General features: G+C 40.8%; 2 protein-coding genes across 2 annotated transcripts; one reads left to right on the top strand and one right to left on the bottom strand.

Moving 5' to 3' along the window:
- Positions 1-26,334: 26,334 nt before the first annotated feature.
- On the top strand, positions 26,335-97,624 carry slc25a26 (solute carrier family 25 member 26). Its single transcript, XM_074673244.1, has 10 exons — positions 26,335-26,536; positions 28,258-28,414; positions 30,789-30,907; positions 36,040-36,144; positions 36,512-36,559; positions 69,600-69,644; positions 76,672-76,741; positions 81,709-81,773; positions 88,066-88,139; positions 96,234-97,624. Exons 1-10 carry the CDS (start codon positions 26,504-26,506, stop codon positions 96,328-96,330), a joined length of 813 nt encoding a protein of 270 aa, XP_074529345.1. The 5' UTR covers positions 26,335-26,503; the 3' UTR covers positions 96,331-97,624.
- Positions 97,625-98,434: 810 nt separating this feature from the next.
- lrig1 (leucine-rich repeats and immunoglobulin-like domains 1) lies at positions 98,435-135,983 on the bottom strand. The gene is made up of 18 exons (XM_074670083.1): positions 134,928-135,983; positions 122,866-122,937; positions 122,083-122,157; positions 116,833-116,970; positions 116,434-116,577; positions 115,511-115,654; positions 114,901-115,044; positions 112,265-112,408; positions 110,076-110,156; positions 108,216-108,287; positions 107,075-107,146; positions 106,761-106,924; positions 106,303-106,656; positions 104,847-105,128; positions 102,963-103,397; positions 101,800-101,934; positions 101,292-101,579; positions 98,435-100,773 (listed from the first exon to the last, which is right to left on the bottom strand). Exons 1-18 carry the CDS (start codon positions 135,128-135,130, stop codon positions 100,589-100,591), a joined length of 3,132 nt encoding a protein of 1,043 aa, XP_074526184.1. The 5' UTR covers positions 135,131-135,983; the 3' UTR covers positions 98,435-100,588.
- Positions 135,984-144,179: the final 8,196 nt, after the last annotated feature.

Genomic DNA, 144,179 nt, shown 5'->3' with positions numbered 1-144,179 from the left:
GAATATGTAGAGGTATGTCTCTTTTCTTCTCTTTACCCTGTGTGACCGTTATTTTTCTGCCGGTTCAAAATAATGAGGCCAGCAGAAGCCTTTGCTCTGTGATCCAGAGGGGAGAGTTTAAACTAGCTCATTTGTACCCCTTCAGGAGGCATTTGGACCTGACCTCAGGTTCTCAGTTTGGCCTGTTATCTTGTGTAGTGAGGCAAAGATGATAAAGTTGGGCTCAACACTGAAAAAGCTTCTGTGTCTTATATCATTGTGCATGCTTTGGAACCAAGATTCAAAAATATTAAAATATACAACAACAAAACAAAACAACAAATATAAAAAATTGCACTACTATGAAAGTGAGAGTGGATCAGACTAACTGTAATGTAAATGAACTGCAAATTCAGATATGATACAAGATAGAAAAATGCAAGAACAGACAGTACGCACACAAACAAATGTGTTACAAAAAGATGTAGAAAGTGAAATGATAGGTAACAAGATGAAAATGTGTTAGTGATAGAAAAGTCAACCCCCCCCCCGAGCCCATGTAACAACCGCAAAGAAATCCCAAATGTAGTCAAATCATCTGAGAGTCAAGACCAGAGCTCTGCAACCTATGGCTCTAGGGCCCCATGCAGCTCTTTGACTCTTTGCCAGTGGTTCCCTGTAGCTTTGAATTAATATTACTCAATTTAAGATTTTTAATGTGTCTTACAAAAGAAATTAATGAAGCCTTGGCACTAAAACAAAATCATGACAACCCTAATCTTAACTTTAAATACACCAACCCTAACCAGAAAACACAGCAACCCTAACCCTAACCCTACGACGGAACACTTTGTTGAACTTAATATGCATCACATCTTACAATAAAGCCTGCCACCTCTCTACTTTACGGTCTTCACCATCAACAGCTCACCAACTTTCCATGTACCTGTGGCTAACCTTAAGTTTTACACCCCTGGTAAGAAAAATGAATTAACAAAAAGACAAACCTGGAAGAAAATACAGATTTGAATTCTGTCTGTCTGTCTGGATGTATTCATTTAACTGCCAACAGCTCAATACCCATGCTTGATGGCATGAAATAATAACTAATAAAATAGATAATAATTGGTAGCGCCACATTATCATTATATGCTATGCTTTCAGATTCAAGTCTTCCTTTTGTAGTTCTACAATTTCATGAATTTAAAAAAACTTCTTGTTGTACACACATATGGCTTTTGGGGAAGACAAAGTAGGTTTTTTGGCTCCAGAATGACGTGAATCCAAGTGAGATGAAGCAAAATGGCTCCTTTGATCGTAAAGACCCCTGGTCCAGACCAAAGGAGGCACCGAGATGACAGGTGACAGTTTGCTGATGGAGAAAATGAGAGTCTGTACTCTGCATTATAAAGATCATCCTGTAGTAAAGATGCTATATACCGTATACACCTCTGGGTAGATGTGAAGTCCATCTATCCATGGTGAATGAGAAGCATTCTGCTTGTTTGAGGCTCTGTGTAACTTCAGCTTCTGTCTCTTTGAAGAGAGCAGGTCATGATGTTTGACCAAAGCGTGGCCGTGAGAATTTATACTTTGGCTCCAGTATGTTTGCAGATCTTCTGTATCCTTTGTCAGTCAAAGAAGTGGGTCTTCAGCTTTATGTTTAGTGATACATCATGTGATCTCTTTTGCTCTCAGACTGTTGTGTTGTGTTATGTTGAGTAGTGTTGTTGTGTTAAGTTCAGCTGCGGATAAAAAAAAAAAAAAAAAAAAAGTTTCCTTTCATTTACTCTTACTTTAGATTTTTTAACTTAATTTACAAGTATTTGGATGTTTTGTGTCTGCTTAACTCATGTATGTATGGAGGACCAAAACTGCCAATAAAAAAAAAAAAATTATATATTTTTTGAAATTAATAAACAAACCAATAAATAAATAAACAAAGGGGTGGAGACATGTGCGTGAGAGTGTGAGAACAGATGAGCTGGAGATGATGAGTTTCATTCAGTGTTTTGTTCTGCCTGTTTTGAGTTGGCGTGATTACTGCCAACACTTTGACCAGTGAATTAAAAAAACTGATGTTTATGAATCAGTATCATCAGCAGTGCAGCACCTGGCTGTACGTTGTGTTTATGCATAATTCTAGTCAAAATGGAAACATAGCGAAGGCAGATTCAATCAAATGTGTCCTTTATTTTCCAGATGAATTAACATCTGTTCTGTTCATCAAACGTCACTGTAGAATCTCAATTTTGATCACAACATGAAGGTTTGCCCAAGATCAGATTTCTCAAATTTCGCAAATAAGCAAGAAGAGCATTACAGTTTTGCACCACTTTTGACATTTGATTCTCTTAATTCGTCTCATTCACTTGCCTGACAAGAACTCAAGCCAGCTAACATCTTTACATGCAGTTCAATTGCCCAAAATAATTTCATTACATGATTTTTTTGGGTGAAGTTTTCTGGGTGATAGTTTGCCAATAGATTGATCATATGACTTGTATTCCCTGGCATCTGGGTCCTGGCAGTCTGGCACTGTCTACAAATTATTTTGGGGGGTTTTCTGGCCTCTTTTCTGTTCTTATTTTTGACTCTGTGAAATCAAAATTCTTCAAAAAGTCAGATTTACAAGCCACCAAAGCATCCGCATTTCAAAATTGTCTCTTTGCTCTTCTTGGCTACGAATACTGGTGTCCAGCTCAGGCAGTAAGCAGTGTGCAAAGGATGATGATCAATCCACCTTTCTGATCAAAGATGATAATGGATGAGAATAATTGTCATCTTAAAGTGATACTGAGGTTAAAAAAGTTTGAAAACAATGAAAGTAACAAGCTGTACAGTGAATGAATTTAACAACAACAGTAGTCTATTCCAAAAATAGCAAGTATCAACTTTGAACAGCTTTACTGGGAGACCGCTGCTGCCTCTTGACGGAACAACAATTTCACTGATGCCTTTGCACTCCGTCCCTCGCCACTGCAGCTTACCCGTATCGATCTCCATAAACATGCTCATAAACCACAGCTAACACCTCTCAGCCCTCGAGCTTACATAGCACCAACGGGGCAGGGAGATTATGTGTTTAATCTAATAACCTCTTGGCAGCATCCCTCCTTTTCCACTCTTTCTCTCATTCCCTCTTCCCCCCTCCTTCTCTCATTCTCACTGTGATGAGTAGTAAGTACTCACATCCCCATAATGCACCTCCTCTGATTTCTTGTTTTCATCTGTTTCACACCGGCCTTCTGCAATAAGTATAACAGTAGCAGCTCAGCATATGGGAAAATATATGCTTATATGCTCTTAGTCGCCATTACTGATATTAAAGCCCCCCCCCCAACACACACACAGACACACACACACACAGATCAGATAAACCTACACACATCCTCAAACACTCTGTCCTTGAGTGAACAGGGTAAGGCAGGGAGCTTAAGACAAACAACAGATATGAAATAGGAGTGTGAGCTAAATGTCATCATGAGTTTTTATGCATGTCAGTGCAACTGGGTAAAAGAAAACTGTTAGTGTGCAGGTTTTGTGTTTGTATTTTCAGGATGAAGGCCTCTGCTCGAAAAGCATGGCATGTGTCTTTGCATGTCTCCTCCTGAACAACAACATCAACATCATCAACAACAACAACAACAACAACAACAACAACAACAACAACAACAACAACAACAACAACAAGAACAACAACAAAACACCAGATGTGAGTGGACATTATGAATGAGAACACAGACCTCCGTGTGTCCTCTATTTTCTGTTACAAAAACATGAGAATTACATACTATGAACGTGCACACAATACGTGTAAGGTTTAGCACTAGGGAGTGATGAAGCAGTTGGTATCTCCAAGTATAAGAGGAAACAGAGTAAATGAGATCCCAGAGGACACAGTGTATTGTGAGACTGGCCATCTTTGTGGATGCACAGAGTTGTTTGGCTGAATATATATTTGAGAAAATGATTGGAGGAAAATGAGAGAGGATGCGGGGTGGTTTGTTTTTTGTGGCATCATTTTCCCTGCGCTCATCAAAATCTGTTGCAGTACACAGCCATATAAACATATTAGTTTTTACCTGATGTATTGATAATGAGACTGCCACCTAACTGCTTGTTGAGTGAATGCTGATGTTAACTAGCTCTTCTGTTACTGGTGACGACCACTAGATTTCTCTGTCTCCTCTTTCTGTATTTGCCATATCTGGTGAGTTATGTTGAGTGTGCACTTTTTACTTTAGTCTTGTCTTACCTACCCCCACGTTTTCCTTTATGGTCGTGAGCCCCTCCCTTTAATTTCCACCTGTGCCCCTTTACCTTTTGTATAAAAGTCTGTTTCCCTTTATCTTGTGCCAGATGGTTGTGGCTCATGTGCCAGTTGTTTCCATGTTCCTTGTGTCCTGCTTTCTTCAAGTTGTATTTCCTTTTTCTGTTTGTTTGTAAGAAAAATCTAGTAGGTTGTAGATTTTTATTACTCTTTTTGATAACCAAGTTTTTTTTCCAGCACTGCTGTGATTTTTTTGTCCATTACTTGATGAGCCATTTATTTATCAAAGAGTCTTTAATTTTTACCTGGGGTTTGCATTTGGGTCCTTATGTGCTGATGTTTTCTGTCACAAGAAGTGAAGCTGATGGAGCCAAAGCATGCTGTTGCTGCCAATCGTGTCATCACATCATTTCATTTTAGTATAAAATAAGTAAGTAAAACAAGGGAAAGAAATGACTCCATTATAGATTTATATTTTGCCCCATCTTCCATCTGTTATCATGGAATAACAACAGTCTACTACAGTCAGTCAGCAGAGGGAGCTCAAAAAGTTTTGGATTCACTTTGGAGAAGCTCTTGTGCAGCCAATGTTTTTGTACAATCAATGAATGATGCCGCAGATATTTTTTGAAGATAAATATGTCCTTGAGGGCCAGCTTGTGGCTGGTGAACGAAATGACAGTAGATTCTTAAAATACTCTAAGCCTATTTCTTTGTTTCTTCACACTGTATTGGAATAGCCTCTGCACAGCTCTCTTACAGAAGCTAGACATGAAAAGAAAAATAAATATTGACCACAATAATATTTTCATAAAGTCTCCATAAATTTGTTTTCATTCTGAATAGTGTGAAATTTTTTCATACAGTATGATCACACATTTGTGTGTTGCATTTTGTGAAACATTACTTTTTTTTAAAGGTACAATAACCTCCTTCATGATACTTTGTGATATGTAATCAAAGAGAGCTACAGCTGACCCTTTGCAACAAATAGGTATGTAAATAGGAATTTTATGAAATTAACTTATATTCATTCAATAAAACTTTGAGTAACTTGAAATGACTTGGTTGTTATTAATACACCAGTAATGATCTTTTAGAGTGTTGAGATTTCTAAGGCTTTTTCTTACAAAAGTAGAAACTAATCAAAGTGCTGCCCCCTGCTGACACTCTGCATACACAGTGAGACAGTAATCAAATGCTAATGATCTAAAGAAATCGACTCTCTGAAAGGACACCTCTTCAATCTGATGGCAAGCATGCTGTTGAATCATAAAGGCAACTTACTCAAAACCCTAGCATCCCTCCCTCTCTTATGGTGGAAACAGTGGATCTGTTTTTGACGCCTCAGCTTGACAGGCCTGTGAGGGAGGACCACACTCTCTGCTTTGTCTGAGGTCTTTGTTGGGATTATGGTGTGAATCATTGGAGGGAGGCTCACTGCATATATTTACCATAGAAGTTGTTTAATGAGATTAAATATATTGTATGCTTGATGCAAAGCTTTGCTAGCTCTTTCCTGTGAAATCTGATTATCCACTGATGCAGTCTTAACCAGCCAAAGTCCTTGAAATCAAAGAAGTGAACCATATGGTTTGAGAGCATGAGAAAGTTTTAACTGACACACTTTTGCCTTTGAATATTCTAATTAGTCTTTGGAGCATGCACAAAAAGGATGATCTGCTCATTGAAGTGCTGCCTTCTGTAAAGGAAGTGGAGAAAACAGTTTCAAAAAGCTGCCATGGTGCTTTTTCCACAATGTTGTTTGGTAGAAGTCTTTGGTCATGCCAACAGCACTGGTAGTGTCAGTGTTTCCCAATCAACATATAAAAATCCATTTAACGTCCATTAGATATTCTTTACAGACATCTCTTGACAATGTTCACTGACTTTAATGATTGGATATTTTTCTCCAACATCAAGTCAACATTTCTGTTTTCCAACTTTTCGACAATCTCCCAGCAAAAAAAACCCTGCTAACCTAAACATTACATCACAGTAAGATACATTTGCTGATATGCTAAATTGGGAGAAATTGGGGTCAGAGGCGGGATCTGAAGAGACTACCAATTACAGGGAGGAGGATAGGCAAAGTCTGATCAAAATATCTGCTTAACTGCTGAGTTAGAAAAAGAAAATCCTCCTATACCCTGCGTGCTGTACGAAAAATTAGCTGTTCAGTCATTTGATTTTTTTTTAATCAAATGCTGCCCCTTGGTTACAACGGGCCTATCACAACTCTTATACTTCGGTATCGCAAAATTCCTTGTGGTGGTAGAGACTTCTTCTTTTTAAGCCATATGTGATGTGTCTCTTTTGCAACATGTGTTATCTGAAGTTCCCATTAACAAAAAATTAAAATCAAATTAAATTAAATTAAATTAAATTAAATTAAATTAAATTAAATTAAATTAAATCAAATCAAATTAAATTAAATTAAATTAAATTAAATTAAATTAATTAATTATTATTATTATTATTATTATTATTATTATTATTATTATTATTATTATTATTATTATTATTATTATTATTAATAATAATAATAATAATAATAATAATAATAATAATAATAATCAGTAATAATCAATCAATCAATAGATAAGTTATGTAGGGTAAGTGGTATGGAAAATGAATGAATTAAATCAGGTATGAAGCTCTCAGGCCTGCCTCCTTCAGTAATCCTGAAGCAGCACTCTACTAGTTATTATGCTGTTGTTAAATTTAAGCTCAAAGCCCAGCATTACATTCAGTAGAGCTGTTATCATGGTATTGACTTCTGTAGTGCAACAGACAAATGAAATATTCTGTAACAGTTCATGCTATCTGGTCACTGCTGCCCCTCTTATGTAAGAGTGGTCTGACTTTACAGCAGTCAATGTTCTCTTTTAGCTCTTTCATTAATGCTTGTTGCTCAAAGTTTGACTTAAACTAAGACCACCAGTTCACAGTAGGCCACAAAGAGCTGAATTGCTGTTAACACTAAACCACAAAGCTCAGTTTTTCATAATGTTTTTTGAATCAAGCTTTAGTGAATCAACCCCCCATGACTTTCTGATTATCAAAAGGGAGGAAATTTAAACTATGACTCACTTTTTTCTGAGTTAAAATCCTCTGAGTAGATCACTTTGTTTGCCAGAAAATGAATAAAAAAGAATAATAAAGAACTCTCTGAACATTTTCTTTTTAACATCTAAGACTTTAACTTTATAACTTGACTCGTTTTCCCTCACCAAAGTTATAAGTACCGACTACTTGCTATTGGATCCAGCATTTCTGTGACTGCAACATGAAAGTACCACAGCTTTGAGACTTCATTTCTAAGCACTCAAGCTGACTCTGAAGCGCGGGAGCCAGGTGGTGGCCAACTCTGTCATACCATTAAACAGATCAGCTCTTCACATATCCATTCATCTCTCCCTCTCTGTGTCTCTTTCACTGTGTCTCTGGGCAGGTAAAAAATAATCCTCATATCCAGCCTATTAGTCACAGAGGATTAGACCCCTGGCAGAGACAAGCCGAGATGGGAGGTGAGCCGAGAGGGGAGACAGATTTAATGCCTAGCCTACAGTATTATGAGGTAATGTTCAGGGGCCCTGAGGAAAAATGTCATCCCAGAAACTACCGTGTATAGATACAGAAATACATTGTAATGAATATGAATATTTCCAATATTAGCTTTGCATGCCACTGTAAACAGCCCAGCCCATGTAAATTATTCCTCATACTGCGTGATACTATGCATGTTTTATTCATGTCAGCACACATGTCAGCCATATCTGTCTTGATGTGATGCAGAGAAAATATGGTGTGAATGTAAACAAACACATCCCTGTCTCGTGCAGACTCCTTCATGTGTTACCCTCCGATTTGATCAGCAGCATAGATAGAAAATCTCTCCAACCTCCGACCCTTTGAGAAGCTCATTTGAGAGTAAGGGCTCATTTATCAGCTTTTGATCTAATTAAACAACCAAGAGCTGGGATGAAAGCAGGAACCAGCCATTATCTGACTCCATTAGCCGCAGGCGCTGCAAAGAGAAATCACACACACAATCCTTGATACCTTTGTGTCAACTTTTTCTCTTCTTCATCATCTCTGGAAGCAGGTACTTAGAAATTTCTTTTTCATTTTTCACCTTTTATTGCTTTTCTGCATCTCTTTACTGCTGTTTTTTTCATCTAACTTACTTCACACCTGTCTTTCAAGACTTATGACTTTAAAATTCTTGATCAGTTTTGACATAATTATAACAGTCGCATTGGCTAAACCTCTGTATAATAACCCCCTAATATTGTCTGTTCTGAAGGCATTTAATTCTTTTCTTGTGATTGTAAAAATGTGGGATGTAATTTTTCCTTTCTGGCTCATTAATTGTAACTTTTTTCTGACATTTGTGTGATCTCATCAAGGTTAACTCCGAAGAAAACTAAGACTTCTCTCCCTTTCCTCAAGTGGCATGGGTGACTGAGACGCAGATGTAGGATTTAACTGATGAGAAAATGATTTCTTTGGGTCAGAACAAGCTTGAAACTCTTTCCTGACCTTTGTTGAACAAGCCATGTGATGTTTGACTATTTCAGCAAAGTCGTGTGCTCCCTCTGCTGGACAATCAAAGTACAACATGACCAGTGGTGCCTTGAGAATGATATGGAAATTTAAAAAAAAAAGGAAAAGGAAATTAGATGTAAAAGATTTGCATAAAAGTGTTTCCATTCATAAATATACATAATAATGGATGCCACCAGCCTTTTCAGTATGTTTATCGTTATATCCAACAATTGCAGTTCCCAGCATATTAAGTGATCTTTGAACACATCACAGAGTCATTCTCAGTAGGCCTGCAGGCGCCTGCATTACCATTGGAGATTTGATGGCATCACTTTCCTGAGATGAGAGACGATAAATAGACCAATTAGGATGGAAAGAGTCATGTTGGTAGAAAAAAAAAACAGCAGTGGAGGAAATGTACTGATGAAGTGTAATTAGCCATGTTTACTGCAAGCTATTAGTGCTAATTTGTGATGCTTGCAAACAAGCTGTTAAAGGTAATGGGTCCTTGTCTTGTTCAGTGGAGTTAATAATGGCAGTGTCATGTAATTACAGCTCAGCAAACTGTATCTTGACCTGAAGTCATGTCTTCATTTAGCAGGAATCAATGATATGAATAAAAGAGTGTGTCACTCATTATAGGCTGTCACTGAGCCCATCAACCATCCACTAGTTTGATGCAGAAAGGGGTTTTTCAGATCAGTTCACTTTAGCCAAATAGTGCTGTCTTGGCGTAGCAACACCATCGTGAATCTAGGACTCCTGTGATCATTGTAATGTAATATGTGCTAAAACATAAAACACCAGATCCTGAGATAAATCGTAGCTTGTGATGAAGTATTAAAGGAAACACTAGAAAACTAAGTATAGACACACCTGTTGGTGAAGGATCATGTCACCAAAAAGTTATTGAAAACCAATAATGTGTGAAGTAAGCACAGGAAATTTTCCCTCAAAGCCAATCTTATACAGCTGCAAGTGCCCAGCTATGATTTTTCTTGTGACAGCAGTGACAGCAGCAATCAAGAAAACAAAAGTAAGAAAGTCTATAGAAAGTGCTAAAAGGTCCATGAGAAAATAGATGATGACAGCTTGTTCATCATTCTCCAGTTCAGCCAGCCTCCACCTCCACAGGGTCCAGGACTGAGCTTCTTCAGTCATGCTCCAGCAGGTGAAGCTCTTCCAATGTAGCGTTGGTGTCTGATGTTAGCTCCGTTAGCCATGTCTGTGAATAGCATGATGCTACTCTGCCCTCTGGTATTCCCTCTGTTGCTGGGTTAGCACAGCTAGCTCGTCCATCATATTGGAGATGGATCTTACATTCCCAATAACGATGGATGGAAGGACAGGTCCATGTGGTCACTTCTTCGCTCACACCTGAGAACCAGCATGTCATCCACACCTCCTTCTCCTCACCTTGTGGGAAGACATCAGGCCTTACACCAGTTAGCATTGACATGCTACATGCTGCTAACAGCTGAGTTCACATGTAAACAATGCAGCCATGGTTACATGTAGGATCTCCAGACAAACACAGGAGAAAAAGTAGTAAAAATATCACTGAAGCTACAAAAGTTTGGTGTCCATGACCAATAAATGAGCCATACAAAGTAATGATCCACTCCTAATACAAAGATTACGATAAAGAGATGAAAAATATTACAAGAAATGGACAAAGAAGAGAGAGCTGCTGCAAAAGGCAGCCATAGCCAACAGAGCGGTGCCTGGCAACTTACTTGTCCAGGAGGAAAGAGAAAAAAATATTCCCACCACATGTGTAAGTGTAAAATAAAGAATCTACTAAATCAAACTGAACTACACAATCAAGAAAAGGTAACCACAATCATGCTTGCATGTAATGCAGTGACTACGTCACTACATGATTATGTTTTCTTCAATTTTGTTGAAATTATTTTTTAAAGTTCATTCACCGGACAGATTTCTGGAGAGATGTTATCTGAGCAAAGACTTTTTGTAAGTGTCAAAGTTCAGTTTGAAGAAAGATAAAGTTGGTGCTGCAAGAGAAAGACAAATAAGTTTGTTATATTGTATTCTCAACTCAACTTTATTTATAAAGCACTTTAAAACAACCCCAGCTGAAACAGAGTGCTGTACATAAAAGTAGTGCAGGAATAAATAAGTAAATAACACAAAAATCATTGAAACAAAGGTGCACATAGTCAAATAAATGTTGACATTGTTCTAAAAATAATTTAAAACAATGAAACAATTGATAAAAACTACAACAAACCATAAAACACTAAAACATTAGCAGAGTCTCAAGCTGGGTTAAAAGCCAAAGAATAAAAATAAAAATGGGTTTTAAGACTTAAGAGGGGGAAGCCACAATTTGGGTGCGGCGACTGAAAAAGCTCTGTCCTCTCTGAGCTTACGCTTTGACCTCGGTACCTCAAGGAGCAGCAGATCAGCTGACCTTCGTATTGTATTGTATTGTATTGATTTTGCATGATTTCAACATCTTAGAGTTCTTCGACATGGGACTATCATTTAGATGAGTTTACAAACAAAAAAGACAGTATTAAGACTTCATATACTTTTTCATGTGAATGAGATAAAGAGTTCAGCTGACGTGTAAGATATATAACAGATATATAACAACTTGAGGACTTACTATTGCACAACAATGGCACGTTAGTGTTATCAGATGTAATGCCTTGTTTGAATTGCTGTCCCGTTTGTAATATCGGTGACTGATCTATTCTATTCTATTCTATTCTGTTCTATTCTATTCTATTCTATTCTATTCTATTCTATTCTTAAACATCATTTAAAAAGATGCAGGAGAATCATATGATCACTCACAGCAGACAGTCTGCTTGATAAACACTGTGTTTGTTCTCTGGTTGATGAAGCATAAAAACCCTGCATTAAAGCAGGGCATCAACCAGGACAAAGCGTGCTAAAACTCAAATGGAGAACAATGATGGTTTTTAATTATTGATGGGATTTTGATACAAACAATTTGATACTGAGGCTTGCATAAGTATAGAGGCCATAATTGGTATTTGGTTTTCTCTTCGGTATTAAATTCAATTAAATAGTGGTATACAGTTTAGTATGCCATACATAAACAAATGATATCCATCATTGAGGAGACATAATGATTTTGTTTACTGAGGCTGTGATGCACACTAATGGAAATTTACACTCACTCTTGTGTATTTACTAAAGTTGTCTCTGTATTGTAAAGTTAGATTTCCCTGGAACCTGGGTTGAAACAAACAAAAATATTCTTTATCTTAAACTTGACAGATGAATTTTGTACCTCCACAGACACTACATTTCTGTGAGTCAGAATGCAGGGTTTCACTGGTGATGAAGACCTGAAGGGCTTTAGAGTCCCTACAGAGCAGCTCTCCATTTTGGACTTTTCCAGCATAGAAAATCCTCAATGTTACAAAAACCATTGGTCTGTCACATCCATCTCATGGTTGGAAATCATTGGATGTATAAGATTGCAAGCTGAATGTGGGTGGTTAGGTGGTCCATGTAGATTCTTGATCATCCAGGTCATAGTTATTCTGAAGACTTGAAAACAGGCAACTGGACTGTGTAGAGCTTGGTAAGACGTTTCACTTCTCTAGGGCCCTAGGGAAGGGACAACAACAGATGGGAGGAGTTGGAGGCAAGGACTTGATCATAGAAACCCTTCACAGAGTGGTCAACCCCCTGAAAGTCATCACAGCCGAGTCCTGACCGGACTGGTGGTTATTCTGTGTTTAGCCATACGCTTGTGAAGCCGTTGTGAAGTTTCCCCGATGTACAGGTCTGAGCATTCCTCACTGAACTGGAAAGTATACACCATGTTGCTCTTTTTGTGTCTTGGTGTTAAGTCCTTGGGATGGAGCAGCTTCTGTCTTAAAATGTTTCAAGGCTCAAAGTGAAAAAGGAATGTGGTGTTCACCAAAGATCCTCTTCAGCCTGCAATGTACAGAATCACAGTGCCCGTGCGTCGCTCTCCCCTTTCTTGTTCTTCAAGAAAGCCCACTAAGGGTATCCACAGGTTTTTAGGCCTTCTCTGATATGTTTCTGTTTTTTTCTGTCCTTCTTTCCTGGTGGGAACATTCTCGGCTGAGTGGTTTAAGGTTCTGATGACACCTAGCTTGTGTTGCAGTTGATGGTGGAAATCAAAAGGTAGATATTGATCCATGTGTGTGAGTTTCCTCTACACTTAAACGATGAGACACCTGTCAGTCTCTAAGGCTGTATTCAGACCAGAAAAGTCCTTTGGTCCACTTGTTTGGTCCGGACCAAAAGCGAACTTGATCATTTTCGTTTGGTGCGGTTCGTATTCAGATTGTACTTTTTACAAGTGGACTATATTCTGTAAACACATCCATGTGTGTGACGATCAGTGCTCTCATTGGACAGCACTGACAAAGGGCGGCACACAGAATACAGACCCAGAAATGGAGGTAAACGTGTGTTTGTGCTCTTATTAGAGCTGCAAAATCATTTTCAGTTTCAAGAGTAGCTCCTTCAAAGCAGGCTTAACAACAACATTTCAAATTTTGGAACAGCGAAGATGAATGCGCGCAGCAAGGAGACGCTATGCTCTGCATGTCCTGACCCACAACATGCTAGCAACCCCGTGGCTAAACAGAAGACGGAGGATCAGGCAACTAAAGACGGTTAGGTTATGGTGGCTTTATAGGCCCAAAAGGCACATGTATCCTGTAGTAAGTTCGGATGGACCTTGGTTTGTATTCAGACCTGCACCGGAGAACCACGAACCGCACCAGAGTTTGTTTGGAAGCGGCCCGAGACCACCTCAAAAAGTGGGTCTCAGTCCGGTTGTTTGGTCCGCACCAGGGTTCGTTTGTGTCTACTCACACCTGCATGAAAAGTACCGCACCAGCGTGGGAAACGAACCCTGGTCCGTTTAAAGTGGACCAAACAGTCCAGGTCTGAATACGCCCTAAGTGTACTGCACAATCCAAAAAGGTCTAGACATTATTGTTGACATCTTCATGAATGAACCTGATGTTGTTGTCCACTGTGTAGATGTGGTCTGTGAAGGCCTCTACTTCATGTGTTAGGATGTAGATCCAGTTGTCCTTCACATACCTTAACTAGTGGCTAGGTGCTGCTTCCTTGAAAGAGGTTAGAGCCTTTCTCTTCACCCCTCCATACAAAAGTTGGCCACTTTTGGTGATACAGGTAAACCATGGCACATCCATGTTTCCATGTTTCTGTGTGGCACTCTGAACTGGATGTAGGTTGTACTGAAGCAGAGATCCAGTAAAGAACAGATGTGATCTGGGTTAAGGTTGATCCCGACTTCTAATGTACTATCCTGTAAAAGTTTTTTTTTTTTTTAAACAGATAGGACTGCCTCTGCCAGGTGGTCAGGTATGTGTTCATGCATTAGCTCTTTTGAAACTTCATTTTTAATCTTTATCAAAGCAGATATGGTAAGTTTCAAAGCCTAAACTATAAATGCATGCTTTCTTGCCTGGTCATGAGCTGTTGTTTGAAGGTTTTCAGGCAACATCAGCCGATTACGACGACTGTCCCAAGGCACAAAAGCATACTTCACTAATATAGGAAAGGCAGCATGGGCTGACCTGGTCTGGTATAACACAGCAGTCAGTCAATTGTTTTGTTTTCTAGATCATCAGAAAATTATTCCATTGTCACACATAAACCAAACCCAACCTCCAGTACTGAGAAACAAAGCCAATACATAAGTGCTAAAGACTACTTTTCCCAAATGCTCTAGAGACGCCATAAGCCACATTCACACAAAAAGGTTTTTGGTCAGAATAGTTCACCTTTATATCTGTAAACTCTATATGAAGGGGCTCAACTTCATTGTACTTCATTGGTTACACAGTCAACAAAGACCATCAGATTGATGATTTTGGTTGCAGAGCTTTGTGGAGATGTTGCGTTCAGCCTTTCTTGTAGAAGGCTGAATTCAATTTTTGAACATATTAACCGGTGGGGAGTGAGGAAGCTTTTTTTAGGAGGTTGGGATATTGTGATCTCTTAAGATTAAAATAAGATTTGTTGACGTGCCTACAGTTTAAGCAGAACTTCCATAAAAAAAAGAAGAGAAAAATCTGGACTTAGTGGAGGTTTTCCTCTGCTGTCATCCCTTTTGTCATCTGCAGCCATTCATTCAATGTCCTTCAACGAAAAAAAAAAAAAAAAAAAAAATTACAACACAACACTGCAACTGAATCCAAACTAGGCTAGTCAGGATTGCACTGGAACAAGAGAAATTGCAACATACCAATTCTCAGATGCACAGCAAACATGATGCTGAGTTTAATATTAATATCTGTTTGAAATGAATGATCAGGTGTAATCCCAATGAAACGGCTGTCCTCTGACACCTGACTGACCTAAGACAGGAAGCAAAATGTAACCAGTCATTAGCATCGGATGAGGTCTGTGACATCTGGGGCTGTATGAATATTAATAGGTGGATTTAAAAGAGGCAAACCTCACAGTATTGAAGCTTACTCTAATCATGGTGTTTGCCTGACCCGTAGAAGGTCAGGCAAACAGTAAAATCAGATGATAAAGGCCCCAGCACCAACAGGCTTCACACTCCAGCTCAACCTCATTTGTCCTCTTTTGACCACATTTTTTCAGACTTCTCTCTGGGCCTTTTCCTCTTTTGTTTATCTCTCTGGTTCCCGGATGCTAAAGTTATTGCTCTCAAAGGCATCATAGGCTTGATGAAGTTGATGAAACACAGATGAAAGGAGGTACCAGCTCAATACCCCTGGTGATGATCTGGTAGATGTTGGGGGGGTATAAGGGAGCCTTGTGGTAGGTTACATAACTTATCAGTGGAGCATTAATATTGGATAAATATTTAGATATGAAATATGGTTGGTTGCTAGGTGCCGCCCTGTTGGTTGTGGCTGCCTGTTGCAGCAGCTCTCTCTTCTTTGTCCATGTCTTGTACTTTTTCATCTCTGTTTCATAATCTTTGTATTTGGAGTGGATCATTACTTTGTATGGCTCATTTGTTGGTCATGGATACCAAACTTTTGGTGTTTTCAGTGATATTTTTACTGCTTTTTCACCTGTGTTTGTCTGGAGATCCTACATGTAACCATGGCTGCATTGTTTACAAGTAAAATCAGCTGTTAGCAGCCTGTAGCATGTCAATGCTAACTGGTGCAAGGCCTGATGTTTTCCCACAAGGTGAGGAGAAGGAAGCGAGAACGACATGCTGGTACTCAGGTGTGAGCGAAGAAGTGATGACATGGACCTGTCCTTCCATTCATCGTTATTGGGAACGTAAGATCTATCTCCAATAAGATGGACAAGCTAGCTGTGCTAACCCAGCAACAGAGGGAATACCAGAGGGCAGAGTAGCATCATGCTATTCACAGACATGGCTAACAGAGCAAACATCAGACACCAACGCCACATTGGCTCACCTGCTGTGAGCAGACAGGATACAGGAGGCAGAGACTGAACAGACTGCTAAAGGAGCTCATTCCTAGACCATGTGGAGGTGGAGGCTGGCTGAACTGGAGAATGATGGACAAGCTGTCATCATCTATTTTCTTATGGACCTTTTTGCTCTTTCTATACACTTTCTTACTTGCTTGATTGCTGCTGTGACTGAATTTCCCTTTGGGGATAAATTAAATATTTTCTATTCTATTCCAATTTATTCTATTCTATTCTATTCTATTCTATTCTATTCTATTCTATTCTATTCTAAATAATAGATGAACTTGTAAAAACACGTTTTTTTTTATTTATGTATCTCAATGGATCATTGAGGAGTTTCAAAGTGATCTTGAAAAAGTCTCTATTCTACGCCTGACTGTAACCCACCCTTTAAAATGAGATTATCAGCGCAAATATATGCTATTTTTAAATGCTACTTGTTAACTTCCTGATCAAGTTGAGCAAAACAGGATTGGCATGTCTATATGACAACAACACGCCAGCTGACAAGTTTAGTTGTGAGAAGAAAGATCTGTGTTTTTCTCTTGTATTAATTTCGTAGTGATGGTGGACACAGGAACCAAACAGAAAAAGGACAGGAGAGCAGAAGAAAGCTAAATGGGAGAGTGATACAGCCTGAGCTAAAGGCTAAAACATAGGCTAAGCTGTTTGTGATAATGTCCATTCCAACCCACAGTCAGCAGTTATTCTGCAGTGGTCTGTTCAAACTTGAGAGTCTATCAATAAAATGAAGAGTGAGGTTACGTTAGCTCTGCTTGGTAGATGACTGGCAGGACAAAGCTAACCAGGATTTATTGATGTTACACATTACAGACATGTCTTAGAGCACCAGGATGCCAGTAGAGCTACATATAGATGGCTACTAAACTGTGCTACGAACTTACACTGTTTACTTATTGTCACGTTTCAACCTGTAGTGTTACATAACTGTACTGAAAAATACCTTGCCTTGGCCCATTGTATCCGGTAGAAAGTTGTCTTGAACAAAGAAAATTGTTCTGATCCGATCTCCATTCATTTCCAAAACAAACACACACCTTGTTAAAAGTCACATCTTCTCAACAGTGTGTGTGACACTCTGGGCCCAAAGGTGGCACTGCAGTTCAATTTAAGCAGATCCTCTTCACTGCACATTTGATTACCATTTCAACATTTAGTTGTATGTTCCCCAAATTCACACCAAGGCCACAGTTTAAAAAAAATCCCAAACTGTGATCTACGAGTGACGTCAGCTGTTTCAATCTATAGTGATGGAGGTGAGTGTAAAATTAGCATGTTAATGGATTTTCACTCCAGCTATACACATTGGTCCCTTAAGACTTTCTGTCCTCAACTGTCTTGATGAGAACATGTGTTGAAAGTAGAAATGAACAACACACAATGCTGAACAGCTGATAAATGGAAGAGATGTGGATTAAGGATGTAAAGTGAAGAAGCTGTGTAACATTTTGCTTCATTAAAAAGACAAATATTTCCAAAAATGTAGGCTATATTGTTTGTCTTAAAGCTCATGAACTCATTCATTTCTACAGACACAAACTGAAGTGTATTATTTTGCCACTAGATGGCACTCTGACACTGCACCAAAGCAGCCCAGGCTGGCCAGATGTCATTCCCATCTAAAGGTTAGCTTCTCCCCGAGCTCTCACTCTTTGCTGGTTTAAATGTCATCATTTGCAACCAGAGGACAATCTGATGTAACATTTATGTTGCTGAATCATAATTGTCGTCTGGGACAGAGTGTAGAGTTTATCACTATCACAGATAGAATGATACTCTAATTTTCAGACCCTCACAAAGTTCTCCAGCTCAAGCTGAAGGTGAGTGCAGGCAGAGGAAGGCTGTATTGAGTTTCATGGTGTCATGAAACTCGTGCTGCTCTGGTAGAAGGTCTCATCTTTGACAAACAGTTCTCATATTCATAGTATCAATTTGTCCGATTTCTCCTGTGACTTAAAGCATCACAATGTGTCGCTGTGTCATGCTGATACCAGATTGAATCAGCTCGTGAAAGGATGAATCAAATGTCAGAGTGACAGAGAGCATGCAACAGCAGATCCATATTTCTACCACTCTGCACAGACAGAACAGATAGGACTCGATTGCCAAGCATGTTTGTGCATATTTTTTACTGTAATGTAGCTCTTCTGTCTTCATTGACCTATAAAGGAGGTGATAGAGAAGCCCTGCATTGAGTTCACACATATACCGACAGGCACACCAACAAACTCCTCTTCTATTTGGTGTTCATGTTGCGAATCGATCCATACAAAGAGAAGAGATCTGTACATGCTTTTGCCACCAGAGCCACTCAGAGACGTCTCATTCTGCCCGAGACGGGGGACCGCTGGTATTGATCCACCTGCAGCTGCCTGAGGAGAGGGACTGCTAGTGAAGATGAAATCTGCTTGTTCATCTGGTCTCTGAGGTGCACGGGCCTTTCGCGCAGAGCCGGCTATTATCATGCCACACATCAACTGTAAGCTCTCAGACAGACATGGCACTGGTGGATATTGACTGATCTGAGGTGTAGCTGCAGAAATGATTTCGTGGAGCTCCTCAGGTGAAGTCTCAGCCTTGTGTGGCCAAAAGACAGCAGAAAAAAACTGAAATAAAAGAAGAGTGATCACTAGTGCAGCAGAGATTTGATCTGGGGTGTCCCAGGTGTAATTTGAGTGAGATGATGAGAATTTGAGCAAAATATGAAGTTTTACTTTGCACCCTGACTGTAAATTGTCATTTTTAAACATGAATGATGGTATAGTGTTCAGAAAGAGGGCATGTGCAGATAATCTTGTTTGAAACTGGGACAAATGCTGTAGACCCACTTGTTGTGTTTTTTTTTTTACAGTATAAACTAGAAAAGCACTCAGAGAGCGCAGACTTCCACCAAGCATATTGTGACTGTCACCAACACTTTAGTCCTACTTTAATGTTATACTCCCTTTCAGCAGACTGTCTGCTACAATTTGGTGTTAGTTGCAGGTTTGTACCATAATTTGTTACTTGACAGTGTTGAAAATTATGATGACCCCGTACATATTTCATATTCCAGATCTTAGTATCCAGGATATTGCCAGGATCTGGATCCTGCTTTTACATCTGTCAGAAATCATGGTGACCTTGTCTTGTATTGTTTTGCAAAGCAATTTATCATTGGAGTTTATAAAATTTATTGTGGAGTTATATACACATATGGTGAAAACAGCCCTATCACACAATGATAAAGAATCCTTTTAAAAATACTGGATCCAGACGGTGATCCGGATCACCTCAAAAATGTAATCACTTCTTCCTTATCCCACTTTCAACATTTGCTGAAAATGTCATTAAGATCCGTTCGTTACTTTTTGAGTTATGTTGTTCACAGACAAACAAACAAACAAACAAACAAACAAACAAACAAACAAACAAACAAACAAACAAACAAACAAACAAACAAACAAACAAACAGACAAACTCTCCCAAAAACAGAACCTCCTTGGCGAAGGTAGTCACACTTTATTACAAGATGAGTTGGCCTGATAAAAGAAATGTATTGATACCAAGTATTTTGTGCAATTTAATTAATGGACACAACCAATAACCAATAGGTTTCTTTTATTTACCTTTTAACAGGCTTACCCAATTCAACAAAGTAGATGACATTATGAAATCAGCTTAACATGTAAAGATCAAGAAGACAGTCAACATGTGTGCCACTTCTTTAGAGGAGGATAACAAAGTTTGTATCACGAGGGGCAGGAGGAGGGAAAGTCAATCTAAGCTCTCTAATAATACCAATCACTTTGTTACCTGAAAGTTGTCATTGAAAAAAAAGTGACAAAGAAATACAAAGCAGCAGTATCTGCAGTAACTTCTCATTAATGACACAGTAGATGTCAGCTCAGCATGAGTTCTGCTGACAGTTGACAAGAAGTAACCCAAAGACCCCCTTTTTTTGTGGTAGAAGACAAAGGACTTCACTTGCTAATGCATATTTGGAGCAGTATCCTGAGTTTCAGCTACTTTATAGCTGTTAACATTATCACAGTCTGACTGACAAACATCAGTGGCAGTACATCTTACATCCACGAATGAACTACAGACTCTTCTGAAGTGGCCTGAAAACACAGCACAAGTCTCTGGTTCACAGTAAAAAACAAAATCTGGAGTGTGCGAGCTGCTTTTTTTTGTTACCGCAGTGACTTCAGCCAGAATGGGATACAGTACAAAATATTTAAAGAATACATTTTTGTTAATGATTGTAAAGTATTAGTGGGCAGCACAAATAGGCTACAATGCCCATAATCATCTAATCATTCCAAAGGTGTGTGCTACACTTTTATGCTAACATTTGAACACTGATATCAGGGGCTGCTAAACAACCTGCCCATCAGTATCCAGTCTCATTAAATTACTCGCCAATAACAATGGATTCAGATGCCAGACCACAAAGAAGTGGCACAAGGACTCCACTATCAAATCCGAAGTAACTACCAGGTTGTTGCCTGGTCTCCATCATCAGAAGAGCAGCATTATTATTCCAATTACAATCTGACTGTAACAGGAAGAGGGAAAGAAGAAAACTGAACTGTGGACAGTTCTTCCCATTTGAAACAAGAAAAAAGCTGTTGTGCAAATGTACATTTGGTTTTCCTCCTCACTCTGACACAAAGCAAACATCACAGCCACTGTCCTCAACTTATCAGGGGCTAACACTGGAACACCAGGGATGACAACACTGTTGTCAAATGTCACACTCTTTGTCCCTTTTTAATGTAATTTTCAAACTGTCTGCCTGGACACTGCAGCAGATCTTTAGTGAGCTTTTCTTTTCCACACAGACTTACAGGAGTTGATTTAGCTTGCAGGACAAAATACAAGTCTGCTGGTCTTACTAAGCAAAAACAAAGTAAAAACAATTTCTGCCACTGTCACATTTAAATGTGCATCGGACCCTTAAAAAGAGAGAAAGAGCAGTGCAGCGTTGCACTGCGCTTTGTGAAAAGTTAAAACTGTGCTGAGACATCAGCCACTGTTAGGCAATAAGGTTTGGCAGAGTTATCTGTCACTGCAGACACAGAGACGCTCCAGCATTAGTGGAGTCAACGAGGTGTGGATCGCATGCATCGCACCTGAATGCTCCATAACATTAAAAGACAGACTAACTGTATTAGGCTTACAAAAGGGAGAGAAAGTCAAAGACAACATTTGTGCTCAAGATGTTGTTTCTTTTAACGCTTTATTGACAATAAATCATTATTGTCTTTCCATTTGTTTCCACTGCATAGGTTTTAATCAAAATGCTAAAGGCAGTTACATGGCATACCACAACGAAGCCAGACTGGATACAGTAGTTAATCAAATCCCAGGTGGACTGGTTGCTCATTTTCCTCGCTTTTTACACCAGTCACCATACCTCTGCAAAGAATATTCAACCTGTTGCTCCAAAGTGTATAAGGAAAAAGAAAAAACAGGTCTATCCAGGCTTTTATAACTGAAACCATTGCTTAAACCACCAGGGGACATGAGAGAGTTTTTAATATCAGAATAGAATTAGAGCCTTCAACTACAGTATAAATGTCTGATCTGAGGTTGGTTAAGTTAAGTAAAGTTACTTAATTAAAGAGAGGTAGGAGTGCAGTAAAACAACAACAACAACAACAACAACAACAACAACAACAACAACAACAACAACAACAACAACAACAACAAAAAATTAAGGTAAAGTAAAATAAAGTGCAAAGCAAAGGAAAACAAACTAGTGTAAAATACAGTAAATACATACTAAGTCAGGCATATACAGTGAATGAATGTGTGAATGAATCAATCAAACCTTTATTTTCATTGCCATAGTAAAGTACATGATGTAAAATGAGGTAAATTAAATTCATGAAGTTTGTATATAAAGTATGGTATGGTGTAGTAAGGAAAGATGTAGTTAAATGATGTAAAGCAAAGTGAGGGGTTGAAATGTCAAGTTAGGTCAAGATGAGTGAAAAGGACCTGACTTGACTGGTGCCAAAATAAAGCGGAATAGTATATAACAAAGTGGCAAGAAGTAAAAGCAGGGTAAAAGCCTGACCAATTTGAGAAAAAGTAAGACACATATAAAAAGTTACATGAAGTAAAGTAACATGATGTTATGTAAATCTACGTGAAAGAAGTTGTAAACCAAAGAAAAGTAAGGTAATGTGTAATTTTAAAGGGCCTGTAAGGACTATCTAAGAAAAGCTAGTGTTTTTCTCGGGTAAAGACTTCGTTTCCCATGAGCACTTGCACCCACTGTCATGAGGACATGATCATGGGGACTTTGGCGTGCTGAGAATCAGTCTGGTACTGTCTGACTCCATTGAGAAGTGTAGAAAAAGCATTCAGAAATAAACTGGTTTAACGCTGATCATTTTAAATTGTGGATTAAGATCAGGCATGTATCTAGAAGCGAGACATTTTTTAAGATCACTTAAAAAGTCCTCACAGTCACTTAAAAAATGTGAATACACTTATGATAAGTAGACTCAATTAAATTATTGTGGTGTGAAGTAAATTTACATGATGTAAAATAAAGTCACATGACATGAATGCTAACTTGGGTGAAATGAAGTCAAGCAAAATCAACCAAACAAATAAAATTCAAATTAAAGTCAAGTGAAAAGGTGAAAAACTAAGTAGAAAATTAAACCAGATTTAATTAAACTTCAAAGCCCATAATGTAGTCAAGTTTCAACTATAAAACTATTACACTGTATTAAACAAAGACAATATGACAAAACACATGTATAATTAAACTGTTAATTGGTGCAAGGGGTCACAACTTAACATGACACCAAAGAGACATGAGAGACACGAGACTGTGCCTTTCCACAGAGCATTTAGAAAAAACAGTCATTATAATGAAGCTCGGTGTTGAACAATAATTCAGTTTGGTGTATAACATTCAAAGCTTTATCTTCACTGATTTTCTCAGAGGGTGAAGGAGACTTTGACAGCTGATACCTCTGTTGCAGCCGCTGAACTGGACAGCTCTAACACAGAGCTGATTACACCCATCCTGACCAATCGAAGGCCATCACAGTTCAACCTGTGTGACAGCCCTCCGCTCAGCTCACCTGCTCTCACTGAGACAACGACAACAGAATCCATCAGCGTGCATTGTGGCCAAATTGATCGTTGCAATCAATATCAACCAGTGAATCCATTGGCACTGCTGCTGGCGCAGCTGCAGAGAGGGAGGAGAAGGCATCAGGAGGAGTGCTTCGCCTTGTCTGTGATCCATCTATCTTTGGGCAGGAGCTAGGCATGGGATCAATACGCTACAGGCAGCTCATATTTCACTGCTGGTCCAGACGGGACGAGAGGGCAGAGGGGGAGAAGGAAAAGAAGAGGTAGATGGGATGAGGACATGGCTTTGTGAGGCTCAGTCGAGAGAGCAGAAAGCAAGCAGCAGACACAGGTGATATGAATGCAAGCAAAGGTGAGAAAGGAGAAAGAAGTTTTTAGTTGTGACGCAGAAGTCAATAGTGCAGCAAAGGCTTGTGCACTACATGGACAGCAGTGCAGTCTGACAGCTTGTCGATTCAGTGAATTTATAATGAATGTTCTTTTATTCTCCTCTTTCTCCCTAACCTTTCTCCTCCCTGTATCACACCTCCCTCCTTCCTCTCCTCCTGTCACCTCCCACCTCTCTTCTTTTGCTGTTCTCCCTCCCTGTCACAGACTCATGTAGCCTATCATCCCAGGAGTAAAAAACAGACCTATATGAAAAGGGCTAAGGCACATTTTCTCCTGCCCCTGCTGTTGCAGTGTCCTAATGATGCAAATGTTAGGCCGGCTAATGAGCGGGAGTTATGTTTCCGATGAAGTTTACCACAATGCTCGACCATCTTGTCTCATGAATAATATCACCGTGTCACACACAAGATGTGTGCTCCTCTCAGTTCACAAATAATGACCATTACAGATGGTGCGCCCACAAGGAAAAAAAGCCAATTGTTGGTTAATAACTGTGTTGAAAAGAGCAACTGGACCTCTGAAATGAAGGTAATGAAAATTCATTTAAGATAAACAATCTGCCCTGCCTAAAGGAACACACAAAAGTGTAAAAGCGCACACACACAGGTGCAATAAGGTGTCTCAAAACTTTAGGAAGAACTTCATGCAGCTTCTCACCTGTGCAATCACATGACCCAGAGTTCATTCAGGCTGTCACCTAATACACATGCTCCAGAAGAAAACCAGCAGTTGTCGGCTCTGTGTTATTACAATAACACTTATGTCTGCTTGCATTTCTCTCCCTCCCCACCTCATGCCTTAATCCACAGCGATTTTGCCCTTCAGTGTTTCAAAGACAGCCTGCAGGCTAGAATTGCCCTCTGCTGACTTGTGGCTGACAGTGAATAAGTTCCCCCTCTCGTCTCCTTCCTTTTATCTCTGAGATCATACTCGGAGTGGGTCAAGATCAATGGTGCTCCCTGCAAATCTGCCTAGACTCTGGGTGCTTCTCATTGACCTTACATAGAGGTAAGTGAGCACTCTGACTCTCATCCAACCAGCTTTAACATTAACTTCTGTGGATAAATTCACCTAGCCCTCGCAGGGTGCTCATCAAAAAGACATACTAAGTTGGTGCATATCTTTTTTCTGTTCTTTGCACATTATTCCTCTCACAGTGTTAGATTCACTCCTCACACGTATCTGGTTGAAGTCATTTGAGAAGCCCTAGGTGAGGTGAGGCTAACAAGCGTTTTGTAAGTTTAAAAAGGCAAAAAGTACGCCATTACTGCTGCAGGAGTAAATAAATGTTTCAAAAGCAGTGAGTCAAACTTCTTTCTCTGGACATGAGCTTCATATCAAACTTCAACTGGGAAATTTACCATGTATTATAATGTCACTTCAGTGTTTACCCTTGATCCACTGGGCCTTATGGAAATACAGCTTTTGCAGCACCATTGACAAAAATTTCGATACCCAAGGACATTCAGTGACAGGGTGATGAATGACTTCACATGATGGAAAAGACAGGACTCTGGACACTGCAAACTTCTTAGCAACAGCTAAAAGAAGAAAAAATCAATTTCAGGTATGGCCCAGAATTAATGTGCTATATTGACTTCACTTGGGTATGAAATCTTCCCAAAGGATGGACTAAAGAATGGTATTGTGCAAGAATAAATTGGGCTGTTGGAAATGTCCAGTTATTTGTAACTAAAGTACACAGCTGGCAAAGAGAAAATCTTGCACAAAATAAAAGATTTGTGTGCTGCTGTCTATGAAACTCTTCATCAGACAATGAAAGTGTAAGATGCAGAGGCTAAGTGATGCTATTGCCATCCCCAGGCACAATACAGAACAAGACAGAAGCTCAGTGCAGATCCAGCTGGGGCTCACATCCAAAGGGATCCCTGTGAGACCCGCTTCAACAAGATGGATGACGGGCACTGAGCTTCAAACTGGGCTCACTCAGCCCAGACATCATTGGGTCCGGGCTGAATAAAGAGGTGGTGGCCCCTCGCCTGCTCTTCCCTAATAGGAGGTGCTGCCTGGCTGACAGCAGCACATAAATAACCCAGGCAGCATGTCACTGGAAAAGAATACACTCACCTGAGCACACTCACTCAGCAGGACCATGAGGGAGATGTGAGACCGGTAATAAAAGTGAAGGTAGGCCACAAAACACGTGTTCTTTTCTATATCATACTCTTGGTTTTTTTTTTCCAACACTGGAATGCATTTTTGTGTAACATCATCTGATAATATCAGATCAAATTACGATCAAATTGTGATCAAATGCTATCATGATCAAATCAAAATCTACATTTAGAATTCTCCAGGTTTAAAGTAGTTCAGCCACTCAAAAGAATAAAGTAATATCCTCTACTGGTTTCTCACCCTCCATTTCTCCTTGTTTTGGCAATGAATCTATGACCAAAATAACGTTGGAGAAACAAAAAACCCACCCTTATACTAGAATTTTTTTTCTGTCTTTCTTAGTTTCTTCATAAATAACCACGACCATGCTTCAACTGTAATACTTGAAGCATTAAGACATCAGTGACCGGAATAGAATACAACTTCTTTCACAGCGTCCATTGTCACGTGACCAGCGTGCGACCTGACGTCATGCGGAAGTAGCTCAACCAAGATGGCAGCGTCCTTGACAGGCATGTTTTGGTCTGTGTTTGGTGTCTGTTATGCTTGAAAGTTATATTTTATCGGCTCGCACCGACTGACAGAAGGAGACATTGAAAGCGGAACATGGAGAGACGAGAGTTCGTCGCGTCATTAGTGGTAAGGTGACACTTTGATACTATATGGGACGTCTCCTTAGTCTTGCAAACAACCTTCCTTTAATAATAGCTACATTTTTGCAGACACTATTTTTGAAACGAACCACCACAAGAGGTCCATCAATGCCTATAACCTGTTCGTGTTTATCAAATGAGCCGTCAAAAAAATATAACTTGTCTGCAATGAAGTGCGCCTCTATTCTTACACGAGCTCAAAATATAAATAAGGCTATAAAATGACAAGTCAGACATTTGGGTATAAGTTAACCGAGTCATTACACTGGCAAAGAAAATGATCGGTTAAAGTGTTACAGTAAAAACGAGTTTTCTTGTTGAGCATAGTTCATACCAGTAGAAAGAGATAAAATACCCAAATTAATAAAAACAAAAAACAGAGAATGAAATAATATATCCAAATATAATTATAATGAAACAATACACGCATACAGAGAGTGCCAAGTAAAAAAACAAACAAAACTTAATTTCTATTTAGTGATAGAAAATGCTACACCTGGAGTTAGACCACACGCCCTCCAAACCACTCTGTGAGACACTTTTTGCAAAAAAAACTGTTTCTGAAGATTAGAGTATCTTTAATCTAACGGCAGGCTGTGCTTGTATGAGCTGAGGGTGGGGCACCAGTAATTTTTAAAGTGGCACATCCAACGTAAAAACTATAAGAAGGGAATTAGGCTCCAGTAATCTGCTGTACCCAAAATGACTTGCCTTCACCACCAACCAGGGATGGGGTAGTGTCTGTTCATGTTACGGAGTGTTAAGAATGAATGTCCTTGCTGTAAATTGTAATTAAGATCAAGAAAACTGAACACCCAACACGTGTTCAGAATGCATCTTTTCACATGGTTTTAAAATAAAGTGGTTGTTGTGTTCTGTGTACAAAAATTAATTTACATACACTTTATAGGTAATTTGGTCCCTCTTTCATCAGTTGTGTGTGTGTGTGTGTGTGAGAGAGAGAGTGTGTTTTCTGTTTCCCCCCTTTACTTGAGTGCAAAGTTCTGACAGCCTCAGAGATGTTGATGCATTTCTAAGCCTTACTTATTAACAGGTTGAGACCTAGAGAGGCAATACTTTTTGAGGCCTTGTTTTTAAACTGGAACTTTTTTTCTGGATCAACATACTACGTGTGTGACACTGAGGTCCTCATTGTATTGCTTTTGAAAGTGACCCCTTGCTGTCGTCATAACTTTACTGTATTGCAGATAAACTGCAAGATTGAACTGTGTGTCTACGAAAGATTTAAGATGAATATATGATCAGTCCACAATCTATGATCAATTTTTTTCAGTCCTGCTGGTACCTACACGTAAAAGAAGTCAATTTTTAATATCCCAGGCTTATTTAGCATTACTTTTAAAGTAAATGGGACTTCCCCACCCACTGTACTCTGTGTGCTTTTAACTACAAGCAGCATATGGTAAACATAAGTCGCTTTGCATTTAGCAGCTACAGAGTTGGTGAAGACCCAATAGAGGCTGAAAGTACACTTCATCCAGAGCTGACAAAGAGTAGGTGTCTAAAATTAAAAATCCTTATTATTCTTTGTGTTTCTGCATGATATCAAAGTTAAAACTTAAAAAGAGGACCGTATCTCAATCTATCATTGTGCATAGTGTAAAAATGTCAGTGAATACAGGTGTAGGCATATGATCTTGTGGGTGCATTACCTCTGAAAAGCTCACAAAATGATGGTCTCTGCAGGCAGGAGGCTGTGCAGGGACTTGTGTGGATCTGACCCTCTTCCCCCTGGACACCATTAAGACAAGACTGCAGAGTCAGCAGGGCTTCTACAAGGCAGGGGGCTTCAGGGGCATCTACGCTGGAGTCCCATCTGCTGCTGTCGGCTCCTTCCCCAACGGTGAGACACTCATAGTGATGGCTCAGTATTCAGCATATTCTGATAAAGTGTCATTCTGCAGCAGTGTTTGTGTTTGATGCTTTTCTTGGGGCACAAACAAAGTGACCAAACAACAAGAAAACAAAAACCACTTTGTCCAAAAACACAGTTTCATCATCATTTGATCAAAAACACTCCAAGTACATTGTTTGACTTGCCTCTCTGAGCACACTTGAATGGATGATTAAGTAAATACCAAATAGAAAATAAGACTGTAGCAACAGGAAGAGAACTAGTATTTGGGAATCAGTGTGTCATAACAACACTGTGTAATATTTAAATAATAGGAGTGTGTCAAATCTAATTTCTTATGTATCAGAGAGTGGGAATGATACACAACAATCAAAATTATTCAACCTCCATTGCGAAATAGGCCTATAAGCAAAATGTATAGTTTGAAACACACAAACAAACAAACCCAATAAAGACAATTTCAGCCACTCACACAACTAAGACATGAACTTCTGGCAGCGTTTCTCAGGTACCTTAGCTCATTCCTTATGGGCCTCGAGTTCACCAATACTCTTGGATTTTCTTGCTGCAACTTCCTTCTTCATTGAACCCCACCACAGATTTTCTGTGGAGCCTAAGTCTGGTGATTGCAATGGCCACTCTTGAATATCTGGAATATCCTGGACTTTAACTGAAACCAAGCCTTGTTAGACCTTGAGATATGCTTTGGATCATCATCATCCTGTTGGAAGGTCCAACAGCTCAAACTCCAGCTTCTTCTCAAACTTCATGGAAAAGAATCCTAAAACATGGTTTTTGAACACATTTGACGTGACTCTTTTTATGCTTGTGTCTCGGACATGGAGACCTTCAGCTTTAAGTAAGCGCCCTCCTCCACAGACTGAAACCTTAGTCCCTGTTGCCACCAAAGCCTTCCTTTGCCTTTGCAGTCACTGAAGGGTTTTTGACCATCTGTCCTCTCAGGAATCTGATGGCAGGGGTTGATACCTTCCTCTTTCTGCCATGTCCAGGTAGAAAAGCCACTGTTTGTTTAACTTCAGCCCTGCAAATTATGTACACTCAACAAAAAATATAAACGCAACACTTTTGTTTTTGCTCCCATCTTTCATGAGATGGACTCAAAGATCTAAAATTAATTCCAGATAAACAACATTACCATTTCCACAAATTTCCATTACCATTTGTTCACAAATCTGTCTGAATGTTTGATAGTGAGCACTTCTGCTTTGCTGAGATAATCCATCCCACCTCACAGGTGTGCCACATCAAGATGCTGATCTGACATCATGATTAGGGCACAGGTGTACCTTGTACTGCACACAATAAAAGGGCCACTCTGAAATGTGCAGTTTTGTCTCACAGCAAAATGCCACAGATGTCGCAAGCATTGAGGGAGCATGCAATTGGCATGCTGACAGCAGGAATGTCCACCAGATCTGTTTCCTGTGCATTGAATGTTCATTTCTCCACCATAAGCCGTCTCCAAAGGCGTTTCAGAGGATATGGCAGTACATCCAACTGGCCTCACAACCGCAGACCACGTGTAACCACACCAGCCCAAGACCTCCACATCCAGCAGGTTCACCTCCAAGACCAGCCACTCAGACAGCTGCTGAAACAATTGGTTTGCATAACCAAAGAATTTCTGCACAAACTGTCAGAAACCGTCTCAGGGAAGCTCAACTGCATGCTCATCGTCCTCATCAGGGTCTTAGCCTGACTCCAGATCGTCGCCGTAACAGACTTGAGTGGACAAATACTGACATTCAATGGTGTCTGGCACGTTGGAGAGGCGTTCTCTTCGCAGATGAATCTCGGTTTACATTGTTCAGGGCAGATGGCAGACAGCGTGTGTGGCGTTGTGTGGGTCAGCGCTTTGCTGATGTCGATGTTGTGGATCGAGTGGCAATGCTCTTGTCTCATAACTTTTTGGACATTTCTCTTGGCATTTTGCTATATTCTGACATTAAGGGCAACACCATCAACAAACCTCTTATATGTCCATGTCCTCTTATGACCAGTTGTCTTTTATTCAAATTTTGCTAATAAACCTAATTTGCAATGTAGATTAAATAATTTTATGACAGCTTTAGATAAGATGTTTAGAAAAATATCCAATATATTAAACTTAACGCTTTAGGGGAAAAATTGTCTGTTAAGAGTGAGTTCTGTCTAACAGAAGTCACTCTTAACTTTCTGTATTCCCCCCTGTTGTCTCTCTCTCACACACACATAACTCTTCCACACACACACAAACGCTCACACCTCAGTTTCTCCCCTGTCAGTGGTAGTGAGGGATATTAATTGCTGTATGCTGGTTGACTAATGGGCCTTAAATGGCTGTGGTTCTGCTTGGTTTCAGCCGCTGCTTTCTTTGTCACCTACGACTGCACAAAGTCCCTGCTCGGCGCCAGAGGAGTGCTGGCAGCACCACACGTGGCACCTGTCACTCACATGCTGGCCGCTTCCTTGGGAGAAATAGTGAGTGTGCCTGTCCTTCTTTTTCACAAGTTTTGACTCCATTCGTTTGGATTCCTACTCCTCTTTCAAATCTGCCTCTTTACTTTTATTTCTTTTCTTTGTAAGGCTGAGGAGATTTAAATGCTTCCTTTCTCATTTTCCCTTTTTTCCACAGCTTATTCTTCTGTCTTTTCTCTGCACTGTTTGTCAGAAATGATCCACAAGCATGTCTGTTGTTGCCTTTCTAATTGAGCAGACAACTACGCAAAAGGGCAGCAGGGGGGGTGAGGAAGTATGCGTTTTTGGCTGCGGACCCCAGAGTCCAGCTGGTTGAATTAAAGTAGCTTCCTCAGGACTGCTTCAGCATTTCCCCCACTAGCTGGGTAAATAAGATCTCATTACTGCCTATTGACTCATCTACTTTCCCAGCTCAGGCCCCCAGACTCTGCCAATTTAGTCAGGGGAATTCAGGCTTGAAACCAACAAGAAGCAGTGCAATTTCCTCAGCCCATCCTCTCCAAATCACTCACAGGGAACCCGAGAGTCTGAGCCATATGGGGGCCGGGTGTACATTGGCATGAAAGGGAGGAAGAGGGATGGGGTACGGAAAGAGGGATGCTCCCTCCTGCTATCCCACCACGGCTTTCTGCAAAATACTAGTTTTCAGTATTCATGGCTTTTGGATGGATGTGATTCAGCCAAGTTTTGCATGTTTATGAAATGGGATTATTCCACATGGGCAGGTGTTCACCGCACTGGACTTTATCTGAGTTTGAGCATCTTAATGTGGATAAAAAGCATATGCCATTCTTATTTTAGCACAATTATAATAAGATATATTTTCATTTTTGGATTGGCATAATGTATGTGTCACATTCGCAGATACTGGAGTATAGAAGTTATGGCAAAAATTGATGCCTTTCTCCACTTTTTGTCTATGACGCAGCCTGAGTAGGGGTAAAAGGTGAACTTGAGGTTGCGGCTGCCTTTAACCCCTTCCCCGCTGTTTTGGATTTGAGCACATCAAAGGCAGAAAATCCTGGGAGCAGAGCCGAGCAGAGCAGGGGCGGTATCCCACCGCATTCTGGCAACTGGATACGTCTTGTTCAAAGCAAGTAATCTTCAGGCTTAGCCATGAAAGGCCTTCCTCAGTGCGGCCTGGAGTGTTTCGCAGGGTCTGAACACCCGCACTATGATGCAATCAGTTTCACATATGATTTTTTACTTCGTAGACCCAGCTAATGACTTTCAGTTAAAAGTTGTTGCACTGGAGGTGTTTTTTTCAGCCTCAATGAGTTTTGGGTAAGGAGGTATGTCAAATTGTAAAGTATAGTGCTAAAACAGTGAAAGGATTGCTTGTCCTCCTCCGACTCTCTGTCCAACTTCTCTCCTTCTTTTGGGATGAGCTGAGTCAGAGGAAGATCTGACTTCGTGAAAATTCAAAGCAAGAAGAACCAACTTGTTGTCTGTTCTGTGTAAAACTCTCCATGAAGGCACAGTTTCCTCCACAGGTGTCCTTTTAGTTGTTTTTTGAGCAACTGATTTCGCTCCGCAACAGAAGCTTTATGGGACTTATTGCCTTGCTAATCCCATCCCCAGAGCCTCCCTCTACGGATGATATGCTTGACTTGGCACCAACTTTTCTAGTCTATTATCATTGGACCAGAGGGAGTTATGGCTCAGAATTGATTCTGCGTAAAGTACGAGATGGGATTTGAGAGAGAGAAAAGAGAGCACTTAAACACACTTTAATCTATTTACAATCTCGATAGCCAAGCCTTTTGTCAGCTGCTCATAGAGAGAAGAAAAGAGCAGTCCAAACATATTAAAAGTGATGACCAGACTAAGATCCTCTACTCAGAGGAGAGCAGGAAATATGCCAACAACAACACTATAAAGGGAACAGTTATTAGAGCTGTCAATTGGAGTAATCAAAATGTTACAACCAATGTCTTTTCTGTAAACCTACACACCATCTGGCCTAACGTGGCCTGGGAGGACAGAGAAGCAGGAAGTCACAAGTCGTGGAGAGAAAGACCCAAAAAGGATCAGTACAAGAGAAATCCCCCCAGCATCTCAGTGTTTGTGTGACTGCGATGCTGGGACGCTCCCATAAAGAATGTGTAAGCTGATGGCGTCTGTCAGGCTCTAGCAGGCTGTTATCCAGCCATTAGATCAGATTTATCTTCATTCCCATTCGCCCGACGTCTGCCCTGAAAGCTCATTTGTCAAGGCCAGGCAGCGAGCTTCTCCCGCATCTATAAACCCCCCGCCCAGCGCCGCCACCACCACCACCTCAACACCACACATCTGCGGGAGGATGTACTGGAAAATGCAGGGTGACATGACAAGATATGGGGACAGCGCAAAGATGGGCGCAAGAGGGAGGAGCTTCGGGGGGAGAAACTGGCAGCCACATAACTTGGCTCTAAGAAATAATCCATGCATCTCCTCTGAGGAGCACCGTGCTCTGTGATTTATTGGTTGTTGTTTTAAATTTAGAGATACACATTGTCCTCATCTTTTCTCATGACCTTTTTCTAAATTTCACCCCTTCTTTATCTTTGTTTGAAGAAACATATTCCAGTCGTTCCTTTAATTTTATCAAAAAGATGGAAAACAAAAAGGGAGTCTGTCACTGATAGATTTTACAGTCCATGCTGCATTTCTAGGGAAACATATTGACTTTTGGACAGATACTGTGTTTGACTTGTCAGGGTTATTTTGTTTCTGGCCATTGGGATTAGAAGGCAACCTAACGGCAATGCTAGAGACGTGTTTTGAGTATATTTGTGGCTGCTGCACCCTCTTGTTGGCAGTTTTCCTGTTTTTATTCCCATTATGATATATGTATCAATGATAAATCAAAATGTTCTGTAGCTAAAACAGTTATGGCAGTCCTTGTTGTGTTATTTCTTATCAGTTGTCTCTTTATGGTGCCTAATGGTAGTGCTGATACTCCTTGACTGACCACTTTGTCTCAAAGTGCTGAAATAAAGATGTACCAGAGGACGGTTGGGCTGAGGGATATAATGACTTGATCTGCAGATTGATTCGCCAGCCGGACCGATTATGTGCTGTGAGTCTCTGCTAATTTCCCATTCCTTACTGTGGCTGGCCCATGATTGAGTGCCTGCATCTTACCTTGTTGTTCAGCAGCCAGTCCTGGAAATTGAAAACACGCTTTGTCATTTGGATTAACAGCAACAGGCTCAGGGAAACTGAGGGGCTCCAATCACAGGCAGGCGGCCTCCTAATTAACGCTGCTTGACGAATCCAACAGCTTGTAAATAAAGATGAATGGGACAGAAATTGAAAAACTTGCAAATGGGTTTATAATAAGTTTACAAGCCAGAGGACAACAGGGAGAATGAAGGGCAAGCAAAGAATATGAAAGAACAGACGCCTGTTCTGCCGACAGCTCATACTTCCCCCTAATTGTGAGGTAGCAAGCCTGATTTGAAGAAAGACACCCATTAAAGCCTCCTTCTGACAATTTATGTGTGGTTTTAATAATCTGAGGGCCTACTTTCTCCACGCTTCTAACTGTTTCATCAATTTGTTTCCAAGCCTCAGCCCTTTATATCAACATGCCTGCACTCATTGTTTCCCACCTCTCTGCTGTTTTCTGAGATCTAAAACCCTCTCACAGGTTGCACGCTCCATCCCCTCTACACCCAACACCATTCTACCCACCCCTAGATGTGCAAATTGCTCCCAAATAAACAATGTCCCTAATTTATTTGGTATAATCTCTGGCTCATTCTGCCTCCTCCTCTGCAGTGACAGGAGAGGAAAGGCCATCTCAACTCCGGGCCCCACATCCAATTATGTCAGTAATTACTTGTCATAACCACTTTCTTTCTATTTAGCCGTCTTAGTCTGTTCCTTTTTAGAATTGGATCGGGGAAAACATGATGTACAATGTATTATAAATGGTTACTTGACCAAAGGGAGAGGAAATGAGATCTGTGGACTGGGTGAGGCCTGCTCTGTTATCACAGGAAGGTGATGGTGATGAAGGTTCGGCCACTTGGTGGTACTGTTGCACTGTGGTTTTGTCACAGCTAGAATATGATCAGACTCACCTGTAATACCAATCGGAGCTGTGCTGAATTCTTTGTAGACACCTATTCAAGTCTTCTATTATACACAGAGAGTGAGGTTTATCTGCTCATTGTGCATTGAGAGGAGGTACATGTTGAACGTTCTCTGCAAAAGTGAAGATGAAGGTGAATACAAAGCTAGGAAATAAACTTTTTAAGGATTGGTAGTTAAAAGGACTTAAAGAGATACAAAACAAACTTGCGCAACCATAACATCTATTTATCCTTTCAGCTCACTCTGGTTTTATTTAACTTCCAGCAGTCGCTCTCAGTGTATTCACATTTTTGCTCATGAGTTATGCCTGGGGTCTGGTGGAAGAAACAACAGAAAGGCTACAGCTGTCAGGCAGCTTTCTGCTTCTCACAGAGCATGTAAGTGACATATCGTCCAGGACCCATCGCACCTTTAAACCTCTGTTTGGGCTAAAATGCTAAATCAATACGGAAAGCTGAATATTAGTCTCTCCATAGCTTGTTTTCTCTTCCTTGCTCCTCCCTACATCATAGAGCTGTGGTGAGGATGACACTGCAGGACTGGCATCTGTATGATCAGGGGGGAGTCACAGTAGGGGGCCAGCTCACCAATCGCTCTGTAAGATTGCTCGCCGTTAGCCGGTATTTCCGCTCTGGTGCAGGATAAATGGGAAATCAAGTCACCAGGTGGGCAGCTGTGCCTGCCTGCCTGCCTTTAGGGCTATGGGAGTTATGAGGCATAAATATTCATGTCTATCTTCACTAGCTGTTGGCAGTCCATATTTCTGTTGACATATGGTGGATGGGTTGGAGCTGGCAGTGAGGGGTGTGTTTGCTGACATGTGTTGATGTGTTTCAGTATCTATCAGTGTGTTTTAGAGAGTTTAGGACACACATTTGCACACACTGTTAGCCTGGTGACCTTTTTACTTGTTACTCAGGTGTCATGTCTGCTGTACTAATTGGCACCTTTAGACGTGTCTCACTGGCTCGCCAGCTTGATGTGATCACTCTCACATGGTCATTCCCATGTGCTATGTAACACTCATCAGCCGTGCTCTCTCCATCCTGCAGGTGGCGTGTCTGATCCGGGTGCCCACAGAGGTGGTCAAACAGAGGACCCAGGCCTCTCCTTCTTCCACTACCTACCGCATGCTGCTGACCACACTGAGAGAAGAGGTACACAAAACCCAAGGCACTTTCCTCGATTAAGTTTGTTGTTTTGCCCTTTGTTACAGTCATAAGATCTAAAAAGTGGCTCTACTGAGTAAGCAGTTTACATAAAAAAGTAAGATAGTCCAGGTGAAAAAAGGTCAACTCAAGCATGGTTGTGAAATATTTAAGTCCAGGGCACGCTCAGTATGAACAACTTCATGTCGTTTAACTTTGTCTGAAAACAAACTTGTTCTCATTTGTTTCTCAAAGCTGCAAAATTGTCTACTGTGAAATGAGGAAGTTACAATATTTCTTGCTTATTGATTTGATCGTATAATTCAAGTTGAGAAAATTATTCTGACTTTGAAAACGTTCCTTTGTCTCTGATCAGGGTGTCCGAGGATTGTACAGAGGCTACGGCAGCACTGTTCTCAGAGAGGTAGGATTAATTTTAAAGTTTGTGTCAATTTTTATGTCCCCTTGTGAATTACGGGGTACCTACTTTGCTAAATGTCCTTTAGATGAGTGAGTTGTTAACAAAAATGCCTCTATGTTTAATTTCCTATTTTTGGATAAAAAAAACAAAACAAATATTGCTGCTTGAGTAACAAGCAGTTTATCACTGCCTCCTCACCTGCCCTTCACCTTTGGTTTTCAGATATCTAAAACAACCACATAGAAAAAGCTCATCTTCATGAGGATGGTCTTTCTGTCTCTTGTATGTTGCAAAGACATAGTAGTTTTAGTTTCAGTCCCCACAGGAACTAAAACATACTCAATGGAGGTCATACTTAGGGGTGTGAGTTCTCTCAGATTTGTTAGAGTTAGGAAACCCTTTGTTGAATGGGGAAAGACACGCTATGATTAGCGACCTACCACAGTTAGTTTGGATAGAGTTGATTTTATTTGAAACTGTTAACCTGTAATGGGCACCCTGAAGTAGGGCTGGGCGATTAATTGAAAAATAATCAAACCAACATTTAGAGCTTCTAACATAAAACTGCTGTGTTGGTGGTTTTGTTTCCCCCCCCCTCTGTACTACAACACCATCCCCTTAAAATACACTACTGGTTGTGTAGTAACATGACAGGCAGCCAGGTGTTGCAAAATGTGAAGGCTGCCAGAAAACCAGCAGAACAAGAAGTAACCACATGACGCTGTTTCATCCAGTCCACTACACACAGTACTATAGACAGACCATTAAGATGGATGTAAAAAGCTTAAGTCAGACCAAGGATGGACTGAGCATAGCTCGATTGACACGTAGATAATGTGATTGCTATCATACTGTGGCTGGATTTGGTTGGACTTGGGAGGTCTCAGAGCAGGAGCACCATGGAGAAAAACTTAAAAACAGACCTGATAGCACAACACGAGCTGCCACAAGGAAATCTCCGTCTGTCGATTGGACACAGTTCGGCTACAATATGGATGACTTTGACGAAAAAGTGGAATACCCTTTTTTACAAGATGAAAGTTATTTTCCACATCAGTACAATATAAAACTTTTTTCGCGTGTAAGATTTTTTTTTTTACTTTTTTTTTTGGAAAATTTGATTTTTTTCCCCCTTTTTTTTTTTTTTTTTTTTTTACAAAACATTTCCATTCTTGCTGGTGTGTGTTTTCAGTTACATTCTTTTCAACAAATAACCGTTAATTGTTCATCTCATTTCAGTTACCTGTTTCTAAATTATGCAAATATTTACAGAATAAACTGAGTTGAGAGTTGGATAATTTTGCATTCGCAGAAATTAAGGTAGAAGGTTCAATTAATCGTGAATTTGATGTTGCTATAATCACCCAGCCCTGAAGTCTGACCAAGTAGTAAAACATCAAACAGTACACTATCCTTAACGGTGACAACACAAAGCCAACCAAGATACCTGCTCTAAAAAAGACTGCACACTTCCTACGTCTGTTTTTTGGCTGGTTTCAGGAAACTGCAAAGCACATCTTACGCACTGTTGGATTCAATTTGAAGAGTTTTACCAAAGACAATTACAGGACTGCTTAAAGACTGAGTAGTGAATTCTTTTTGATTGGTTGGATGAATATTGAGGTTTTCCACTCTTCTGACTGAAGACATTTTAATTTCTCTTGGGCTTTATTGAGGTTAGAAATATTGATTTACAGTTTTTTTCCCCTCACTTTCATCTCATTCAATTACTCAAGCAAGATGCTCTCCCTCCTGTTAGAAATACATCTGATTAATTAATGCAATTAGTTGTGTTATAAATGCAAAACAAAACAAGGATAAATGAGTATTGGACTGCTCTCCCTTGATGGCCGCTCACCTTTTTTAATGAAAAGATGCTCCAGTTCTTTGATTCATGATCTTCTGGTTAATTGCACCTGCAGTGCACGATAACCTAAAATGATTGTAGCAGAAGCTGTATAGATCCCTCTCTTCCAGCCCTCCCCACCTGCTTAATAAGTTTCGACAGAAGTGGAAAGCAGAATGAGAAAAGAAGACAGAAGTATATGAAGGTGACACTTGTCTTTCGATCCTTTTTTGGGAAGGCAGGTGAGAGCGTAATCTAGTCCCCTCTGCTGTGCTAGCCTGTACTTATTTTCTGCCTCACTAAACTGATGTTATTCACGCAAATTCCATCTGGACAGCCGGGGAAAAAAAGGACAACAAGACACTGTGATTTCTCCGAGGGGCTCTGAATAAATGAATACATTTGGAGGCTGGCGCCCGGCCTGTGTGCATACTAACACTGGTAGATGAAACGCAATGGTGGCGGCGGGGATTTGGGGCGCGGCAACAGCAAGGGATGCTCTGCCGTGATTGGCTTTGACATGTGTCAGGAAGGTAATTCATTTTCTCTTGGCCTTCTTCGCGATCTGCTCATCTCCCTCCTTCAACCAAGCGGCCCTGTCAGGATAAGTTTGTTTATGTTGTATGGTGTCACCTCCCTTCCCACCCAACTGGCCCGTTAATTGGGGGCTCTCTTTGTGTTATATATCCAGGAGGGTTCAGAGGACATTTGTGGCGGCTGTGATATCACATCAGTGCAGAATGCAGGGTCTTGAAACTGACCTCAACCTTTGACTTGAGGTGTGACTGCACCGTATAGTCTTACCCAGCAGAGCAAGTTATAAACATGCAGAGTTGCTGTAATACAGCACGCCCCACAGTGACCAAGGTTTTCTCTAAAAAACATAAACTTATTAGGTTTTCTGCACCACATTAATCTTGACTTTCAGTGTCTATCCTCTTTTTCAACAAACTGTCAAGTTGTTTGCAGAGTTGGCACCTTTCTGCTCCGGCCGAGTGGAGCATGAAATCAATGCGATTCACATTGTTGTGACTGAAATTACGGTGTGAAAGATGACTGTGTTCAGCTCTGAGAAAATGAGGGTGTTTTAATTAAGATCAAAGGGTTCAAAGGAGGCCGATCATTGTCTGAGTGTTCATTTGTATTCTTTTGCTGAAGACTCGATCACCTCAGACTCTTCTTACAATTTAATCAAGACTCTGTTTATATTTCATTTGCTGATGCCTGACATTTGTGCAGAATCTCCTACTTCAAGCTGCAACTGGACTCCACAAGCGTCTCAGTGGGATGTTACCACCTTTGACCACTAGATGGCATGCTAAGATTAGCATTGTTGTAGTTGTTTGTGCCGGACTTCTTGACATTTCACTCCTCTCCTCACTTTCTCTTCTTTTCTCCTGTCTTTCTTTTCGTCTCCTCCCTTCCCCATTACACCAATCCAGCTTTATGACATTTACGAGCAGCAGTCAGTGCAGTGAAAATGATGGCTTTTTTTTAAAGCAGGTCCTTTATTTTTCTGATCTTAAGCGCTGTGAGGTGATCTCAGATTAGATCTAAACTGCTTCAATTTGTGTCTGAGTAATGAGCCTGAGATGGGTTATTATAAAGTCATTTAGTAATGCGCTGCTATGAGGGCAGTAGAGGGTTAGGTGTAAGTGAAGCTGACAGTCTGACTCAGTCAGGAGAATTATCTGAGTACAACATACGACCACACTTTCATACGTGCTTACTTTTATGCTCTGTTCCCTGTTCAGAAAGTCTCTTTTTCCAAACCTATTCTCCTCACATGTGCGCAGACAAAGAAGGTAAATGAGACTGAATGGTCTGCAGATGAAAATGTTTTGCTCTTCCCTGTACTTGAGCTAAATATATACCTTGCCATAGCCAGCAACTGAATCAGCCTTGGTCTCCCCACCCAAACAGCTGGGACCTGGAAACCCAAGGTAGAGAATCTGGCATGAAGAATTATGAAACACCTCTTGATCCACACCTCTGCTTCCTCTTTATCCCTCTCTTCTCTGGTCCCTAGTTGATCCCTTCTGCACTTCCTCCATCAAGATGTTTGGCTGTAAGGAAAGACTCACTGTCTTGAGTTTTAAAGGATGCCCTCATGCCAAATTACATCTCTGACCTTGGGTTTTCTGATGTTATGTCCTGGTTTGAAGGGATACTGAGGATTTTAATGGTCATTTTTAAAGCTTTAAATAGGATGACATTTGAGCTACAGATAGGTGACCAATTTCCCGGAAAAACCAACGTATGTGTCAGGTTTTAGTCAGACATCAGGACACTACAAGTCTCCAAACCAGCTCAACTGCTTCTTGTCAGATCCTCTGAGTTTCTGGAATCCATTTGGAGGGAAGAGCAACAGGTTTACACTAAAACATTTTTTTTGGTGTCTTGATGACAGAAGATGTCAAGGCCAAAAAAAGTTGGGATACTATGAACAGTGTTGACTTAGGTTTTGGTGCAAACTGTTTGGACCCAGTACTATTTTAAAATGTTAAAACGACAGCATGTTAAAAGTGAGGAAGGTGATCATTTCATTTTAACGTTGATGCCAGCAACATTTAAAAACCATAGGAACAGAAAAACATTAAAATATTTCTTTAATGCTTAAAAAAGTGAATAAATGAACAGAGCATTCCAGAGAAGTTGATTCTTAACAGAAATGATGGGAAGAGGTTTCTTGCCTCATCAGACACAAGTTTCTTTTTTTTTTTTTGTATATTTTTTTAGACTTTATCCATCATGTAATGAAAAGACTGAGAATCAGATGGGATTTCTGTAGGAACACAATGATAATAACTTGTACTTGATGGTTTTGGACCCTTAACTCTGCATTAACAAAAAAACAAACAAACATGACTCTGCAGTGGAAATCACTGCATGGGCTAAAAACTCACTTTAAAAAATCAGTATGTGTCATTCACAAATGCAGGTTAATCTTTTGCCATTCGAGGAGGAGACAATACATAAACATGGTTCAAAAACAACATCTCAGAGACTTGGCTCTTTAAGATTGACTCGTACTAAAATCTGTCCTGGAGACCAAGGAATCAAAATATGCTGGATGTATACAGACTTTGGAGCAATATATGCTACTTTCTTTCAGTTTTTGTTTTAGGGAAGACTGTGCTATTTCAGAAAACAAAGCTAAACCACATTACAATATGGTAATTACATATTCAATATGTATTACAACAGTGCGGCTCTGTAGTAGAGGAGTCCTGCCTGCACTCTCCATTTGACAATCATTAAAAAAACATATAATGTGTCATGAAACAAAATTATTGACAATGAAACACTGAACTGTTGAGCATGGACCAACACTTATCTTAAAAAAAAAAAAAAAAATAAAACTGGACTCTTTGCGCCCAAATTCCAGTGGAATGTGGTTTGCAGTTGTGTAGACTTGACACAATCCAAATACTTAAAAATGATCAGAACACTTAACTTTAACCACAAGTTTATTTTCTATCTCAACATGATTATATCCAGATTTACCGTTTTGAAGGTTTAAACTCCTGCTAGAGAGTATAATATGTGCAGTCTTAACTGTTTCACAGCTCAGTTGTTTGTACAAAAAGAAAGCAGGGTCTGCTTCCACTGCTGGGATGCTTTGGTTTTAATTGTATCAACAGGCATGCATCAGAGCAGAGCGCAGCTGACCCCTGCATAGCTCTTTTTTTGGAAAGAAGCCACTTTTCTCTGTCTGTGACGCAGGTTCAAAAAGGGAGAGGTGAGGGGAATCACTCTCATATCCTGTCTGTGTGAGCACTGATCCACTCAGGCTCATGTTTATACACCCTCATATGACTGAGACGGGGAAGAGGAGAGATGGAGCAGAAAAGGAGAAAGAGCAGGAGAAGCAGAAGGTGTTTATTTTTCCTCACATATGTAAGGGCAGGAGTTGTGGGACACGTGTAAAGAAGCAGTCTTTTTTCTGCCCTGTGTTTCGTCTGGGACCCTGACAGAGGGGCTGCCATTAGGCACTCAGAGCCAAACAGCAAACCAACTTTCTAACTCATTCCAGCACCTGAGTGCAAGACTAGATAAAGTGGAATGGAAAATGCAGCAATAGTTCACTGTACAAAAAACAGCCTAATGAAAGAAAACATTAAACTGAAGATTAGAAATTAAATACAATGTCTACCTGTGAGATGGCACATTAACTTACATTTTGCCTTTACTTGTATGACTTTGGACTGCTTGTGATTTTCAGTCTGTGGCTGTTTGCAATTACACAGTTAGAGAATATGATTTTTATCAGTCTCTTGAAGCCAGGAGAAAAACTCCCAATGAAATGGAGATTTGGCTTTAATGACTTCAAGGATGGAGCTGAATGTTTTCAAGAATGTGAGCTACTGGTGCTACCTTATCTGTTTACACTGTGATCAGGGAGCACAGTGAGAGTCCTGAGAGAACCTGTTGACTTAAGAAGGTCTGACCCTTGACATGACTTGACCTACAGAAGAGAGTGTGTGGCAGCTTTTGTGATAAGGTGAAAAAGCAGTTTAAACCATTTAGGTGGCTTAAACTTATGGATAGCTGTTGGAATCATTTTTTTTTTTAAAGAATTCTCATTGTTGATGTTTTTACAGCAAGTTTTCCAACAGATCATTTTTTTGGGCTTTCTTCATCTCTGTACCTCTTAACTGGCTGATCTGGACCCAAAAAGAATTTGAATTGACATTTGGCATTAGCTGGTTTTTCTGTGTACTGGAAAAAAAAAAGCTGTGGCCAAAATACTCTTTGCCATACTTTTGTTTCAAAGGGCACAGTTAGGGATGGGTACTGAATTAGTTACTTTATAGGTACTGACCAAATTCCATCTGTAGGACTGAGTACCAATTCGCATACAATCAAATGGTACCATATTTTGGTACCTAAACGCATCCTTGTGACTGCAAGGGAGTGGAAGCAGTAGGCATAGTAGGCAGGGGTAATGCACTTCAATACTCCATGTTGCCATAGAGTTTATAAAGCATTTTCAATCATTGATTTCTGACGAGAAGTTTCAAAGGCTGTCACAGTGCAAATTCATAACTTTTCCTTTTTATATTACACAACAAATGCGTTATCAGCTCAAAAGAAACCTATGTCCCTCACACTGGTATTTTAGAAAACCCTTTATTATATCTTCTGTCTGACAGGCTTTTTTTAAGCCACTGTCTCTTTAAGGCTTCCTGTTTCTCAAACCCTCTTCCCTCTTATTGGTCTGTCTGGAGTCCTATTGAGGGTAGAGCTCTGGGAAGACTTAGTGTGAGAGGATAACCTCCCCAGCATGTCCTGAAACAATTGAGAGATTTATATGTAATGACCTTACTATTTCACCAAGTCACGTGCTTGCTAGGGGATGGGTGCAGGAAGACCAGGAAACACTACCAAGCCCCCCCACCCCCACCCCCACCAAAAAAAAAAAAGAAAAAAAAAAAGAAAAAAAAAAGGTGACTTTTATGGCATTAAAAGCCTGTTTACAGCCCGGTTCAAAAAAGCAGCTTGCGTCTGAAATGCTTATTTTGCTATTGGCACACACACTGTTTGTCCTTAGATGAGATGAATTTGGGCTTTCTTTGTTTTTGCTGTCAGCCTCAAGTAGACAGCCACAAAATTGCAATTTTTGCACTTTTGCATTAGCCTTAAATCTCAACTCCATAGTTTTCTTCTTGGTTGCCACTTCACACCAACCAACGGTTTAAAGATCAGGGTTGCGATTGTCATACAACATTTTAGTCTAGACTTAACACTCTGGGCTAAGTCTTCATAATGTTTTAAACTATCTGACAGTAATTAAACAGCAGTCATTTACAGCCATAGAGTGGGCTCAGCTTGCTGTGTGTGTCTACATTAAGTGTTAAAACAGAAGTCACTTCCTTGACAAATCCCTGTCTGTCTGCAAGTCTGAATCATGGAATATCACTCTTACAAACTGACCTTATTGGAGTTGTTTGCAGGTCAGGCTGACCCTGGTTTGAAGAGTGATGGTGTCTTTAAGCAGCAGAAAACAATCCTTCTTCATCCCTGGATGATATCTATCACTTGACCATACATGTCACCCCAGGGATTAATGGTTTTACTCCTACCACCACTCTGGATGAGGAATGGGTGGGCTGCTTCACTGTGTCTGTCATTCACATTAGTGTAGTTAAAACAACTGTAACAGTTTATTTTTTCTATTCCTCAACATGCATCTATGCTAAAATCAACCTTGAAATTACCTTTTTACACTCAGACTTCTTTGGGAAGGAATTGGCTTAGTGGCTTTTTGCTGAAACCCTGACTAGACCTCAATGGTCTTATTAATGTCTTCTACAGTCGGATATGCTAAAGGAGTAAGGGGGGCAGTACTTTGAAAGGCTTCTGTGCTTCCTTGTTTAAGATGATGCATTGTGAGTCCTTGCCACTGAGAACCATGCATCATATGCTTATGTTAAGTACGTTTGTCCCCGCTAAGCTCTTCAGTCCTCTCAAAAATCTATCATTGTGGCCATAATTCAGTGAATCTGCTTTTTTGTGCCGAGACTAATTACCAATATGTACTGCCAGACATATTTCCACGGAGAGGACACTGTTGTTTTAGCTGAGCAGCTATTGCTTTTGTGCCCTTCTGACCACCTGCTGTATTTGTGCTAGTGTATGTGCGAGCGCTTACTCAAATGTCAGTGTGTTTCTCAAGGTCTGAGAGCTTTGTTTGCTTCCCACAACTTCATGCATATTTGCTTCAATGCTAGCAGAGGAACATGTTTCTCCACATGTGTTTTTAATAACACACACAGCCTCGATGGCCTGGCAAAGGGCTCAAGCTCGGGTAGGAGAGGTGTTTCATGGGGGTGGGGATGGTTTGGGACAGAGGAAAAGTGGACAGCAGTGGTTTGGATGTCCTTTGGAAGGAAATAAATGTCAAGAGTCAGCTCCTGTACAGTGGAGTGTGGTGCCAGTATCCATGATTGAGTGTGACGCATTATTCCCCTGACAGCAATACTTGAGATGCAGATTTTGTTTGAGTTGGACACCTGTTCCTCTTGAGTTCAGAAGGCATTAAAGTGACATAATACTTATCCTGCCTAATTACTTTAATACCCATTCAACACCATCAGCGTATTATAAAGTCACTTTAAGAAGCATTTACATGAGTTAAACCTTCAGTTATGTCCACACTAAATAACAGTTACATCGTATTTACACTTTATCTTTAAGTGACAGACAAGAGTGAGAGTTAAGGGAGTGGAAGAGGAGTAAATCAGAGCTGTGCTAAAGCCAGACACGGGGAAGCACCCTGTAATTACAGCACCATTTCTCTTTCATGAGGAGCAGTAACGCTCATCCGCATCCTGTTCTCTCCTTCTTTCCAAAGCCAGCAGTCTCATATCTCATTCTTTGGTTTTAAAGTAATGTTCAATTACTTGAAACATGTCACCACTTTTGATTCAAATGGCTTTTGTAATGTTAATCATTTAAGACTCATGAAAAGAGTTGCATTTTTCAATCTCACAACAATTCAAGAAGCTGGACTGAGGTTTGTAAAGTCTTCTGTTGCATAAGTGCCTTTTTTTCTCCCCAGATAGTTGTATGAGACTCTCCAGAAACAACACCTGCCACCCTTCCAGCTAAATCTCCCCCCTGCCCCCTCTGTTTCCTCAGCCACAATCATCATGCTAGCAGAAGTGCTTACGACCCAAAGCATCTGGAACAAACCACCCGAAAGTCAGAGGTCAAGCTGTGATGTCACTGCTTAGTGTCTAATGGAAAAAGTAATATAAGGTGTCACTCGCACCAAAAGCATTCACCTCAGTCAACCCCGGCAGAGGTTAGGAGTTCAAATCAATTCATAATTTAACACTCATCTATGTTCCCAACAGACCGGGCTGGAGCTGGAGGTTATGTGATGCAGACCCTGGTGACATATGCCTGTTTTATTTTTGCGTAAAACAATAAATCCATTTCACATTTCTTACATTTGGTGTAAATAATTAAAAAAATCTTCCTGTATCAGATTATAGTTCAACTAACTTTGTCTCCCTGGCATAGCAGGGCTCAAGATGATGGACGGTGATGGTAACAGTGGGTCTTTTGAAATGATGGTTGTTTATTTTTTCCCGTTTGGTCCAGACTTGAATTTTACAATATTTTACTCGCACATTTTAATTTTACTGAGTGCTATAATCAGGTGGATATACACGAAATATGAACATTTATTCATTGTCCCAAGAGTATAAACAATATTCATTATTGTTGCCATACTCTAACTTTGAAGTAGGTATAACCATTTCATTGATAGCGATTTAGATGAATAACTTGTCAAATATTGGATGGACTGCTGATAAATTCAGTTGGATAGTTAAATTTAAAGATGTTCATCTTGTAACAGGGACTGTTCATATTATTTAAAAAAGTTCAAAGATTTTGTTGAACTGAAGAATTTTCCATGAGCATAAGCTTTTACTTTTGATTTAATTCTTTCACTCTTTGTTCAGTATGACTTGAAAAACACTTGTCAAATATTGTTACGTTAAGGAAATAGAAAAAAAGAGGCTTCAGTGAGAGTAGTAATCAATGTATAATGTCTGAAAAAAACAGATGACAGTGCTACTCTTTGAAACTCTAATAAAGACCAGTTATTGGTGTCATATAACATAAAACTGTGTCAAATTTCTGGCAATCAGAGGAAGTAAAAACAAAGAAGCTGGATTACTTAAAGTTTATCTCTAGTGTTTAGCCTTTCTGTACAGCCTAGAGACAATAAATTGCGAAGCTAAATGACAATGTCAGGCACAGGAGATGTTTTCCATAAAGAGCATCCGTTTTGTTGTAGTCAGTTATGATGAGCGGTGAGTTGTGCAGCCTGTTGTTGAGGCCCATCACAGATTGATTATGCCCATGTAGCTTTTTATTTGAGCAGTTCTTCAGTGTGTGTGTGTGTGTATGTGTGAAAGTCTGTGACTTCCAGCTGTGCTGTGGCTCTTCCTACCTGATTCCCAGCTGATACAATGTGTTTTTGTCAGTGAGTAACAGAAAGAAAGATGGCCACCAGGCTGTGATTGGTTAGCTGGAGTGACTCAGATCTGTGTTTTATTGATGTGGGCAGTAATCCCAGAAAACAGTGTGTGTTTTTTATGTGTATGTGTGTCTCTCCATAAGTCTTAAAGTTTGCACCATAGATTATATACAGAGTGGACATTCGTCCCTTAGTTTCTGCCCTTTGTGAGACATAGCCAAAATACTGCCTTGATAGTACGGCTGAACAATTTAGACAAAATTTAAAATAAAAACATTGTAATACAACAGATGTGAAAAATGCAGTTTTATTGATTGGAACTCACTGTCATCAACATTAACATAAACTTGTCAATAAACAGGCAACTGCCTGAGCTGTACACACATGTCGAGAGGAGAAAATCTATATTGTTGATAAAGTTGATTTCCAGATATTAATTTACTGTTCATAATTAGATATGGATACCATAATGATGTACCTTTCAGCTCTACTCGATAGATGTCTAAATATTGTGCTAGTGGAGCCAAGGCCTGTGCTGAAGAAAGCTGGCTGGCTCCACTGGTAAAAAAATCACAGGTGGGTACGGTCCACATCAGAACAAATGCCTGTGTTGATTTGAAACAGAAACCTATCACTACAGCAACTTTTGTATTGATGCTTATGATTTCCTTTGCATTCATCCTCTGCTCTGGAAATCTGAAGGCTGCAAGAGCCAGTATTTGTTGACAGAGCTGTCAATCAGTTGCTTTTTGAAATCATATTACATAGTACACGTGTGCTCCTAAGAAAAATGAGCATTTGGTCATTAAACAGCATTGTGAAAATCAACTATGTTTTAAGAATTGTGTGAGAAAACAAACATTTCTGTAGTTAGATTATATTGTTTTACCCATGTTCTATCTGTTCATATGACAGAGGCAAGACTAAGACATTTACTGCTGCCAGATGGTATGGAGTGCCTCACAGCCAGTGAACACTTATAGCATCTCTTTTGATAGAAAGTCAGTGGTCTACTTTTTACAACATACTGGCTCTGACAATGCTCTCTGCCTCCAGCCAGCTCCAGGGTTTTAATAAATCATCCTGTGTTAACAAGCAATGCACTGGCATGGCAGTATAATGTAATGCTAATAGTAGTAGACTGCTTTAAGCATACATTTGTTTTCCTTGACAAATATACTACCACAGTTTTCCCAGTTAAAAAAAGAAAACATTAACAAAACCAAAGTGACACTTATTAGACCAACTGACTGCAAAACCTATGCTAACTTGAAATTTGTGTACAATGTTGGTGGTATAAAACAACGTTTGGTCACACACTCATTAGATTAGCAGCTGAGTGCTTTTGTGTCATTGAAAAAGCCCATGTCGTGTTTGTGGTGGTGCTAAAACTGAGAATTCCTTTGTACTGCAGTCTCCAATAAAGTCTGACAGAAAAATTCTGCCAGTTTTAAAGTTAACTACACCATTATATGTTGGTTTGGTTGATTAGAGCAATGTGCTTCATTTTGGCTGAGTTTACCCAGCTTGTCTGTTTGCTGCTGGCTATGTCACTTTTTGTTTTTCATTTAAGTGCTGCTGTTGATTTTCCTGCCAACCAAGGTTTATGGTGTTTCCCCAGTGTCTGTAGCTCGTATAAAAAACCATGCTGCTCGTGTTGTTGCTTTCAGTTTGTTTGAGAAGGTTGATTGAAGTGCCAGTCTTACACTCACTCAGCAGTGTTGGCTCAGGCCTGCACAACAGAATGCTTAAAATGTCTGTGTATTGTTGCCACCATTTGGTTGAATATTACCTCTGAACCCTCTCCAAACTGAAGTATGTGTAAAGCTAAAAGGTGATACCCTGTCAACAGAGGAAGGCAGTCAGTTTTTTTTTTCACTAACAGAGTAATCCACAGTGCAGAGTCCTTGTTTTGAAAAAAAAACACACAAAATACCATTATTGCAATATTTCAGCAATTTTTTTTCTACCTGGAACCGATTCCAAAACTAGATTTGAGCTGTGGCTGATCATCAAGTTCATCAAGTTTGAACAAAATTAGAAATAAAAATGATAGGCTATCACCTCTTGCCAAAACTTCCTAACTTTGAATTAATTACTCATTTTTTTGCAAGTACTGTTGCTCTTTGTTAAAATTACCCGTTCTAAATACTTGATTCTGATTGGTCAAAAGTAGCGACTGGCAAAGAAATTGTCTGCAGACACTGCAGGCAGCCTAGTCTATGTGGCTACTGTAGAATATTGCTAACACTATCCCCAAATGTCAACAGGTTTTTCTCACCCCCAGACACAGCATATCAATTTCTGAGAGGTACGGGGTAGAGTTTTATGGCACTTTCTTTGTATTAAAAAAATCAGTTTGATAATGCTAATAACATACATATGAGTTAAATTCTGGACCCTTTAGCACCCAGCAATGCATTTACCTATTTCATGAATCATTATAAAACCTTCAAATCCATCCAAAGCACGTTATTGGCTAAGATACATGTGTTAATTAAGTTAAAATGTGAATGGAGTCATGGATGTTATTATAATAAATTATAAGTTGTTTTATTCTTACAAATGTAAAGAAGCAACAAAACAGAATGATTTCAGTATATCATAAGAACCCTTTCCCAACAGCCTATGAAGTTAAAGAGCCTCTTTAGTAGATCACAAGTCACAACCCCATGACAAGAGTAGATCATTCATATTGAAAAAAGTGACACTAGGGTCAACCTGTTCATACACTCTATATCAGATCAGTCTATGGAGAGGAATCTGGCACATATCACCTCAGCTTATTGACACTGTGACAGAAACCCTAGTAAGGATTCCCCTAGGATTCTGCATTTGTAAACACTTTGGCGAAAACTTAAGTTTCCATCTCAGGCTGGTTTGAGAGTTAGGAAATAATGACAGTTACCAGGCACAGATGTGAGAGCAGCCTGAGGAGCCACTGGGCTGCAGACATTTTTGATGGAGAAAAGAAGGAACAAGATCCTGTCCTGTGACTGAGGCAACGGCAGCACAGCTGGAGAGGGCATCTTACTTGTTGCTTTAACACCGAGTGGCAGTGATAACAGCAACATTGTTAAAAAAGATTTATATATATATATATATATATATATATATATATATATATATATATATATATATATATATATATATATATATATATATATATATATATATATATACTAGGGCTGTGACTTAAACACGCTGATTAGATTAATTAATTACACCGCACATCAGAGCGTTATAAAAATCAGCGCAGGATTAATTCATTGGCTGCCAGCCATTTTCAGAGCATCTTGAATGATCTTTTAAGACCCAAATAATCTTGTTTTCTCTGACCATGTAAACACCAAAGTTACCTAAGACGAGTGGACTCTCTTCTTTTATGTCTCTCTTCCCTCCCTCCGCTGAAAAATATAATTTTCTTCTATAAACGCAGTAAACAGTAATTGAATATCAATGGCAGGGAACACTGACATTTTAATTAATATTGTTCAGTTGAAAAAAAAAAAAAGGATTTACAAATCTTTTCTTTTTTATGTATTCATTTGATTAGTCATGCACTATAATACTGTAATGCCCTAGAATTCAAATTCTTTATGTGGGGACTTTAAGCAGATATAAGATTAAAATGTGATTAATTAGATCAATTAATTACAAATCCTGTAAATAATTAGACTGTTTTTTAATCTCCTGACAGCACCATTTACCACATAATGGCTGATGAATGCACTTGGAAGTAGTGTCCACAAAAAAACAAAAAAAACAAAACAAAAAAAAACATCTTCTGAACAAAATAAACAGGATTTTGTTGTTTAAACTTGTGTATGAGGATATTCAATGATTTAGTCTGCTACCAAAACCTGTTTGAATTAAAAAGTGGTCCTTCTGATGTTGAATATTGATGTGATTAAATGTGATTAATTACGATTAATTAATTACAAATTGCATAATTAATTTGATTATTTTTTTAATCAAGTCCCACCACTAATATATACTGTTTACATGACCTTTCCTAATGATATAAATTGCAATACTTTGCAAAATTAGGACAGTAGTCAATAAAAAAAGTCTTGTCTAGACTTGATTCAAGTCAAGCACATTCAGTTTGAAATATATTCTATAAAATAATCAGACTAATGTTTTAACCTGCTCATAAATTAACACATTTCTTAAATGATATGACAAATCCTCCGAGAAGGCTGATAAGAATCCACTACTACACAAAACTTACTGACAAAAGTCTGTAACATCCATAATACTGACCATCAATAAATCAGTTTGCAATGGATAAAACAATCTTTAATCAAGTTTAAATCCAATCAATACCTGTTTGCCAGGTATTACGCTGGATAACTTCCTAATTTTTTTTCCTCCTTATCCTGATAATAAAGAGTTGATTGAATTCAGACATTATGAAATGTTCTGTTCAGTGGTCTCACACTCTCAACCAGCTGTGCAGCTGCTTTGACTCTGCCCCACAAACCTCTCATGCACAGAGCACCAACACAGTTCCTCTCAGTACACTCTCCCACGTCTGACTTGTAGCCTTAGCCAGATCCTCAGGCGGCTATACATCTCTCTTCCTGTCAGCAGCTAATTGGTTGGCCCTTAGGACATCCTGTGTCACACCACACCACCATTCATTGGCTAATATGCACTCTGCCACTGATGTCATCTGTCAGGGGCCACAACAGATCCAGACTTTCATGCTTTTAACCCACAGAAATAATATGCTTTAAACACAACCTATAAAATCTGTACTAAACACAGCATATTTTTCTTTTCCACCAACTGTTAGAATACATGTCTGCCAAAAACAAAAATTCAGAACACATGCTAACTTGTTTCCACTAAAGCAGAGTCAGTTATAATGTTAACCCTTCAACATCTCATGCAAATTCTCCTGCGTAGCTGTGGCACAGCAGTATGTATTTTAGTTCCTTAAGCTTGCTTGAAGTATTACATGTTACTTGTATAAGACATTTCTATTTGCCTGTTCTGCTGTATCAGGTGTCAATTTTGGAGCAACACGCTACACACAGGTGGGGGGAAGAAAAAAATCACTAGCACAACATAAATATTATTCTGAGTTTCTGGGAAGTATTTCTCTCATGTCGATGGAATTGCTGTCTTGAATGTTTGCCAGCACACTGTTCCTCCCCTACCACCTCCTCCCTCCTTCCTCTCCTCCTCTCTCTCCCCCTCTAACCCTGAACAAGTCTTAATTTGTTGGGAATATTACTGCCTTGTGCAGACATTCGCCGGAGCTGAGCAGGCTTATAGGAACTGGGACCAGCTGTGATTTGATTTGCTCATGGTAGATGTGGCGGCGCTCAAACCTCGTCTGAGTTTGACTTGTTTAAACACACTCACACAGACACATACACGCCGTGCTGCCCTTGGCATTCAAAACTGTCCGATGGAATTCTTCAGCAAGTGCGCTCATTCTTGTTCTGGTTGTTACAGCGGCGAGGGACGGGAAAGGTTGGGATGAGTGATTGCCAGTCGCTGTAGGCAGAACACTCCTCATAGTTCTACTGTATACGCCTCAAAGGGACATGCTGGTGCTGCAGGATGCACATACCTGCATGGCCTGGCCTGCAACACCCCCTAATCTGTGACAAATTTAGGTTTAGAGGAAGTGCTCTGTGCACAGGGGGAGTTATGCTTTCTATGTGTTATAGGTTTATGTTTGGATAGGCGTATGATTTGTGTGAAGGGTGCTTCAGGGGAGAGTAAAGACAGGTGTGTGTGTGTGTGTGTGTGTGTGTGTGCGTGTGTCCATGTGTGTGTGTGTGTGTGCTCTTAAATTGAGACAGCATATGGGAGTCTGTTTTCTGTTATTGGGAGAGCAGGACTTGGCTTCCACTAACCAGCACCATACAACCACCAAGAGAGAAGTAACCCAAGTCCTTCTCCGTCTCTGTCTCTCTGTTTCTCTGTCTCTCACTCACTGGTACTCTCAGGTTCCCTACCCCCCCCCTCCTTCCTCTCCCCGTCTCCCCCTGAGGCCTCTCTTATGAAGTGAGAGGCCAAACACAGGCCCGCAGTGCCGGATCAGGCTCCTTCTATTGATTGACTTTATTTATGTGTTTGTTTATTTATTTAAAAGGCCCTGAACCCCTCTGTCCCTGAGGGGCACTTATGTGCCACACATACACTCACGAACTGTCTTTCTTACTGGACTCAGCTTCTATGTTTAGACAGGGGTTTTGCTGCGTCACTGCTGGGTGTAATGTGTGTCATCAGTGCAGGTGTGCCGTTAGCTAATACATGTGTTTACAAACACAACATAAGGGCATCTTCTATAGGTTTATTATTTACAGCAAGCAAACAAGAATGGGGACTAAAAAACTTAATAGGCTTTGCATCTAGATTATTTCTAACAAAGCTTTATAATCCGTATAGACTTTGGAATTACACTGTTGTAGTTTAATATTATTTTATCTATATTAATATAAGTTGTTCTACGTGATATCCTCGAAAGGTAAATTTTATTAACAGGAGCTGTAGGTTTTTTCCAAAACTTTTTCGATCAAAATTTTTATTTTCTATTTTTTTTATTTTACACAACTTGAGTGCTCAGCTCTTTTCAGAAGTTACGATCAGAATATCAAAATAAAATTAAATTCTATCATAACATCAGTGGAACACCCTCATTCTATACAAGCTAGGCTACACAACTTGGCATAAGGGTATAATTGATAAAGTTTTGGTAAAAATAAAAACTTCATGGTTTGAAAAAAGCACTTAGACAACACATGGAAGTGTTGAAAGTAATGTTAGCACTGAAAGAGGTGATTTTATTTTTCGTACATATGATACTAGGAACATATTTCAAAACAAGAACAACAAAAACACTGAAAATGTTGTGTAATGCTCCGAAACCACACGGAGAACATATCTCATCTAATTGCATTAATTTGCAACAAGCTTGTAAGATGTCTAGGCAAAGGGCACTCTAGACAGGCTGAATCTGCCTGAAGTGGAGGTAGGATAAGGTTCACTATTCCATGGAAGTCTGGGTGAGAAAAGTTAATCAACTCAAAGTAGTGTTCCTCCATGTAAAATTTAAGATCTTGAATATTTCACCAGCTATGGTACACAATATCAAAACATTCAGAGAATATCTGTCCAAGGGGACAAAGCTCATTGCTAACACCAGATGGTATAAGAAATTGTTGGGCTCTTAGGCAGCAGTGCAAAGCAGACATGACTCTGCAGTGGAAACCACTGCACAGAAAAAAAAATCACTTGTGAAATCCACTGTGTGTGAACATATTTTATAGCTACATCTAGAAACACAGGCTAAAACTGTACCATGCAAAGAGGAAACCTTACATATACATGACCTCGACTGAAACAGGATAATAGCTTCAAAGTTAAAATGAGCATTTTTAAAAAAATAAGAAATCATATTATTTCAACATTCAATATGTTTTCTTTGCACTTTTTCAAATGATTTGTAAACCTTTGAAATCAGATTTTTATTAACCTTCAACAAAACATACAATCTCTAATTGGATCATAGGTAGTTTATCATGTTTGATTATTATTATTATTTTTTTTTTATCTCCTGCAATAGTTTTAGAGTCTAGGCTTTTGCAGTGTCTCCGGGAAAATGAACTAATAAAGTCAGAGAACATATTGTTTCAAAGGATTGCTTAGATTTTTAAAAATGCTATATAAGTTTGTTGAAAAAACATTGTTGGGAGAATAAATTGAAAAACCTGCTTGAGCCTAAAACATTCAAATAAAAAAAAAACAAAAAAAAAAACGGTCTCATTGTATGAAGGCCCATGTCAACAACAGTTATCCACTCTTATCTTTTCAATTGTACAATTTTCAGCTACTGTTAATGCCAAGATGTGACACCACTCTATTGTTTTCACATTTTTATAAAATGAACTAAAAGCAAATAATAAAACAGTCTTATATGGGGAGTGGAAGTAGTTATTTATTTATTTATTTATTTGAGCTACACAGTTTAGAGTGATTGATTGTGTTAGATGTTGCTCTTGTCTGCATGTTTTGCCTCTACAGGTGTACTGACATCACAAGTGTCCTCAAACTGACAGTCAAACAGTCAAACAGGTCTGTCTTCTTCATGCTCGGTGACTCTCTAAGACTTGGCACAGTAGTATTCAGAGGTGTCTACCACCACCTGCCTCTCGGCTGTGATTAATGACTTCATCAACTTTCAACATATTAAAATCTGATCTCTGTCTGTTTGTTATCAGCGTGTCACCACAGTCAGTTCCTCATCATACTGTCTTGACACACAGCAGATGGAATGTGGGTGTGCCTGGATGTTTGTGTGTGTGTATGTCTTTGGCAAGTGGATCCAGCTCGCAGCCCTGTTGCATTAGCAGGTAATAAATGTGGACTTAGACTCAGGGCTTTGCTCTGCTTTTTCCAAGTGAGTGTGTACATGTGTGTATGTGTCTGTGTGTGTGTGTATCTTCACATGCTCCATTGTGATTCCTCTCTTTGAACAAAGCTGCTGTTGATGGTTTCTCCATCTGAGTCAAATTTGCTTTCTCTTAAAGTTCCTCTGCTCCTTTCAGCTCTTTCCACCTTTTACTATAAAAAGTAAAATGTTTTTGTTTGTCTGGCTGCTCTCAGAAAATGTAAGAGCAGTGTGCAGCTCCCCTGTATACAGGCCCCCAGTTTGGAAAAAAAGGGTGGCAGACTGCAAAGAAAGAGCTGAAACTAAAAGTTTGCTTTGTAAATGAAAAACTATGACTATAAAAGGCTCTGAGTGAAGTAAAAAGAACAACAGGTTAAATGGACAGTGAAACTGTTTCTCTGGGCTCACTTAAGCTCTTTAGTGACTCAGGATGTTTTAACATGACTTCTTAAACATGAATAAGGAGCCATTGTTTATTTTATTTTGCATATAAATTGAATTTAAGAGAGAACACATGGTCTCATTTGGAAATGGTACATCTGGTAAATCCGGAGTTTGGACGGTTTTGCCAAATGGATTTGGCTGGGTCCTTCAGTATCAAATACTAAGCGAGGATCCAGCAGACTTCTCTGGCTCATGAATCATTTGCTCTTTTGCTCATTTGCTCCACATCTGGTGGCGAGAGCAGTGCAGAATGACTCAAAAGTACATCACTGTTGGTTTCAAGATTGCACCACACTGTCATGATTATGTTCGTGTGAGTAGTGGTTTTCTGCAAACGGTTGTTTGTGTCTGGGATTTCATAATATACGATAGCAGTAAAATCTGGCAGGGTGTCTGTCTTGTAATTGTAATGACAGTAAAATATGTTGTTTTGTGTGAGTACAAAATCTGGAAACCGCATAATGCAAGTTTTGACGGATATGTCTTAGACATGGCTACGCAAGTTATTCCTCATGGGTTTACACAGCACTGGTGTTTACATGAAGATGGTCATTATTAGAAATGTACAATGTGAACAAACAGGTTGCTAAACATTTTTTTTCATTAAAAGTGACACAAAGATTGAAATCTAACTCAGCAAGCAGATTGCCTCTTTCTGGTATAGTTTCTGTAAAAATAAAACCTTCAAATCAACCACTGGGTGGTCTTCTGTTTTGTTCCAGACCCAAATAGCTTAACTACCGCTGGATAGATTGAAAGCGGATTCAGACCCAGTTGATGCCCAGATGATGAATTATCATGTCTGGTGATGATCCCTTCACTTTTGTTCTTGTGCCACAGTCAGGTTTCTTTGTGGCTTGGAGATTGAAGTGTGATGTCAAAACAAATTTTGATGGATTACCATGACATGAAATTGCACTCCACTGAAAATGCATAGGAAGTGTCTTTACTTCATCCAGAACCTTAATCCCCCCAAATTTGAAGCTGTCTCTTACACAGCTCTTGATTTTTAAGTGTGTTCATGCATCATTAGATGCTAGAGGGAGCCCACACCTGAAACCAGGAGGTTGCTGTGCTCAAGCAAAGTACACTTGGTACACAGCCATAAAGGCCAAGCAAGGGTTGAAGATGTTGGCTCATGCAAGCATGGGTATTTTGCGTGAACCAGACATTTTATCACAACCGTGATGACAATTCAACTTAAACATTGGTGGCAGATTGTTGGCTTACTCAACAGAGAAATCCGGGAGTGTTAAAGGGGTAATTTGACCATTTCGATTTAAAGATACGTCATGAAGTCAGTAAAGCTGTAGACGTGTTTTCAGTGTTGCTGTGTAAAGTTATGCTTAGGATTAGGGATGGGCGAGTACCGATACCAGGTATCAGTGTCAGGCCGATACTAGTCTTTTTTCAAGGTATGGGTACTCGTGAAGGCTGCAGATACCAGCAGCAGATACTCTAGGCAAGAAAATCTTACGTCGAGCAAGACCTCCTCGCCACTAGTTACTGCTAATTGCTGCGGTTTAACACCACGGCAAATGTGTGCCAGGTCCAGTTTGGACAACATGAACGAACCAGGGAGAGTTAACTGTTAAACTTTTTAGTTTTGCACTTTAGTTTACTTCAATAAATACTTAAACTCTGGCCGTTGCTAGTTTCATTGTGCACTTCAATTTTTTTGTAATTTATCAAAAATATTCTAAACTCAGAGAGAGTTGTTTGTGTATTATTTGGACTTAATGGCAGAGTGACTGTGCTGTTTTTGATCCAAATGATTTGTCACTGTTAATTGGAATTTTATGTATCAAAAGTACCAGTAGTATCTGTACTCGGTATCGGTGAGTACTCAAAAGGGAGTACTCGTACTAGTATCGGTCTGCATAAAAAGTGGTTTCGAAAATACCTACTTAGGATGCTACATGATGGTGTCAAGCAATGTGTCCTATTATGGTGTGATGATGTATACGGGGTAACAATATACCTCAGGCCCAGTTGCACCTGTGATGGTCGGAGTGATGGAAGTGCAAGTAAGAAGGGGGCTGGAGGGACAGGAAAAAGGGCACCTGAGTCATGTGTCTACCCTCATGCTTTCATGCTTGGGCATTACTCTTCTTTCTCCTACTGGTACATAGTTATGATTTAACTTTTCTGCAAAGCCAAGCACACCTACATCCATCCCTCCACTTGGACTCCCTGGATTGTGATTTTTCCCAGTTACCCAAACGTACACGTTTCTTTCAATGAAGGCCTGAGTAGTGTGTACAGAGAGCTGTTTTCAGTCTGCACTTTAGTTGGTTTTATTCCACCTGTCACCCCTTCTCAAGGTTGGTCCATATTACCAGTGACAGCTCACTAGTACCTGATGTTGAGCAGAGGTTCTGTTCACAGGCAGTTTAAAGTTGAAACAAGCGTAGACAACTCCAGTAGTACCCTTGCTTTTAAATAGAGGAGTGCATAATGTAGAAGTCCCTCATGCAGTGTTAATTTAATTGGTTATGCAAACTGCCTTTATATTACAGCAATGCCGTATTATATTAAATGTCAGACATGCACAGATTAATTTTAGCATATTGTTGGAAAATATTTGATTTGTGGTATCCAGTAGAGTTGATTTTGGAGAGCCACTGTAGCAGCAGGTAGATATTTTAAAGCAGAGAGACTTTAGGGGATGAGGTACGTTTTGGAAAACAATCTGTTGGAGAAGATGAAAAATGCCTCATGTGTTGGTTTTGGCCATGTGTACATTTGTCTGCCTGTCTCTCCATCTTGACATCCATCTCCCTAACTCTTTCGCTGTCCTTTTAAATGCTCATTTGTATGCAGAGGCTGCAGTATGACCTATTAAAAGTCATTTGTCAAATTGCAGCCAACTGGCTTGCTTGCAATCAGGCTCAATGTGAATATATTTTGACATGTGTTTTTCCTGCCCTCCGCTGAGTGCCTAAGGACCTGTGACAGCTCAGAGCCTCTCTGAATACTAATAAAGTTAGCACTAATACAGCTGGCAAGGACGCCTACCGACACACGTATACATACACACTGGAGCACTGTCAGCAGAGTGACACAGCAGACCCAATCTCCATATTCCTGTAATATAGTACCTGACAGTCACAGCAAGTGGCACTGTCACCTTCAATCACTGACCAAATATGTCATCGGACAAATACAAAATGCTGCTTTCAGACACACGTAGACACTCGGCAGCAGAAATATGATGAAGTGCGCCAACATATTCATAAAAAAAATGTAGAGACAGGACAGCAGGTCTGTGTGAGAGCTGCTCACATGTTTCCCAGCAGTGGAATCTGTCCCTGGAGACCAGCTGGATGACACACATGTTTGTGGGCTTTGGGAGCAGATGCTGCTCAGCTTCTGGAGCACATTTTTTACTTCACAGCCAACTTGTGTAGCCATGTTTGCATGATATTTATGAAAAAGAATGTGTGTAATATTGAATACAGTCCAGAAGTAAACAATTGTGTTCCTAAATACTTGGAAGTGCAGCAAAACAAGTCCGAGGAGTGGGAAGCATGATTGGTGGACTGAAGAATTTGATGGAGGTTTGAGGCCTGCAGTGAGGATGCAGATACAGTAAGGACAGCCAGATAAATAGACTATACCATAGACTGTATAAAACATGGACGTAGTCACCAGTGTGTTTCTAAAATGGCAAATGTAGCACATTGGCTATCGCGGCTGTATTGGTTGTGGCAAGGGCTTCTCGTACAGCTATAGGGTGCTGCCGGTCATGTGACCTGAGCTGTGATTGGGAGAGCTTTTGATCTTAATATCCTCTGAACTGCTGAGTTAAAAAGAAAAAAAAAGATCAGTGATTAAGACAGGGTACATTTTCTGAACCAGGCTGTGAATAGGTTAATTTCTGCTTTGAAAACGGCTGTTTTTGGCTAGGTGTGAATGTGACTTCTTGTACTTCTAGAGCCAGCCTCAAGTAGACACTCAAGAAACAGCAGGTTTTATCACTTCCACACATTTTCTCATATTCTTAGACTGGAGGTTCCTGCTTGAGCGATGCACTTATTTTACGATACAATACAGTACACAACATTTAGCTAAGGATATGTGTCACGATACTCAGCCAGTGGTATGATTTGATACGATTTGATACACTTGCATCATTGTCTGGAAGGTTTTAAAGGGACAGAGTGACTTTGGCGACATCTTGTGACTGTTACATTGACTTTATTGATATAATCAAACTGAAAACTGAAAGCATCAATTACACAATATACTGCTCTGACGAGACAGCCTGCAGCAGGGGTGGCCAACCAGTCAAAGACCAAGCGCCACAAGGATTACCGTGGTACTACAAAGAGACACATCACACACGTGGTCTTACAAACGCACTTTCTGTCACTAATAAACAAAATGACACAAAATGATAATCAATACATTTTCAATTTTCAAAGCAAGATTTAATGTGTTTGTAAGTGTGCTTAAATTTGTATTTGGAGCTGTGTCAGAGACAAATTTCTGTTTTAACTGCAAAGGAGACAAAGTTTCATCTATCTATCTGGATAGCTATGAGCACATGTGATTGAGAAGAGCACGTGTAGAGAAGAGAAACTGAAACTTAAGTATCAATCTTATCACCCAAGTACTGATCAATACAGATAAAAAACGTTGGCATCAGTATATCAATATTTTAGATTGATCAGCACACTACTACTTCTAACATTATCTACTTATTTTTACGAATGGATTGAAGAGCGGCATACCAAAAGGCGAAGAGCCACATGTGGTTTGCGAGCCACAAGTTGGCCACCCCTGGTCTACAGCTTGCAAATGCTGGACAAGATGAATGAAAGATCTGGAGAGAAAATTGGTTTCCTTTAATTTAAATAGTGCAAACTGTAGCTTAAAAGTCTTCGAGAAGTAAAGTGCAACAGTATTAAAATGGACAATTGAAAGTTAAAAAGTGCAGCAAGTGGCTTGTTCTGAACAGTTTGTTTACAGTTTTTTTAGCTTTAAACTTAACATTTGAGGCCTTTGGCTTCTCTAAAACTGTCAACAATTCAAGTAAACTAAGGCTTTGACGTGTTTCTTTGTCTGAGCGTGCAGCCTGGGTACACAAACCCTGGTGATGCGTTCGTGGTTCTCCTACAGAGGACAATAAATTTTTGCTCAAAACATAATCCCAATCCATCACAAAACTTGTGCTAGTGATGTAAATATTGACATTGATCTGCCATCACTGAAGCCACACTGCTGAAAAAGCTGAGCTATTTCTGTACGTTACTTTTTAAAACCTCCTTAGCCACAGTCAAAGGGGTGGTTTGCGTTTCTCTGTTTTTGTTAGTCCAGTATGTGTGTGTGTTTGCAACTTTTTGTGTTTTCCTCCAAGATTTTATGTTGTGTGACGGGTCATATTCGCAGACCAGAACAACGTGTAAAGTGCCCTTGGTGTGTTTGTCTCCCTAGTTATTGTTATGATTCGGTCACTGCTCATGCGGCTTTTGGAGTGCTCTGATTTTCTCAAGCTGGAGTCGAGTGAGCTAGTAAAGTTTTGGCAGGGGGAGGAAAACCTCAGCCGCTCTGGATGGACATAAACATTACTGCTGCTCTGCCCTCAGGGTAATGTTTTATTCGGCCAACTGATCGTTTTACTAACAGTTACATATTCAGTCTGTGTGATATGATATTGTAAAACAAGATATAAAGAAAAGGGTCTTTCAAGCGAAGATTGTATGAAGTAAATAATGAGTCAGAGTCTGTTTTTTAGGTTTGAAACAATGACAATCTTCTACACACACACACACACACACACACACACACACACACACACACACACACACACACACACACACACACACAGTTTAGCTTACTGAGCTTTCCTGAGCTGAATAGGCCATGCTAGCTGAAGCATTATACGAGGCCGGGGGATGAGATGGGGTCAGCAGTTAGCACCAGGGAGCACGATGAAGTATTAGATGCTTCCTGGCTGCCTTTATGCTAGCTCAGCGTAGCACAACCTGAATGTCTGGATGGCTGTGTGCTAGTCTGCTGTGACATAGCATGAGTCCATGACTTATGAAAGCAAACAAAACCATCAAAAAAAGGTTAACTGTTGCTGTATTATTACTTTCAATGCCAGAAGTCTGACAGCAGGCAAATAAAGAGGCATTTTTTCCCATCAAATATTCACAGTGACTGATATATTATATTATTTAAATAAGGCAGGGTGAGCTTGTCTTTGAGAAAACAAAGCTTAATACATGTACAGGAAAAGATCTGCAAAGTTGTAAGCAATACTGCTTTTTCATCTTGGTGTGCCATAAATGATACAAACAGAAAGTTTCTTGAAAGAATTTTAACAATTTACCAAAGCCTAAGTTGTGACTAGGGCTGTCACACACATTTATTAGATTAATTAGTTTCACCGCAAATTAATGCGTTATAAAAATTAACACAATATTACCTCATTTGCTGACGACGCATCTTGAACGATATTTCAAGGCTAATAATACTGTTTTCTGTGACTATGTAAACACCAAAACTACATAAGAAGGGTTGACTATCTTCTTCTATGTCTCTCTTCCTGCTTTTGATCCAAAAAACAGACAAAACATATTTTTTGTTCGGTCACGTTCATCTCAGGTGCTCCATCCTTTGGTCCTCTCCATGAACTCCATCGCCTTTTCTCACGATCACGTTGTTCTTTCTCTCTGAACTACCTCGACATATCCTCAGTTGGAGCGTGAGCTGCCTGAACTTTTCAGACTTGCAGAGTCTCGGTATGTCTCTGTCATCTCACATCTCTTCCTCATATCCATACTGATCTCTCATCCAAAGAGTGCACCGCTCTCACCCACAGCAGTTTAGGAGCATGACATTGATTGACAAGCTCCGCCAGACCCCGCCTCCCCCTGCTGAAAAACATAATTTACTTGTATAGACTACAATTTTGTAATGTCCTAGAATTAAAGGTCCCATATTATGCTCCTTTTCTGCAGTTTATTATGGATCATTGATGTCTTCATAAAATGGTAGTAACATGATTTGCTCCAAAAAGCCAATAAATCAAGCACAGCAGCATTGTTTCCAGGCTCTCATAGCCCCTCTGTTCAGAACAGTCTGATTTAGTGGGCGTGACCTTCACATGTAAATGAGCCACCGCTGATACCGCCCCGCTCTTCCTTGTCATTGAGAGCGGCGCCACAAGCTCCGAGTGCACAATGTTTAGAAAACAGCAAAGCTCGTTTACCATAACATTACAGACTAAAACAACAGGCTAACTGCAGCTACAGTTAGCATCTTGAAGCTAACACAGAGACAGGGGGGACACAGAGGAGCTCCTACATCTGCTCCACAGCACACAGCATTTAAAATACTCACATTTCCGGGGTCCGAGGTTTGTTGGCGAATGGTTGGTAATGCGCCTGGATTCAGGACCAGTCTATTCACAAGCCCTCTGTTGTACTGTCTAAAGTTGGAAAAGCAGTCGGTCCGTGAAGTGACTAGCGCGCACATGCACAGTTTTACTGAGTGTAGCTGGCACATTTCTCTGATAAATGAACTCTGGCCACTTAGTCTTGTCTTCTTCTGAGATGGGAAGCTTGTGCATGAAACTATGTGGCTGTTTACAGACAAAAACAGAGCAGTGATGGCTCTTCAACTTCAGCATTCTCCTGTTATACTGAGCATAATATGGGACCTTTAAAATTCTTAATTTGGGGACAATAGGGAGATATGAGATTAAGATGTGATTAATTAGATTAATTAATTACAAATCCTGTAATAAGTAAGATTACATTTTTTAATTGCCTGACAGCACTAGCTGTGACCCTTCAGAACAAAAACATGTTTGAAATCAAATAATCCAGATGCAAAGCAACAAAATAAAAGCACCACAAGTATTTCTTCTCGAGACCATGTCTTCCTCTAAAACATGAACAAAATTGGATAATTAGTGCGACATCAAAAATGTTTAAATCATATTGTCGAGCCAGCATCATGAGTCTTATTGTATTTTGACTTAACCTATACATTCTATCTCTATTTATCACACATTGTATCCCCATGTGCAATATCAAACAATGCTGTTGCAGAGAAAGGAGCAGGTCACAGAAGTCAGTTTAAAATAACCACCATTTTTTTTAAGGAAGATGGAAAAAACATCTTCCATTGACAACAACAACAGTGTAGTAAGTTGATCAATGGCTGATCCTTTCTTCAGCAGGGCTTTGGTTTGATTCTTCTGCACATGGGAGATACTCACCCTTTAGCAATTCTGCATAATAAACATGTTAGATTTGAATAACAGACTCACATAATTCTTCATGATCCCTCTTTTCAGATCTCTGATACTGTGGTGAGATGAGCTGTTTTGCCTGAGGAGTCATACGAAATGAAACATCTCCCTTCCCACAGTCTGATCCTATATCAGTGCATCAGATCATAACAGGGACATTGTAGAAGGAATTGCTTAGAGTTGGTTTGGATTTCCACAGTTTCAAACTAATGAAAGTTTAAGCACACTTAGCTTGTGTCAAAATCCTCATCCTGTCATAAAGAGGTCAACCTCAATCAGACAGATTGCTGAAAACGTGTCTCATCCTCCTTTGGCGGTTTGTCTCTGTGTTTTCCTGCTTCACTAAAAACTACAGGGACAGTAAAGATATGAGCAACATTCTGCATATCAGGTGCAATGCTGATGTATGAGTCTGTCTCTAAGGTTGCCTCACCTCAAAAACAATAGCTCAAGCCAAAAAGACCTGAGGCTGTTTTGAGAAAGCTCTCTTGTGTTTTTAGTGCAAGCCAGAGCAATGACTCAAAGATTTTAGTGGTGAGAATTCATTCCACAGCAGGTAACACATGGCACGCATTGATCGGCTTGATGGAAAGTGAACTGACTCTGGGCAACTTTTTGATTGGTGTATTTACAGTCTGAGAGAGACAAATTACTTTCACAACTCCTCTCTACCTTTCTTCAGCTCTAATCCTGCTGAGAGAGTAACTTCATCTTTATCCATCGCTGCACAGACATGAGGTTGAGCTTTTGAAATACTTATAGTTGGTTATGTGAGACGACAAGAAAACACTTCAGAACTGGAAAAAGTAACACAATAACGATGTCTCCACCCAGTTTGATTTGATTTCATGACCGAGATAAACAAACACTCACTGGTTGGTTCAGCCACATTTTTTCAGGTTCTCACATGCCTCAAGTGTTAGACGTATGTGCCCTCAGCTCGGCTTGGACTAAAAATAATTTATCAAGTTTAATCACACCACATGCGGTGCTTCAGATGCTCCTTTTATGCCCGGCAACACACACACACACACACACACACACACACACACACACACACACACACACACACACACACACACACACATGCACACACACCACAGTCCCAGCGTACCAGGGTAGTCAAACTTAGTCATAAATCATTGGTGTGTCAGTCTTTCCAGATCTTCAGCAGAACGATCTCTGTCTTTCTCCTTCTCAGCTGTCAGTCCAGTGTGTTACTATTACACTTTTGTTAGATTTTTAAAGCCATATATGTCAAGCTGCTTTAAATTAATCAAACTTTATAAAAATTGTGGAACAGTAAAAAAAAAAAGTAAGTTTTTTTTGCTGTCAAGAGCCATTTCACTTTGTCTATAGACTGCACACTCCTTGCACTCCGCCTGTCTGTCTCTTTTCCGGGTCTGGAGAAAAGAAGCAGAACTCATCGGGGTGGTAATAAAAGACAGGTGCACTGTAATTCCTTTTGAAAGCTCTCTCATCTCTCTGTAGTTGGAAAACAGTGGTGCACTTACTCTTCACCGCCTCACACTCCACTTTCATGGGGCTGGATACCAGACCTGCGTCAAAAAGGGTTTTCTGATCATCTCCCAAAACTGAGAGAATTTGCTTCTGTCTGCCTGAATTGACCAGATGGGCCAAAAGAGTTTCCACTGGAACATTTCTGTCAGCTCCATGTATCAGGGTTACTTCATAGAGGATCAAGAAAGTCTGAAATGGGCTGTATATTAAAGAAATACATATTCCTGTATGCACCATTTGTTGACTAGGAGATTATTTGATCCAATGTAAGAAGCAAATGTTGGAAAACTTCCTCTTTTTGACTTGGCCCCTGACTGTCTAGTTTCAGAAATGCAGATCCTCACAGACAACAGCCCATCTCCTTGCTGTGCACCGTCTACTAATGTCAGACAAAGTTGATCCGTTGAATCACAAGAATGTAATGCTGGCTCGTATACCTGGCAGCTGACATCTGTTGAACAGATTCTGACATGTCCTTATGATACATAGTGATGGAAAATATCACCAGTGTGAGGTAGGGATGGGAATCGAAAACCAGTTCCCGTTGAGAATTGATAAGAAATGTTTCGATCCATCGATATTGTTAGCCATTGTGCTTAACAATTCCTTTTTCAATTCTTTACATCTTGCCGGAGCTGCTGAGCCTTACGTCGACTAGTCTGCTACTTAGCACCTTGGCTTAGCAGTATGATTACATTTCCCAAGAAAACTCTGATCCAGGATTTTCAGGTTGAAGTTTTACTGAAGAACTGACTTCATACAGAAACGTACATTACTCTCTCTCAGGAGATTCATATTCAGTACATTCGAAATGGATTAAATCACCTTATTTACCAAAATAACAAAAAAGCGCAAGCTTGATGCTAACGTATAAGGGAAAGTGCATTGATATGCTAGCAGTTAGCATACATCCGTATAACTTCAGCTTCAGAATAGAATTTCAACTTTCATAACGGAAACATATCACATCAACTCTTTGTAAAAAATACTGAGAATTTCAAATGTCAAAAGCTAACAGGCAATTGAAAGGCTCATGGCTGACTTCATAACTACGGAAAGCTTCCAAACAACTTAAACCATTGCTATTACCAGTTTGAGACACTAGATGGGCGACTTGAATTATTAATACATTACAACACAGTACATCAACATGACATTGTGTTCATTTTTTACCTGTTTCTGTATAACTATGTCCAGAGATATCCAGACTCAGGGACCAGTTACATTTTATTCACTTACTATATAAACTCAATCACATGTTGTTGACCCAGAAAAACCTGTAAAGCTACTTTTTGTACCACGAAAATTCACAACAGGAATTGATAAGGGAATCGATAAAGATCAGATCGGTAAGCAGAATCGATAAGGGCATCGGTATTGCCAAAATCTTATCAATTCCAATCCCTAGTGTGAGAGTACTACTGTCACTAAAGACTATTAGTAACATCAGTTTATGTCACAGTTAGCATTTGTAGCATTGATACATTCATTCTCAGCTCATTTTAAAAAAGGACACAACAATAAGTGCAAAAACACAGAACTGGAAACTACTGTCATTTTTGGTTTCATCTCGTATTTTTGATTTCTAATGTTTGAATTCAAAGTTATCATTGTTTTTCTGTCCAGTTCTTTTTGGTTGTGGACAGTTTAGCCTCCAGTAAGCCAGGCCAAATCTGCTGACATGATTCATTTTCAGTTATTGCATTGGATCAGCCATTTTGTCAAACTGAATTACATGTTTAGATGAGATTAGATATACTTTATTGTCCATGGGGGAAAGAAAGAAAACTCAGTAAAAAAAAAAAAAGGTTGTTCCATTTAAGGAAAGGCAAAGCTAAAGCAGAGATGTGACACCACACAAACTTTACAGAATAAATTCAACTGATATAAATCATTTCCCACCATGTTCAAATAAAGTTTTATCAACTTCACTCGTTCTGTCACAGAATCTGATTCTTGGTGTGATTTTGCAGAATATGTAATGTGACATGTTTTTAAGAAATCAAGATATATTTCCAAACTGATGCGGGAACTATTGTTGGTGCGGGAAGGGGACCTGGTTTTTCTTCATTGCCTTTAACATGATTTGTGCTGCTGTGAAGATCAAATAGCTGTTTTGATAGTGAGTCATGATCTGCTGCGGATGAGTCTTTGTTTTCCTTTTGTTTCATGGCAGGTAGCAACAAACCACAGGAGAACTAACACCACTCCTAACTATGAACTGGACAGGTTAGACAGTGTTACCATAGGTTTATTTTTAGTAGCACAATATTTCATGCTTTTCAAATGACAGCTGTTGTCAGTCCTGATGGTACAAAAAGGGGTTAAGGGCAGCAGTAACAGTAGCAGCAGCAGTGTCATTTTTTGTGCTCAGTTTAAATACAGGAGTTGTTTTAAGACCAGAAAAATGTAAAACTGCAACTTTAGACAGTTTTGGAAGTTTAAGGGTAAATAATGTTATTTCTGACAACCATTCCCTCACTTTCCTTATCTCAGGAAAGTGATAAAATAATTTAATTTGACATTAAAACAATTTAAAAACAGGTCTGTTTCTGTGTCAGAAACTCCATTTATTCAGTTCAATATGATTTTTTTTCTAGCTCTCTCCTTGTCTTTTTTTGTTTTCTTTTACTCTCGCTGACACAGCAGATGTGCTGAAAGTGAATCCTCTCCTGGTTGTGTGTTTCTGTGACATCAGTTACTTGAACAAAGTGCGTCATTAGATCACAGAGTAGCATAAACACAGTTGATGCATTGTCTGTGAGAGCTGGCTGACTCAGAGCTGAATTTGTCCAGCTTGTAGCAGCGTGTTAACATCGGAGGCGGCACAGATGGATGAATGATCCTCCTGTTGCTGCCATCCAAGACAGATGACACTGCTCAGTCTCTTTATTTCTTTCTCTCTTTGCTTTTCTTTCTCTTTATTCTCTTCCTTCCTGTCCTGCCATTCCTGCAGTGCAAAATGATGAGATAAAAATGAGTGTGGGCGTGTGTGTCTGTTATATCTCTCTTAAATCTAATATGAGAATGTACATTTCAGAGTCAGTTATTGTTTTGTTGTCTTTTATTCATGCCTATTTATTTTCAGCGTATTGATTCCTGTGTCTGTCACATGTGCGTGTGTGTGTGGTCTATCTTTATGTCATCTGCCCCTTGCCTTGGCACTGCCACTGATTTCCTCCTGTTGTAACTTCCTGCCTGAGGCGACTTAGCATTTCCAGTAGCAACACTCGCAGTCCAACCATCACTTCAGAGCCCTCCCCCATCCCTTTATTCCTCTTTCCAAGTGTGCTCCTTCCATCTATCACCCGTCCATCCATCCGTCTACCCAGTCAGGACTGCCAGACCACAGCCCTCGTCTCATTCATTAATCATCAGCAGTGAGAAGGAACAAGGGAGCAGTCAGGCGAGGGAGAGGAAACAGAGGGAGGTGGTGGGGATGACAAGTGCAGGGGATTGGAGGTTAAAGATGAAACTTGAACCTCCTGAAAACCAAAAAACAAATGCAGAGATGCATCCTGACGTTTCAAACTCTGTGTTCTTCTTTTTCAGATTCCATTCTCACTGGTGCAGTTTCCACTCTGGGAATATTTAAAGGCAAGTCTTTTATCTGTCTTCATGTGTTTGTTTCCAGTTTTATTCTCCTTGAGTTTTTACTCCACCATCCTCTTTGCCTATTTCCTAGTCTTAGTGATAAATCTTTAGTGTTAATCACTTTCTCTGGTGTTGTTTTGTCCCAAGCAATACTGGGATTGTACACCCCATGTTGGGTTGGGTACCTTTCATGTACCGATGCCCTGTACCTGGCAATCGGTATTGGTACTCAACTGTACCAATTTTCTGTACTTTTTGTGTTTATGTGGTTAAAAAATATCATTTTAAAAAAAATAATAAAACATATATATTTTTTCAATTTAACTATTCACTCTTCAATGTATTACCTTGCAATGCTGTGTTCATGTCCGGCAAGGAAAATCCCCTACTCTTCCACTTCCTCACAGTCACAAGGATGCATTTAGGTACCTAAACATGGTACCTTTTGCTTTTATGTGAATTAGTACTTGGTACTTTTGACAGCATTTGGTCGGTACCTGTAAAAATACCTACTTCAGTGCCACCCATCCATAACCCCATGTGACCTAAACCATCACACCAGACTTCAGGTTATCAGGAGCACATCAAGTCCCAAGCATCTGTCTTGTTTTAGCTTTTCACACCTTGCTCCATATCTTGTTCAGTATCACTTTCTCCCCTCATGTCCTTTTCTTGCTTCCTCTGCTCACTGAGTGTCCCTGAACACAGAAAAAGACGTCCTCTTTGAAAGGACGCATTTTGTCAGAGTGACATCATGTCTCATGGGCGCGAGAGGCGGACAGTCGAACATTCCATCAATGTTAGGAGCTGACAGCCAAGAAGCAGCGAACAATACGCTGCTCAGCTGTATGTGTGTGTGTGTGTGTGTGTGTGTGTGTGTGTGTGTGTGTGTATGTGTGTGTGCACATGTGTATGTTTGTGTGTGTCTGTGCATTTGATAGTTAGACTTTGTCTTCCACAAGTGTCTCTTTGTCTCTCAGTCAAAGGCCCTCTCTCTCCAGGCCATCTGGACAAGTCCGTTGGTGGAGAGCTACACTGCTGGAATCTGGACCTCTCATCTCCTCTCCTGTCCTCTATTCCTGTCTCCTCTACCCTTGTCCTTTCTTCTTTCTGCCTGCTCCTTTTTCTTCTGTTAAGCATCTTTTATCCCCCTTCCCTTCTCCTTTCCTCCACTTCCTTGTTGCCTCCTTCCCCTTCTGTTTTCCCTTAAAATGCGTAACTGCTGATAACCAATAAGACGATCCCTTTGCTAGAAAAGCAGAAACCAGCTGACTAATCGAAGAACAGAACGATAAAAAAACGACTTCTCCTACCCTAACAGACTTTTTATTGCGATTCCTCCATAGTGACCACCGCGATGTTCAGAGACTTTCATAAACAGCAGTTTAGTTTGAAATATGCCAGAGTGAAAGAATTTGAGAGCGTGTATGTGTGTGGCATGATCTCCCATCTGCTTTGTGGGATAATAATGTGCTGCGTTCTTACTTTTTTCCCTTTTTGCTTCACACCAAGCCAGCACAGCTGTCAGGGAGAGAGTCAGACCAGGAAAGAGGAAAGCAACAAGAGAAAGCAGACAAATCCCTTTATGGGTCGAGTGCATCAAGTTCAAGTCATCTTTTTATTTCTGTGATATCAAAGAGAGAGTGAACACTTTTTTCTATTGGTGAAATGAAAGGACAGCTACGAATTTTACACTTCAGACACTGTTTAAGCTCTACTTCACAAAATAAAAAAAAAAATGTACTCTGTATGTACAACATATGTATTTCAGTTTGTTTTTATACAGCAGGTTTTGGTGTATGAAGGATCAACAGTAGAGTGAAGAAGTAGACAGAGTGCATCCAAAGTTATGATATCCTGTCTCCCACGCACAGTAATCTGACAAAGATGTATAAAAAATGATAGATCAAATTTATGTTTAACAAATACTTCACAAGTTTTCTTCCCCTTTTCAGGGTTATTATCACAGAGCCATAAATTTCATACTTCACAGATCTGTGTAGATTCTCTGGAAGCGAAACATCTGTGTAACTTAATTTCCTCTTTTTACACTGACTTGAAACAGACAAACAGGCACAACCAAAGTGGATATAATGGATCTAAATAGAAAAGTTGTCTTAAAAAGATTTACTAACACTGTTCAGAGAGAAAAGTTTTGAAGTCACAAAAATAGGAGCAATCTGACAAAGATACATTTGTAGACATAAACAAATATCTACATGCAAATGCAGCTAGTAAAAAGAACAATAGCAAAACAAATACAAACAAAATGAGAGAAGTACTCAGAGAGCGCAGACCTCCACCAAGCATATTGTGATTGTCACACAACACTTTAGTCCTACTTTAATGTTATACTCCCTTTCAGCAGACTGTCTGCTAAAATTTGGTTTTAGTTGCAGGTTTGTAAGATAATTTGTTACCTGACAGTGTTGAAAATTATGATGACCCCGTTCATATTTCATATTCTGGATCTTAGTATCCAGAATATTGCCATGATCTGAATCGTAGTTTTACATCTGTCAGAAATTATCGTGACCTTGTGTTGTATTGTTTTGCAAAGTGATCCGACCATTTACATAATGGCTCTATCTCACAATGATAAAGAATCTTTGAAAAGATCCTGGGTCCAGACTGTGATCCAGATCACCTCCAAAATTTAATCACTTCTTCCTTATCCCATTTTGAACATTTACTGAAAATTTCATTAAGATCCATCGTTTACTTTTTGAGTTATGTTGTTCACAGACAAACAAACAGGCAGACAGACACACTCTCCCAAAACATAACCTTCTTGGCGGAGGTAATACATTTTGATTTCCTGTGCCTCGAAAAACTCAGAAAATCATTACAAAAACAATATCAACAAAGGAGTTATTTTCGGAAACCCAAGATCTCATTTTATACTGTTAAAGCATCCTGGGTTAAGACCTCTGTATAACTTACTTGTCACAGTGAAACTGAGACTCACTCTTAAAAACAGGTCAAAAGATTCAACCCTGAAGTACTTCAAAACTGATGACTTCATTTATTTTGCAGACATATCTGAAGGGTCAGGTTTTGATTTTTGCTTGTAATTTAAACACTTAATTTATTACGAAGTTGGACCCAAAAGCAAGTCTTGGAAGTAGTTTATTGCCACATAACAGAAAAACAGAGCTATCATTTCCAGAGGCTCATATGACATGAGTTGACTGCTGCAAGGTCTTGAAATTGGTGTCTGCTTTAAGATTTAAATTCATCTGTCTTGCACCAGACTTTGGTGTCATTTTAAGTAATCCCCACACTTCTTCCACTCATTAATTAAACCATATTAAGTTTTTTTACTCAGATGACACAAGGAAAGAAGGCTTTCATTTAATCCCATCTGCACTGACCTCAAAAACATCAACTAAATAGGAGGGTGTAACACTTGTAGGTTATGATTGAACACCAAGAATTGGCCACAAAAACTGTAAGGAATTTGTCATCAACAGGCATGATGGGAACCCAAATAAAACTTTGGGATGCAAAAACAGATGGGCTCTCACTGCACATAGTTGCACGCATTAATACAAACACATACATGATGCTCCGACACATGCACACAATTCCAGCACCTCCTTCCTTCAGGAAGTCATCCAGGTGCAAACTCTGACCTCGACACAGGAGATCACAGGTCAAAAAGTGTGTTTTCCCAGGTTTGCCCCTTATTATTTATTCATGAAACAAAGAGGAAGGGGTGGAGAGACTGAGGGAGACAGGGAGGAATACCCCAGCCGAGGCCTTTGATGTGGAAAACAAAATCTCCTTTTTAATCTGCGCTCTAATGGAACACACATGACAAAGCCAGAGCTGTCTGCCAGTTCCTCTCCTTTCTCTCTTTCATGGCGTGTTTATTTGTTTGTGTTGAATGTGTTGTGGGTGCGCACATGGTTTACATGATGTTCACATGAGGCAGGAGAAGAGGGAGATAACATGCAACAGATTAGACTCTCAGGGGGGGATTGGACAAAGAAAATATTAGTAATCGCTCCATGCTGTTGCCCAATTGCTCTCTCTCTGAGAAGTAATCATACCTTAAAGGGCCTGAGGCAGCACAGCTGTCCACATGCATTTATACAAAGACTAACCTTGTATAGACAGTCTCTTCATCCTGTTGTTGAAACAGGGAGTAGGGGAAAGAGAGTTCATTCCTAAAACAAAAACATCAGGTGGTTTCCTTCAGTAGCCAGTTGTTTTCGGGAAACTGACTGGTGACGTGAGTGGTGTCAGCAAGAGACGATGCATTGAACAGACAAATTCACATACTGCATACAACACCTAACAGTTTGCTGAGTCGTAACATTGTAATATTCAGCATTGAACTGATTCAATAGTGAGAAACTGAAATAAAACATCAAGTAATAAATTCCTTACATTTCCATTTTATCACAGTGCATATATTCCATTCTGCACCATAAAGGTGACAGTCTTTACCTAATGGACTGGAAAGAATTCCCAGCTTAGCATGGTTTTCACACTACCAGAAAGATATGGTGGACATTTTATTACATACTCCAGTATTTTTTTATTTCAGTGCAACTCCTCCATTCAGCAAGGAGAAAACTGAGTGAATTACTTTATAAGCAGGTTTGAAATATAGTCAGAGTAAAATCTCATTAGTTCTTTTTAATATAACATCTTTTTAACCAGGCTTGTCCAATAAATGTAATCTTATCACAAAGTGGAATGGCAACATACAGTTTCATGGATAAAAAAGCAATCTTATATAGTAGATTAAAAGTAAAAATCACAGATGGATTGATTTATATATTAACTTTACATAAGCATTGGAAATTTTAACCCCTTGATGCCTGTCATTGCAAATTTGGCACATACCCTTTCAGGTCTTGATGCAGAAATGACCTTTGTATCTCATTATTACCTATTGATTCATTTTCTATCAGATCCATTATGTCACTATATATTGGTCAGGGGATGAACTTCTCATCTACATATATAATCTTACTTAGTTATAACTGTTGTGTGTACTATACTGAAATATACTATGTCCACTTAATTTAACATCTGTTAGAATGCAAAAACACATAAAAACTATCCATTTTTATATTTGTTAATTTATTCAAACCACAGAGGGTTAACAAGTAAAAACCAGAATAACATATGCAACACCAGGGGTGGTCAACCAGTCAGAGACCAAGAGCCACAAAGATTAAAGTGGTATATCTGTCTATCTGTCTGTCTGTCTGTCTGTCTGTCTGTCTGTCTGTCTGTCTGTCTGTCTATCTATCTATCTATCTATCTATCTATCTATCTATCTATCTATCTATCTATCTATCTATCTATCTATCTATCTATCTATCTATCTATCTATCTATCTATCTATCTATCTATCTAGCTATGAGCACATGAGCAAATGAGCAATCGATAGCAGCACAAGTAGAGAAAAGAAACTGAAACTTAAGTATCAATCTCATCACCCAAGTATTGATCAAAACTGATCCCAACATTGGCATCAATACATCATTATTTTAGATTTATCGGCATACCACTACTCATAACAATATCTACATATATATTTTTATGAATGGATTGAAGAGCCGCATCCCAAAAGGCAAAGAGCCCCATGCGGCTCAGGAGCCACAGGTTTGCCACCCCTGTGCAACACCAAGAAACTTAACCGACAACTTTACTTGTAATTTTTCCTTCTCTCATCAACTCAACAACTACCAGGCCTGGCCATGACCCTTAATGCATGTGATCCCCTGCTCTCTAACCCCTGTATTTCTAGTCTCCCTTCATCTGCCCATCATGAGATGAATGCCACAATGCTCAAAATGTGCAAAAAATTGTCCAAAACACATAAACAAACAAACTTGGAAAAAGCCAATCTTATGTTTTTGTCGGTCATAAAGTAGCACCAGTTTTGACTGATTTGATGATTGGGATGATTCATAAACAGCTGGAGACTTCTCACAGGAGCTCTAAGGACTGCTGAATGATCCAGAAAAAGTCATAGGCTATGGTTCTGTACTGATGGGAACATGTTTACATAATTTTATTTCTTAATTTAGGAATTTTTTTAGTTTAAGAACAGTAACAAAAGCTAAAGTAGCTCATTTATGTATGCTAAGTTTAATATAAGTAGAACTACAGCTTGCTTTAAAAAGGCTACAGGGTAAACTGTTAACAGCTCAAACTGTGAGTGTATTTAACAGGACTATTTTAAATCATTTTTAATGAATTGTGTAATGAGTGGGATGATGTATTACAAAAGCTGACAGTTCATTGAGGAAGTGCATGATCATTGAAGCTGATAGCAAGACCAATGTGGGCTGAGGGGTGAGCAGGATAGGAGGCTTTTCTCCACTCTTCTAGATGAGACATCTTTCTTTCTCCTAGTGTTCTCCAAAATGAAATCTCAGACTGCTACATGGGGACAGACAGAGGTAGGGTTAGTCCACCTTCACCGTGTTGAGCTGCATTTTAAAGGCTGTGTAAATGTTTCCTGTGTGCTGTGCATGCAGCTCCGTGTTAATGGAGCAACCTGGCCCTGTTGTAATCTGAGTTTGAGACCCCCGGTGTATATTAATGACAGCTCTTTTTAACAGATATTTTTTGTGCTGCAGACCTTCAGGTTAAGAAAATAACAAGCTGATAATGATACGTACATGTGATATGTGGAAATATGCTGACCCACTGTACTTGAACATGATGGTGTCTAGACTAAATGTGTAAAGCTGCAGCCCAGTCGAGTGGGAGCGCAGCAGCGTATCCTCTTGCCTCCCTCTTGTCCAGTCCCTGTTCCTGGGAAACAAGTAGTATGACATCACTGGGGAGAAAAAGCAACACAAAAATAGCTAAACAGTCCAGTTCCCACCCGCTGGGCCTAGACCCCAGACCAGACCAAGGTTCACAATGTGTTTTCAATGTGTCTGATATCTCTGCTAACTACAGTCTTCTCTCTCTTTATCTCCCTCCCCTCTTCCTCCCTTGTTCTTGCCCTTTCATCATCCCTCCTCTGTGTCTTTTCGCTCTCTTTTTCCCGCAGACTCTGTGGTCATGGAGGCAAGGTCACACGCTCTACTCTTGGCAGGCTGCAGTGTGCGGAGCTTTTGCAGGTGCAGGGGATTATTTGCTGCTTTGGGAACGAGGCGGAGATGGAGAAGGGGGAAAAAAGGGGGGAGAGAAGGAGGAGAGGAGGGATGGATAGCCTGAGTACATGGATGGATGGATGTGTGGATAGGTGAACGGATGGCCAGGAGGGCAAAACAAGTTTAGCCAAAGTCACATTCTTGTCAGATTCCACAAAGGTTAGATCAGCTGACAAATCACATCCCCTCGCACAGCTGATCAGAGAAGAAAAGAATCTGAGGAAAGAAAAATGGATTAGAGGGGGGAACAGGAAATTCCATTTTCTTAAACATTGCTTTCTTGCAGCATTGAATAAGCCATGCTGTCTCAAAAAGGTATTATTGTGGTAGTTCTCAAGGCTGTCAGCCAATAGAAATTAAACCATATCAGACTTTTCATTCTGTCTAAGCCTGGATGAGCACCGAGGGAGAGACAGGCGACCAAAAGGAGGAGAGAGCAGGGATAAGAGGGGCCAGATCCTGCGTATGGGCCCCTGCAGCTGTGCGACCTCTTGAGCACTGGGGCCTGAAGTAGTTTGAGAGAGAGAGAGGGAGAGTAAAGAGCAGGAAAGGAGTGGGAGAGGGAAGGGGAGCTGAATAATAGGAAGACAAACAGGGGAAAGGAAAAGACAGTAAAGACAGAATTAAAACAGAATATAAAAAAGGAGCCATTTTTCATTTTCCAAATGGTGGCTGAAGGTGAAAGAGATTCAAGCTTTGTCAATGGTTTAAACATTGGATAGGTTTGTAGTTCTGTGTTTGTGTTTGTTTTTTATTTTAATGAGTTTTATCTAAAGTTCACAAACTGATACCCAATACTGTCTCATAAAGCCTCCTTAAACTAATCCTGAAAATGGATTTACCTCTTAAAATGGTTTAAACTATTCAAACAAGAAAAGCTTTTGTTTTCTAGAATTTAAAAACAAAAAATGCTGTAGCTTTCAGAAAATTCCTTGTTTTTTTGTTTTTTTTGGAGATTTTTTAAATCCGTGTAGTTGTTTTCATGTGGAGAACAAATGCAAAACTTTTGATAATGCATGGTGATTATGGTTCATATGTACTGTGAATGCAGTAAGATGATAATCTTTTGGTTTACTTACGTCTACTTTATACTGTTAGTTTTAATTGCATGTTTGGAAGGACACTGTTCATTACGGTGCAGGCAAGACAGTTTGTCACGCTCAATACACAGTTTAAAGAGCACTGTGAACAATACACCCGCTAAAGGAGACTCTTCATCTTCTACAAACTTCTGCAAACTTCTTCTTCACTCACCTGTCGGTAAAATTGGACATTTTTGGGATGAGGTTTCAGCTTGTGGGTGTATTTCAGTGTGAATTTTTGAAGAATAGTGGGCTTGGATATTGACACATTTTCATTACCAGGTCACTGTCACTACACGTGGCTCACAGGTCCTGCTGGACCACGTATCAGCGGTCAGCACACTGCAAAAAACTGAAATCTTATCAAGTGTTTGTGTCTTTTTTTTAACGTAAAAATTGTCTTATTATACTCAATATGAGCCACTGTCAACTTATCAATCCAGAAAAATATCTTGTTTCAAGTTATCAGAGTACAAAAATGAGGTTTGAATCGCTTGTAACCAGTAAAAAAATCTGCCAATGGAACAAGAAAAAATTGCTTGAAAATTTCCTTGAGACTAGAACAATGTCTTAACACAAGTAACTTTTCTTTTGTTCCATTAGCAGATTTTTTTTACTGGTTACGAGCAATTCAGACCTCATTTTTGTCCTTAAATAACTTTAAACAAGACGTTTTTCTGGATTGGTCACTTGAATTCAGCTCATATTGAGTCTAAAAAGGAATTTTCTACTGAAAATAAGACAAAAACACTTGATAAGATTTCAGTTTTTGCAGTGCATGGAGTGAGACACTCATGTTAGCCGCACTGTGAGACTCCCTGACTTTAGAGGTGCTTCTCTTGAAAGTAATTGGGATTGAGCAACCGGTACCTTAGGAAAAAAGGTTAATAACGTCAGTGTTAAACAGTCTTGATCCTCAGTTACAAATACTTAGCAGTGTGGTAGGGCACAGTGTTGGTGCCAACACCCCACTTTTTATGTTTATGGTTAGTGAATCTTGCAATTGTTTGCAGCAAGGGATGGGTACCTTTCACATCTGAAACAATACGGTACCCATCCCTGGATATTGGTGTTGGTGCTCAACTGTACCAATTTTTCGGTACTTTTGTGAGTTTATGTGGTAAGAAAACTTTTTTTTTTTTAAATAATAAAATCTCAAACTTTTTAATTTTTACATATTTATTCTTCAACATATAACTTTGCAATGCTGTATTCATGTCCAGTATGGAAAATTCCCTACTCTTCCAATCTCTCACAGTCACAATGATGCATTTAGGTACCTAAACATGGTACCTTTTGATTTTTCATGAATCGGTACTCAGTGTTACAGACAGAATTTGGCAGGTACCTTTAAAAGTACCTTGGTTGCAGCACATTGTTTTAGACACTTTCTGTTGCACATTGGGGCACTGTTGTGAAAGGCAGAATTGATTTAAAGCACTCAAGCTTCTTCTTTAGGGAATATCATGCTTATCATGAATTATTATCAGATTAACAAACTGCTTCTTGTTAATGGTTTGTAGAAATCCCTGAATCTGTCTGTTGAATAGTCAAAATGGTCCATTTTGAAAATAGCATGACATCTTCACAAGATGTTGATGAGGTGGTCGCATAAGGGTGAGGTGGGCATCAAACACCGAGGTCTGCCCATAGCTCTGTGCTTGACAGGCCTCCAGAGAACTGGCCAATCAGAGGACAGGGGGTTTGTGATGTTAGAGGCCTCAAAGCAACAGCAGCTAAAATTAAGTGTTTTAGTAAGAAGCTGAAATAAGAGTTTTTTAAAGCACCAGGGTGAAAAAAATAAAGATATATCTGAGCTGTAAATTATGTAAAACTACTACAGAGTGCCGGAGGGACAGCATAAAGCCTTTGAAAAAGCATAATACCCCACATTTAAAATGTACACAGCTGATTTCAACCTACTTATAGTTGTGCTTTTTCATCTTGTTGAAAGTCCTCATAAAAATGCAGCAGTTAGAAGCTTTTGAGAGGACTCAGCGTGTGCATAAGACATTAGAATCATAAAAACCCATAATATACATCCAGAGAAAAATGGCTGTGAATAAGAAAGGGTGTCACATCATCAATCTTTTCTCTCAGTCCTCACCTTTCCCGTGATGAAAAAGCCGAACCACAATCAAAATACAGATTTCAGAGGAACAGTTCTGCAGACTGGTCTGTGTTGGACCTTTCTAGCTCTCAGTCCATAACTCTTGTGGTGCTACAGCATGCCAGAAAGCACAGGAAGATTGAGGTTTGCTGCTCTTGGGACAGTGGAGAGATGGAGAAATAGAAATGGAGGTGAAGGAGAGGAGAGGGAATGACAAAACAGCACCCAGAGGAGCTGAGTCGTGGCGCTGCGCCATCCTACCTGGACTCAGTCCATTCCAGGGAGAAGAGGAGAGGAGAGGAACTAATCTTTGTGAAAGAAGAGAGACAGAAACGAGGAGATGTGGATAAGTGGGAGGCAGGATGAGACATTGAGAGAAAAATTCAAAATAAAAGTCGTGAGATGAGATAAGGAGCAGAGTGGGGTGAATGTGAGATTGGGAGAGAATCTTAAAAACATGATCTGAACTTTCAGACAAGAGCTGTTTCTCCTCACACAAAGTGGCCTTCCTCTTCTCTAAGCAGGCAGATATTTTACTCCTTGTTGGAAAGTTAATTGAATAAAAATGATAATGTACATAACACGTTTACTTTCTTTGGAATATAGATTGAAATATTTGCAGTGAATGAACAATTTGAGCCAAACGAAGGAGTGGGTGGCGTACAACAGAAGTTTGGGTCCAGGGCAAAAGTCGGGTTCTCGTCCCTTTGCGATCCTTAAATTTCATCCACTTCCTCTTACTCGTCTTCCCACACTTGCTCTTTCATTTGTGCTTAATTGACTTGATGCTAGAAATGCTCACATGGGCCCTCGCACCCCGCTCTGACTTATGATGGATTCAACCCTGTTTGAACCTCTGAAAATAAAAAAAAAAGAGAAAAGCACCCAATGCTTGACAGCATCGAACCTCATCATACCACATGATTCATTCAGCCACTTTTAGATCCTTCCAATCTCAATCTCATCTCTCAGTGTGAAACATTTCTTCAAGACTTTTCTGCTCTCCAAGAATATTACGAAACAGGCTGCAGTGAGAGGGGCCGTAACATTTAATGCTGAAGTTTTATTCAGCCTTGTAGGAAAAAAAACTGTTTGAATCAGTTTCATAATCAGCCAGAATTAAGTAGTAAAAAGTAACGACGCGTTACGCCACACTGATCCTAATGTCTTCCTCTGTCCTCTCAGTGGCCCATATGGGTATGTTTACAGAGCACAGTTGCTATGTTTATGGCAGTGACACATGCAAACTTTCTCGCCTTGACACACACTGCGGCTCAGCGGAGACACCCCTGGATCCCGTCGCGTATCCAGCTTCCAAATTTGAGGGATGTCTGGTGTAACTGCTCCGTTAAACTTGTGGGAGTGAACTCATTTTGTGTGAGAGAAACTGTGTGTACGTGTGACTGCTGAGTGCATCCAAATGTTTCTTTTCGTGCTCGTGCATATGGCCGTGTTGTGAGGTGTGTGCAGTAGGAAGGAAGCGGCTGGAAGAGGAGCGTGCTCATCTGGTTTTTGTGGTCTAATAACATGGAAGGTCTCAGATGGGGAATATTATCTTTTTTATGAACTTAATGGAGTGAAAGGCTGAAAGTTCTTCTGTTAACAGCTGAATTAATGTATGACTGTATGTGGTTAAGTAATTAGACTTTTTATGGCTTTATTTTCTGTGTTTTAGGACTCTTCTGAGAGCAGGGAGTCTTTTATGTTCCCACTTTGTCTAATGCGCGTGTGACTTTTTGTAGGTGCAGTAGCAGCTTTGGTTACCACTCCTCTCGACGTGGCGAAGACCAGGATCATGCTCGCAAAGGTATACACTCACTTAAACACACATCCACACCCACACACACACACAGAGTGAGCCATCCCTTCTGGCAGCAGCTTTTAAACACTGCTGTCAGGTGATGCCTTGCAGGCAGCGAGCTGAGTGGGCCCGCAGCCTGAGCAAACTCCAACAGTGTCAGAGCGCAGGATGGAGGTAGTGGGCCGAGGTAGCTCGGGACAGGAGTGAGACGTACACACACATCGATCATCTGTGGAAGACTGTGGACAGTGTCGGGGAGACATGTTTGTGCACGTGGTTAGTGTTAGACTGAGGACGAGAATGTCCATTTCAAGGCTGCTTGTCACAGAGAGGTGAAGCAGAGGGCCAGCGTCCCCTCGCTAACGCTGCCCTTCCTCTTTAACAGTCCCGCTCCATCCGTAGCAACATCCCTCCTCTGCCTCCCTTTAACCACCTCCTTTTTTACTTTTGGCTCACTCTAACAGTACGTCTGGCTTCCCTCACTAAGTCCTGTGTATGTGTGTGTGTGTAAAGGGTAAGGAGTTCAGAGTTACCCCACTACACACACACACATTCATACACACATGCACACTCTGTCCTTGGATAAGACACAGTGTTCCCTCCCTCCTTCTCTCTCCATAATAACTAATGAGATACTGGTATTAACCAAACACTCACTCAGTCCCGATCTGTTGCGAGAAGTCGTTGGCTGTAGGTGAAATATTTCTGGACGGGACAAAGGCTTCCTGTAAACATTATTTGAAACACAGCTGCTGTGATTTACCACCAGCAAAGGACTCTGACTGCGCTGCCTCAGCGAGGTTGAGTTGTAACTTTATAAGGCCAAGTTTTTGATTCACTAGAGGCGCCACAGGTGGGCCTGGAATAAAACTGGAATAAGACTTTAGTGCCATCAAAAATGAAAGGATTTTATAAGAGAGTAACATCCTAGCTTTATACTTTTTTTAGATATTCAACAAATCACAAGCCAGACTGATGTCATTCTTCAAGTTTCTTTAAACAAAATCCATCAAATGATTTCACCCAGTGTTCAGTAAACATCCCAACTTATAAAATGACAAACAAATATTAAACATCTGCTTGTTTTACTTCAACAACAGCATGCTGAACTAATTTGTTGAGATGAAAGGTATTACAGCACAAAAGGCAGAGGGGTGAGAATGGAAATCCCTTTTTAGCTCTTAAATCTGTCTTTTAAACCTTTTCTAAATCCTCCTGATAAAAACAGGTGCTGCGTCTAGTTATTGTATCCAGGTTTTCCTAGGACTGTTCAAACTGGTGAGAATTTCTTGAAAATAAACTCATTAGCATGACCTCAAAAACAAAACAAATTAACAGATCTCCAATACAAACAAACTGAGTCAAGCAAAAGTAGCAAATCTTTAAAAGAAAAGCCAGTTGTAGAAAATTTGTGGCTTTGCCTTAAAAATGTCCAAATTAATCATTTATCAAAATAGTGGCAGTTCTGAATCTGCACTGCAAAAAAAACTAAATTCTTATTGACTGTTTTTCTCTTGTTTTGGGTAAAAATTATCTTACTACACTTGATATGAGCTACATTCAGCTTATCAGTCCAGAAAAATGTCTCGTTTCAAGTTGTTCTAAGACAAAAAAATGAGTTCTGGATTGCTTGTAACGAGTAAAAAAAAAATCTGTCAATACAATAAGAGACATTTGCCGGAAAATATGCTTAAAACTAGAAGGTCTTCATACAAGTAACTTTTTTCTTGTTCCATTGGCAGATTTCTTTTTACTTATTTTAAGCAGTTCAGACCTCATTTTTGTCTTTATATAACTTGAAACAAGACACTTTTCTGGACTAGTCAGGCGAATGTGGTTCATGTTAAGTCTAAAAAGGTATTTTGTACTGAAAATAAGACAAAAACAAGTCAGTCTTTTGATTTGAGTTGTTTTTTTCATCAAACTGAAGACTTAAGTAAAGCACCTGTATGAGGCCTAGTGATGCTATGAATAGATGAATGAGAACTATCTCAGGGGGGTGTAGTGGACCAAGAATTGACGGTGTGCATGTGGCAGATGTAAATGTAGAACAGGAAAGGAAGACAACGGTTGGCTACACTTAATATTTTAGAGAAGTTACCTGAATGTGTCACCTTTAATGGTTCAAATGATTACCTCCACCAACAAGGCTATGTTTTTGGAAGTTTGTCTGTCTGTTTGTCTGTGAGCAACATAACTCAAAAAGTAACCAAGGAATTGCGATGAAATAATTAGGAAACTTTCAAAATGGAATGAGAAAGAAGTGGTTAAATTTTGGAGGTGATCTGTATCACCGTTTGGATCCAGGATTTTTTTAAAGGATTCTTTATCATTGTGAGATAGGGCCGTTTTCACCACATGTGTATATAACTCCATGATAAATGGTCGGATTGCTTTGCAAAAGAATACAGGACAAGGTCACGATAATTTCTGACGGACGTAAAAGTACGATCCAGATCCTGGCAATATTCTGGATACTAAGATCCAGAATATGAAAAATGTACTAGGTCATCATCATTTTCAACACTGTCAGGCAACAAATTATCGTCCCAACCTGCAACTTACACCAAATTGTAGCAGACAGTCTGCTGAAAGGGAGAATAACATTAAAGTAGGACTAAAGTGTTGTGTGACAATCACAGTTTGTTGTTTGAGATCTGTGCACTCTGAGTGCTTTTCTAGTTGATGATGGGTTTGATTCATTCAACTGATCATCTGTCATCTAATAAAATGACTAATTTAATTGTTCTGCAGTGTAATTGATATATATATATATATATATATATATATATATATATATATATATATATATATATATATATATATATATATATATATATATATATATATATGTATATAAATATATATGTATATAAATATATACATATACATATATATATATATATATGTATATGTATATATTTATATACATATATATTTATATACATATATATATATATATATATATATATATATATATATATATATATATATATATATATATATATATATATATATATATATATATTTATATATATATGTATATATATATATATATATATATATATATATATACATATATATATATATATATATATATATATATATATATATATATATATATATATATATATATATATATATATATATATCAATTACACTGCAGAACAATTAAATTAGTCATTTTATTAGATGACAGATGATCAGTTGAATGAATGATGATATGTACTAGGTCATCATCATTTTCAACACTGTCAGGCAACAAATTATCGTCCCAACCTGCAACTTACACCAAATTGTAGCAGACAGTCTGCTGAAAGGGAGAATAACATTAAAGTAGGACTAAAGTGTTGTGTGACAATCACAGTTTGTTGTTTGAGATCTGTGCACTCTGAGTGCTTTTCTAGTTGATGATGGGTTTGATTCATTCAACTGATCATCTGTCATCTAATAAAATGACTAATTTAATTGTTCTGCAGTGTAATTGATATATATATATATATATATATATATATATATATATATATATATATATATATATATATATATATATATATATATATGTATATAAATATATATGTATATAAATATATACATATACATATATATATATATATATGTATATGTATATATTTATATACATATATATATATATATATATATATATATATATATATATATATATATATATATATATATATTTATATATATATGTATATATATATATATATATATATATATATATATATATATATATATATATATATATATATATATATATATATTTATATATATATGTATATATATATATATATATATTTATATATATATACTTTTATGATGCAGCAATGAACATTAAAGCTTCATATAACACATGCAAATCGGCCTTTTTAAGTTTAAAATCCCATTACTAACTTCCTCACTTGCAAGCATGAAATGTAATCTTAATCCTGTTAGACTGAGGTTCTGTTTAAGTGTACAAACTCCCACAGCAGCACAGGATGACGAGCCCGGGCCGGAGAGTCAGAGAGAGACAGACAGAGAGAGCTGGAGAGAGCAGGCTGCAGCTGATGAGTATGGATGATTTGGTTTGGACTACAGGGAGGAAATGTGGGTGTTGGAACTCGTCACGTTAGTTTCCGTCTGACAGCAAAGCAGAAGTTTGGGTCTCATCTATGGCAGGCTGAATGAAAGAGTGGTGTTGTACAGTAGGTAAAGCTGAGGCTGGCAGACGGGATGTCCAGGACACAGCTGGATGTGTCAGGCACCTCCAGGGCAGGACTCCTGCCTGGATCCCTGGCTGCATGCCTGGTACAGCACACTCCTGCTCCTGCTGCTGGACGCCTCTTACACCACCGCTGTACAACACTGCTCCTCTGCTCAGGCTGCCTGGCTCTGCAGTAATCAGTGTCATGTTCACTTCCCTCCACTGCAACCAGCTGTGGTTAAAACAGGCGTCAGTCTCCGGCTGGCAAGCTCTGACATTTTTACATTCATCATCCTCCCTCATCGACCCATGAAGATTTAGATGTTTGTGATCATGAAGATCCTCTGTGTTAAAGTACTTTTTTTTCTGGTCTTGCATGTGTACAAACAGGTGGCTGTTTCAAAATGTGCTGCAAATGCACTCACCAGCCACTTTACTGGGTACACCTAGCTAGTACCATCATTTAAGTACAGTGAACTCATTGTCATGTTCAAGAAACCAGTCTGAGATGATTCCAGCTTTATGACATGGAGCGTTATCCTGCTGGAAGTAGCCATCAGAAGATGGGTACACTGTGCTCATAAAGGGATGGACATGGTCAGCAACAATACTCAGGAAGGCTGTGGACTTTAAATCATGCTCAGTTGGTACTAAGGAGCCCAAAGTGAGCCAAGAAAATATCCCCCACACCATTTCACCAGCAGCCTGAACCGTTGATACAAGGCAGGATGGATCCATGCTTTCATGTTGTTGATGCCAAATTCTGACCCTACCATCTGAATGTGGAGCAGAAATCCAGACTCATCAGACCAGGCAACGTTTTTCCAATCTTCTGTTCTGAATTGTAGTCTCAGTTTCCTGTTACTGCTGACAGGAGGGTCACCCAGTGTGGTCTTCTGCTGCTGTAGCCCATCTACCTCAAGGTTGGACGTGTTGTGCGTTCAGAGATGCTCTTCTGCAGACCTCGGTTGTAACCAGTGGTTATTTGAGTTACTGTTGCCTTTTTGTCAGCTCCAACCAGTCTGTCCATTCTCCTCTGACCTCTGGCATCAACAAGGCATTTTGTCCCACAGAACTGCTCCTCACTGGACATTTCCTGTTTTTGGGACCATTCTCTGTAAACCCTAGAGATGATTGTGGGTTAAAAAATCCCAGTAGATCAACAGTTTCTGAAATACTCAGATCAGTCCGTCTGGCACCAACAACCATGCCTCGTTCAAAGTCACTTAAATCACCTTTCTTCCCCATTCTGGTGCTCAGTTTGGACTGCAGCAGATCATCTTGACCATGTCTACATGCCTAAATGTACTGAGTTGCTGCCATGTGATTGGCTGATTAGAAATTTTGGTTAACGAGCAGTTGGACAGGTGTGCCTCATTAAGTGGCCGATGTTTTTCTGTCTGTATAAACGTCCGGGAAAGAAAGGAAAACCTGTCAAGCGCAGAGTCATTTCTCAGCCACCTGTCTCCAACAGAAACACAAGGAATTTGAGTGTTTTTCCTCTTCACATGAATAAAATGCAGGAATCTTCATCTCATTCCTGGGAGTTATGATTTACAGCCATCACTGCAGACTGTTCCCCACATGCTCACTGAGCTGCAGCACAGATTCGTGCTCCATCGCCATGACTTCTTGTATCTGTTCTCTCTCTTTTTCTTATTTCGATGTCCTCTGCTGCCTCTTCGTCCCACCGCTCTCACACCCTCGCTTAACCCTGACTTGCCGTTCTCGCACAGCCCTACCGCTCTGCAGAGATGGATTAAAAACTCTCTGGCTGGCTGGGCGTATTGTGTAAATAAAAGTTCCAGACTGACTGGTGTTGCAGGAGGCGAGGAGGACTTGTTGAGTGTGTTTTTGGGTGGGCAAACGGCTGGCTGGGTGTTGGAGGTGTCACCTTCGCTGACACAGCTGTCCATGAGGAGAAACGGAGGGGGAGATGCGGGGGAATAAAAGACAGGGTGGGGGTTAAGAAAGCTCAACCAAGGAAGACTAAACAGAGTGTCTTTTGGAGGAGGAGGAAGTGGAAGAGACAATCCATCCATCATCACACCTTTATTTTCTTTCCCTCTCTTTCTCCCCCTTCTTCTGCAGGCTGGTTCGACGACAGCGAGCGGTAATATCCCACTGGTGCTGTATGACGTGTGGAAGAGCAGAGGAATTACAGGGTGAGTGCGTCTTTGTTTCACTGAATGTCTAAAACCAAACACCCTCTTTAGACAAACTGTGTTATCTCAGCCCATTTAGAAACCTCTAATTTTCATGAATTGATTTACTCCTCCTGCTCCCTCACGTAATCAAGTTTGATGATAGAGTTCTCTCAGTCTGGGTGACACAAATTTACAACCGCAGCTGAAAAATGAGATGCATAAAAGCTTCTGCTGCCTTCTTCCCACACCGTCCCATTGATTACGGTGTTACAGGGGCCAAGTGGGAAGCCTTATTTGAGTGTTGTGATGTTTTTATAATGCACAGCAGACAAAAGGCCAGGTCTAATGGGGCTGCAGAGACCTGCCAGCACTAAAAAAAAAAGCTTCACTTGCTCTGAATAAAAGGCCTGCTTGTGTACAAGCTGCCATCATTTAGTTGGGATTCACCTCGGCTTGATGCTCTGAGCAGATTTGGTTTGGGATCAGGCCAAACACCAGTGGGACACCCCCCCTCCACCTCCCTGTGCTCCACAAACACACTCCACTGTGTTATTGTTTGTTTCTCCGGGCTGCAGTGTTGGAATCTAATCAGAGAGAAATTAAATTTCAGCTTTTAATCTAGGCGAGGGTGATTCCCTTCAAAGTGCTCTCGAACAGCAAAAATAAAACCGCCTTCAGATCTAATAAAGGTCATGTTTGAGGCTGGTGCACGATCTTGACAAGATGATAGGCGGTGAGCTTTTATGAAAAAAAGCCGAAATCCAAATCTCCAAGCCGCAACAGTCACCAAGTGGTAAAGCACTGGAGAGCTCTTTGATGCCCCATCTCAGCCTGTGCAGCACACGGCCACCTTTGATGTTACATCTCGTTCCTTCCCTCTACGTCTTCTCCACTTATCACCTGGGGCCACATTTTAAACTCCCTCAGACTGTGCATCCAGGAGAGCATGCACTTCAAGTTTTACAACATGAACAACTGAAAATCCTTTCTTCCCCTTGGTATTTATGTAACAGGAGTAGGGAGAATAAGAAGAAAGAGAATGAGACGGGAGAATGAGTCTCGCAGACAAAGCGGAGTGTGTACGAAGTGAAAGGGGGGCTTGCAGCTCCACAGGGCCAAAGGCCCGCTGGTTGCGCTGGTGCATGCCTGATACAAATTGCTGGGGCTTTAAAGCTGTAATTATGGTAATAGGCCCAATTGCAGTGTAGTGAAGCTCTAAAGTGCTTCCATGTGTGTGCCGTGCCCCAGAGACCCCGGGTTAGCAGAGAGCAAAGGAGCTCACAGCGGTATCCCCCAGTAACCTGCAAAACAACCAAACTGCATCAGGAATCGTGTCAAAACAAAGACTAACAAGCAACATGTCCCCCAGGCTGTGTCTGCTCTGTGCCTCATGCAGAGCAAAGTGGAAGAAAAGTCAACAAATGGCATGTTTGTGCCACATTCACACAACAAAACTGGAAGTTTGTGGTAAACCTTAATGGTGCTTTTACTGCGACAGGAGTCCTTGTTCTTTAACAGGGAATAAAAACAAGCAGTCTGAGCAGTTTATTTAAACCATGTTAATCCAACCACAGTGTTTTTTACCTAAATGTGACACAGGGTAGAAGAGCTTCTACTGCTTCTAGTTGAAGAAATGGAAGAATTTATATTTAGCACTGTTTTATCTTAAGTTTCTAAATAGAGTTTCAAATGCAAACGGAAGAAATGGGATTGAGAAAGAAAGAAAAAGAAAATTAAGTAAGCAATTTATTGCAAACAGCAATTAAAGGAAATAGGCTGTTCATTTATGGATCAAAAGTTTAAAATCATGGTCTTTAAAAGCCAATTTCTATGCAAAAATATGGCTTCAGTGTCATTTTCTGTTGAGAATTCACACTGTCACTGCCTCCTGACAGCGGAGGCAAAAAAAAGCTTTCTCTCTCTGAACATGGTCAGATTGTTGAGCAGCATAATCAAGCTCATCTTTTACTCGCTGGTAAAAAGTTTTCTCAAACAAAGAAAATTGGTCCCAAAACAAACACACCTGGTTAAAAGCCACATCTTTACGGCAGTGTGCTTATGACTCCAGGCCAGAAGGTGGCGAGGCAGCCCAGTTAAAACAGATCAACTGCCACCCAATAAAAACACAAATACTCCAGTCCCAAACCCCAACCGCTGTAGCAGACAGTACTAGATATCACTTTACATATCTTGGCAGTTTTCTTTTTCAAAAGCAGCTACTGATGCCGAGATACGTCACACTGACTCAGCAGACAGTCAAAACTAAGAAAAAGGTCTGAAAAATGCTGTGTCCAGGCCAGGACCAAAGTCTTAATCCTCATCCTGAATGTTATGGCTACTCTCCTATACATCCTAGAAATCCTGGCCAAGGACAACAAGCAACTCTAATCATCCATACCATCAGTGCTACTAACAGCCAAACACGGCCCATTTATGAATGTTTGTCCCCGAGGCTGTTCTGTTAAACCTCCAGAGCAATGACTGGCTGAAAAAGAAGAGGCCATCCTCCAAATAAGGCCTAAATGGCACACAGCAACACCAACACTCACCTCTGTTGTCGTTGCACGGATGAATTGAGGTTCCAGACCCAAACTTTTCAACCAAGACCCACAAGAACCAGAACAAGGTCAGTTATAACAAGTGACAGCCAGTGAAGATAGAGCTGAACAGGTCTGGGATATGTTTGAGGGAAACCACCTTTTTTGTCCCAGAAACCTCTCAAGACTCACTGAGGTTTAAGGAGTTTATTTTTAGAATTCTCTGCAAAACCCAGTGAAAATATTTCTCACTAATCAAGTTTTCTCAGTCTAACTTAACTACCCTTTTGCTTCAGCATCAGTCCAATTTCCTCCACAAACATCCAAAGGTTTCAACCCTTTTCTTCTTGAAGTCTGGAGCTTGTTTCAACTCCAGCCAAGAAATCATCATTCTCACTGCGCTCTCCTCTCTTCCTCTGTGCTCCCCTAACATGCTTTGAAACTATATTTAGTCCTATTGCACGGAGGAGCTGATTGGCCGGCAGTAGGGGGGTGACAGCTCTTAGTGGTCCACAAGGCTGTGATGTCAGAGTGAGTCAGGGCACCCGGGGAGTCCAGAGGCATGTTTAAGCTCTTGCTCTGACGTCTCAGAGTCCACAGGTGGGCCTGATCCCAGATGAAAAGTGTAATAGCAGTCAGGAGACGAGACAAAACAAGAGCTCAGGGTTAAAATTAGTTCATTCCTTCATTCCGAATGATACTCGTTCTGATTACATTGCAAAGAAAAGGGGAGGAAAGATGATGATGTTTTGTAATGTGTCTGCTGAGTCGTTGGTCCATCCAGCTGTTTAGAGTGCAGGTCTTTGTCTCAGGCAGTTTATTTGAAGCATTTAGACCGGACAACGCTTCAACAAACACAGTTGGAACCTCTGTCTCACCCAACTTCAACAAGGCCCAACCATGCATGGCTCATCCTTCCCTGACCGTCTTGTAAAACACCTGATCCACACAGGAGCATTTCCAAACATGTAGTCATGTAAATGGTTGGCCGTGATATCCTTGACATACCCAGTAGCTTGTTGCCTTGTAGTGACGTACAAGCTGAGAACATTTATGTGACCTCAATCTTAAATTTTCAATGAAAGAGCTGCTCTTCAGTGTCTGGGAATAAAAGCTAAATGAGGCCACTGATAGGTCATAAACAACAGTGCACAGCCAGTTTTATATTTAAAAATGATAATAAGAATAAGGCTATAAATATGACAGTTTTATTCAGATGATTACTTTCAATGATGCCTTACCCTTAGTTATTGAGATGCCCTCAGCTCAGCTGTATGAAGTAAATGTATAATGGCAGGTGCTGGCTAAAGGTTGATATATGACGGCAGTATCCTGCTGTTATTGTTGTTAAAAATGTCAAACTATTGTATAAATCATGACAGAATAGATATAGCCAGTATCTGTTTCAGATTTGATATGCTGTCACTTAGAACAAAAGAAAAGCTTCATTCAGCATCATTCAGAGGGACACTAACTTAACTCAGCAGCAGACACACTGATAAGATTGCCTGTGATGTCTGCAGATGTCATTTGTTTATTTTATCAAAGACTCTATCAAGTGCAGACATCAGCTGATGTCTGTTATTTCAAACTTTCCTGAATTGACTCGATTTATTGCTTTATCTCTTGTTTAAAATAGTGTATCATGCTTTCCCAAATTTCAAACTTGGATATAATGTAATGATATTTAATGATATTATGTAATATGTTGTATGTCCATTATAAGCATTGTTCTAAAATAATATGAGATCTTTATGAGATTTGCGAAAATGATGAGGTCATTGCACAGGACCTCGTATCTGGTTCTCGACATGTCAGAGGGGTGAGCCTCAACACTAAGGTCTGCCCATAGCGCTAACCAGCAACAGCCTCCAGACCGCTGACCAATCAGAGAGAAGAGGGTTTGTTGAGCAGGTAGCCTGAAAGAGACAGCAGTTTGAACAAATTATTATTATTATTATTATTATTATTATTATTATTATTAGTAGTAGTAGTAGTAGTAGTAGTAGTAGTAGTAGTAGTAGTAGTAGTAGTAGTAGTAATATTATAACAGTACAATTTTTAAACATTTTAATCACTGAGACTTGACACCATTGCATGTCTTTTATTTGAAACTCTATGGAATATGAATGGAAATTCATTAACATAAAACTTATTGTGATTTTAAGTATAGATGCAAACCACACTTTGTCCCTTATTTTCACCCTTTACACAAAGAACATTGAATCAAAAAGTTAAGCATTCAGAGATCATTCCTTACCCAAATTTCAACGTACACATGGACCATTTCCAAAGACTTTTGATTATGTTCTTAAGTCATATTCATCACAACCACTTACATAACTCCCTTTCTAGAAAAGTTGAGTTTGTGGGCAATCTAATAAGTATTACACGTCCACAGTGATAGGACCCGTACACATGACTGTAATGAAGTAGTGATTCTAATACAGCTAAGCCCCTGGTGTGAGCCAAGTTACGACTCACTTGCAACTCAGCTGTCTTTGGGTGCTCCAGGCCCTCTTAATGCTCCTTTTTAGTCCTTGTGACACCGTTAAGACTTATAAAGTAGGAAACTTGAATCAAGCAGAGCCATTATTAACATTCAATTTCTGTCTAACAAGCCAAGTCAACAAGTCTGCCCTGAAAAAAGGACTGTTTGAGAAACTTCTTTCGGTGCTCACAGTCGTACAAGAATCTCTACATCATGTATTTTAGCCAAAAAGTCTTTTTTTGAATTGATTTAGACAGAAACAGAAGTACTCATACACACACAAATATACTCCTACGCAGATGATGAATACAGACAGACATTTTGTGCGCTCAGACATCTCCTCACACAGGCACTCGTCCACAAACACACAATACTCTTCATCCATTACATCTGGCCCAGCCGGGGCCAGACCATGTGAGCGTGGGGGTGTTTTGGCAGATGGAAGGTGTTGGTAGGCAAATACACGGTGAGGGAGAGAGACAGGCCGGGAGGAAAGGGGAAAAAACTAGAGGAGAGAAAGATGTACATAAGGCAGACAAAGTTAGCACGTGTCCGAGAAGTGGATGACGCAGCAAGAAAAGGAGACGGAGGAGAAATCCCCGAACAACTGAGCCAGCTGAGGAGGCCATCGCCGGACAGAGAAACCCAGAGAAATAGATGGATGGACAGCAGAGGGACATGTGTGGATGTCATCCGGCCATCAGTCACGCATAGAGAGAATAAAAAGAAGGGGGGTTTGGAGCTCCAGGGAGGCCCAAGGGTGGGGAATTGAAGCCTAATCCCTAAAACAGCTGTGTGTAGCAGGGAGAAGAGGGAGGACGAGGAGGGGGGGTGGTTCTTGGGAGACGGGTGCTCTCTCCTGGCTCATCACATCCTCTGGCCCCCCGCAACGTCAACAGCTTCTTGTTGGGCCTCAAACGATGGACCTCAGGCTCCTCTCACTCTGTAAAGTGGCTCCACCAGCACGGCCTCATGTCTGACCCACTTCCATGCACCCTCTGCACCCAAACAAGGCACCCTGCTTCCAGGAAGGAGCCATAAATCACTCACAGATAGCCTTGATGAGTGGAGCAATTCCATGACAAGTTTCTCTGAAACATTATCAAAGCTCCTGCAGTTCTTGGAGAAAGTATCAGAAATATTCAAGATCAGGTATGTTCATGGTGAAAAAAAGACAAGAAATCCTAGAGAATGTAAAATTCATCTTCTGCAGCACACATCAACAAAAAATGTAAAAAAAAAAAGTAAGCCGTGGTCTGTTCTGATCTTGCTAGAAAATCCAACTAAGCATGTATTTCTACATTAACTGAGTATGTAATCTAAAATTCCCACTAGGCTTTTGCCAAAGACTGGAGCGTCCTGGAATTATCCCTGAATCATTGACTGGCTGAGCACAGGATCAGCTGCTGTCACTAGTTTTTCTTTTGCCCACTTACAACCTCTCCATGCTCAGACCTCTCATTCTGAAAATTGCTAGATTTAAATTATGATTTAATTCAATAGACATTTTCAAAATGACAGACATCTGAGAGTTAGTACAACACAGGCAGAGACCTGGTCGGGAGGAAACAACACATGCTACAGACTGCTAAGGATCCAATCCCACATTTAATGTGAGAGACGAGCAGCTTCTGTACATAATCAAACAGACAAATTAAAAAAAAAAAAAGAAGCTGAAATAAATAAGCTAAATAAAGGCCACTGAAAATAATGACTCAATTTGAAGCAGAGCACTTCTCTTGTTAATAAAATTAAAGATAGGCAGTGTTCTGAAATATTGTTAACGTAAAAATTTTTAACTATTCGTATAAGATCATTTATATTTAATCTGACAGGCTCATTAAAAACATTGTCATAAATTAAACTTTTAGTTGGTCCATGCTTAATGATGTGTGAAATAACTAGACATGCACCGATTGATCAGTGTCGATCCTTAATTTTGGGGTATCAGTGATCAGGGATCAGTGATCTGCCCATCCTTATGTTTGATACTGATCTTATATACCGAGAAGGTCTGACAGCCACTGTTGCTTTTTTGCTCTGAGACCTAAAACTCAGGACACTTTATTGGTTCTTTGAGTTAAAACATAAAGATTTTATTGTTTCACAGGTATTGTTCAATGATTTTCAATTAAATAAGATTGGAAGATTGAAGGTATATGCTGTCAGTTATAAAAAATAAAATTGATATTGGCAACAAATCAATATCGGTAGGTTTAGGCTTTTTAGAGATCGGGGATCGGGCCAGAAAATTGTGATCAGTGCACCCCTAGAAATAACCATTGCCTAACTCAGATGTGCCAAAAGTGCCAGTCAGAATCCCCGGGGAGTCATGAAACACAGAGAAGGAGGGTCACAAAATGTCTTCTAAAACTGAAAACTATTTAGAACTGCATATTTCATCCATTTTTGTAAATATATATATATATATATATATATATATATATATATATATATATATATATATATATATATATATATATATATATATATATATATATATATATATATATATATATATATATATATATATAAACAAAAATAGGGGTTTGATTAAATATATATCATGCAAACAGAATAGATCAGAGTAATCAAGCATCTTTGGCCATTATATTATATTTATTTACCTACTGACCTACTTACTCACTTATTTTTTATTCAATTTTTTCATCAGCCTGTTAGTTTACTCCCACAGCAGGGTATCTCATCTGTCTCTGACACCTCTTTGGGGGTCACTTGCTGAAAAGAAACCCTTGGCTCTCAACTGAAGAAGTATGATATGAGTTCACTAAATACATTAATAGCGACTTTATCCTCAGGTTACAGTAAACAACAACAAATATCCTACATCAGAATGAAAGGAATGAGGAATGAAGTATGAAACTTGTACTCATTTTACAAAGCGTTACCGAATTAAGCAACATATCTTGAAAAGTCATGTAAATCCTCATTTTCATGAAATGTAACTGATGCTGTATTTTCTGTTTCTGTTGATGACATTATCAGTTGAAGCTCATACCACAGACAGATCTTTCTGGATTTGGGCCTGTTTACACTAATTGCTCCTTTTCTTCTCTTCTGCAGTCTGTTTGCGGGCAGTATACCAAGAGTAACCTTCATCAGCTTGGGCGGTTTCATCTTCCTGGGAGCCTACGAGAAGGTCCGCAGCACTTTGCTATAGCAGGGTATCCACTGTGTATCCTCCTTAGGCCTGACCTGGCAGAGGAGAAGCAGAGGATTCTGGATGTTTCTGGAAGTTCCTCCCTCATCCTCTGGGAATGGAAACTGCACCTCACTGTAGCTGAGACCCAGACAGAGCAGCAAGCACTTCATACTCTGAGCAGGACTCATTCTTCAGCCTGATCTTGTCATCCAGGGTGCTGCATTCCTGCTCATCAGTGTCCCGCTGACTATGTGTCAAAGTATGAAAGTTAGAGACTGAAACTTCCAGCTCCTGTAACAGTGTGGAGAAATGAAGCCACGCCCCGTCACCAGAGACTAGTAATGAAGCATTTTACTGTTTAATGTGTTTGAATCGATAAGTTATGCTATTAAACACTGTCTCTTTTTATGCTTTGAGTGAGATTTCATGACTCCTTTGTTTTTCCCTGAATGCCCTGCAGTTTCATTTCACGATCATTTTAGTGCTTCATCCATATTTCCTTTCTCTGCTAAGCCAGGCCACCTGCTTTTAAGACCCACCGGGGAGAGACAGGGCAATATCTCAGCATTGTAACATTCCTGCCCGAGCACATCTGAGCTCATCCACCTGCAGGAGCTTTAATTTTATACCCAGAATGCCTATAACAATGAACACTTTGTTCAATTAATAAGGCTTTTGTTTTATCAGGAACCTCAAGCTTTTATACCAGCCGAGGGTATTCAGGAGTTATCGTTTGTTTGTGGTCAAGAGGAAGAGTCTGCTGAAGGAATTTAAAGTGTGATCTAGTAGCTTATAACAGTTCTGCATTAAAATATGTCTCATTGTTTTTGTCTGTTTGGTCTGCCCAGTGAGGTGCTTGATTTAACTAAGTTCCTTTATTCATCTTGTGATCTGAAGTATGTTTCAGCACAATACAAACATAAATGCAAGAACTCCACATAGATGTATAAGTTTCTTGAGTGTATTTTTTTCAACAGGAAACCCCTTTATACACTTGCACCAGTTCACCTATTTGTTCATTCCTATCAAAGAAAAAAAAAATCCTGTTCCCCTCTCACTCTGAGCGTTATCCAGCCCTGCAGATGGTTTTCATTTATCTGCCTAGTTTTCCTGGATATCAGCTGTTAACTGCATGTGGGGATTAACTTGTGGAAAATCTGTTTGTGCTGTGGTTTGTCTAAATTGACCATTTAAATATCAGTTGCTCTGATGATACAACATGAAACACAGATGTTAATGCATCTGGCCTTACACGGGGAAAGATTGTGATTGTGTGGAAATGATGGTGAAGGTTGGAATCATATGAAGAGATGAATGATTGGATTTATTAAATGGATAATCCATTTGAGATAAGACATACAACAGTTGTCTTTCGTACCAAAACTAATGGTTTCCACGTGATTATTTTAAAATAAGAGCACAGAATGAGACAAGAAAACTTTTTTTAATCGAAGGACCAAAGAATCACTCCTCATGTCTGATTAGAGGGGATTAGATATGAGTAGCAGATGAACTAACATTTAATAACTGAATCCCTCGTGGTGTCCTTGCAGTCAGTACTGAGGTAAAACTGAGACTTAAACCCTGTTGGCTGCAGAGGGAGACGGATGGCCTCACAGGTGGGACTGTTTCCATGCTTCTTGTCACCAGGCTGTTGGACAACAATGGCCGGTGTGTGATTGGTGGAGGCCACGACCAGGGGTATGTCAATCATCCTGTGACACACATCCATCTGGAATGCACATTCTGGCCATCTACTGACCCTCAGTCTGCCCTGACTCAGTTGCAAATATTTTAAACAGCCCGCAGAAGGAAAAAATATGCCTGCTGTCTGTGGAGCTTCAGGGAGCCAGCGCACATTCCTGGTGGGAAGATTAGCTTTGTGTGTATGTGTTTGTGGCCCGTGCACAAACTACTCCAAAGCTTTGAAGATCAAGGTCTGTGGGTTTCATTCTTTGTACATGCTCCATTTAAATTGATGGCTTCTCTACAACCGCTGTGACATGTGAGCGGCGCTGAATGCTAACTCAGCTGCTCTGATTCTGTCACTAAAACATCCCTCCATGGTTTGTACAGTCAATAAAACAGGAAAAAAACACTCCAAATGATAGCAAAATGGGGTTTTATTAGACACTTCAATGCCATGTTAGACACTTTACTGTTTCAGCTTTGACATGGGTACAACGGTTCGATAAATCACTCTGCTGCGGCTCACTTCCTTTTTGTCCCTTTTACCTGCTTCTCTGGGATTGGTTTTCTGACGGGGATCTCTGATTGGTCTTGCTGGTAAAATCACCTCTGATAGGTGCTATCAGGTGAAACCAGAGGAGTCTGTCCTCTGGTTAACCTTGGTAAGGCCACAGGTAACAGAACACACACACACACACTCACACACGCTCACACTAGACATTGCAACAACTTTGATTTGTGAGCTATTTGTGATAAGCTTGACTGCATTAATCATTGGGGTTTGGTTAGAGCACATTTCACCAGCTTCCTAACTGTTCACAGCATGAGGCCGCACCTTTGGTTACCTGAAACATTATGGTGATGCTGAAAATGAACAAGTCGATGACGTGAGAGGCAGAGTTACTGGCCTTTTACCTGTGAACTCACAAAGATGGATGTTGAGGCACATTACAGCAGGAACACGTATTCCCCCTCATTCTCCATCAAACCTAACTCACTGGTACAAAACGCCTCAACTCAGCACTCAGCCACTTAACTCATTGGCTGCCAGCCATTTTTACTGCATTTTGACCAATCTTTCGAGACACACAGGATATTGTGTTGTATGACCAAAACTATAGAAGAAGAGTAGACCTTCTTCTTTCATGTTTCTCCTCCTTTTTTTGATCCAAAAACAGAGCAAACACACTTTTATAGATAGCGCTCATCTAGGAAGCTCCATCTTTTGATCCTCTCTATGATCATGGTCTTTTCTCACGACCACGACACTCCACTACATGGGTGTGAGTGGCCTCAACTTTCTGACTTGCAACATCTGGCCATGTCTTTATCATCTTACATCTTCTCCACATATCGACCAAAGAGAGCACAGATGCCACCTACAGTAGTTTAAAAGCCTGATAATGACTGTTAAGCTCTGTCAGACTCCGCCTCCCCTCTTTGAAAAAAGATGTCAAAGGCAGCCAATGAGTTAATTGTGCCACAGTGCCCATCACTGAGGCTGTCTTTAACAAGTGTTCGTATTTTAGGGTGATTACTGGCTTTAACAGGTGTGGGTGTTCATTTTTCACTCACCTAGTTATAGTTTTTAGGACAAATAAGAAAGAGAACAGAAAAAGGTTTTCCCTTAGCTCAGAGCAGCTTTGCAGTACCTTACAGTATCATAACACAGGTGGAAGAGCCCTAGTGTGTGTTGTATGTTTGGATTTACGGAGAAAGAGTAAAAGAAGCGTCTCCCCAAACAGCAGAGGAACCTGCATTCTTACTGGCAGAAACCATGAACATTGAACATAAAAGTGCTTTAACTGATTGCCCTCCAATGACCCAGTTTCAACCATCTGACGTACCAAAAATAATTCACATCAAAACTCTTCCTTCATTCAAAAACAAATGAGTGTGAACTGCGTTTCCGTAAGGCCGTGTTTGGCAGCGCTTGTCAAAAAACATTCAAGTGCAATCAAGTGTTTGTTTGCTGTTAAGAGTGTACCAGGATCTCTCACAAAAAGTCTCTGGATATAGGCTATTACAAGATGAGATTTCTTTGATCATGCAATAAGGCACCGTAGCTGAACGTTGGTAAAAGCTGAAAAAGGCTGTTTTTTTGAAGAAAAATAAAAATACCATCACTCCTTTCTTTGTCATGCACATAAATTCAAATACTCTTTTGTAAAAGTTATATAATATATAATATAAGAAAACTCTTATGTACAGTCAAATGTCCAAAGGTATATTTCTCTTTTTCCCCTGCACAAACATACACTGTACAAGATTCCCTACATCTACATGCTTCAAATGCAAGTCACATTTTCTGGAGCTAGAATTCTTATTGGTCACCTCCCAATTGAAGGTTTTTATCTATGTACAGCTGATACGCTCAGATGGGACGCCACCCACACAAGCTCCGCCTTCACACTCCGGATGCCCCTCCCCCTAGTTTCTCTCTCCTGGTGCTCCCTCACAGTCCCGATCCAGGAGATTTAAAATCATCGCCTCGATATGAGGTAGCAGTTTATTTCCCAGTGCAAAAAAAAATATTAGAAGTTCTCTCCGCTTCCGTGAGTCTGTTTTGGGCTGGACAGAGCGCCTGCTAGTCGCTGGCTCTCCTTAGGGGGGCGCTCTCATTCTGAGAGGCTCTGAGGGTGTGTCCATTAGATAGCAGAGTCTGCCTGAGCTCAGGCTCACAGTCACTGTCCATGTGTCCGTGGCACGTCATCCCGCTCAACTTCACCGGCTTGTGGAAAGAGTCCTCCTGTGATGACGCGCACGCCGGCACTGAGGGGCGAAGAGGAGAAAGAGGGAGCAGAGTCAGTGACGTGACACATGTGCAGACAAACATGCATTCAGCTTTAGAATAGAGAGGCAGTGGAATGTATGCACAGGGCCGTGTTGACATGTGGAGGTGAGAATTGGTATTTGGAGGCCACTGGTATTACTCCTCGCTAAAGGAGATGAATCCCAGAACAGGCCCGGGCGTGCAGTTTGGCAGCAGAGAGAAGTCAGAGCGTCTTCACAGAGAGATCTCCTGAGGGGCTCTGGGCGTAAAACTATGATACACTGTCAAATAGTGCTAGGAGCCAATCCATCAACAATCACTCAAGCCAAAGGAATTTGCCTTGAGAAGGCTTTCTAAATTGTCGATAGCTTCTCATGGTTTCACCTCGTATGTTTGATATTCCAAGAAAAACAGAGCCGGTGAAATAAAAATGTGCAGCTATGTGTCTAGGCTGTGAGCATTTGTGAGCAGATATACTTCAGGTCCTATCAACGTTCTTGAAATTTATTCAACTTACCGATAACTTCAACATTCTTATCCCTCAGGTGTAACGTGTTGTGGTTTTTTGGAACTCCAAGGAAGTCCTTTCGGATCCCGTTTGGTGTCCCGTTACAGAGCGGGGACGATGCTGTCCCTACATCATGCTGCATCCCTGGATGACAGTACGTGTACTGTGGGGGCGCAGAGTGCTGCTGGTACTCCGTCCCTCCAGCAGGGCCAAACCCGTGTGTTAGGTAGTCAGGATCTTTGGAGTAGCTGCTGCTGTTCTCCATACAGTCTGAGCACACCACCGCACCGTCGAAACCTGCAGGCAGGGGGAGAAAAAAAATTATTTGGAGGCAGAACATCAACAAGTGAATGTCAACACTGTGGTCAGGGCGTCTGCAGTAATTATTCCTGATGCTGAGCAGGCGTTCAGGAACAGCGGCGCCCCTTTCATGGTTATGCAGCACAGCAGCTTTTCTCAGGGGAAGTGGGAGAAACTGCTGGGGAGGACAAACATTGGAGGAGGAACTGTGAGGTACCTGTGGTGTCTACGATGTGTCCGTTGGGCTGAGGTCCACCACCTGCCTCTACGCGGATGCAGACGTCCTGCCTCTCAGAGAGCGTGCCCTGAGAGGAGAGGTAGCTGGGTACGTCTGGGGGAACGATGGTCTCATCTGGAACAGAAAAGACGCAAAAAGTGAGCATTAGAGGAGCAGAAGCTTCAGCTGGAAGAATGTTTCAATTAAAGACAATCCTTTATGATTTTGGTCAGGAGAGGCTAGGAGCTGGGTGAGAGAGTAGGGTGGCACTAAGTCAGTGCTTATTCCTCTTATCCAGCTTCTTACTTCTTTTGTTATGCTTTTATTAATTATTTTCTTGTACTATTAATACTATATGGCAGCCCTGTTGATTGTGGCTGCCTGTTGCAGCAGCTCTCTCTTCTTTGTCCGTTTCTTGTAACTTTTTCGTCATTTTTGCATCAGAAGTGCGTCATTACTTTGTATGGCTCATTTGTTGGGCATGGATACCAAACTAGCTGTGTCTTCAGTGATATTTTTACAATTCTTTGCCCATTCGTTGGTCTGGAGATCCTTCGTGTAACCATGATTGCATTGTTTACATGTGAACTCAGCTGTTAGCAGCCTGTAGCATGTCAATGCTAACTGGTGCAAGGCCTGATGTCTCCCCACGAGGTGAGGAGAAGAAGGAGAGGACAACATGATGGTTCTCAGGTGTGAGCTAAGAAGTGACGACATCGACCTGACCATCCATCTATTATTATTGGGAACGTAAGATCTATCTCTATTCAGATGGAAAAGCTAGCTGTGCTAACCCAGCAGAAAGGATACAGGAGAGAGAAAAGAACAGACTGCTGAAGAAGCTCAGTCCTGGACCCTGTGGAGGTGGAGGCTGGCTGACTTGAGAATAATGGACAAGATGTCACCATCTATTTTCTTATGGACCTTTTTGCACTTTCTATGCACTTTCTTAATTTAGTTTTCTTGATTGCTGCTGTGACTCCTAAATTTCCCCTCAGGGAGAATTTTCTATTCTTTCTTTTCTATTCTATATCCTTAATCATTGCGTACAAGGGCACGTTTCGTAAACAAATCTGCCCCTGGATTAGTCCGTTTTTTTAATTCTGTGGGGTGTCAGGGATAATGTTGTCATTGAAAAGCCAGAACTCATCAGTTCATGTTACCTGTGTTGGTGACGCTACACTCCTCGCTCTTCTTCCTGGTCTGATAGATGATGCACACCCACACCAATGACGTCACCACGATACTCGTCACCACAGCAATGACAATGATCCCGATAGTGACTGTGCTCGGCCCGGCTGGCGCAGCACAGGCACTGCGGCGCCGTGTCACCACCAGCTGGCTGTGAGCGCGCTCAGTGCCCAGTGTGTTGGACATGAGGCAGGTGTAGCGGCCGGCATCCTCAAGCGAGGCCGAGCCGATGACCAGCAGCTGGTTCCCTGGGGTGAAGTGGTGTCTTTCAGTGGGGCGGAGCGGCTGGTCATTACGCAGCCATGTGATGCGTGGCGGTGGGCTGCCCAGGGCCTTACACTGCAGGGCCACTGTGTCCCCGACCATAACGCTGCGGTCCTCCAGGTCCTGTGCCAGGTGAGGGGTTTCTGAAAAAGAGAGGGTGATGAGTTTTCTCATGAGAACTTTGGAGATTTTCTGAAGTCAGCGGTGTCTGGTGTGACTCTTGTTATTTCATAGCATCAAAGTTTTGGGTTTCCGGTCTCAGATTTCTGCCGCGTCACTTTGTTCAGTGTATTGATTACAGACTGCTGAGTCAGCGGGGATCACAGAGCACAAAGTGTGATCATCTGCCAGCCTCATCAAACGATCACATTTATTTTCCTGAGCGCCAAGCTGTCAGGCTGACAAACTCATACATTTTAATCACAGAACACAGACTGGTTTCTGTCTGAAGAGTCCTCCTCACAACAATGTTTCAGTGTTTTCCAGAAACCTCTCACTCTGCTGAAAGGAGCACAATGAACTGTGTTTGTGTGTGTGTGTGTGTGTGTGTGTGTGTGTGTGTGTGTGTGTGTGTGTGTGTCTGTGTGTGTGTGTGTCTGTGTGTGTGTGTGTGTCTTAAGGTAGGCCTCCTCTTGGACTGAGCGCTTCCCCTCACAGTGGGACACACACAGATTAAGAGATCTCACTTAGCCCACTTCAGTCGGCCCACTCTCTTCTATCAATACTTTCTCCCTCTCCATCACTCCCCCTCTCCTACCTCCCACCTCCTTCCCTTTTCTTTCTTTTCTCTCCCACCTCCCTACCTTCCCCCATCACAGCCACTCACTCCACCATTCCTGTTCTTCTTTGGCTCCCATTTTTCTCCCCCGCCACTCTTTTCCAGACAGGGGCCCCTCGACTTCAGCCTCGACCCCCCTCTTCTTCCCCTCCATCTCTTAAACCCAAACATCACAGATTCAGTGAGGGGGCATGGGGGCTTCCTTCAATATTTAACATTGTTGAGTGGATTAGCACTCAGCTTGAACTGCTGTGAAGTTTCACACAAGTCACACAACATGTAAATATGTCTCTAACACACAGAGTGTTGTTTTTTAATGCTGTTTACGGGAGATTTAAATGTTGAACAATTGGAAACCTGCCCCTCATACCTCTGGTCCACAGCCACACTGCTCAGTTCAAAGACAAAGGACAAAGATGATCTATGTCCTGTGATGGTTTTGTTTGATTTAACAGTGTAAAACAGCCAATAAACTGGGAGCACTGAAGCCTGCAGTGAAGCGGCCATGACTGTCCCTCCCACCGGGAAAGGAGAAGGGAGGGGTGGGAATGCCTAACAAACACCCCTCTGTGAGCCCCCTCTGTTCCCCACCATCCCCCCTTTGACCCCCTACTGTGACCTTTGGCCCTTGACCTGCAGCACGGCCACAGCTGCAGAGAAAAGAAAAATATAAAGCCTCTCATTCTGCAACCTCGGACTGACCAATTCCCAACTGAGTGCTGAGCTATTTACAAGAGGAATGTGGGAAAATGATCAGCACTGTGTTACACTGACACAAGAAAGTCAACGACAGAGAGCATGGAGGAAAACTCACCCAGAACTGTAAGGGTGGCGTTGGCGGAGACGGTGCCAGCGGTGTTTTTAGCGGTGCAGCTGTACACGCCCATGTCCTCTGGCTTGACGTCCATGATGAAGAACACGTCATCATCAGGCATGACGTGCATTCTTCGCTCGCGGGCAGCCGGGAAATCTGTGCCGCCGTCTTTCTGCCAGGCAATCTGTGGTGCCGGGTGCCCCTTTGCTGCACATTCAAGCCTGGCTGTGTGTCCGGTCCTGATGGTGCTGTCTCTGGGAGTCTTGGCGAATGAGGGGAGCTCTGTGGAAACATGAGACATGGGTCACATTGGAGGAGTCTGTGCAAAGAACTTTTCTTCAGCTCTGGCCTGAGTTGAGCAACTCTTCCATTCCAGGAGATATAGCTCAATACTTTCACACTTCTTAGTTGGATCTGCTGAGTTTCAGTGACTCAATTCTCTCACCCTTGTTTTCACAGCTGGTACCGGCATTCAAACCTCTAACATGACTACAAGTAGCTGGTTGAGGTCATTTTTGTCCGTTTTCAAATTCATGAGGGCACAAGGATGACAGGGTTAAAGGAGGGAAAAAATAAGTTTGCAGCTGACTGCTAAAATACACCAGGAGCATCTGCAGTGTGCCTCCATTCCATTACAGCAAATAAATCACATAGGTTTCATTCAAATCAATAAGTTAACTCATACTGGATCTGTTCTGTTGCAGTATGTCTGCGTGGCTGGTCCATCCTGTTTCAGGTAATATGCAGCCAACCTATTTTTGCCGGACGCGGAGCTGTGACGCATAAATTCAGCGTAGGAAAGATCGAGCAGGATGGGAAGTCCTGACCAAAAACTAACCCCAAACACATTCAAAATATAACAGACCGTGTCAAAATCAGTTTGTATTTAGCTTGACTACGAAGATAAATGAATATAAAGAGCAGAGCCAGACCGGGAGTCAACAGGTTTGAGGTTTTACAGCCATGTCAGACTGAACACGCAGCCAGTGTAAGTTGACAAATGCAACAGAGTCGCACTGCAGACGTATCTGCAAAGTGCAGACATAGCTTCTTCTATTGCTGATATCCAGATTAATCAATTTGTTCTATTAACCATCCTCGGAGGAATGGAGGTTGTTAATGAATGAGAGAACTTATATTCAAATGGAACAGAACAAATCTGCTTGCCCACTACTCTCAATGAAACCTCTGTCCAACAGGACAACTGATTTTCTGTTTGAGCTCAGTAAAAACAGGCGCTTCATTCAGTAGAAATAATGGAATCACATGCATACTGACAGATTGTTCCACCCTGTCAGGCTTATCTTAACTTCACCCTGAGTCTTCTTGTCATGTTTTAACTACCAAAATACTTCTAACAACAAGATCTCCTGTTTGTGAACTATTAACTTAACCCAACTTCACCTTTGCCAAGCAACTGGGGGCATTTTAATTCCTCAGGAATCTGTGAACGTACCGTTGACAATAAGGAGAGCCTTGCTGGAGTAGGTGGAGCCGAAGTGATTGGTGATGATGCACTGGTATCGACCCTTATGTGCGAAGGTGACATGCCGCAAGTGCAGTATTGTGGTGTACTCCATCACACCTCCACCTGCACCTGGAGCATCGGATGTTGTGCCCTGATGGTGAGCACGGACATGAGCGTAGTTCTTGGTTTCTGCATTGCGAAGTAGCTCCTGGTCTTTGCGCCAAGCGAAGGTCATGGGGGAGGAGCTGCTGCTGGCAGCAGTGCATGTAAGCTTCACGTCGCTACCAAGGACTGTTACTGTGGTTTCTGGCTGCACGGTGATTTGGGGCTTTGGAAGATCATCTAAGTAAAGAGGAAACACAAAGTCGGTCAGTCATCACAAATTTATCTCTCTTATGTGCAGAAATTGATGAGAAAAGAGGAATTTAAGTGGACAGATAACTCACCACACACAAAGCTGCTGGGCGGAGCCTGAAAGATGCTGGTTCCCTTAAGGCTCTCTGGATGGGCACAGGTGGCGTTGACCCCGACCTGCAGACCACGTGTGACCAACCAGTCAGGCAGCCACTGAAGCTGGCAGTCGCACAGAAAGCTGTCACTCTGAATGAGACTGGAGAAGAGGAGAGATAAGTCCACATGGTCTATACAGCACATCTGCTGCACCTGTAACTATATGTTTAGAGACTGTGTGGGGAGTCTTAATGGGCTTCTGGCTCTGACTGGTGCTCATTAACTGTCTAAATTTGTCAAAAAAACTCACAGGCTTTTGAGGTTCTTCATTCTGCTGAAGGCATCAGGCTGGATGGAACGAATGGCATTCTCTCCCAAGTTCCTGTTGAGACATCAGACAACTTCTCAACAACTGTGTACATGTTGAATCTGCACACTGGAAACCATTAGCTTAGACTTGACTTCGAGTAAAGTTGGAGTATGTACGTCTAAGGTTTAAACAATTGTTGCAAGGCGCCGCCCTGTTGGTTGTGGCTTGAGTGGATCATTACTTTGTATGGCTCATTTTTTGGTCATATTTTTACTTTTTTTTCTCCTGTATTTGTCTAGAGATCCTACATGTAACCATGGCTGCATTGTTGACGTGTGAAATCAGCTGTTAGCAGCCTGTAGCATGTCAGTGCTAACTGGTGCAAGGCCTGATGTTTCCCCACAAGGTTAGGAGAAGGAGGTGAGGACAACGTGCTAGTACTCAGGTGTGAGCTAAGAAGTGAGGACATCGACCTGTCCATCCATCCATCTTTATTGAGAACGTAAGATCTATCTCCAATAAGCTGGACAAGCAAGGCCATGCTAACCCAGTAAACAGGACACAGGAGAGAGAAAAGAACAGACTGTTGAAGAAGCTTAGTCCTGGACCTTGTAGGGGTGGAGGCTGAACTGGAGAATGATGGACAAGCTGTCAGCATCTATTTTCTTGTGGACCTTTTTGCACCTTCTGTGCACTTTCTTACTTTTGTTTTCTTGATTGCTGCTGTGACTCCTGAATTTTCCCCTCGGGGATAAATAAATTATTTTCTATTCTTCCTATTCTTTTCTACTGCAAGCTTCTCTGTCCATCCCAACCCTCATCTGACCAAAGTCTGTGAAAGAATTTATGAGAATCCCAGTTCTTCTGCAGAGTTCAACATGTGCTCAACGACTGCTCCAGCGCTGAGCCAAGAAGCAGGCCAAGGTTGAGACTGTGCTAAGCTAACAAGAGAAAGCAGCTGGCCACTTGCAAAACCCGCTGTCTTCTCCTTTTACAAACTCGCTATTAAATTGCTAGCGGTCTGTTCTCTGCTCGCTACTTTTGGCTAACTCCCCCAACCATCCAACTTACTATTCCTCCCTTCTCTCTCCCTTCCTCTCTCACTGGCAAATGGAGCAGCTAAGCATTATGGGATACTCACAGGTGTTCCAGGGTCTCCAGGCCAGAGAAGGCTTTCTTTGCCACCGACTTGATCTTGTTTCCAAACAGAGTCCTGCCGTTTCCAAACATGAAGGGTGTCGATAGATGAAGAGGGAAGGAAGGGGGTGAGAAGAGGGGACAAGCAGAGGGGACAAGGAGAGCAACAGAGGGAGAGAAGAACAATTAGCAAGGCTGAATCTGATAAGAGTGAGGGGATTGAGGTATTGGAAATCTGAACTGTGTGGAGATTAGCCTCTGGAGGAAGGGTGAGGGAGATTGGATGGGGTTGGAGCGAGGTAGGAAGGGGGGGCACCTGGGCTCTGTGCTGCTCTTCAAAGACCACTTTTATCTTTATTAGAATTTAATAGCAATGACCAGGGAGGGGCTTTGTGGGAGTGTGTGTGTGTGTGTGTGAGCTTGTAAGGACATACTTGCAGACCACGTGAGTGTGTGTCTGTGCCTGTCAAGCCTGGTTTGAGCCAAGAAGTGAGCTGCTGTTCCCTCTGATTTGGGGTACTAATCCCCTCTTCCACCCTCTCCCCGCTGACACCCCCCTCCCTCATTCCTCTCCTGTTGTAGACTTCACTTCACAGGAAGAGGAGACACGGCTGGTTGGTTCACAATGAGGACTCTAGTGTCCAAACTCATCCATATGTGCACACAAACAAACGGCTGTCTTGTCAAACAGACGTTGAGGGGAATTCTTTGTGAAACTTTTATTCAGACAAAGTCAAAAACAAGAACGAAATCCTGGATTTACTTTTCATTTTCTTTACTGTTTTCCAACTGATCTCCCATGTGGCAGCAGTCATAAGCTGTTTTGAGGAAACCCCTTGTGTTTGATGGACACTTTGATGTTCCAACCCTTCTTTCTTTTTCCTCCATCTCTTTTTCCCATGGCTTGCTTTGCCAGCGCTGGGATGCAGCGGACTGCTTCCGCCAGTGCCGTGACAAAAGGGGCTGAGTCAGAGGGTGGGGCGTGCGACGCGTTTGATGTTGATGACTGAATGCAGCCTTCAATTTCACCCTCTCTCAGCTCCAAACAACTGGGACTGGAAAAGAGGGGACGAGAGGAGCAGAGGCATGGAGGAGAAATAGAAATTAGCCTATTGGGGAGCGAACCCCTGCCAGCTCGAAGAAAAGCCCTTTCTCTCTCTGTTTTCCCCAGCCTTTCTCTTTGAGCAGTGCCCACACTGGGAACCATCTTGGCTGGACATCATCTTTTTAATTTTTTTTTTTTGCCAGTTGATGATTGCAGCTCTGTGCCAAGAACTGGCCAACCATTGTTATTCCTCAACATGCCAACTCTTGAAATTGAACTTTTAACATGTTGGTTGATGGAAACATGAATGAGTAATCAAAGAAACAGATAAAAATGATTCACAGTATCTCCTTTTTGAACCGTTAGCAGTAACAAGAGAACAGTTTGGTCATGAAGCTACGGGGAAACAATGAAATCATACGATGAAAGCCAGATTGAGTTAGAGGAAAAGTTGCATGAGATTCCAAAAAGTTAAAAAAAACGTCCATGTTTCATGATTAAGCCTTGTTTGAAAGGAAGAAGGACCCAATAAGTCATCGCAAACACTTCCTTACCAAGTGAAGTGTGGGATCCTGATGGGGACAGATGTCTCTGACTCTGTTGCCTTAACTTGGAGCAGCTGAGCTGCTCTGACGGTTGTTGGCAGTGAAAATTGAGTTGGGATTTGGGGGAAACTTTTGGATGCAAAAGAAGGAGAAATCTCTTTTATGTTTCTGTGGCTGTTTTTGAAGAGCAGCAGAGAGGGATGAAAGGGAGGAGTTGATAATGGAGTGGAGAACTTATCAAAAAAAAAAAAAAAACAGGGGGGCAGACACTCACAGCTTGTTGAGGCTATCCAATCCAGAAAAGGCCCCGTTGGTGTCTTCTATTGTGCCAGAGATGTCGTTATGGTCCAGCTCCCTGTGGAGAAAGAGAGAAAAGAGGGGGATAAGAAAGATAGAAGGAGGAGGGAGAGCAAGGAGAGGGTCTGCCAGTACTGAAGAGTTTCACAGCCCTGGAAGAGGATGGTCTGGAAGTCACGGGTTACCCCTTTGCCCCCCTCATCCTCCCCCCTCTGCACCTGGCCTTAAGAGCCCCTCAGTTGCTGTGCTCTGCCAACCAAGCGCATTCTTTCCTCACAGAGGAAGAGGAGGAGGAGGAGTGTGCATGTGAGTAAGAGTGCATGTGCACTGGTGTGTTGCGGCAAACAGAAAACAGGGAAACACATGTTTAATTCATGGCAGAATAGAGGAGCTGGCGGGGAGATGGTGGTTTGTCTGATTGTGGCAGGTATGGCACAGGAAGAACCGAAGCCAGGGGTCTTAATGAGGTTAGGAGGGGGGAGTTAAGCCACAGCTAGGCAGAGACATAATAGATTCAGTGAAAAGATCCAAAAGAGAAAAGGAAAAAAGGCCTTTTTAAAGAGGGTTGGGGGCTTTCCGAACACTTGTTGAATGCACTTCTTTTTCCTTTCCAACTCTAAAGAATTACCTCTGTAGGTGAAGTCATAGCTCCACCCCTCTGCGTGGTCATCAAAAGGAAAACAACTCTCCTGAACCATTAAAAGACTTTCTTTCAAACTTGAAAAAGACCTTTGAGGTTGATGGGCAGACACACCCTCCAACAATGTCACAATAGCCCCCTCCTCCCCTCATTCTCCCTCTGCTTTCCAAGCATCTCTTATCCCCCTCTGCTTCTTTTCAGCCTCCATCGGCCGCTGTCTTAGTTAGACTGGACAGGGGCTGCCAATTTCCTACTCTTTCTGGCTGGCTGGACGTGAATGGCCGTTGCCTTGTTAAAGCAAGGCCAGTGTCAGGGGCCGTGGAGCGGGGAGACCGGGCACTGAGAAAGGGGGGCATGGTGGGGGCTGATGAGCCAACGACCCCCGTGGCCGAATTAGAGGGCAGGCTGGCTTGTTTGGAGCTTTCACACCCCGATGCAGGCTCCAGCCCCATGCCAGCACGACCAGCAGCACAGGCCCAATTAAAGCTCCCCCGGCTCCTTTTCAGGGCCCAGCCTATGCCTGTCCTCCCCTCCACTGATTAGATTAGGCCTGCCTCAAAGACACAGCGCGCAGGAGTGATACTAGAAGAGTATAAAGACAAGAGATACTGTGTGTGTGTTGAGGGACAGCACTTGGGGTGTCAGAGGGAGAGAAATGGGTATTGAGAATGTGTTAAAAGACTTAATCCAAAGAAAACAAGTACAAGTTAAGGACAAGAAAAGAAATCATGATTGGTAAAGGTCTGAAATCCTCATCCCACCCTCTATAGTCCTCTGTAGCTGGTTATCTAACACCCTGTTAGCCAGCAGAGAAAAGCCTTGTGCTCCTTTGCATGTAAGCCAGCTGTGAGTCTTGTCTAGTGAGCTCTGGCACAACTCTCTTCTCTGGGCTCTTGCACCAGGAGGAAACAAAGCCAAGAGGACCTTGGTAAGGAACCAAGACCCCCAAGTCTTTCTCCTGGATTTATCCCCTGGCTTTCTCCTTTTCATTCCCTGTTCTCTCCCTCCTTCTTAAGACCTGTTCGGGCTTTCTTTAGAAGGTGGAGCGGTGGGAAAAAAAGACCTCTGTCTTTATTCTAAAAGCTGGAAAGGATTTCAAGGGAGTAAGTTGACATAAAAAAAAACTCTCAGACTCAAGTTTAACTAGAGCCAGTTTTTTCGAGACAAAACAAAAAAAAGCAAAGAAAGAAGTTAAGTGAGAAAAGTTGCCACAGAAACAGGGACAGCAGTATTGCATAAACATCTCACAAAAGTCTTTCTTTTCAAACTGAACCGACACAACCACAAATGTGATCAAACGTGTCCTGGAAATCAAATATCTGCTTCATTTTGAAGTCAAATGAGGGGATGACGAAAGCCTTAATATCAAATGTCACAGAAGCAAACTTATATTAAACATCTCAGCTTTCACAGCTCCCAAGTGGCACATCCTAGCCTTATTGCACGCAGGGGTAGGATCTTAATGAGTGTGCTGTTGAGGGTCGTTAGGGGCTTGGTGACGGCTGTTTAGGGGGGTCAGTGCTTACAGAATGCGCACGGCCTTGAGGCCTCTGAAGGCTCCCTCGGTGATGTGGCTGATGGAGTTGTGTCCCAGACGGAGAGAGTGGAGGTCCCCCAGCACAGCCAGACTGCCTTCATCCAGACGAGTCAAGTTGTTGTATGACAGATTCCTGGAGGGAGAAACAGAGCAGGAGACAGACAGAGAGGAGGGCAGAGACAGGCAGGGATGAAGAGAAAGAGAAAGAGGGGAAAAAAAGAGAAATGTTCTGTGTGAGGTCTGGAAGGAGATGACAGGTTGGCAGAATGCTGAGGCAGTCTCGCGACATCATTATACTTGAACTTCATGGCTGAATCGGTGTCTATTTGCCACTCTGTGATGTGTTTTTCCATTGTGCCGTTTAGTTCACCACAAGATGTTAAGTGGGAATGTGCTTAGCAGACCTGAGAGCTGAACTGGGATCCCAAGTGTCTGACTGGAAAGATCTTGGTTGGAGCTTAACATGTCTACAACCTCCTTTTATAAGACCACATGAGCTGCGGTAAACCCCAAGAGAGTACGGTCACTCTGCTTTTACATATCTGGGTTGTAATTTACTGTTTTCCTGGATGGAAGCTGGAGGAATTCCCTTACCAATGATAACAATGCATCTGTTTAAAGCAGCTCTACTTAGTTAATTTAAAAAAGGGGAATAACACTAAATAGAAAAGCACTCAGAGAGCACAGACCTCCGCCAAGCATATTTTGATTGTGACGCAACACTTAAATCCTACTTTAATGTTATACTCCCTTTCAGCAGAGTGTCTGCTACAATTTGCTGTTAGTTGTTGGTTTGTAAGATAATTATTTACCTGACAGTGTTAAAAATTATGATTCATATTACGGATTTTAGTATCCAGAATATTGTCAGGATCTGGATCGTACTTTTGCATCCACCGGAATTATCATAACTAGGGATGTGTACCGAATTAGGTACTTTTATAGGTACTAACCGAATTCTGTCAAAAGTACCGGGTATCGATTCACGTAAAGCCAAAAAGTACGATGTTTAGGTACCTAAATGCATCTTTGTGACTGTGAGGGAGTGGAAGAGTAGGCGATTTTCCATGCTGGACATGAACACTGCATTGCAAGGTTATATATTGAAGAATACATATGTTGAATTGAAAAAAATAAATATTTTATTATTAAACAAATTCATATTTTTTACAACATAAACACAAAAGTGTGCCGGAAAGTGGTACCGTTGAGTACCGGTACTGATTGCCAGGTACCGGGCATTGGTACCGTATAGTTTTAAATGTGAAAGGTACCCATCCCTAATTATAGCCTTGTCTTGTATTGTTGTACAAAGCAATCTGACCATTTATCAGGGAGTTATACACATATGGTGAAAATGGCCCTATCTCACAATGATAAAGAATCCCTCAAAAAAGTCCTGGATCCAGACAGTGATCTGGATCACCTCCAACATTTAACTACTTCTTCCTTATCACATTTTGAACATTTCCTGAAAATTTCATCAAGATCCGTTTGTTACTTTTTGAGTTATGTTGTTCACAGACAAACAAACTCTTACAAAAATATAACCTCCTTGGCGGAGGTAATAATATTCTTTAAACTACTTGAAGTGACTCGTAAGAATTTTTTTATTGTGTACTTTTGATACTTCTGATTTTAAGTGACCATAACCCGTATAAGGGTATCTCTGAAAGAGTGCTCAAAGGCACTATTGTGCAGTTTATTGCCCTCTCGGTGGCCCTTTCTGTCTGTCTCTGTGGCCAGGCCTCAGGTCTGCTTGACCAGTCATGTGTGCCGAGATTCTCCCTGATGACCAGCTTGGCCTGGTCCAGTGGGAAAGCAATAACAGCCTCCTCATAAAGACGAGTCACTCTCTTCCATCAGCCACAGAGTCATCATAACTCTGATAATGAAAAATCATAAAACCGCTGACCAGTGCAGCGCTGGGAGGACGTTTTAGGGGCAATCAGTCACTGATAGGAAACATCACTGAGATACACAAAGTAAACTAACATGACAGAAACTACCTTTTTATTCCTTCTGAGTGTTAACAGAAACAAACATTGGTGCCACAGGTGACATAGGCTACCTTGCAGTTAGCAACGCCTCAGCTGAGCAGAGCACTTTACAGCAGCGATACCACAGCTGGGAGAGGAAACACTATCAGATAATAACTCCTCATTCAACCCACAAAGGCAGTAAAGGCCACCCTTTAGTGTAATCACCACAACACAACATGTAGAGGATTACACGCTGCTTTGCTAAACCTCCACGCCTCACAACTGAGTACAAAAACTCTTGTCGAAAAGCTTGAGTGCTGTTGAGCCAAGCTCTAATTATGGGATAACAGGCTTAAAGTGAGAATAGCGTAGCATATTGAGTGTTAAAGCACAATGTCATATAACCCAGGGGAAGGTAAAGCAATAATATGGATGGGGATGGGGAGGCTTCTCGGGTTAAATCCCTCGAGACTGACAGAACAGACGAAGCCTAATAGCGATCTGTAGTTACAGTGAGGTTCAACATAAAACTCTTTTGTCTCCAACTCTCTTCAGTCCCAGTTCAGGATCTTTAAGCAGCGTCTATTTAAAGTTTTGTGTTGGAGCACAGCTGGCACTAGAGGATGAACATGCTGGTACTCACAGCTCCCTCAGCTTCTGGCAGAACTTCCATCCATCAGCGTTGATGCGGGCGATGGAGTTGTTACTGAGGAACAACTGCTGGAGGGAAGTTAGGCCATACAAGGAGCCACTGTTCACTTCTGTCAGGCTGTTGTAGTCCAGGTGACTGGAAGAGACACAATTAGCAACATACCAGTCAGTACAAGGAGGTTTTTGAAATGTAACCATGTTGGCTCGGTGGTTTCAAAGTAGCAGGATGTCTGGAGTCTGGTGGGAACTTTTGCACCCTGATTTGCAGCAGCATTTCCAAATGTGCAAATTGGGCTATTAATGTGTTATTTTTGAAGAAACTAAAGAATTGCACAGGTCAGCGGGAAATGTGTGATTGCTGAGATAGTGAGCAGGTTCCAGTAAGTCTATTTTTTTTAGTTTAGTCAGTTGAGTAGTCCTGTAATGGTCGGTAACTGCTGCGGTAACAGCTTTTCAGGTTTCATCTAAAGGGTTTGCTGCACCCACACTCAAAATACTAAATACTTAAGGGAGACGTATTTGTGGCATGACGCGAATTGTAAAAAGATACTGAACTAAATATAAGAAATTTATGGTTAAGGGTTGTTTTTTAATATACATACAGGACTTTCATCTTTGCCAGGTCCCAGAAGGCCCCATCTGTCAGTTTGCTGATACTGTTTCTTTGTAGCTTGAGGACCTCCAGGCTGGACAGACCCTGGAAAGTGAGACCCTCCACCTGACGAATGCGGTTCCTGTTCAGCTCACTGCAAAAGGACAAGGAGGAAGAGATTAAGTCAGAAAATCAGAGAGACACATAACTGTATTTTAAACTTAGATATTTAGCAGGAAAAAAAATATATTTTTCTTGTGTCAGAGACACTTTTTGGACTTCAGTCTACATCCAACACATGAAGTCAAAACCAAAGCATCACAAATCATTCAGTGGTGTTCTTTCTTTCAATGAACTTTCATAAATTTGGCTCTGAGTCTTAAAGAGGGCTCCAATGTCTGACATAAACCTGTGTGAAGACTGCAAAGCCCCTCAGGTTTGGCAGCAATTTACATGCGCATAGTCTTCTGTGTATGATGGTAACTACCATGTGTGGCTTCAGTGTCACTGCAACTACCATCTAGGGACTGTCATGGAGGCATACTACCTGGCCTCACTGGGCAACCCATTATGTCAGTTCACTGTCACAGTGAAAGGAAGTTTAAAGAAGATAATGGGGAGAACAAACCTCTTTTGGAAAATAGAAGGAGCCAATAAATCACAGATAGTTCGTTTCTAATGTTTACCCAGTCAGACCTTTTCCCCCAGAGATTTAAAGCTCTAGTTCATAGAGCTTCCTATGACCAACACACACCACAAACTCTTCAATGTTATTTTTTTCCCATTCTCTGTTGTCTTCAAAGCTACAACCTCATTCTCAGCCTAAACCTGAATGTCAAAAATAAACTGTTTTTGCTGCTCTGACAGATGAAAATACACTCCTGTCATCACATTAACTGTGTTGTCTAAATGATGAGATCCAGTGGTACTCACAGCTGGGTCAGTCTCGGGAGCTGGAAGGCTCTCACAGGGATCTGGCTAATGCGGTTTCGGCTCAGTCTCAGGACCTGTAGAGTTGAGCCCAGATGATCCAAAGCGCCGAGCTCCAACACACTGATTTTGTTGTTGCTCAGGTACCTGAAGACAGAAACAACACATGGTGACATGATGCTACAAAGGCTCTGTTTTTTGTCTGTTTCCACTTTTTACCTCAGCTTTGGTGTTTTAGGTTCAGACATTTTAGATTGAAGGAATATTGTGTGCACAGTTTTCCATTCTTGTGATGTTTATCACTCTAACTTTTACTACTCCAGTAAATTTTTATCTTCCTCTTTAAATTTAAAGACTTCCAGTTTTAAAGACGGATATGTTATGTGCTGTTAATGTACTTACAGATCTCTGATTTGGAGTGGTGTGGGAAAGCAATGCCCTCGAAGTTCAGTGATGTCATTATTACTCAGGTCCAAGGTTTCCACAGAAAGCAGCTCTTTGGTCCGCCTGCCATCTATACTGCGGATCTTATTATGATGTCTGGAAAAATATAAAAACACATAAAGGGGGCATTAGGTGTGGCTGACAATCCTACTCAAAGTGTCCATATCTCTATCTTCAAAAATATTATCCTGCCTAACATCAGAGTCCTTTTCCCATCAGCCAAGGAACACAAAGCCACAGTAAAAGCCCCTCTCAGGCACAAAGAGAGCAAAGTACACAGAGCAAAGTGGTCGTCTCTGCCACAAATTATACTTTAAGAGATTACAAACAGAGGCTGGCTCTCTTAAGACGGGTCCAAGGACACCTGCACTTCTCTGCAGATTTAAGACGCAGAATCTTCAAGATAGATGGACCAACTGGAGCCAGTTCAGGACGGGTGCAGAGCACTTTGGAGGGACTGGACCAGAGTTTGAGAGCACACACAGTCCTTATCTAAAATGGGTAAATGAGAACCACTATTGAGAAGAAAATCAACCTAAGTTAACAGAACAAACAATCAACACCTAATTTAGCTTTTTTTTCAGTTTTGTTTTACCAGGTGCTATGAGCCTGGAGGAGCCAGATGCTCAAAAAAGACATGATTGCATGTTTTCTATCCTCCTTTCTCTCTTAACATCTGTGCTTAGTTTTTTTGTGGAGTGAATTCCACAGAGAGAAGCAGAAAAACAAAAGAAACAATGACTTGGGGAAGAAGAGGACGGTCCAAAAGCTATTTGGCAGCTGAAGTGACACAAACACACATAGGCTTTAAATCCTGAGTCAGGAGAGCACACAGAAGGCAATAGGGCATGTTAGAAATCAAACAGATCTCTAAACACACACACACACACACAAAAACACAAACACATAGATAAGAAGATACAGATCATGCAAAGTAGACAGAGGTCAGAACAGAAGAGAAGTGACAAACATCCGTCCAAGTGCCCGTGTCTGTGAGGGTGCTGGGAGCCTGATGGCTGGTGTCATCTGAGCGCACATGAAAGGCTTTGCTTGGTGACACATTTGCCACATGCCTGGGTGCTAACTAGGGATGGGAATTTCATTTAGTGTCCCTTTCATTTACACTTGTCCAAAAATAAAAGAAGAACGAAGAACCAAGCAAAAGCCAACAAGCTGAAGGTGAAAGAGTGCTGGATGAAACAAAATCACTTCTACAGTTTGAATCATGAATCTCTGCGAAAACAGAAACAAAAAAAACACAACTAAAGTGAAAAAGTGATCCTGTATGTGTGTGTGCGTGTGTGTTTGATGTAAAGTGCAAAAGACAGTAAGAGAGCAGGTGTTCTACCAGTCAAACTCATCAAAACAAGGTCAGTCCCTCCTTCCTCTCTAGCCTTCAGCCAGCAGATGGACACACACACACACACACACAAACACACACACATTTATTGGCATCTGAGAGAAGGAGGGGTCACACCACAGAGGCCCACCTGAATAAACAGTGGCAGAAATGGTTAAGGATGAGCCATGCAAGCAAACACAGAAGAACACACACACACACACACACACACACACACACACACACACACACACACACACACACACACACACACACACACACACACACACTAAATACACACATGTGACAAAGCAACAGACAGTGGCTAAGCAAAAGGAGGGAGGGAAGGAATGGGGGAGGAGGGGGAGGAGGATGGGGTGAGGTGGGGTCAACAGCTGGTGACCTTTGCTGGGAAAAACAGATCAGTCTCAAATGTGAAGGGGGAGGTTGACCTCTCTCACTCTTTTCTCTCACCATGTTCTCTTTCCACCACTCCAACCAAATTCCCCCGTTCTCTCCCTTCCTCCCTGTCTCCCCCCCTCTCCCCCTGTCCCACAGTGAGAGCCCAGCTGTGTGTGAGAGACAGATAAAGCCTGAGTGCTCAGGGTGTTTGAAGTCCACACATACAATAGTAGCGTTTATAAAAACTTGATTATCACACGGCCTGAGAGCTTTCTGATAAAGAGGAGCCGGGATCGCTCTTGTTCCCTTTGATGTCCGGCGGTCTTATTCGCCTTGATTCTACTTAATTCCAAATCTCATTACTCTGCCCCATTGACCATCTGATTATGGTGAGCCGGGCTCTTTTTGACACTTCTTTTGATGTATGGAAAGTGCAGCAGCGGTTTTGTACAAGCATAGCCAGTCTCCTGTTACCAGTGTCATCTTTGGGGGCGATTGTTTGGCCCCGACGCTTCACGTTTGAAGCTGTCGGTCGGGACAAAAGGAGAATTATTTTAAAATCAGATGCTCCAGCAGGCCATATGATTTTATCCCTGAGCTGTTTTAAGGGTCCTCTTTGATGTTACAGCGGGCACAATGGGAAAGTTTGTGCTGCTGTGCAGCTACTCTGACAGCTTTCAAAATCTTTGTGGCCTTTTTTTTTTTTTTGCTTGCCAGTGGGTTTGCCTGGTGCATTGTGGGACTGTGGCAGCCTGGTATAAAGTCTTATATGAGTTTGCAAAGGTCTGTATATTACAAAAAAGGTCTGATCACACCAATCACAATCTGTTCCTCCAGTTGCTGCTGTGTGTAACTTTTCCCTAGCTCTCATACAGTCCAGTTTCTTTGCATATCAGGGTTAGGTTAGCAAAAAAAATATCCACAGACCCTGCAATGACCTGCTTGTCTTTTAACCAGTTTGTGCGTTTCTGCTTCTATAGGACTGTTATTTGAACATTTAGAGCATCAGGAATTTGGTATGATATGCTTTTCTCTATATTCGATTCTTGTACGATTTGTGGGGCGCCGATCCCATTTTAATTTGGATGCTTCAATATTTACGATTTTTGCAATTTTTACTTTACTTTTTTGACAGCAAACTAAGTGAAAAAGTTGAATGATGATAATGATGATGTCTACAGACCATACCAGGAGCCACATTTTCCTCAAAAATGCACAAAGTATGCGAGTCAGTTTTTAAGGATTTATTTGGGGGATCTAGCATTGTAAGTTTTTTCAACCCATTCTTTAAACAAAGACCAAAATGAAGGACTTAGATTTGAAAAAAAAGAATTGAGTTTTTAACAAAAAAATCCCGTTTTAAAATCGTTACGATACATCGTCATTTTCTCCCAGTTCCAAATCACACTTAATATTCTTTAACACTCTTAGAAAGTTGCTGTAAGATCAGAGGCTACAGACAGATTCTTAGTACATATGCACATCTGTGAGTGTGCGTCATTGTGTGTGAGTGTAAACCACCGTCTCACACAAACTTGTCGTCAGACGACATTCCAGTCTATCTCAGGCTCAGGAGCACTGCCCTGCAGTCAGTGCTGAGCTCCAGCACAGAGACTCTCACACTCCTGGGGCCTGCTCGTTGGCACGGAGACCGAATGCACTGGATGTACATTTGGGAATAACCCTGAGCATGACCTCACCTCTGCTTCCCTTTTTTCCTCCCTTTGCCACTCGGTGCTGCCTCCTCCACCAGTTCTCTATAACCATTCCTCTTTCAACATGCGGTGATGTCACCCTGATCTGATACTGCACTCCCTATTTTCTCATCCTTCCTCCCCTTCTCACTGTCACCCATTTTACTGTAAGCCATGTGACTGACAGCTGCAGCTGCAAGTGCTTCCGCAGGCCTCTGCTTCAGCTGTGTGGCTTTGTAAAGATCCGACCCTCCCTCCAGCCTCCACTCCTGTCAGGCCTGCAGGCCTTCCCCTAGCAACAGGCTTCAAGTCAGGCCAAAAAAAGACACCACGATCATTTGGAGGGGCTACGACTCTGCATAGTTTGTGCAACTAAAGGTGAACTTGCTTCAATCTGTTTTGGATCAGAAGCAAAGTGAACAGAACGAAACCTTATCCTGCAGTTTCAACAGCTAAAATCCTTTAAAAAATGTCAATTCTGAACAGGTTGCCTAATCTCAATACACTGGAAAGAGCTAACAGGAAACTCCCTGCCATATTTATGCATCATGCTAGATTCTGAGAAGCGAGCTGATGACACAGATTGAGCGAGGTGAAGGTGTGACTCCCACGAAGCTCGATATATAAAATGTCAATGACCAAATATCACAAGAGCAAGCAGCTGCTTGGCATACTAGCAGGGTCGGAGTGAAGATACGTGGAGTGAAGCTAATGGTTAGCAGTCAGCTAGCTTAGAGGGGTTTAACTTTCTTGTTTCAGGTTGAGTGAGATGTGAGAATGTTCCCTGGTCACACGAGGGGAAAAAAGCTATGGCACGCTGGAAAACAACAGTCCACCCAACAGATGATATGAGTTGAGTGGTGTCATAATTGGACTGTTCGATGTACAGTGAACATGTGCTTATTGCCACAATGGAAACATCGCAAGGAAAAATGTTATTTAAGTTTAAAAATGGCTCCAAGCCTTTGTAATTCTTCAGTTTTATCAGAGCGTTATTTTAGCATTACCTTTGACAGCTTTTCATCGTACTTGTTTTGTGTTTTGCATTCTTTGACACATTTTTGAACATCAAGGTAACCCCAGAAAGATCAAACTGAAGATTAAGATGTTGAAGGACTCAAAAGAATCAGTAAATGTCAGAATGGTGTATTCACTCCGTTTTCACTCCATTTTTGACGCTTTATCTTCAAACTTTGCTTTTTCTCCCCCTCAACAGAACATTTAACATGCTGCAGTTGTGTCCTGAGAAAAACAGCTTGTATTAAAGACATCTTATGACAAATTTCACACTTTTTTTTTCTAGCAGAGTAAAAATGAGACTGTGGATGGAGTTCAGGCTTGTGACATTCACAAGCACAAACAAGCCCTTCCCAAATACGGCAGTAAATCTCCAGTGATACGCCAGCGCAGGCAGTCCCCACAGGCACATTTGCACAACTGAGAGCAACTATGTTAGTGCTGCTTAGACGCTCACAACCAAGTGCAGCTCAGTGTAGAAACTAATGCAGAGCAAATTCAAGGAAACAAATTATTGTGAGTGAAAGCTGAAGAGTAAAGAGGGTTTTAAATCTAGTTATATAAAAAGTGTTAAAGTCATTTCTAACTTCACATCGATGCAGTGTGACTTTTCAAATGTAAAAGTGTATGCATCCTCCAACGATGTCAACAGACTATTTCAAGAGCATTTCAAAGAGGCCACTGGCCTAAGAATACAGCGAGGGAGAGCCTGATAATTCTGGTGCCATGTTGAGCAGCCGATGGAGCATTACTCACAGGTAGAGAGATACAATCTTGGAAGCTGCTTGTCCTAAATCTGGTATGGAGGTCAGCTCATTGTGGTCCAGCCGCCTGAAAATGGGGAAAGGACAAGTTAGTTCAAAAAACTCAAATTTAAGAAAAGACACACAAAAATTGTGAGCAAAAGAAGCTTTATAAACTATAAGGATGAAAAAAACTCAAACACAGGATGAATCTTAGCAGATGTAGATGTCGTAACAAATTAATTATTTTCATTAAATGGTAAATCTGGACGGACCAGAACACTGCAGTGCTGCCAGGCCTACACTATCTCACATGTTGTGTTTAACTACAAATTAAACACATTTTTTTAAATAAATCAAAACTTTTCAAACCCAACTTGTCAGTTCAGCCGCAAAGCAAGTTGCAAGTCATCTTTTTAAACAACTAAAAATAACATGGGAGTAAAACAGATGTCAGGGAGCGTATGACTGGCTGGTCGGCCTGCCAAAGATGTCACCAGTGTGTGTATCACCAGTTAGCTCGTGTATGTGTGTGTGTGTGTCTTGCGCACTAGTGCTGAGTGACACAGAGCCAAGCCCTCTCCTCACCATATAAAATATTTACAAGGCCAGCGTTGGTCACAGTATCGGGTGGTGGAGGGGCTGCTTAATATAGAAAACCACCACTTTATTCTCAATTGGACTTAGTTCAAGGCGACACATACGGGGACGCTACCAGGAAGCGGAGCGTCAAGCATGGAAGTTGGTTTAGCGTTTTGAGTCATTGATAAAAGGAGACTGAACGGGGATCACTTACAGCTCTCTCAGGTTGGGGAGGTTTTCAAAAGCTTCAGCGCTGATGGAGGTCAGCTTGTTGCGTCCAAGATTCCTGAAAGACAAAAAAGATGGTTAGAAAAATGAATCAAACGTTCTTCATAACTCTTCTCCCATTAATCAACCCCACTTCTTAGTTGTTTGAACAAGTATCCTGATCAATATCAACAACTATCTCTTGGTTTGACAAACAGTCTCACCCGTCCACATTAAGTACGCCTGAGAACACTGCAGTACATCCATTCAGCCGGCCTTCAAGCAGGGCACGATCAATACTATCGATACAGAGTGCTCCTCGCTCTTGGCTTACTTTCCAAACATAACCCACAGACTATTCATCTGCAGCAGTCAATTTGCACTTTAGGCTAACAGTGTATTTAATAGCTGCCACTTGACTTGTGCAAATGCTTATTAGAGTGATTTGTCCAGTGATGTAGAGTTATTGACTCAGAGGGAGGAGGACGGAGGGGGGGTTCATGTGTAGTGTTCACCATACACACATCTGCATTTCAGATTTGAGCTTCCCACGCCAAATGAAAGTATATCACACATAAACAAGTGCTATCTCTGTCACACACACACACCTCCTGCCAGGCTGGCACACAGCCGGCCTGTTGGCAGAGAGGAGGCTGCAGTGAGAGTGCTGTTTGTGTTTGTGTGGCGGGGCTCGGGCCGGGCGAGACAAAGGAAGCCCACAGCACTGAGCTGCCTGCCTGCCTCCCACCCCTCCATCCCTCTGTCCAGACGTGAGATACAGCCCAGGAATGTTTCACAAGCCCGCCGAGAGATGGCTGCTTGTTCCCAGAGACTGGGGACACTTTTACCTGATGCAACACATTCCTCATCCTCTTGTCCCACTGTGGCCTTAAAAGACCGCTGAAGAGGAGAGAAGAGAGTGAACTTGGTCGCAAAAAGCTTTCCATTCTGGATCTATCTACATTTTTCTGACAATACGAATGGATCATATAGGAAAGAAGAGGGCATGGTCCATTAAGTGACAAGAAGACTGTTATTGCAGACAATACTTGTTAATCCCATATATTCCTATCAATCTCAATCTCCGCCTCACTTGACAGATTTCCCTTTCTTGTCTTCTGTGCTTGATTGCAGATAATGACAGTCTTTGTCCCCAAAGCCTTCTCCTCCTGTGTGTATGAGTGTGTGTGTGTGTGTGTGTGTGTGTGTGTGTGTGTGTGTGTGTGTGTGTGTGTGTGTGTGTGTGTGTGTGTGTGTGTGTGTGTGTGTGTGTGTGACGAGATAATAGCAGAGCATGTGTCTGCCTTCCAGGCACAGGTCTGACAGGGAGGTGTGCATGTGTGTCTATGTTATGATCCTTTTACTGGGGCACCTCCCATTGCGGCCGAGATCACTTAAATCGTCGTCCCCTGCAACAGGAGGCAATTACCTCGTTATGGTGAGGCTAAGTGAAAAATCACACGGCTTTCTGAGGGGCTGACTCTGCCTGAAGGAACATATATTCATACAGCACAGGCACACACTCTTAACACGCACAAACTCAGCTCAGACAGGCTACTCTAGGAGCAGAGTTGTCGTCAGGAGTGACTATCAACCTACTTCTGGCATTAAAAGTAGGGATGTTCGATACAACTTTTTTTTTCAGACAAATACCAGTAGTTCCTCTTGAGTACCCACCAATACCAACTACTGCTACCTCTAGTATTTTTGCTAAATAAAATTTCAACAGGTGACAGATGATTTTGAACCAAGACAGCACAGTCACTCCGCCATCAAGTCCTAAATAATACACAAACAACTCTTTCTGAGTTTACCTTTTTTTTTTTCAATAAATCAACAGAAGTGCAAAATAAAACTAACGACTGTCAGAGTTTAAGTGTTTTTTTTAATAAACTTGAGTGCAAAATAAAAAAGTTTAACTGTTATCTCTCTCTTGTTCAGCCATGTTGTCTGAACAGGACCTGACGCACATTTGCGAGAGTAGAGTTGGGTACCTTTAACATTTGAAACGATATGGTACCGATGCCCTGTCCATGGCAATCGGTAGTGGAACTCAACAGTCCCAATTTTCAGCACTTTTTTGTGTTTATGTGGTACAAAATAGAGCTGAAACGATTCTTCTAATGACTTGAGGTACTCGATTACAAAAATTACTCGAGTCATTTTCTCCGCCTCGAGGAATCGTTTAATTTTAAAAAAGATCGAATAGTGGTATTTCAAATAGAGCTGAGGCCATATTAAGAGAGATTTCAGACCCCTCAAGCTACTTCTTATACAAAATAGCAACTAGCAACAAATCTAGCTTCTTTTCTGGAGTTTGGAGACTAAAGGGTCCTTCTACGAAACAGGTGCCATTTGGGTCCGCAACATTTGATGAGATGTACAAGGCACAAAAAATGTGTCAAAGTGTGTTTACAAATTTTTGAGCTACCAAAGCAAGTGCTCTTATTGACATGCTGTATCAGAAAATTCTGTTTCTTAAAGAGAAAAATTTTCATTTGAAAAATAACTGCTCTTTAACTGAACAAAAATGTATTTTATCTGATAACTCCATTAATCAATAGGATTTTCAGTAGAATACTCGAATAGTAAAATATTTGATAGCTGCAGCCCTAGTACAAAATATCATTTTTTTTAGTTATGAAATCTTAAAGTTTTCAATTTAACATATTTATTCTTCAATAACCTTGCAATGCTGTGTTCATGTCCAGTACGGAAACTCCCCTACTCTTTCACTCCCACACAGTCGCAAGGATACTTTTAGGTACCCAAACATGGAACCTTTGGATATTACGTGAATCGGAACCTGGTACTTTTTACAGAATTTGGTCGGTGCGTAATTGGAACCCATCCCTAGTTGCCATAGTGTTAAACTGCAGCAATGTAGCACCAATTACTGGCATGGACAACTTACTCAACATACGTTTTTTTGCCTTGAGTATCAGCTGCTGGTATCGGTAGCCTTCACAAGTACAGATACCTTGAAATAAGGCTCAATAAACGCTACCAAATCTGGTATTCACCCATCCCTAATTAAAGGGTCAAGAAATCCTCTCGAAGACTTTGCTTTACGAGCAAATATAGATAAGTTGAACAGTTTTATCTTGGCAGGGGTATTTGCATTGCACAAGGTCAGGGCGTAAAAGTCAAAGTTTTAAAAAATGATCAGGAAAGAACAGAACAAAGGCGAGTAACATTTGGGAGCCAAACCTGCCGTACTGGTGCTAAAGGCCAGCGCAACAAACTAAACTGGTCTCTTTTGTGTGTGTATACAAGCATGCATGTGCCTCTTCCTCAGTCACCTATGATGTTTACATAACTGAGTCCTTTGTGCCTCCTCCTCAGCTCAGGCAGCCAGATTTATTCCCCTGCCTATCAGATTAGATAAGTTTCACAGCATTTTAACACCTACTGTATAAAGTCATGCAGATAACTCTGCCCCCCCTCCTCCTCCAACCCTCAGAGGGTGGGGTGGGAGGTGTTTCCAGTGCTTAGCTCTGTTAATGCTTTCCAGAAAATGACCCTACAATCATGCAGTTTGCCAAGTCAGGATCAGAAGCCTGCAGGAACAATCACACCAAACTCAGAGGAATGCAGAGCTTCCAAATAGGCTGTCAAACTCTGAACCCACGACAAAGAACAAAACAGAAATGGCAAAAAAATTTCCATAAACTCACAGCGTACAACCTTTCCATCTGATCTGAGCTGTTTCTGTGATTAACCGCTTAGTGCAATGCTCTATTGTACAGTGCGACTAGTTTATCTAAATGGGCAGGACTGTTTGACTTGAGTCAGCTGGATTACCGTCAAAAGCTCTTACTTGAAGGTATTGAAACAAAGTCTGAGCTAATTCAAGGATGCATATTGAGCCAAATACAAATTTTCCCACCGAAGGCAAACTTTTCAGACTGTAGCTGTGCTCCCAGGTGAACATTTTGAGACAATCTTTGGAAATGTTACTTGATGTTTCAAAAGACTATTAAATAGGATAAATTTCTGACTTTCTTTTTATTGATACCCTCACAGCTGTTAGACAGTTTTTATTTTAAATGAACCAAAACAAACACACCATCAAGCACCAAGTGTCTTTAAGTGCTTGTCTAAACAGTTTTGCTATAAAATCTGAATGCTTTCTCTGATTTCTTACTTCAACATGGTCAGCGTAACCTCATTCTGTCGGCACAACTGAAGACACACAAAACAAAAGGGCAATAGAAAAAACACAAGAGCGCTGGTCTGGCACACAGACAAAGTTGCACTCCCACTTTCCAGCCCCCACCGCAACCCACACGCCTCCCAAACGCACGGTACAAACAATAACCACAACAAGGGATTGTGAAGTATTCAGCGCAGACATAAAACGACAGTTGCGGATTTCAGAAACAAACAAATAATCAACCACCTGTTGCCCTGAAGTGGTGTCACTGGATCTGAACTCATAACAAAGCAGCAAAATCAATACAGAAGTTTTATTATTATCACAGGCTGATAGCTGTGTGGAGTGCCTTGCTTTCCTCCTCTGCTTTTATCGTCATGGCTTGGATTTATGGCTGCTTTAATAAATGAGAACTCGTGACCTCAGTAACTTCTGAAACTCACACATCTTTTCATTTTTCTCATGCTTGGAAAATCAGCTGATAATCAGCAAACTACCGGAGGGATATACGAGCAATCTGAGGTATCAGCTTCATCTTAAGCCTGGCGGGAAAAGCCTTAAAAAAAGACAATGTGATAAACTCCTAATAAGCCTGTCTGACTAAGCAAACTGTCTCAGGAAGAAAAATGGGGCTCAGCGCCTGCACTAGAGCGTCATTGCTGGAGCGTGAAGCTGATCCGACATATAAAACTCATTAAAAGGCTTTAAAAAATAGCTGCGTTATGGGTGCTGTGGGAGTAGAGGAGTGATGTCATAGCATATGACACTATGCCTGTAAGTCAGCGCAGAGTCTGTGTGTGGGAGAGGGGAGATACAGGGAGGGAGGTAAAGAGCAAAGACTCACACATATGGAGATTCATCATCATTATCTTTCCTGCTTTTATCACACATAAATGCAGGGTGAACTTTGCTCGCTCTGTGTGTGAAGTGATGTCAGGGATGAGCCTTCTGTAGTCAAGCTGTGAGACAAAGGCTCTTTAATGTGGTCGATTTCAGAGCGTCATAAAACCAGTCAAATAATAACCTGAGTGTCAGACGGGCCAGGCACACACACATGCACACACACACACCAGTCTTCCTGTCATTAAGGCCCAGTTTATAGCCAGGCAACTGTAGTGAGAGTGTACACAAAGCTAACACCAGCTCCAGAGCACCCATTTTACACACAAGTCAAACAGAGGAAGGAAACGGGCAGAACAAAGCTTATATCTTATCAGCTTTGACAAAGTTAAAAGCATGAGCCGAACAACAAGATTTGCGGTAATAATGGCAAACATGATGAGCCAGATATGAAGAGAAACACTGCGAAGCGTTGGATCTTGGGAGATTTAAGGTGAGAGAAAAGTGGCTTAGCACATCAGCATATTTCACCATTTGCAATACAGCTCCCCCCTGACCCAGACACACACACACCATTACACACACGACTCAACAAAGGCTCCAGCCTTTGAAATCAGCCAGGCTAGGAGGGAGCGTGACTCAGTTTCTGAAGTTTTCCGAGGCAGGAAGAAGGGCCACATCTTGGGGCCATGTGCAGCGCCATTCTTCACGCTTCTGGTTTAGGGGGCTGCAGCCGGGGATGGAGCGAGGTACTCCAAACAAACAGGGAGAGGGTTGAGAAAAGGCTCTACACTAGCCCGGGGCAGCGCTTGAACCCACGACCAGGCCTGACGACGCCAGCATGGACACCAGAGATGATTACTGTATGCTCACACTCACACAGTCTCCAAACACACAGGAACATGCTAGTGTTTTAAACACTGGATTCTCACATGATAACAATGTGATTCGTTATAAATGGTGCCAGATTACTTCATTATGTGTAAAAGGAAATGAGTCTGTACAATCTGAAAAAAGTAATATAATGACTGCGTCTCCACATTGAGGCTTTTGTGAGGACCTGACCTTAAACTCTCCACTTCAAAGTGGACTAACAGACACTTCTTTAAACTAGAGCTGAAACAATTCCTTGAATGATTCGAAGTACTCGATTACAAAAATTACTCAAGTAATTTTCTCCGCCTCGAGGAATCGTTTAATTTTAAAAAAGATCAAAGAGTAGTATTTCAAATAGAGCTGAAGCCATATTAAGAGAGTTTTCAGACCCCTCAAGCTACTTCTTATACAAAATAGCAACTAGCAACAAATCTAGCTTTTTTTCTGGAGTTTGGAGACTAATGGGTCATTCTACGAAACAGGTGCCATTTGGGTCCGCAACATTTGATGAGATGTTCAAGGCACAAAAAATGTGTCAAAGTATGTTTACAAATTTTGGAGCTACCAAAGCAAGTGCACTTATTGACATGCTGTATCAGAAAGTTCTATTTCTTAAAGAGAAAAATAACTTTGAAAAATAACTGCTCTTTAACTAAACAAAAATGTATTTTATCCGATTACTCGATTACTCGATTGGATTTTCAGTAGAATACTCGAATACTAAAATATTCGATAGCTGCAGCCCTATTTTAAACATAGTTTGATTTACTTTCAGAGTACAATTCTGCAACAATTACCCTCCCAAAAGTGGTGAAACAACCAACTAAATATTAAAATGCACCATCTTAACAATCTTACTTGGGATGCACGATATTATCGGCACAATATCGGTATCGGCTGATTAAAGCTTAAAAACACATTTATCGGTATCGGCAGATATGAAAATTTCTGCCGATATGCACATCCGATAAGGTGCTATTCAGTTAGGATTATTAATATTTTCCATCTGAAAAATAAGCTCCTTAAATAAAATGTAGCACTTCATTTATTTGCACTGCAGAGCTCTGTGTCTGTCACCAGGTTGTTACAGTAGCTCTAAAATAATCAAATGCAACTTGGTTATGTTTAAAAATGCATTGTACATTTAAAGTTCATGTGATCTAAAGAAATTATTTTTCTGTATTTCAATACTGAATGTCTTGAGTTTGAAAAAATAATACATTTCTCATTTATGGTAAAATCAAATGTTTTTGTCTTGTTTTATGTGTGTTTCTTAAACAAATAAGACCATAAGAGTAACATATAAATTCCAGTACAGGATAGACTTAGCTTTCTTTACAGTGAAAAACACGAACCAACTTGTGATTATCGGTATCGGTTTCGGCCAAAAGGGGTTTTGATATATCGGCATATCGGATATCGGCAAAAATCCAATATTGTGCATCCCTAAATCTTACTGCATATGTACAAGTGCTGCCGTCTCAACAGAAGCTCTGATATGCCTCTTCTTTCTCCAGCATCAGAAAGAACAGAAACTGAAAAAAACGACCTGATCTTCGCACTCAAAGCTGAAGTCATTTCTTGAAAGACTGCTTGATTTCTTGGGAGAAGCTACCTCACTTGCACAGCACCTCTCACACTCCATCCAAGTCACGCTTTTTTTTTTTCCCCCCTCAAACATCGTCTCCAGATTTCCAAACTCTTACCAGATGTAGAGAATTCACAGATGATTCATCGATCAAGCCCACTTTGTAGACACCGACTTTGGGGGAGGGGGGGAGGTGAAAAAAAAATTGGCGCCCTGAAGTGTCTTCACAAAAGAGCCATCTATTCTGCTGACTGGATTCCTGCAGAATGACTTGCAGCAGCAGCTGTTTGATTGTCATTAAAGCCAGAGAGAGGCCATGAGCTCATCCCATATCTCCATGTTAATGTCACACTTTATCTGCTGTTATTAGCACAGGGGCTCAACCTTAGCTGTTTCTTGCTAATTTGTGAATAAGCCATGTGAAGTTTTGCATGAATCTCACTCTGATTCAAAAGCGTCACTTAAAATAAACCTAAACTGCTACTTTAAACTGCAACAGGAAGTTCCTTTACTTTTGCAATCCTTCTTTACACCAAACAGTCTGATAAGAGGGGAAAAAGTGAAGAGCAGCTGATTAAAATCAGCGCCAGAGATTATATCATCCTGAGGCCTTCCAACCACTTTCAAATATCTGCAAGAGGACATTCAAGTTACACCACTAGGGAAACTATAACAATAAACAAACACAGTGTAATAACCCCCAATACCACAAGATTACAAGGCTGCGTAGTTAGAAATCCCTCAGTAACCACAAGTAGCTCAGCCCTGCTGAGAGCTGCTGCTGAAATGTTCACCTGTTAAAGCAGAGGAAAGACTTTCTACAGCTCAAACATGTGAAAGAGCAGAAACACTGTGTTAAGATCACGCACACGTAGTCCTGTTCTTCTTGCTTACCCATTTAAAGATGAGATAAGGTAAATAAAGCTTCAAAAACTAAGCTGTCGTGTCCAACAATATGTGACAGTGCTGTGCTGTTTCATTTCCTCTGGCTTTGCTCGCTGTGTTAAAACATGTGTGACAGTGGTTGAGGTTTCTGACCACTGACAGGACTTTCACCAACTAGTGGAACCAGCCTGGAGGCAGGAGCGGCAGCAAACCGTGACATTGACAAAACACTTCCATGCAGCGGGCGGAAAATGTCTCTCCCCCACGTCCCCCTCGTATTCCCCCAGGCCAGGTGATCTGCAGCCCAACCCTCCGCAGACCCGTCCGCAAGCAGCCAGCTGAGCTCTGAGCTCCTGCCAGGAAACCACCGACACAAACCCATATCCTGAGGGCAGAAGCCAAAACTAACTGTTGGGGGTGGTGTTTACCAATAAGGCTGTGCTGTGAGGTTTAAGGCTATGGCTTGGGGTTTAGCTGTAGCAGAAAGTTTGGTACACGCTACATACTATGGCTAACACACTGGGAAAGTTGGGAAACCGCTGGAGAAATGTTAGTTCACAAAGAGCACCATTGAAGATCAGGCATGTCTTTGCTTTATTACCAGTTACAGAAATCTTGTGAAATAGGAACTGGACTATAATAAACAACAACAAAGACTCGCTCCATAAAAAGCACAGCTTTTTATAATTGTAAATCAGAAAAAAAAAAAAAAGGAATTTTACAATCTTGCATGAAAGACAAAGAGGCGCTGGCAAACAGACACTCTGTATCTGCTTGATCTCTATCCAACCACAGCAATCTCAGCCAAAATTAGCAATGTTCATGCTTTTATTTACTCGCAAAATCCCATTATGCCTGTGGTGCTGTGGGCAAAAATGCCTTTTATACACATTACCGGAGCTGCAAATGCGATAAGGCACCACTCTTGAGAGGGAATATGTGACTGTGTGAGGGCAAACTTGCTTTGACTGTTATTCAGCTATTCATCAATCAGAAAAAATGACAAACATCTGAGGCTGGCGGTCAGATTGTTCAGTGTGACAAGCACTGAAGTCAAACAGCAAAGGACAAGTGTGAGAAAGAAATGCATGAGTGCAGAGGGTTAAAAAGAGCCCCCCCACCATCACATGTCACATGAGGTCAAACACACGGATGAATGTGTTTTCAATGAATCAGTGTTGCAATAAGAAGTTATTGATTTCTGTTTTGTATCAGAAACCTGATATTTTACAGGTGGTGGATAAAAAGAGTTGTTCCCCCTTAAGCCTTACACCACATGACATGGAGGAGAGAAGAAGATAGGTCATTTTAAATGCTTCTGCTGCTCCTTACTAAAGTAAACATAACAAATGACTTCTTTGAAACCTCTACAGACATATGTTTATTTTCTTCCTTTTTGTTACTCTTTTGTGCTTGTGTCAGCCTGGTTTACATTATTCTGATAGTTAAGACTGATAGCAAACTTTATTGATTCCCTCCATGTTCTTCTTACTATCTGAGACCAGGTCCCAGTGTCTACTAGCTGGATAAGACTGTTACTGTGGCACTTTTCTGTAACCTTTGTCATATTAACATGTCCTTTGTAAAAGTGCAACAGTTTCTGTTTTATCTATTTCAGAGGCAGCATGCACATACACAGTTGTGAGCAAAGCAGCAGTTAAAAAACTAAAACAAAGATCTCTGAGAGTCATTTCATCCACTAAAGTGAACAAGACCTGGCTTAAGGTCCCTCTAATGGGATCACACTGGACCACATGTGGAATCGTCCATACTTGTCTCTCTGGGTTTACAGTAATCATCAGCCAATCTGGCTCATTTACAGATCGCAGAGGAATCGAGCTGGCTCTCTTTGAGTTACCTGCCAAAATGATGGGACTATCTCAAGTCATGTGGAAATATGCAACCAAGGTGTTTGAAAAGACAATTCAAAGCCATAAAGCCATTCCCTTTGAAAACAGCGAGATTGCGGGTCCTTAAATCTTGACTGATAAGGTTTGGCTGAGATAAGAGAGGCAGACTTGGAGCAATCCAAAGCTCATGCAGGGACTGTTTCTTTGCACAGACCAGAAGTTTTCAAGCAGCTGTTTCAAACAAGACATTTCTACCACATAAGTTGTCTGCTCTCTTTCTGTCCATGGGGACAGGAGACGCTGTGTGTCAACGTACTTGCATGATAAACAGCGTCTGCACTTGAACTTGCCAAAGTGGTGCTTTAGGGCAGTGAGGCTACGCCGAGCACAAATGCTGTTATTCATGTTTGTAGAGGACTTTTAAAAGTTGCATTCCTCACTTCCCAGGGGAAGACAAACCACCTAATACAGGAACCTGGGAGCCAACGAGTCTTTTGGTCTTTAACCCCACATTCCCAGAAACACACACAAAAACACATGCTGAAAATTCTGAAACAGGACGCTTAATTGTCACATTTACCACTGACACAGTGGCTGCTACGGTTAGAGCCAAAATGTAGATTTGGAGGACAGAGAGATGTGTTGTCTGTAAATAAATTGTTTCGTTTAGCCTGATAAGTGCTGAAGTTCCTTAAACACTGAGGGATGTCCCATAAAAATGCCTCAAATTGTCCCATTTCCTCAATGAGCAAGCAGACAGGGCTGCAATTGTCGTCAGGCTTGTCCTGAAGAATCACAGCTAACTTTCCAAGAAATGCTGTTAGTAAACAACGGCTGTCGACACAGAAGATGGAAATGGGGTGATACCATAAATCTGACCAAAAAATGATTTATTAGTTTAGTGATGTCAGTTTATCTTCTTCAAGGGACAGTTTGTTCACTCTAACCTGGGAAACATTTAAGAGATAAATGTGCCTTTTTATTATCTTTATTATATTATTCTCCATTACATTATTATCATGTGTGTAATGAATTAAACAGTAAATGTTCATGGTCTGATATATTGTATTGAGTTTCCCTGATTCAGTCTACTTTTGAGGTTTATTTGATTTAATTTAAGTGTATTAAAATGCATAAATAAGATGTTTCTTACATGTAGAGACTCTGACAGGAGTTAAAGTTTTTATGAGATGGTCTAAGACAAATATGCACCCATTGCATCCCTTTTAACCAAATATCCCTCCATAAATATAGCTGTTTAATCAAAACTCAAAGGCTTGAGAAAATCTATTTTTGGTCAAGCACTTTCCATTTGAGTATTGTGACACCTCTTACTTTTCTGTGGGTCACTGTGCCACAATTCAAAGTTTCACCAGAGAAATAATCTATGTGAAACTGAAATGAACCATGGAAAGTAACTGACTTAACTAAACCTTTTGTCTGCATTGCAAAATTAACACTGTGCCTCTGGTGTTTGAGAGAAAGGGGATATCGTGTTCATGAACAGACTGAACAAGATGATGTGCTTCATTGATTTGCTGAAAGTAATAACACAAGAGTTGGTTTTCTTTTACATTTAAAACCTGCTAAGAGTTGTTATGAAGGCCGAATAAGTGTAACTACTTCTACAGCTGTCCCCACCTCACTACTACGGTTAATACAAAATATTATGCAACACAAATGTACAACCACAAAAATCTCCTCTGACTTTTATAATGACACAAACTCATGATGACAAGGGGTCTGTATCTATTTCAGTCACTGAATGACACAAAAGTGTCTCTGTAATGAACTTTTTTCTTATTTTTAAACTCTAATAGCCCTTTATGGGCTGGTCAATAAATAGGAAAGGGCAAACTGAGCACTTTACTTACAAGGAGACAGTCCGGACTGGAAGGTCCACAGGCGTAGCTGTCAGCTCCAGGCCACTACAGTCCACTGAATCTTCGCTGCATGTACAGTTTTGGGCACACGGGAAGTCTGAACTCAATCCATGACTGATTAACAGTTCGAGCGATAAAATTAAATAAAAAACAAAACCAGAAACATATCCAAACCGTCCCAGGGACGCCGCCATTTTGTATCCAGTTTTAATAGCGCGGCCGCTGAGCTCTCTCCTCGTACTCACAAACTGTGAATATTAATGTACCTTCGAGGAGACTAAATGCCGTTTACACCACATTAATAGTCTTTTCGTGATACGGAGTCTAGTAAATACGGTGGTGTAGGAAAACATTTCCCATCTTAACAACAGTGATTTAGGATAGAAGTTCCCAGTCCAACTTTCTCCTCCGGTGACCGACGCGGGCTAAAAAAAATCAAAGGTGATTCACAGTTTAACGAGCAAAAGTAGCCTACGACGAACTTGCGTCGCACATAGTTTGAATTCAAGTCAAACAGAGCTTTTGTAGAGAGCTTGAACTATGCTCTGAATATGATTGCTTCTTTCGGTGACATCTGAAAACATGCAACAGCAAAATGTTAAAGGACACCGTGCCCGGACCGCTTCCAATAGAAGCGTTGAGCAATACAACAGCGCAAAGAATGGTTTAAAACTTTTCCAAACAGTTACTGTGACTTATTACGCAGTCATGAAGTGTCCACAACAGACTTGGAGACGGAGCAGATAAGTTAAGACCCGCAGAGATCGTGCCCGAAAAGTCCGGTGCTGCTCTCTCAAGCCGAGCGCTGCATATCGGCCAATCTCCGCAGTACTTCACCGCTGTAACTCGATAAATCCAACTTTGAAAAATACAAGGTCCTCTCCAGACGGACCCAACCAACAAGCTTATCAGGTGCAGTCTGTGGTCACAGAATCTCGACGATCCAACTGATAGCAAAATAGAGTCCCCCCTCCTTCCGATCGTGCACCACCACCACCATGAGTTTTTTCCTCTCTTGAGTTACTTTTTCTTTTTTGCTGGGTGATCGTTCCGAAGTCCCACGTTGGATGCACAACAGCGATTCCAAGGTCCGCCCTAGACTTTCCCTGATTGGTTGTTTCGGCTTGATGGGCGGTTTAAGTCTCAACCTCATTGGTCGTTTCGAGTTCCTCGCGCATCAGGGTGTTCGAGAGCCAGTGAGCGGCTGTCAGTCAGCGGTGGTTGACCCCGCCCATGTTTTCCACCCCGGGGTGTGAAACCGCACCACCTCCACTCACTCTCACTGCTTCTTAAAGGGACAATCACCGGGATCAGGGTCTGTAATCGCATTATAACAAGCCATAATAACATAATTGGTTTGAATGTAATAACAAAGCCATTGGAAGTGTTTGTCAGGGAGACTGAAATCAAAATTTGCATGAAAAAGAAGAGTCAAAGAGGAAGTACTTGATAATATGGGCCGTTTCCTCCGATCCTCTCACAGGTCATTTAAAAGAGAAAGTAACAAGTGTTACTTAATTCTACGGCCACATTTACAAATAAATACAGTCTTTTTTCTATTTCCATCAGTCATTCTGTGAACAGATCCGCCTCAACAAATCACTCAATTAACTGTTGCATATCATCAGCTACATGTACTCTGGTATGTGCTGTAACTTTAGGTGCTCTTAGACATATATTTATTTGATACAGCTAAACTCATACTTAAAACTGAGCCAATTGAAAATTTTACCTAGAGAATACATTTTGATTCTATGCAGAAGAAATAAAAAATACCTGTCAAAATTTCATTCACTGCAGTGTTTTCTATTTGAGTGAGCCGAATCTTTTCAAGTAGCAGTCATTTTCAGTATGTGTCACTTTAGCTGATAGAGTGCAGTTGCACTAAATGTTTTTCCATCTTTGCAATAACTACAGTTTCTATAAAAAAAAAAAAAAAACTTTTGTTGAGCTATATCTTTGTGTTTATGATCAAGTTGAGAAAAAAAAACATACATGTAAATACTCAGGGAAAAAAATCAGCCAAACATAAAAAGTATTTTAAGAGGATTGCTTGCTGCCTGCTTTAAGAACAGAATTATCATCTTGTGAAAACGATTGTCTCAAGCAATATGCATAATCACTTTTACCTGTTATCTTATTTGTTTGCTTGTTTTCTGTACAGTAACCAACTACTGCTTGGACATAAATGCAAGCGTGTAAAAGTTTGGTATTTCACACAAAAACTCAGAAGTAGAGTTATGAAGTTGTATTGAAATAACTTCACAACTTCCCTCAAGAACGTGGGTTACATCCCACTACATCTATGCAGTGATTTAAAAATCTGCAATGAACCTTGTCTGCAAAAATATTGATGTTGATATAGGCTACTGTATCTGTAGTCACAAAATGATTAAGCTCCGACAACAAAACACTTTTTATTTTGTCCATTTTTTTCACAGTGGTACTTCAAAAAAACTTTACATGCAACCCTTTGACCCACAAGTTGGATATTTTAATTTGCAGAAACATTTGGCTCAAGCACAGGATCAGGATACATCTATCACCACTGTCTGGGTACTGAGCAAAACTAGTTTTATGCAGGTGTGTCTGAGCATCTGTGTGCTAACTAGGTGTGTTATTATGACACTGTATGTGCAGGCACACCCAAGCATGCTCGACTGCGTATCTTTTGCATCCAGACTGATCTTTTCACCACTTAAGCGTGCCCCATATGAGTGACCACATGATAGCACAATATTCTTCCCAAATGTTGAAGTCGTGTTCACCCGTTGTCTCAGAAATGCACATCTGTGATAAATCAGTGGTCCCCGACAGCCGCCTGGCCCCACAAACCCTTTTTTCTCATCACTTTTTTTCCTGGCACTGACAGATCAGATTGATTGACTTTGTCAGAGCTATTGTGATCCTTCGTGTTGGGAGATGTCCCAGATTTCATTCCTATTAATCACAGTAGCGAGGACTCAGATATTCACACCTGCAGCACTGCGGGCTGTTTAGTGGCACAGTTCTTCGTGCCTTTTCCAGTGAATAGATGGAGGTCTCACATTGCATCATGTGTGTATTTGAGTTAGCACAGTAGCCTACAGGTGAGGCCTCTAGCCCTCAGAAGCAAGGAAAATATCTGAGAAATGAAACCCTGTTAAAACATGACTTCACTGGAGATGGAAAGTGAGTAATGGAAGACGGTCAAATTCTATAGTTTGTCTTGAAACTTTATTACTTTGAGACTTGAGGCTTGAAAATGTAAAATATTTCATAAAAACACACCTCCTAAAGGAATCCTGGAATCAGAAAAATGTTATTTAAAGAAAAGTATGCTGTGGTCTATAACTTTTTCATTTTACAAGAGTATGTTTCTAAAGGAGAGAAAGTTCCTTGTGGCAGTTTGCCAAAAAGAGTAGTTTGATTGATGTGTAAGTTGTACTTTTAATTAAGCACGGACAGAAGAAACTTGTATTTGTTATGATTAATGGATTGAGTTTGAGTTTTCATGAGGCACAGTGCAAAATCAGTTTACCCCCAAGACTTTATGTGTGTACACAACAAAGATTATCATCCAAGTTCACATCTTGAGTAATGGAAGTATTATGTTGAATTTTTCCTGGTAATCAAACTGAGTTGCTAATTTTATTCTCACTGTGTTATTTACAACCTCATATTCAGCAGGAGTTTCTGACAGTAGGCCTGAAACTGTAACTATCCTCGGTACGTTCAGCCCTGCATTTTGTTGGTCCTTCAGCAGATAAGGTATTTCAGCAAGGTACTTTGGGGGTCTATTTTGAGAGGTCTGTTGACACGTCTTTTAATGTGATTTATTTGGTGGATGACCTGCTCGTAATGACTTGGCTCTAAAATAACTTAACTAATGCAGGCAAAAACCAGATCTAAATTTTCAACCAAAGCTCAAAGAGGCTAAAGAGGTTTAAGAGGCTTTTAAAATGATGGTTGCGTTTTGTTGTGGAATTTTAAAGCTTTGACATTAAGATTAACTAGCACAACCAGCTTCCTTTAACCATTTACTGTTCATTCATTACAACCTTTGCTCCTCATTCTCAAATTGAACATATCCTCCCTTTAACAGAAAAAGTTGTTTCATATCTTGTCTTGCTGAGAGAAACAGAAATGTATCAAAAGTATCGTGTTGTTGTTTCCATAAAATAAGAAACAAACAATAGAAATGTAAACAAAACTTGATTTGTAGTTGAAAAGCAAGGGTAAAATTTTACAGGTCATGCATATTAAATTTTATTACGCTGTTATTATTTCATAATTTTATACCCCTATTTTCAATCACATTTTTCTTTCCTTTAGGGTCCTAAAACCAAACTGGGTTACTTCCCCTGGAGTATGGATTGATTTATAATCTGGAAAACACAGAGTGCTGCAAAGAATTCACATTGTAAGGAAAGCATTAACAGCTTTTGCTACCATAACTGGTTGGTTCCTTATGCTCACCCTGCACCCATCCTCTGGTGAGCTGTTACTGATGGGAAGACTGGACATGAGTCTGTCATGAGAGTGCATTGTAAATGGGATAATGACTGCACCAGATGAGCCCTGAGTCTCTTTTTTTCTCTTCTTGTATAGATGTTTTTAACACCAACCATATTAGTGTTTACACAGCTGGAACGGAATGAAAGTGTCAACGTGGACATGTCTGAAGTTTTTTGAGGGGTTGGAATGAGAAAAGTGAAAGCAGAAGCTTCATAGGTGTACCTGATGAGTCAACATATTGTTCACATTTCACTTTTTCTGATTTGGTGCTGGAGGGGGCAACGTGATGGTGGTGAGGATGGATGTGTAAGGCCTGAAGCGATTCATCACGCTCGTCTTACTGGAGTCTTCAAAGATAAGAAACCATCTGCTGCAGCTATTCATCAACTATAAAATGGAGAGGCGTGAAACCTGGCCAAGTCATCATACTGCGACGGGATGGCTAACGGGTGTTGCAGGAGCATGGAGATGCTTTTGCTAATGGGAACCAGGAATGGTTTACGTATTTCTGTCAATACCAGGCTGCCCTGCTAAGTGGCGTGCATGCGTGGCCAGCAGAAGGAGACCATGGAGAGGAGGAAATCATAGCAAGACAGATGTAGAGAAAGAGAAATATCAGAGGAAATCATACAGCGTGATAGTCCAAACAGGCAAGAGGCCAGTTTTTTACATGTAGACAAATCCTCCTGACTAAAACAATTTTAAGGCTCTGTTTGAGTTTTATATTTTGGCATCATGTACTCATGAGCTTCAAGGGCTGCACGCAATGCCAGCCTCTAATACTTATCTCTCCTTTTGAAGGATCAAAAAAAGATGGCTCATTGGAGACCCATTGGTTAAAAGCTGTGATGATGTGGAAATCTGGCTTTAGCCTTACAGAGATGCAAGTTTTATTATCTGCATGCATCCAACACTGTTTATTCAGTTCACTTATGGTAACATCCAACCACTAACTCTTTACAAACAGCTCCCATGCTGCTTCAGTCCACAACATAAACAAGCACAACTCAACAATATACCTGACTTCCACAGTCTCACTTTCTCTCACTCTCCCACCCACACTTTGACTTACAGCTATTGCCCAAACACAGCGTGGTGTTTTCTTTTTTTTTTTCTTCTCCTTTTTTTTTTTTTTTTTTTTTTGAATTTTTATAAGGACTTAAGTAGCATCATCACTGTTTTGATTTGGGGATTGGTTGGTTTGCTCTAGGAGTTTGCTTTGTGGTCCACACCCTGACTGTGTATTAATAAATTCTACCATTATTGTACCATCTTCTTTTGTAAGCAGAAAGGCCGCACTGCACAAGAACAATGTGCTCCCAAGGGTACAATGTTATGTTTAGCTCATTTCATACATATATATATATATATATATATATATATATATATATATATATATATATATATATATATATATATATATATATATATATATATATATACTCATAAATGATTACTCTTTGACCAGGACTTTATGGAAACTTTGTAGGCTGATCCAACGCTAACTTAGCTTGGCTTCTATGTCTTTTTGTGGGTATCAGTCTTGCAACTTTATTGTGTCAAACATTTTAAGGACCCCAGCACTTTTAATAAGCTCTAGTATAAAACTGAGTCAGAAGAAGTTTTTACACTTCCCTGCTGGCAAAAAAAACTGTGTTTGTCTTTGGCTGATATTTAGATTAACCCTGCCCACATTCCCTTCTTGTACTGGGGAGTCCCTCAAGATGTTAATTTACAGTTATACTTTTTTAATCCCATAAAAGCCCCTACAGGGATATGTATGCAAATTAGCATTTGCTCTAAGCACAAAAATAATTGCAATTGGAGGCTGCTTTAAGTTTGCCTATGTATATATTTCTCCAAAAAATAGACTATAGAGCAATTTGTTTACTACAACTTCATGATAGGATGGATTATCGAAGTTTGTCAAATGGAGAACATGGAACCTTTTGGTTAAGATAGCTGTGAGGGGCTAGAGGCTATCTGGAAATGCTACATTATGCTGTTTTTCTAGGGTAAAGACTCCTTCGCCCATTAGCACTGGTAACCATAGTCATAAGGAAGTGACTCTTACCTAGCCATGTGTTTGTTTTGAGGTGACAAAATGGAGAACAGGTCTGTTACGTGTGAGGTTAGGGGAACCTTACCGACACTTATCTACCAACTACAACCTCACTAAGCAGAGTTAACGTAACCTCACTCTTCATTTTAGTGATAGACTTTCAAATTTGAACAGACCACTGCAGAATACCTGCTGCGTGTGGGTTAGGATGAACATTATCACAAACAGCTTAGCCCTTTTAGCTTGTGCTCTATCACTCTCCCATTTAGCGTTTTTCTGCTCTTCTATCCTTTTTCTATTTGACATTTCAGCTTCAGAGTCTATCATTACCACAAAATAAATCCAAGAATTTTTTTTTCAGCAGCGGAAAGTAGAAATATCTCTCCTTAATGCTTAGAACGTTGGTTAGCATGGTTTTGCCACGGAGACTTCTATGGTGCCACAATCACTGTCAAACATAATGTAATACCTTTAATGTATTCTAGATAAAAAGTTTGCATAGGGAGGAATAAGACTTCCTGCAGGCAAAAGCTGGAAACAATGTAAATATTTAAACAATTGTAAAAGTAATCATTCATCTTTTCAGCAAGTGAGACTAATTAGTTATTGGTGAGATATCTTTGTTGAGTGAGTTAATAAAGTAATTACGGTTACTGTAATCCAGGTCATGAACTGAACAACGGTTATTGGAAGAGGTGACAACAAAGAAGATGTCTCAATAAAAAAGACTCAACTGTGGTGTGGTTATTTAGTGTTCAAAAACAATCATATGATCCACAGGTGTACAAACACAACAGCTCTGGCTTTTCTTCTCCCTGCATTATTTTTTTAATCTGTATTGAAAGTATGTGCTAACATTTACATTTCTCATCACTGTTTGTCTAATGAGCAGAGTGAATCAGGCCGTGCTGTGCCAAGTTCCTGTCAGTTGCTAAGACTCCCAGCTCGGTGGTTCAACGGCAAGCGGTTAGAGACAAACCATACCAGCTCCCTAACCTGTTCCATCACGAGGTGGGCGTGGTTCCAGGCGCTCAACTCTGTCTGTTATGCTAACACATCAAGCCACGGTGTCAGATGCAATGAAGGTATGCATTGTTGAAAGTAGGGCCAACATGGCAGTTAGCTTCCACGTCCTTTCAACAGGTGTTTGCCTGTGTCGACATCGCTCACATCCTCAACCCGTGAAGACAAAGTCGAAGCTGCAGCTTGTTGGTTTACAGCTTCTTTGACAGGCAGGGTGGGGAAGGGTTGACTCTCTTGTGTATTTGGCTGTGCTTGTTTTAATAGGCCGTGTCAATAGAATATTTCATAAAAGAAGCGATGGACTGGAACAGTTTTTGTTCAGGGCAAGAAGAGGAATGTGCTTGTTTCACTCTTTGAAAGGTGACTTCTGTGTTGCACGGCTGCCGCAGCCAAACAGCTTTTTGTCCGCCAGCGCTCTTTGTTTATGTGTTTTTAGTTTGAATGCATTTGGACCAAGAAGGCATTTTATTCTCTCCTTTGTCTTTGTCTCCTACTCTGGCTTTCTCTTCAGTGTCTGAAGGGTTTTAAAAGCAGCTTTTGTAGTAGAGAACATAATTACCGCTGTAGAGTTAGCGCACCAAGTCCTCTGCATGTACAATCCCAAACATGTTTTCTTCCAGTGGTTTAAATTTAAGGCAATTCTCTAATGCAGTGTTGCACAAGAAGCTCCAGGATCACTTTGTTTAAACCAATTTACTATAAAATTACAAGACCAACCTTTGACTTGTCACATTTCATGGCTGGCTGCTCGTAGGCTCTGCGTTTAGGCATCCGCCGAGGCCTTTAATTAGCCGGCTAAATCGGAATGGTCCACTAGCCCAAATTCAATTAGACCTTCAAACATGCTCAATGGCACCACAGGCCAGAGGTGGAAAATTCAATTTATTTGAAGTAACTGGATACTCATTTACAGCATGGTGCACCATATGGCCTCTCCCGTGGTGTGCGTTGTGTATGTTTACGAGCAATTCATTTGCCGTAATTACATTATCTTGAGTGTGTTATTAACTGTGGAGAAATGGCAATTAGATGGTGTGTTAACTCATGAAGCTGTGTGTGTGTGTGCGTGTGTGTACCAGCCACTGGGAAAAGTGGACAGAGAAATAGGTTGTTGTGCACTGCTTGGACACAGAAGTTTTTTCTCCGAAGAACACAAATCCCTGTGATTCAGTAAAACAGTCCGGTGCCTTTGCACTTGAACATTTAATAAAAACTTTAATTGGATAGCCCTTTCTATAAATATTCTAGAGCAGACATACACATCCCAAACCTTCTCAAACAGGAAAACCACCCAGCAGGCTAATGAAGAGAAGACTGACATTCCATCAGAGGAGAGAATGAAACTGAATTAATCAAACCTTTTCTCTTTTACAAACCTGCTTCTCTCTGAGCTCACAACGCTGCAGAGGCCAACTCATTAGCAAGAGGCTTTGGGAAGGCTTGTATAGCCATGTGGAGTACAAAGACAGAGAAAAGGGTGATCCCTCCTTTTTCTCTGTGCTCTCTTGCTCCTGACAAAGTAGGGCCCCGGTGAATAGTGGAGGCAAAAGCAGGAGCTGAATGGAGCCGGAGGAGTGGGGCTCGCTCATGCAGAGAGCTCCCAGCTCCTCTATACCTGCCCTGGAGAAAAGAGTGGCCAGCTGCTGCCGCTGAGCCTTTTT

This window comes from Halichoeres trimaculatus, unplaced genomic scaffold, assembly GCF_033239565.1.
Source record: "Halichoeres trimaculatus isolate MK-OKI-2021-1 unplaced genomic scaffold, fHalTri1.1 fHalTri1_scaffold_1, whole genome shotgun sequence".
NCBI lineage: Eukaryota > Metazoa > Chordata > Actinopteri > Labriformes > Labridae > Halichoeres > Halichoeres trimaculatus.
This window is presented reverse-complemented; position numbering and strand designations above follow the sequence as displayed.

Excerpts from the sequence above, each read along its gene's own strand:
- slc25a26 (XM_074673244.1), top strand. The coding sequence starts at position 26,504 with ATGGAGAGACGAGAGTTCGTCGCGTCATTAGTG. Across the intron at positions 36,145-36,511 it reads TGACCACACTGAGAGAAGAG|GGTGTCCGAGGATTGTACAG; the intron begins GTACACAAAACC and ends GTCTCTGATCAG. Across the intron at positions 69,645-76,671 it reads CACTCTGGGAATATTTAAAG|ACTCTGTGGTCATGGAGGCA; the intron begins GCAAGTCTTTTA and ends TTTTTCCCGCAG.
- lrig1 (XM_074670083.1), bottom strand. The coding sequence starts at position 135,130 with ATGGCGGCGTCCCTGGGACGGTTTGGATATGTTTCTGGTTTTGTTTTT. Across the intron at positions 110,157-112,264 it reads CTCAAGGCCGTGCGCATTCT|GGAGCTGGACCATAACGACA; the intron begins GTAAGCACTGAC and ends CTTTCTCCACAG. Across the intron at positions 103,398-104,846 it reads CGCCACCCTTACAGTTCTGG|AAACCCCTCACCTGGCACAG; the intron begins GTGAGTTTTCCT and ends TCTCTTTTTCAG.